Genomic DNA, 116955 nt, shown 5'->3' with positions numbered 1-116955 from the left:
ACAATTCATATCTTGTTTCGTTGTAGTGTGAAACTCAAAGGAAACAATCTGATCATTTTTTGCAGTTGCTTTTGATTCTCTTTTTATCATCCAAGAGTTTCAAAGGAGGTGGCAATTTTAAAAAATGAGAAGTTAAACAAAAGAAGGAAGAAGACGAAGTAAAACGTAAGAGAATGCACAAGAATGTTAACTGGTGATAAGGCACAAAAAGACATTGGAGGTAAGATGTGGAAAAAGGAGGTGGTGAGCTCCATGGTGTAAGGATGGGCAGCATCTTGCCCTGGTCATATGCTCGAATCCTGTGAAACTTTGTTATTTACACATATGCCTTACTGTATTGTACTTTCCTGTACTTCATCTGCTCTAACATAAATTTTTACTAGTTGGGGCTGAGGGGAAAGTGTTTGTTCTTCCTCAGGCCCCCTGCATGCTGGGGAGAGTCTGGCTGTGAATGTTTCACTACTGAACCCTAAATACCTGTATGCCAGGAAGAGTCTGGCTGTGAATGTTCCACTACTGAACTCTAAATACCTTCTGAAGGGATGTGTGGTTGCAAAGACAAATATACCAAGAAATATCTTAAACTGGGAAAAAGGAAAGTATTTTGTTCACAGAGTTTACAAAAAAAATTATCTGTGTTTATTCTAGAGGTTATTCTGCAAATTATTTTCAAGAAATTATTCTCAATAAATATTTTGCATTGTGTCCTAATTGTGTAGGAATGACTGTGCAAGCCATTTGTATTGAATTTCTCAGGGCTGCAAGTAAATAAACTGGTGGTAGCAGCGCTCTGGTTTGATCAGTTAAGCGATGTAAATGAGCCCAGGGCAACATCTTTGAAGTATTTAAGCACTCACTCCTACCAACTTTGATGGGAGCTAACAGTCCTCATCTCTGTGGGAACTAGAGATTAAGCACCCAAGATCTGTTTCAACCAAACCTCTGCTAGATAACATCACTGGATACTATCTGTGTGCATTGTGTGCTGCACTCTGTCACCTTCTCTTGAAAATCTCAGGCAAAAATCAATAGTTTAATTAAACAAAATCAAATATCCTTTTGTTCAGGCATGCTGGGTTAAAGCAATTCCATGACTTGGATGGCAAAGTCCTTGGAGAATGGAGAAGTACAGAAGTGTTTTCCTCAGGTGATGGCTTTGTTGATTGTTTCTTTCCAGTACCAGGACAGGTGGGTAGGTAGGTTTAAATACATGCCACCTGACAAGCAATAGCCATGTAGTTTAATTGCAATTAGTAGACAGTGAGGAATATTTGAACACATATTTAAACCCTCTCACCACCGGCATTTCCATTCTGCATCATAATATCCTTTAGCTAAGTAAATATTTATAAATATTGACAAATATTTAGATTTTAGAACATCAGAGATTTCAGCAGTATCTGTAAATCACCTGTGAGATAAGTCCAGCTCAGTCTTGAATTTCCTTTTTCCCACCTGAGATAAAAACATCCTGGTGACACCATTTCCTCTGATTCTTTCAGACACGTCCTGCTGCAGGCTGTATGGGTGAGCATTCTTGATCAGCCACAGACTTGTATCCTCTTTAATTTGTCTTTTATTGCTAAAAAGAAATATCCATTTCCAAAAGAGGGTGTGTCTTTTATATCATTTGGGAAGAGCTACGGCTATGGGGGGGGGTGGGGTGGAGGGAGAAGTTATTAGAAGTGATGAACATTGCTGGTGTGTTTCCTGTGTGGTGGGCTGAAAGCCGGTGAATCAAATGACTGTAATACTTCCACTGAACAATAAGACTGTATGCAGTAGTGGTAAAATGAACTCATGGTTTCAGAATTTACTTAAGAGAACATAAGATATGAAGAATTCATGTATAGCAGCATGTGTTCAAGAATGAACTCAGTCATGGACACAATTCAGAGCATCTGGCATTATTTACAGCATTCGCTTTTACTTCTAGGAGCACAAAATTGCAGGCTTGTAGAGTGTTATTTAAAATACTTTTTTATGACAGTTAAATGCAAACGAAAAGTTAAGGATGAACTGTCAGGGACTGCTAATACCCTCTGTGCCTGTTGGTGTTAGGCTTTTCTTTTTATTCCCTTTAGCCATTTACAGAACAACATGGTGGGGTCATTACTGTCTAGGATAAGAAATGATAAAGGAAGAAATCCTGTTGTTTTATAGGTACTTGTCAGTGATGCTAGAGGATACAAACAAAACCAGAGCTCTGTTGTCTTCAGCGCTACACAGTTGCCAGCTTTGTGCCAAGGCCTGGTCCTTACAGGCAGTTTTGCCACTTCAGCTATATTAACAGTGTTAAAGCCAGAAAAAAGATTTGTAGATACAGATGTGGCTATCGTGCATAAATTGGTATAGCCTTTTTCAGTTTTGGAAGTGGTTAAGCTCTGTGTCAGATGAAATTCCCTCTGTTCTAGTAATAACAGCACCCACGCTAAGTGCTGTGAGCCAGCTGAGGTTGGGATGGGGAACGAGGCAGCAGGAAGGAAGCAGAGGAGAAGGGGTAGGGACTTTCTGTCTTTCCTTTCACATTGTATAGCTCTTTCCAAAAGAAAAAAAAAAAAAGCTTACATTTGTCATTGCTGTTAAGAAACATATTGGCTATCGTATCTCTCCTTTCAAATTTAATTGTGGAGAAAGAGAACAATCTCTGCTGTGAGATGCCACCCTGCTTCCCATCAGTCTACCCATTCAGTCTGAACAGTTTTCCAATCTTACCAACAGCAGACCACTTGAAGGCAAACGTTCAATTAATGGGTCACATCAGTTCTTCCTACTGTTTCCCTGAAGTTTGTCATTAATATAGAAATAACCTCGCTAAGGCTATAGCTGTAGACATAGTTTTAAACTGCACGAGGGGAAAATAAAATATTTGAAGCATATTAGGATGTTTCCTAATTAGAGGTCAAGGAAGTCACTGCAAATTATTACATTTTGATTTCACTGCAAATAGTATACTGCAGAAGATTAGCATGAATTACAGGGACAGTTCTCTTTCACAGAAGATGACATCTATATCCAGGGCATATACAGTAAGCCAAATGTCTAGAAACATCAACTGTGTGTAATTGAAGGGGTTTCAATTAGTTTTAGATAACTCACAAGAGCCACTTCACTGACTGTATCCTAAGACTGCCTCATGAGTTGTCCTTTTTGCCCTGAAAAAGTGGGAATGCTCCCAAGACCTTTATTGCTAGAGAGGTCTGATCAGTTCAATGGACTTTACCTGTTACAACAGTGAAACCCTGATGGAGGAGGAATGTCTTATCATAGTTAGATTATGGGATATGTTTTGTTCCATTAGTCTTCTCTTTAAAAAAAAATTCATCTCCCTAACTGCTGTGCTTCATTTGTCTTTACATTTTTTTTTTTAGTATTGCAGCATCTCCTACATTTTGCTTTTTCATTCAAGCTCCAGTTCCTGGAATTCCAGCGTGATCTGAGCACATCAGATTGTATTGCAAGAAAAAGTTAGTTCTGGCATTCCTTTGCAGAGCGTAATTTGAAAACCTGACTCAAAATCATCCTACAGACTCAGAAACAAAAAGGCAAGTGCAAAGAACTGTGTACTTCTTAAATCTCCTGACTTTTAAGCTGGTCTTCCAATTTTTTTTATTGCTAGAGCTTTGCAGTAACTTACTGTCTTTATCCACCTGCTTCTGACTTGCAGTGGTCCTCTGAGTTGCTGTTCTACAATGCAGATTTATCTTAGAAAGCACTGTTTACTATGTGGCATATTAGAAGGCAATAAAGACTTTAATGAATTTCTCCATCCAATTATGGAATCAGAGTTCTTCACTCTTCTCTCTTATGGCTCAACCTTCCTCTACAATTACTTGATATAATTTTCCTTGTGTGTAAGCATTCTCTGGTACAGGTCATTTATCTTGGTTGTTATTGGCGTGAAACTTTCAGAACAGGTACTTGCTGTAACCTAGAGTAAAAGACACTTTCCCTTCTTTTCCCTCAATTCAGTCTGTGGTAACTGGGTATTTGTCTTTCAGCTGCCCCCTAAATCTACAGACAGTGCTTCATGCCTGACTCATTTCTTGGTGACTTGCACAATTCTGAGAAGGATAAGTGTTCAGGCTTCATAATTGTTTCCAGGCTTTAGTGATTCCAAGTGTGAGGAGCTCAGTTTAAAATTCAAGCCTAGATCCTTTGCATAGATATACTTTTTCTTTTCAGACAGTTAACAAAAAAAAAAAAAAAAAAAAGCAGGGGGGTGGGGACAGGGGAAGACAAAAGTCCACAGCCAAACATTGCAACATAGGTTGGACACATATCCAGGGGTGGAAACAAAACAATCCTTTTGTACAGACTGTCTCTAGGGTCTGGTCCTGTTTTGCCATTGGCAAAAGATGGTTATAAATGATATTACACTGACAACAAAAACTCACTGCTGTTAAGGACGAGATTGGCTTGAGCCTTTTGAAGGCAAGGGGCCTCTGGAGGTTCCATGCTCTGCATGAAGCACACACAGCCTGTGAAAGTGAGCAAAAGCAGTAAGTACAAAGTTACCAGTGCATGTGCAGTTGGTGCTGTAGCTGAGACTGTTGATAATGCACAATATACCCATCTGTTGTTCTTAGACCAACAGCAGACTAGCGGGCAGTTGCTGTAGGCAAGGTACACAATAAACATTTTTATTTACTTTTTCTACCAGACAGTGCATTTGAATGTACAATACAGGGAATCAATTTTTCAGTTTTGTAGACCTTGTGAGCCATTTCAGATGGGAAGCCTGAATCTTGGCCCCCTGTGTCTGTGCTTTAAGGTGTTAGCATCCGATGTAGCTGCATGGACAAGCTGATGCTGAAAATACAGACTTTTGGAACATTCAGAATCGTACACATGTAAATGAATGATGGCTTCTACCTCTGGTCAAGACATTTATCCAGTCTAGTAGAGGACCAGACTGTTAAAAAAGACAGGACCCATCCACAGCTGCTGTTTAGTAATTATTATAATGTTGGTTCTTTTTCTGATATTTCAAACGAAGAAAAAGGGAGAAAGCATTTGGTTTTAAAACTTCAAGTGCAGGTTACTAAATGACGGATCATCTAAAACAGGCAGATTTTGCAGCTGTTAACAGTCAATGATGAGCAGATCAAGTCTACTCGTCATCACCCTCAGAACAAAAACGGGTACCCAAAAGAGAGCCACTGTGTTGTGTTCTGAGGGTGGAAATCCAATGGCTTGATTTTCAGTAGTACAGAACAGCCAGCAGCTCCCACAGAAATCTACTGCATCACTGCCTACAGGAATGAATCCTATTTAATCATCTTTATTTTCCATCTGGAGGAATTTATACCAGCAGACTTAACCTGAAGTTTAGGAAAGAAAGAAATTAATTGTGTGACGTGACATCCAGCACTTAATCTTCAAAGCCTTTCAGACCCTTTGGCAGAGATAAGCCGATAGCTCTTTTTTCATCCTCAAGATTCTGGTTTTTCTTTTTCCTTTTGAGAGGAAATTTACCACTCACAAATCTTTCTCAATCTTTACTAGCTACATATATATATGCAAAGGATTAGAAAACAGTTGTTTTTTTAAAAGGTAAGATGACAAAGGAAAATATGCAGACAAACCCCCTAAATGTTATGGAATCTGAGAAATATTATTTATTTCTCACGTAAGTGAATTTTGACAGGATTTGACTACATCTGTATCTCTCTCTCTCTTTGTGTAGTTGCTTTGTCAAAGTGTTCCAAGAGCAATAATGGGCATTGCCTAAAACTTGAGGAATGTTCTCACAAATTTCCTTCTTTCCCAGGAATCAGGAGCACTGCTGGAAGGAGTGAAGGGAGATATACAGTCAGTGTGCGTGCAAAATATGGCAAATAGGTCCCCAAAACAGAGCAGATTTGAAAGCAATAGCTGTGATTTTGAAATTCAGAAACACTCTGAAAGCTGAGAACAAAAGAACGAGGTAACAATTAATAAACTTTCTGATTTCCAAAGATCTAACTGTGTTGTAAATGTTTTGCAAAATCGCATTTTAGTGCAGAACACTGAACTACTTTCTGCTTTGCCAGCTCAGGAAAAAGAGCCCGGATTTCTTTCACGTTCTTACTCTCCAGAAAGATGGCATATTTTTCGTTATTTTTCACATACAATCTCTGCATATGTAGGAGAGTTTTTCAACAAAGGAAAGGCTCACATTTCAAGTAGGGCTGTGGAAAATGTTTCATATCACCAGGTCCTTGACACACTGCATAGATGTGTCAGCATGTCTTTATAAGGATCTGGAACAGTCAATCTTGGCAACAGACCTAACCAGCAAACTCTTTGACCCCAGATTCTTCAATTTTGATAATATTATCATGCATTTGACACAGGGTCACTGTTACTCTCTCACATACAGGAGACTTTCAGAAGAGAAACTGGGTAACGCTTATTCAAGAGAAATCCAGTTTGAAGTGATAAGCTGGGCCCCAAAACAAATACATTGCAAATATCCTTTGTTTTATGGCTATGCTAGTTTTCTTATCCACTGAGTGCAAGAGTATCTGAGGTATGAGAGAATTCTGACAGATCACTTGAAAATATGGGTTTTTTATTGAGAAAATCCATCTGTAAAAGTAAAGAAAAAACCCTCACCACCCCAATGTGAAAATACACCATTTGATTCAATATCACGAACCATGAATGAATTTCCTTAGTAGCACCCTAAAAGTAAAAGTTGGAATATGTACACATCTGAATAAACCATGTTAATTCCAGATAATTCTATTAGCCAAATTTCTAACAAAAGCATCCGCATTCTGCTCTTTCTCAAAGCCTGGCAGAGACCCCTCCAGACCCTCAAAGAGTGCAAAAGAGTTCAAAAGTTCATTTGTTATTTGCACTTCAACACATTTGGTTAAAATAATCTTTCCAATCTTTCTTTACACCAGAAGTCATACATATTACCATTCTAAGACAAGAGAAAGTAGAGCGCTTCAGGAAAAAAAAATTCAACATGCACATTTTAAATGTATTTATGGGATTTAAGAATTGGTGTATGAATATATAAGGAGCAACTCTTCTCCAGAATACCTGACATTTTGTATGGAAAGCACATGAAGTATATCTGCATATATCCGTGGTTATTTCTTTTTCTCCAAGCCCACTTAACTTAATTTTCTAGAAAATGCTGCTTACACTTCTGAAATATTAACATAAAAAATTACTTGGACTTGCATATCCTAGAACATATGTTCCCACGGTGTGATTCAGTGGGTGGTTGATTAACTGGGGATTAGATGTCTCTGGGAGCCACAAAAAAATCCCACAAGGAAGATACAAAGTCTAAAAAAATCAGAGTTTTCTTTCCCATAAGAAAAATGGTTTACTGTACCACCAAACCCTGTTTAAAAATGATTGTCTCCCTGATCTTTCAGCAATGCAGGGCAGTTATGTGATCACAATTGTCAGGAAAAGCGGCCCAGAAAAAGTCTTTTGGGACAAGATATTTGGCATAAGTTGCAATACACTACGTATAGGTTTTGCAATGTATAATCTAGAATCCTGAACCTACACCTACCTGTCGGCGTGGAAACAGAAATCAGCTTTAGGAGCCTTGCTGGTGAGGTCGCCCATATATCTACCCCAGTAACTCTCTCTCGTGTTGATGGACATATCCATCTCCTCAGTTCAGCTTTCACGTTACTTCTTGTATACTTAGCATACCTGGGGGGTTTATTTTCAGGACCTCTAACCATTTCTGGTTTCCTGCTTGTCTTCTCTGTGCTATCAGCATCTAATTGTAGGGAACTCCTACCACAGAGCTGAGTCTCTTGGAAGCTCTTGAAGTCATCTGCCAGTAGCCTCTATGGCTTGTCCATCTTTAACCTCAAGCTGCTTCAGTCTTGGAAGCATCCAACAACAACCAGAGGTCTAATGAATGTCAGGTCTCCTTTTGAGAGATGTGAAAAAGTGATGTCTGATACCTTAAGCTACTTCCATCACTTCCACACTTCCCCCTTCCCTGCCACACACTCCTCCATTCGGACTTCTCTGAGGACTCGTTTATATTTGAAACATCTTGGCACATATGGGCAGCAAAGTTTTGTGGAAGGGAGAGACTCTACCAGCACCACAAGTTTACTCCCAGTAACAGTCAAGAGGAAAAAGTAAAGACCCTTTTGGCTTTGTGCAGTGTGAGACAAGTACAGCCCTTCGCCAGCGTTCCTGTTGGCCTCACGGTGCTTGCAGAGTAAGGAGGACACGAATGTTCAAATCTCATACAGGTTGGATGCTCTGACGCTGGCTCCCAGACGGGCTCAGTTCTGCAGGTAGATAAAAACACCACCCAGAGTCCAGCTGGATAATTGTCTTGGCCTGACTGTCTGCTTTCAGAGAGACTTTTCTTTTTATGCTGTGCATGACAATAAACTCCCTTTGGCATCTGAAGGATGTAATTACAAACTTCAAAACCATGGTTAAAATGCCAGTGAAGGACATGATTAGTTGCAAGCTTCCACATGTCTGTCTAACAACACACTGCAACAGAAACACACCATAACTCAGTAACTGATCTAACCCATCCCCATCTTTACCACACTGTTGCAGCAGTTTGACTCAACCAGCCTTGTTGTATGCCTTCGGGTCAATTCAGGTGTGGAAGATAAAGTTGCTGTACCGGAGATCTCTGTAGCCAATTTATCTGCCAAAATTACCATTTGCAACAGAAGCAGGCTCAATTTCAGCACGTGAGGATTCTTGCGTGTGCACCAGCCTTCAGTGTGCTTCCACATCAGCAGCTTTGCTTTGATTTCCCTCACTGAGTTAGCTCTGGTATGCATTACTAAAACTACTCTCATGACTGCTTCTGCCAGAGCTCCCTAATGTTAAGAGGGCTTCTAACCATCCCTTCTCACTTTTCACAGGACATCCTCTGTCCTGGAATTGCCTCAGGACTCTGCTGAAGAAAAGAAGCTCTTGAGCAACTTGTAGAATGGCCTCCTCCATTGTTTCAGAAGAATTCTTTTCACTGCATTCCTCAGGCTGTCATGAATCTTCCTCTTGCACAACCAGCTCTTCCAGCTTGGTTGGAGCTGGACCTGAGATCTGTATCTTCCAACACAGCAGCTGTTAATTGAAGTCGATATTATACCTGCACACAGGGGCATGCACATGCTAAAAACCCCTTAGAGTTAAAAAGACAGGGTCTTGAAAGTAAGACAAAGAGGAGCAGCACATCAGTCCACCTTGCCTGTTTATGAAGGAGTTTTTAATTAACTACTAATTTTATGAAACCACTATTTCATTTCTCTACTGTATTTTGGGCTCGCTGTAAGAACATGCTAAAAGCAGGAGCTGCATGTAATATGAAATATATGTTTTCACTAGCTGTTTACTGCAGAAAGTTAACTTTTAGGTTTTTTGGGATCATTTTCATTAAACAAAGTAGCAGCAACTTTTAATTCAATAGCCCAGTTGTTTATTCAGTAACTTTTTAGCTTACCAAGTTTCTGTGAAAAATGATGAATGAGAGGTTCCTGCAGTCAGTTGCTTGGTTCACCATTCTTCCAAACTTGTAAGTACATTGGGGGAAAATAAAGCAGTTTTTGTGTTCTAGAAATTATGCATGAATGCAAATTTGTGTACGATAGGAAATAAGAGCCTGCTAAATGTCCTTAAGCAATTAGAACATAACATTCCTTTGCTAAGAAAAGTGACTAGTATATAGTTTAGGCAAAAATTCTTGGCCTATGTTACTAGATGAAACAAACAAAAAACCCTATCTTACATAATTTGTTCTTATGTAAGACTGTGAAACAAATAGTTCTGGTGTTGTAAAATATTTTCAATTTTGGCAAATCAAACAAAGGTCTATTATTTGTGGTCCATTTCTGTTGCAAACTACATGTGTGATTGATTGTGTGCATACAAGCAGGGCCTAAATGTTGTAGTTGTAAACAGCTAGCATGCTATAAAATAATTGCTCACAAAGGAATGAGTGGTGATTGCTTTAGAGCCTTCACAAATACCCAGTCCTATAAAAAATACTGAGATGCAAGAACCCATTAACATACATTAAACACAGTAAAACTTGTGGAACTAATATATTTGCAAAATTCATGGTGCTTCTTGTTTGCCTCCAATATCTGAAAATTTTCCTTAGTTTTACATATAGGGTGGCTTAAAATGAAATTGTATTCGATTAGTTTACTTGCACACATTTTTCATATAAGTTTTGCTTGCTAAAGCTGAGGTTGCGGTGTTTCTTGGAACCGTTTTGTGGCAAAGACATGCAGCACAGGCAGAGAGAGCAGCTAAAGTACACCTAGTCAGCACAGTAGCTCTGCTGGAATTTCATGCATTTCCATAGTCGCAGTGAGTGTGGAAGAGCCTGTTTATGGAAATAAAATAAATAAAATAGAAGAGGAACTATATGTATGCATATACATACATACCTTTTTGTGTGTACGCACATACACATGCCTATACTTTTTATGAAGCAGAAATGATCCCTGTTGCTGAAGCGTGGGGAGATGATCTGGTGTGGCAGGAATGTCAAAATCACTGGATACACCCTTTCCAGCAACAGGCAGAAAGGGAGCCTAGCAGCTATGTTATACGGAAAGATACTGTTACTGCTACCATCAGTAAAATGTGTTTTAATTCCCCGAGGATAAGCAGACTTTTAAAATAAAAAAATACTAGAAGTAATTTGGCGTCTCTTGTGCTGGACTGCATTCTGACAGGTGAAAAGGAATTGACTGGAGATCTCTTCTGTGATGGCTGCCTCAGTGGAAACGTTTCTGTGTGCTAATGAAATGCAATTGGAAGTGGCTTTCTTTCCCAAATATGGAAAAAAAAGGTGGGAGGACAATTTATTGGGAGAAAATGTTTATGCATGAAAGCGGACCACATTTTAATGATGGTGCCTTACTAAGGCTTTATTAAATGTCCATGAAATGACACCACCGCAACCTCAGCCACATTCTATAATCATAAAAGTCTTTGATTAAGAACCCCTGTTACACTAGCTAGGAAAAGGGATTGGGGAAAAAACAAGCAAACCAATCTTTAAAAACAATGCTGACTGCTGCTATCACATGGAAAACAAAAAGGAAGTAAGATAGAAGCACTCTTGAAGAGTCAGAAAATACAAACTGTGATGAGGAGGATGAAGGTACCAGGAGAAAATGACTGTTAGGATTAACAACAAAAAGAAAGAATGCAAAGTCTATAGCAAACTGACTGCTGGAATGATGTAATATTTGCCCAAACAATTAATTTGTAATGAATCTTTAAACACCTGAGCAGCATCAAGTAAAACCGAGTTCTTCAACTGAACCATAGAACCACAGAATGGTTTGGGTTGGAAGGGAACCTTAAAAGGTCACCTAGTCCAACCCTGTTGCAGCACTATCAAAACCAGCCGGCTGCAACAAGGCTTTTACCACCCCATACCAGGTTAACTTCAATAAGTAGCTCCCACACCTTGCCCTGGCACAGCCACCAATCCCCCCCCCACCAGGTTTCAACAGTTCATCTACTGTTCGTGCTGTTTCTCCATCCTCTTCAGGCCAGTCCACCCTGCTTCTTGCCCCTGCTGCATCCTTCTCCGGGCCCCCTTCTTCTCCTGGGGCCTCTCCTGCATTCAGGGCACTCTCTCTCTCCCTCTCTCCTCCCTCTGCTTCTTCCAGGTCTCTCTTCATCCAGTGCTCCTCTTTCATACCCCTTAGAGCTATTTAACTACTTAGCAGGAACCAGACACAGCTGTGCATTATCCACATCAGCCAACCCGCCGGCCCTGAAGCCAGCCCACAGCTGTACATTATCAATGTCAATTAACCCATCTTCATTCCTCTACTATTCCTCTACACAACCCCACCTGAAACAATCTGCAACATCTTTTAATTAGATCAGGTTGCTCAGAGCCTGTCCAGGCTGACCTTGAATATCTCCAGGGGTGGGAGCATCTACCACCTCTCTGGGAAAACGTCTTCCAGTGTTTCACCACCCTAATAGTAAAAAATGTCTTCCATACATCTAGTCTGAATCTACCCTGTTTTAGTTTAAAACCATAATCCCTTGTGCTAGCGCAACAGGCCCTACTGAAGAGCCTGCCCCCATCTCCCTTACAAGCCCCCTTTAGGCACTGGAAGGCCACAATAAGGTCTCCCCGGAGCCTTCCCTTCTCCAGGCTGAGCAGCCTCAGCTGTCCCAGCTTTCCCTCACAGGAGAGGTGTTCCAGCCCTCTGACCATGTTTGCGTCCCTCCTCCGGACCCGCCCCAGCAGGTCCCTGTCCCTTCCAGTGCCGAGGCCCCAGAGCTGGAACAGCGCTGCGGTGGGGTCTCACCAGAGCGGGGCAGAGGGGCCGAACCGCCTCCCTCGACCCGCTGGCCACGCTTCTTCTGGTGCAGCCCAGGGTACGTTTGGCTGCCTGGGCTGCCAGCGTGCATTGCTGGTTTAGGTCCAGCTTTTCACCCAGCGGTCCCCCCGAGCCTTCTCCACAGGGCTGCCCTCAATCCCTTCATCCCCCAGCCTGTGTTGATACCCTGACCCAACTGCAGAACCTTGCACTTGGCTTTGATGAACTTCATGAGGTTCACGTGGGCCACTTGAGTTTGTCCAGGTCCTGCTGGATGGCATCCTCAGGCATGTCAAGCACACCACTCAGCCTGCTGTCATCTGCAGACTTGCCGAGGGCACGCACGCTTGATCCCACTGTCATTGGTGAAGACACTTCACAGTACTCATCCCAATATGGACTCCTGAGGGACACCACTTGTCACCAGTCTCCATCTGGACATTGAACCGTCAACCACTACCCTCTGCATGTGACCATCCAACCAGTTCCTCATCCACCAAACAGTTCATTCATCAAAACTGTCTCTCTCCAGTTTAGAGAGAAGGATGTTGTGAGGGCCCATGTCAAAGGCCTTACAGAAGTCCAGACAGACGACATCTGTAGCTCTTCCCTTATACACTGAGGTAGTCACTCCATCGCAGAAGGCCACTAGGTTCGTTAGGTAGGACTTGCCCTTGGGGAAGCCACGCTGGCTGTCTCAAATTGCCTCCCTGCCCACCATGTTGATATGTAATGGTTAAAAGAATAAGAGACCGGTCAACTTTGGTGAGTTGGCAGTTAAGTAACCTTTGTACAATGTGCTAACATACGTAGAATGTAGAGAAATACCTAGTTGCTACTTAATTGTGTCTGGGAGCTTAGACTGGGGGCTGTAGAACTGTAAGGGTATGTCAGAGATAACCTTGGACAATGGTAAACAAGCACTGCAAAGGAAGATACAAGTTTTCTGTCACTAGAGAACAGGATGGTGTGTTTCAGAAGAATAGGATAACAAGTTTTTAAACCAGTAGAAATGAACCATGCTTATGCAAGAGACCCCAGCTTGACAGCTTATGCAGACAAAGACTCCAAGCCTTCATCAGAAGACCCTCAGAGGTGGCTGCACACATGCACGAGGTGGAAAAATATGTAAATAATTTTGGGGAAGTGGTTTGAATATGTATTAGTTTTCCAGGAAATGTTATGCATACGTATTAGATTGTAGCATAAGAACAGTGAGAACTGGAGCCAGGGTGTGCATACTAGGAGGAGTGATTCCTTATGCAACCAGCACTGCAAATAAAAAAATACCTGCTTAATAACGACTCATTATTGAGTTTTATCTTGGAAGCCTGGCCCAGCCACACCTAGCCTCCCGCCTTAGCAAGGAGTGCCAGAAAGCAAGGGGGATCGGAAACTCTGATTTTTTATATCAATGTAGCTTCTAGGACGATCTGTTCTGTGATCTTCCCAGGCACAGAGGTGAGGCTGACAGGGCTGTAGCTCCCAGGGTCCCCCTTTCTATTCTTTTTTTAAAATGTGTGTGATGTTTCCTATTTTCCAGTTAATAGAGTCTTTGCCTGACTGCCAGGACTTTTCAAATATCATGGAGCATTGCTGTTTCTGCATCACCAAACATACACACCTTAGTGAGCTAGACCTGCTCTGAATGCTCACAACTTCGTTCACCAAGGACAAGTTTGTTTCATTCTCCCTGCCCCCCCGTCAAATGACTGGACCAAGTCCCCTTGAATGCCTTCTCCAGTTATGTATTTACATAGCTTCAACTTACAGTTTTATACTGTCTCAAGTTTAGCTTTCTACTCTTCCCTATCTTTTTCATCCAATCAAGCCTATTTCCAGCTGCTCACTCTGACCCTGGCTGAAATTGTATCTTTAATCATGCCTGGCCCTTTTCTGCCCTGCACATTACTAAAATCCTTGTCATGCGGATCAGTAGAAGTGACTTGTGACTCTCCTTTCCTTTTGTTTGGCCTCATTTATCTGTTGACTACTTTCTCCAGCATTTTAAGATTATGTTTCTTAAGCCACAGAAGACTTAAATTTTCTTTAGGTATTTTTAGAAGGAAACAGAATCAAGATTTTTTTTTTTTATATATATATATATAAAATTTTTTTTTAAAGCTGGAGACAGCCTTATAAAGTAAAATTCTGTCCAGGGCCTCAGATGCTGGCTTGTTGTTAACTTCTAGACTCTACAAATGGCTGTGGTTAGAAGTCAGTATGTCACTGCTCGAACCTTCCCTTTTAAAGTGGTATTACCTCGACAGCTCATCCATCAAAAAAGAACAGTCCAGAATGTTCTCTTCCAAGACAGCCTGGGTTGCTTTTTAAGTTAAAATCTCATTTCATGGCACAATCTATTGATTTAATTATTACAATTGATGATGATATTGGCAGTGCTTTGCACTGAAACAGTTTTATTGAAAAGATTGGTTTTTTTCCATAAATAAAAAAGGATATATTTTAAACTTTTTTTTCACACATGAACATAAAAACTCTGAAAGCTTTTAGAAATGAAAATTAACTATACAAAAATTAGGCTATCATCGTTAAACATTTTTGTTACTACTAACTGAAATACATGTATATCTCCTATCAGTATAAAAATCTTCATAGTAATGGGTTATACAACATGAAAATTTTCTTTAACTGAATGTATTCACATTTTCAATACATAGCTATTTCCAACAAGTCTCATCAAGTCTATGCCTTTCTCTTTCGTGAAGTTCCATTAAGTTCTGAAGGGGCTACTGGCAGCGGTTGCTGTTGCAGCTGCTGCTTCTTTTGGGGAGAGGAGATCCATTCTTCTGAGCTAAAAAAAAAAAAAAAAAAGCACGGTAGCTTATAAACCAGGCCCTTTTATATATACGTGTATATATAAAGACACACACTTTTGTTTAATTTTTATATTCTTTGGTATAACGGATATAATAGATGCAAAAGCACAGAGCTCCCACTAGTATAACTATTGTAAACCCTGTGTTTGTGTACAGCTTATTCTTGTAAATATTTAGTTAAAATGAGGAATAGCATCAGATTAATATTAAAGACATAATCACTTCAAAAAAACACAAACCCCCCCACACTTCATGTGTACTACATATGAATAAAAAAATGAAAATAAAAAATATAAATAATTGAGATACCTAGTAATATAGTGAAAACTCATTCTGAGATTTGCAGAATACAACAGAGTAAGATTTAAATAATCTAAAAAACACGACCATAGTTCAGCAAAGACAATGACGCAGTCATAAGGAGAGACATGAGAAATGGAAAAGTAAGCTCCATGTCATTTTAAAGATACAGACTTACAGATTTCCCTGATCATTTTGTGTGTGTGTGTGTGTGTGTACACAAATACTCAATAGCCACAGAGGCAATGTAGAAGCAGATTCACAGGTAAAGAGATAAATACTGGCGTAAAGTATTTAACACAGTGTAGTTAACACAGTGTACTATAGTGTTAACTAGACTGTGTTACTTTACATCAGCTCACCTCATACAGTTCTTTCTCTGTTCATCTGCCCACTATCTGACACAGAACCTTAGAAAAGTTCACAGACTAAGCTATCTCAAGTATTTCTGGGGTGTAACAGAGTTGAATATACCAGAAAATACAGGGAACATGAATGCATAAAGATCCCCATCAATGACTTCATGAAGAGAAACAAAATTAGAATTAGCAAACAAATTTTTTTATCAAGCTTAAATAACAGCAGAAAATGTAATGGAAATAAAAATTACCTTGAAAATCAGCCTTATGCAAACTGTATTAGTTGTTAGTTGCTGTATACAAATATGAATTAAAAGAAAAATCTCCAATGCAAAAAAACCCCACCAAACTAGTTTTTGCTTTGAATCCAAGACATGGTAAAGTAATGACCAGATTCGGAACAGACTCACCTATACAACTTTTTTACTGAGTCTCTTCGCATTCTTTTGGGAGGGATGGGGGTGTCAGACATATCTAACATTATAGGCTGAAGCAATGATTCAGTGACTTTATCTGATGGAGTCATACCTATGAAAAAGTTGTAAGAAAGAACAATTTTTTTTTTTTAAATATTAATCCTATTGGTTATAAATGAGCCCAACAACAGCAGTGTTGAACCTTTGAAGTTTTAGACGTGCCACAAATTTTATAGTTACCTTATATCTGAAACCGAGTTCAAAGATGACAGGTAAAACCATTTGCTTTATTTATGGTTGTCACAGAATAAATAGTTTTTAAAATATATTCTGAAATATCATAAATTATTTGATATTGAAATAAAAACAATTTATAACTCAGAAACACTATCCTTGCAGAATTAGGGGTGCTTCTTTTGTAGTACAATGTTTTGATTGTGTTTCCTTAGCAAAAGCAATTCAGCGTTTTACTATGCTGTCATTTCAAAAAGAATGGCAATGGTGTGTAACACTGGGCCAGCCAGACCAATAGTTATATAATCTCCTATTAGTAAGATCATAGTTTCACGTTCACAAGACACTGACTACATTTTTATTATCTGATCACATTACAGGGCAGTGCTAGTCCAGGTAATATCCACAGCATCATACTACATATAATTTTTCTAGTCTTTCCCTAAAATGAGACATCTCTAAGCTCTTAATTTTAACAATCTTCCTTCATAGTTTGAACTTGTTAGTTTGTAATAGTAGAACACACCTGGATGCAGGTAACACCTCTCTTTTAGGTCACCAAAGCCATAATACAATAACCTACCCAATTTTTGTTCTATTAGCTTGAGGCTTTTCTCTTGTTCGGCAAGTTCCTGTTTTTTCTTTAGCATTTCTGGAGTGTTAAGTGACTGCAAATGTAAATCAAGGTCCTTATTCACACTATCAAGTTTCACCACTGCTGCACGGTATTGCTGAAGAAGATCTAATTGAGAATAAAATACAGAACTGTAAATAAGTGGTCACTTTGATTTAGAAGGCTACCCAATTACAATGCAGACAATGCATAAGATTCACAAGAAAACATCTTTCAAAAGCAGTACTTAAAAAAAACCCCAAACACCCAAACTTATAGTGGACCAGTGGCTGTTCTTAAAATGACTGTAAAGACAGATTGGGGAAAAAAACCCCAAACTAACTCACATCCAATATTTTGCTTCCTCTTTTCTTTCTGAGCCCTTATCTTAGGTCACAGTAAAGTACCAGTGAACTCTGAAAATTATGTGGCAAACAGGTATTTCTTTACAAATGTTGTCACTTGTGTGCGCTCCAAACTGAATTCTCTACTTTGATGCCATTGTGTGCTTGTAGGATGTTTTGCTTTTAGTGCTACAAAGCTGAAGCTTGTATTACTGACTTGAAACCTAGTCCATCCTGTGGACCAGAGAACATTTACTGAGTTTCACTTCATCCCATCTATGGAAATTTCCATAAGGAGACAGCAGCAGACCCAGGTAAACAAGAGCATATTTTGCTGACAAACTTTGTTCCTCTTTTAACATGGGATCAAGAATTTTTCTTTGTCCAGGCACTAAATATATATGTCAAGAAAGGGTTCAAGCATGTTAGCCCAGATTCATTTATTTTACTTTGTCGTGAAGATGAGGTAGCTTGCACAAAGCTTAACTGAACACTAAATTATCTTACGTTTGCCACGGGGTGAAAACATCCACACAGATTAGTTACTGCATACTGAAAAAAGGCACTGTAAATTCTTAGCACAGTTTATTTTAGAAATACCTTGTCAGTGTAATCACAGTTTAAGTAACCACTTTTCTTTTATGCTACAAACATAGAAGAAGAGCAAGTCAGAACTAATGTTACAGCTGGAATTCAGTTCAAAACAAGTCTTGTGCAATGAGGTGCTGTCCTTTATATGGAATTTCACTACTAATTGTTTAAATGCCTAGTAACTATCCAAGTGTAATTAAAACATGCCCTTCTCTACCATGGTTCTTCCTGTACTAAATTATAGACAATTCCAATATAATTCACATTGGGTAATAATGGAGTTCAACAATGGAAAATGTGTTGATAGACGAACATGAAGTGTGCTAAAACCAACACATTTCAGCCTGTAGCTGAAACGCTTACTGTGTTTTTCCTCCATGTAATATATTTTTACTGAAATGCCTAGGGAAGATCTTTTTAGTCTTTTCTTCTCCTTCAAGGTCAAGGTTTAGTTGTTTGCTCATATATAAAAGCTACTCCAATAGGTGCATGTGTTCTCTTGTTCTCCCCCCACCTCTCTTCATTGCACAGTTCTAGGCATACTGTTACAGAAAAACTAATTTTAAGTACTGAAGAGCAACCTTCTTTGTGAATAAGACTTTTGAATGTTTTACAGATCAGTCAGGTCAGCCGTTACATGTCAGAAGCTGCCATCTTTTGACTTAATTTATAGCCTTTATTCTGAAAGGAAGAATCCAAACACATCATGAAATGTAAATGATCTCGCAGGAAATATAAGGTATCTTCATGCTATGGAAATAATGTAGACATTGTTGTGCACTACTGATGAGAACAGGAATTTTTCTACTACTGCTTCACAGAGCTTACTTGCACAGTAAGAAATTCTGAATTGATGTATGGTGTTTCTGGGGGAGAAAGACCTGAAATTTTGTTTTTCAAGGATGCTGGAATTTCATCAGCTCAAGCTTCTTATACCTGTTGTTTGAATGTTTACCACTGCTTATACTCTTTTTTTTAATAAGACTAAGAAAAAGGGGGAATATCTCATGATTATTATTTCTTCTTTCAGGAAATATAATAGCTATAAGCTTTTAAGAAAAGGGAAATTCATAAATAGGACACTGTACAGGTCATATTTCTTAAAATAACTTTATGCTAAACTGAAGTTTTCCTTTCTATATTACAGAAGAGAATAACAAACATAGGAAAGCAATATAATTTTGGAAGTTTTGCATTTTCGTGACTTCATAAACCCACCTATCTGTCCAGAGAGAGTAGAGTAAAGTTTCGGCATGGGTGCTCCAAATACCATGCCTCTGAGTTTGTCCATTGGAGGAGCTTTATTCTGAAGGCCTCCAAATTTTCCATTGCTGCGAATCCTGTCTCCCTCTCTAGTCAGCAGAGTAGGGCAATGTGTAATTTTTACAACCTACACAAGTATAAAAAGAGATACTAAATTAGTAACTCCATGGAAAATCTGAAGTTTTCAACAACACTGTTGTGAAGCTTTGCATCTTTCAACTATGATGCAGCTTGTTCTCTAATGAGAATATCTTTTATAAAATCACATTTCATGTCTTTTACTTTCAAGTAATAGAATGCGTATATTAGAATTAGACAGTACTGTTGGCAATTATGAAATCTAGATTTTTTTTTTGGTTTTGTGTTCTCAGATTTTTAACAGAACTCTGGAGGCAGAATTTAGATCTATACTGCAAAAAAGCTCATTATCAACATACACTATGAAGTAATGGCAATAAACATCAATGATGATAAAAAAACCGTGAGCACTTAATTCAATTACTTGAGGAAGATGGCTTTTGTCTTTTTTTTTAAATGCACAATATCTAAAGCATCTGAATTCCAAGGGATTTATTTCTTATAACATATTCACTAAAACTTCCATATAGTTGATGAAATTTACCTGTAGTGGGTGACAGAAACAAACCGGGTGACAGACTAACCAAATGCAATGACCCAGACCTCATTTTGAGAAATGATGATATACAAACTCCTTTTCCTGAACAGACACAGATGGTTTGTCTCTGACACTAACAACCAAGATCTGACTCAAAACAGGCTACCAATCTGAGATGCCACCAGAGGTTCCTTATTGTTCTCTTAAGTACAAATCTGCACTACAATTTCTTACACTTCTGGGGGCAGGGCGAGAGAATATATAGCCCCAACAGCTTAATGTTTAATCAGCACAGTTCTGTATTCTTCTGCTGAATTATTATTTCGATTCTAGTAAACTCCTAAACTGAAACAAAGTGCCCAGTGTCAGGACTTTCTCAGGGACTCTTGCCTGCTAAAATATGTCCCATTAAACCTAAATAAAACGGGTCAGAAAAAGGTCTAGTAAATTTCACATCAAGATTTTAGTAATCTTAGTGGGTTTCAGTGGATCTGAGATTTCATCATGTGCCTCAGACTACTGTGTTGTATTATACATACAAGGGCTAGGCAAGTACTGAAGAACGTGCATTTAACAGCAAAACTAAAAATGTTTCTCTTTTAAAACATGGCCTCATGCTTCACGGCAACATTCACATAATGGAATTTGTTGAATAGAGAAAATTCACTGTTAAGTACATCAAGACCTACAGACAGTAAGCACACCTACAGCTAATGCAGCATTAAACTTACCAATTATTCTAAGTTAGTGATGTATTAAATATGTAGCTATGCAATGTATTTGTTTTAAAAAATATCAAGAATAATTGAAACATACCTCTTTTCTGTAATGGTTGGCAGCATCCAAGTTATCTATAATGATAGTGTCACCCAAGAGCATCCCAAACACTGAAAAATGTAATTTTTTGAACCATGAAATTTCTCCACAAGAAACTAACTTGAGTTTTGAAAAATCAATTCTAAGGTGTCATTATTACAGCTTTTTAGATAAGTGCAAGGGAAACAGATGTGCAGGATCTTTTTCCAATGAAATTTTATTCTGAGATTGAGATAAATATGCAATCTTCTGTTTTCATTAAATAATTCATAAAGAAAAATATTTAGTATGTTTAATTGCCTTATGGCACAATTGACTGTATTTTCCACCAAAGTACCCTCTTGATATCTTACATTTACATTTATGAAGACACACATAATAAAATTCCAAGTTTTAGGAAATTATATAAATGATCATTATTTTAAGTCCTCCTTGAATTCTGTTCTCAGTTTCTTAATATTCAGTGGGTATCAAAGAAAAAAAAACATTCACAGGCTGATAATCTGGTTGTGTTTAAGACTTTTCTTCTGCTAGTCAAAGACTGTTCTGTACAAAGTCTAACTTGATGTAGTCTTGCATGAGATATGTCAAGCAATGTGGTTTTTAAATTTCCCCAAAGGACATGAAGAATTTAGTCAAAGTCTCTGACAGTATCTAACTTTCTGCAAAGAAACTGGACTAAAAAAAATTTTTTTATTAACAGAAGAGAGGAATATTTCAATATTGAGAAGTTGTTAAATAAAATGAAAAACTTACTGAAGTTATCTCTATTATTATAGAGACTCCAAGACTCCATATAAAAGAGTAGGTCTACTTAATTTAAGAAAAAGTGTAGGAAAAGGTAGGTACTGCAACTTTATCAGGAAAAGTAAGAGGATGATGGTTCCCTAAGCTGAAATCTACACAAAAATTGAAAGCTTATTCTTCCTGTAACTATTTAAGCGTAATGTATTTAGTCATGTGCAGTTTGATCTGAGTGTACCTAAATCTATACGTTACACATTTTGAGAGGAATAGGACTGGAAAAACAGTCTAACAAAAGCAGTAACTTCTGCAATATGAAAATATAAAAACTAATACCATGATTGCCTGTTTCTGCTTATATGAGCTTGGGAATAAGATAACGCTGCTGTAATTTTAAAAAGAAAAGCAATCTAGTAAAGAAAAAAAGACAAAAAGCAGAAGACAGTGGTCATTGCTGAAGTTTTCACAACTGTTGTTTGCAAATACTTAACAGTCTTTGTACCAGCAGACTTCACAAGGAATGTAACATGGGTATTTGCACATTTCAATGAAGATTACTGAAAGGACTATGATTTGCGATATTTCTGTATTTTATTTATTAAAAAGAAAGAAGTTCTGAACAATTTCTTTAATACTATTTACCTGTTTGACAATGCTCTACATTATCTGGAAATGTTAACAGATCTCTGGCAAATACTGGATTTCCAATAGGTCTGAAGAAGATTTTTCCATTTCTTAAGTGAGGTAAAGGTCTGTTTAAAGAAAGGGGAGAGTAAGGGAGAAGAAAAGAGGAGAAAAAAAAGGTAATTTTCCCTTATTTCATTATTACTTCTGGCAATATAGTCAGAAATTTCAAAATTAATTGGATGCATCTTAACACTTCCACACCAGATGCTAAATCATTATCTAAAATGCCAGTTATATTAAAGATGCTTTGGAAACGCTAATTTGTAATAAGACATATACCCAACAAATCCATATGACTGATTTTATGGACAAGTTTTAGTTTTATAAAAACTGAGATTCTGGACCTTATAAGTGTACCTGCACGTCAGATCTTTTCTAAAAGGCATTTTCTAAAATGGTATTAGCAGTCATCTTCATAAGCAAATTATTTTCAGGCACATAAATACTGCATTTTCCTTTATTTTCCAGGAAACCAAACCAGCAGAATGAATTTCTATTACTACAGATTATTTTAGGGAAGGTACTCTGGAACTGGATTTAAGTTAGAATTTGAAGTGCTAGAATTATTTTTAAAAAGTTCCTGCTCTAGAAAACATGGAGAAGTAAAGGAAAAAAAATGGTAGATTGCCTACCTTTAACAGCAGTTAAAGACAAAGTTATGATTTCAGCTAACATTTCAAGTGACATCACTGTTGCTATGATTATGAAGCCAGAAATTTTTTTCTGTTAAAACTTTACTATTAAAGCTTAAAAAGAGAAATGACGTACGCCAAAAAAAGCTGAAGTAGTATGTAATACAAATGTGTTTTCTCTACCTGTTCCAATCGGGAAGTGTCTTCTTGTAAATAGAATCAAGAGGTAACACTTGTTGTCGACCTTGAGTTTCATCAAAAATAGAACGAGCAGCTTCAGTAGTCAATGTGACTACACAGTCCATGTCGCTTGCCAAATGCCAAGAGATAACTTTTGCTGCTTCGTTATCCTCAATTTGAGCTAAATGTGCAATCTGTACCACAGAAGTTAAAACAGTCAAAATAGAAGCCAAGACCACCTCCCCTTTTTATGCTAATCACAATAATCCTGCAACTTTGATCAGACATTTAATTCCCCTGTTGATGAATCTATTAGAAGAGCTGGTCATCTGATGGGTTGAGATTGCTATCTTCTTTTTAATACTCCTCAAAAATTACTTGCAAATTTTTCATCATTACCACTTCCTGGAACCAACAAAACTCATCTGAAGGCTGAGAGAAAACTCACCTTGCCTAAAATATCCTGGTTGCCTTTTGGATAGTTTGGGAGGGTACAAGTTCGCCTTGGCTGTTTCATTACTCCTTCTTGATCCAACATCTTTTGTTTTATAAGAGAATCCACATACTGAAGCTGAAAATTATAATTTGAAGTTAGTAAGTGTGTATCATTGGGCTGAGCTGCAGAAGTAGTTACTTTACCTGTTGTCAATCAAGTTCCTAACAAGAACCATTCAATAATCTGAAACAGACTCTTAATATATAGGGGACCACTGCAGATAAACTCAGAAAGCAAAAAGTGGCATACTTCAATTGTGACTACAGATTTTTTTATTGCTACTTCTTTTCTTTTTTTTTTTTTTTTTTTAAGACTTCAGGGAGCTTTCCACAAAGAGCTACCAGAGCCAAAACTGAAGGAAGTTTAAATCAAAAGGAAGAGACAACCACAAATGTACACAAATAAACCATTTTAGAAGGGAATCATGTCCAAGGCCTGAAAAATTTAGCCAGCAGGAAGAACCTGGGTACAGTGATTGCAGAATATATATAATTTAATTCTACTGATTTGTGATTAATGAGTGTAACAATTGTTTTCACTTGATCTAAAGCTAACTTACTGTTTACATGTTTTTTTCCCCAAAAATGTTAGTAGGTTGAAAACTTTGTTTTAAAAGTTTCTGTAAAACATAATTGGATCTTTATGGAAAATTAGCAGTGGGGGTAATTGCCCTGAATCTCTCAAACTCACTTTTACATCAGCTTTAGTAGTAACATATTAAGTTATCTAATTCTCTGAAAGTAAGTGTTTTCCTTTGGTCTGCTTACACCAGAATACATCCAGTGTATATCGATCAGCCTACAAAAACCCATTATGAAAACCAGCAGTACCAGTTACACAACTGGTAACCTTAGCAGAAAGGCAAAACCAAGATCAGGATATAAACTTGAAGTTTTTCTTATACCTCTAGCAGTTTGTTTAAGGGACAGTCACACTACCAGAACAGTAATTTAAGTTTGGCATTGATCCACAAATTTTCCTTGTGGTTTAAATTTTCAGGGTTTTGGTAGTACGTGCTTGTGTATATACCAGTGTGATTCAATAATGTTATATAATTATATCAAATTCATATTAAGATTAATTTATTTTCAAGACATCATGGAGTTTAGGAAGAAATAAGTCATACCGTGTTTGTCTGTGGTAATTCAATTTGATGTTTTTTCAGTTCATTCTTCAGGTGAGTTTCTCTTGTTTCAGCTTCTTTAACCTGACCTGAAACCAATAATATCAACAGGGAGTAAGGAAATATTAGAAAGCAATGGAACACTTCAGATAATTTCTTTCCAGTTTTCAGAATTATGCCACCCTCAGCCAATGCTATCTACTTTTTAATTTCAGCACAGAGTATCAGGATTTGTCCACAAAAATCTTGTAATTTATCCAGTCTCTAAGCAATCTCAGCAGCTGCCATTTCTTTCAGCTTCACAAAGCTACAGGGCCAGTCCTTAGATCAGCTTGAGAATCTAAGCCCTTTCTTCTTTTCATCCTCAATTATCTTTCCAAGTGGTTCTCCAACAGGCAACATGGCAAGAGAGCGAAGGGAAGAGTGGTACCTGGCACTACTCTCTTTTGTCTCTTACACGGGACAGTTTCCTGGACACCATTTCCTCAACTCTCATATCTGAACTGAAGCAATTTTGAAAACAAATGAGAAAACAGGTGAGTTGCTTTCCACCCTCTCTATTCAAACAGGTTTATATTTGCAAATGCTATTTAAGTATAAAGTGTAACGTTGTGCTCTAACTTACTCTCTAGAGATGTGCAAAAATCTGCAAATAGGAAACAAAATTTTTTGCCTTTCACACTGGAATTTAGGAATTTGCATCCATAACGGAAACATGCAGTAACAGAAACACAGCCCTGTACTAAAATTACAAGAAACATCTTACATTAGAAGCAGCATCTTCTAATTCCAGCCTGCTTTATTTACATTTAGCAATTAAAAGTAAAAATTCAAAATGCATCTATTAAAACAAACCTTCTGAGCAACAGACAGGATGATTCTAACAAAAAAAATACTGTGAAGAAAACATTTCCCTCATTTGTCCCATTTCCATAAACCACTGCACTTACCCGGCTCTGCTGTTTAAGACTTTATAAAGGATTACATTTGCTGAATAGCTACACAATACCTTCGAATAATGTACTTAAGAATCAAATATGGGGGGAAAAAGTAACATTTTGAAAATGTGAGACTAACTTTTTGAAAGAAGATTGGTTTTAGGCAACTGTTGACTTTCCAGATGGATAAGCATTCACACATCCATTCCAAAGCTCAGAGTACAAAGCAGTCATGGAAAAATGAACCAGACCATCAATTTCAATGTTTTATTCCTCCTTTTGACAGTTGCGACACAAAATGCTCTACCTCAAATCAACACCTTTTATAGGTACGTCCATCCAAATAACTAGATGCTTCCCTTCTAATGCAAAGATATATTGCTTTCTGCTCCCCTCTACTGTATTTCATTATTTCAATACTGACTTTTCTCCCCCTCTCTATAGTCTCAAAATTATTAAAGGAAAAAAAGGTTTAATTCCCAGGAAATTTATTTCTATATTTTAATGAACTTACACTTCATTTCAGTTACAAGCTGATTGGTAATATCAAACCAATTTCTATAAACACCTATGGACTGAGATAACTGGTCTCTCTCCCTTGTAAGCGTTGCCATCTGTTGCTGCTTCTTGAAATCTACAGAAATAAACAAACATATTTAGAAGACAACAGAGTAACACACTTGGTTTAAATATCAGCAAAAATCTATTAAGCTATTACACAGTTCTTAAGAAGTATTATGGACCTAAAAATAGTTGGTTCTAAGGAAAAGCAAGCATTATAGAATAACTGAAACATACCATTGTAAAACATAAAGGACAGACAGTATGGTTCCAAAGGTTTCTTCAAAGCTGGCAGATCTGGCTCAAATACAAGAATATATTCAGTGCTATCTCTTCCAGGACTGTTTTCAGCCAACACTAGATTCTAATAAAACAAACAAGCAAACATACATACATAAGATTACAGTCACACTTCTGGTAACACATAAAACAGACAGACATTCTTAAAATACTAAATCTTAAAAGTTATAAATAATATCTATACAATATTGCTAGAGTTTTAATTATTGGCTTGCAAATGCCTTTTATAACTATTGAAGGCAAGTAAAATACAAAGATTTAGCAGTAACTACTTTATTATTTAAGAATTAAGATTGTCATTTTACCTGTTTAAAGAGACTTATTATTTATTATTTTTGGCTATAAATTTGAAGAGATACATGCTCAGAAAAAATATTTTCTGCACTGTCCCATAAGCAAGATCTCCCTGGATGTACTTCATTCAGCATGTGAACAAATGCAAACAGAACATTAAAAAGAAAGACCCAATGCATAAACACGGAAAAAGGAAACACAAACTATTCCCAGTGCTGAGTTCAAGTTACTGCTGTTACCATAGAAGTAGACAGCAGGTCCCAAATGAATGAACAATATGTATCCAAACACTTAACATGAACATCCCATTTTTTATCAATTCCTTTTCGAAAAGACAAACTAAATCCTTCACCTTTCTTTACAAACATGAGAAATATTATAAAACCATAAAGAACGGTAAACAGAAATAAAATTAGTATAGGTAATATCTAAATATGTTGTTACTTTGGGAAAGGTATCATGCATAAAATGAATAATGCTTATAATAAAACTCATACTGTTTCCACCTTTAACATGTAGAAATTGCTACTCAACTGGCCAAATCAAGAGAGGTGGTTGCAGCCTAAAAGAAGAGATAGATATATAACCTTCAAAGATAGTCTTCATGGCTTTCAAAAATATTGCAGCTACATATTTAATTAGGAGAAGTCTGCAGTGGAAATACCTTTTCCTTAGAAAATGTATACTAATAAAAATCTAAACATTTTTCTTCATTAAACAAGTTTAGTATTCCTGAACCTCAGCGTAAAAGTAAACCTGACAGATTATCAGTTTCATTACATTAATGCTAATTGCACATAATTATATTTACAAACTAGATGGAACAATTTCAAGATACTTGAAAAAACACTAGTGTGTCCCCTCCCCATTACCAATCATATGAAAAGTACATTGCATCACAACCAACAAATCCTTTTGACACAAGTTTTGTGAGTTTTCTGAAGTCAGGGAACTCAGTATAAGCTAGAAAACTGAAAACTGCCCCAAAGAGGGGAAGAGATTCACTGAAATGGTATTACTTTCTACAGAACAATCAGGAACACAAGTTACTGTCAAAAGCAGTAGGATCTTATCAGATCACAGCAATTAGAAAGCAGAAGAATGCAACCCCTCATCTTCCAACAAACCAGGGATATATAAGGAGAAAGAAAAAAAGAAAAAGAACCTGCTTACAAAATAAATAAATAAATATCCAAACCAAGCCAAAGAAAAAAACCAAAAACATCTCCCAAAAACATTGCATAGCTATTAGCTTAGTCACTGAAGCAAGACTGGAATATTTAGGTCACAGTGGCTCAACAGCAGGTTACTAGTACACGGAGATGAAAAAAAATTGTTACCTCTGCATCAGTGAGGAGCATGAGAAACCATCCAGTAATTTTATCTGAACTCTCAGAGTTCACCCTATGGGTTTACTATTCTCCCCAACAGTGTGAAGCTTTCAACATCTGTTCAAATTTTTATCACAGGTGTAAAAGAAAGATTTGTGGAGAAAAGCACTATTTTATCAGACCAGTGGTTATAGCTCACTCCTCACCTATACTTTTGCACTTTTTCCTACACCACCTGTCAAAGAAAAATGTGTTCACAAACCAATTAATTTATTACTCCTGAAACACGACTGGGGAACAAAAGAAACTCAGAGTGCTCCATAAATCAATTAGTATATTAATTTTATCTGATACTTCTATTCAGTCCATGCACTCTATTCTTGTTTTTCATACATATTTTGTCACTTTTCCTTAGGGATCAGAGTAAATCAGTTTGACAGATTGCTCAGTGAAAAACGTTTGCCCATGTTAACTGGATGTTTCCATCCTTGACTGTTACTGACAGAGGATTATTTATGCTGTGTGATTAAGTTTCCTCTATGTAGTTGCAATAAAAAGAGTTGATGTACTTAATAAAGTGTATTATGAAGAAGTGGGATATGTTGATTTTAGTGATTCTACTGGGGTTTTATTGTGGTGATTTCCAAGATGTACTGAGAAATTTTGTATTTGTTGCGAAGGCAGTGTCTGCCTCCACCTGGCACACACTGATGTTGGTCTGCTGCAAAGCTGCTCCCAATGAACGCCCTAGAAAAGGTGGCTGAGAATTTCTTTAAGAAGTTGGATCCTCCTTCAGTACACCTTTCTAACTGTTTGAAGATTTCCATTGACTTCAAGCTAGTAAGATGTGACAACTAGAGGAACCAAATGAAACAGGGGTACACTTTTGCTCTGCAATTCTTATATGATAATTCTTATATTATCAGCAACTTAAATAAATGTATATATAACTATGTCACCATGTGAATAGTCTTACTGACTGAAGTTCTCTGTAGGCTTTCAAGAGAGACATTGTGACCATTCCACTCAAAACAAATGTGTGGCTCTGATCTGCTGGGTTTTTTTTGTGTGTTTTGAACAGTTTTCTGCTTTCGTGTGCATACACATTTTAACTTGTGTCTTTTATATTATATTTTGTAACAACTTACAAATGGAACTCATAGGTTTTAAAAATTCAATCTGTATTTGTTGAAGGAAAAAGTGATTGCCATGACATTACTACAATATGCAGTACCTTCAGAGGTATGCATGACACTACAGCCAGAGATTCAAACTGAAATAAGCTAAACATTTTTAACAGTCAAGGGCACTAATGACTGAAATAAATCATGGAGAGAAGTGGTAGTTCAATCTTTACTTCTTCAAACGAGGATAGCATGCTTTTCTGCAAAGTATATGTATGCCCAGTTAGCTTGACAAAATGTAAAGAGAACCTGGTAAAATTTAATTACATATATATGAAGAGATCAGGCTAAATGATCTTAAGATATAATAACCAGACAGTATTATAAATCAAAATATAAAATACTGCTAATATTAATGGTTTAACCATACATCGGTGAAGTGTTATTTACATATGAAATTCCAGTGAGGACAAGACTTCTCCTGCATCCCTCTGTATGTCTCAGTCCTTAACTGAGTGTACTTGTAAACTTCCCTGGCTTGGCAGGGATGAACAGTTTAAAGAATGTCCTCCTTTCAGATTTTCTGAAAATCAGGAACCAGAGATGAAATAGTGTACCTACTTATCTGTAAGGGAAGGCTACAATATATGGTAACCCTCTACAAAACGGGAGGTGTAAGATCAACTTTGAAGCTGTAGGGAAACAGGTCTCATTAGATCCATTGCTCATGGAGCTAACTGTGTATTTCAGCCACACTTACAATTTCAGCTGAGCCTCTGTCAAATGGAAACTCAATTGTACTGACTTTCCCCTGAAACTGTGGGATCTCGATATCATCTTCATTGGGGCTCTTAATTTTTGCTATTATTCGGCCAACTAGATCAATTCCAGTGTGGTTGTTGTACTCATCCTGTAAGTAAAAAAAGACAAACCGGTTAGTTTGGAACCAAGTCATCGATTTACCTACTGCATCGGGTTTACGTGGCAAGGTGCTGGCAGTGGGGGGGGGTGCAGGGGCGGCCTCAGCAAGGAGACGCCAGGGCTGGACACAGCCGGTGCCAGCCAGTTCCCACCGACCCTCAGCCAGAACGGTGGTTCCTCTGGGGAAATATATTTAAGAAGGGGCAAAAATGCACTGGCAGAGAAGAAGGGGAAAACCAAGAGAAACAGCAGAGGACACACCAGGGTAAGAGAAGGAGGTGGCAGGGGAGACGCTCCAGGCGCCAGAGCAGAGATTTCCCCACAGCCCACGGTGAGACCACAGCGCAGCAGGTACTCCCTGCCACCCACAAAGGACCATGGTGGAGCAGATATCCACACGGTGGAGCAGATATCCACAAGGCAGCTTGTGCACTACCCCAGGCTAGAGCAGGTGGGTATTTCCTGAAGGACAGCACCTGTGGAGAAGGCTCATGCTGGAGCGGTTCATGACAGACTGCAGCCCATGGAGGGCCCCACACTAGACCCACAAGCTGTGAGGAGAAAGGAGCAGCAGAGAGGAGCTGTCATGGATTGACCACTGCCCCTGCTCCCCAACCCTTGCACTGCTCAGGAAAGGTCAAAGGAGTCTGGAGCGAAGCTGAGCCTGGGGAATGGTGGGCTGGGAGGCTGCTTTACTCTTGTTGTTTTTGTTTCTCACTACTCAAGTCTATCTTAAGTGGTGATAAAGTAACTTAATTTTGCACAAGCTGCGACTGTGTTGCCCACAGTGGTAACTGGTAAATGGTCTCCCTGTATCCCTGTGAATGTTCAAATTTCAAGAAACATTTTTTGTAATACAAGATTTCTAAGAGAAACTGTCTCCTGGAAGAAAAATAGCGGAGAGAAACATCTGCTGTATATATAAGCATATTCCCACTAGAATCTATTCTTAAAACATACTTTTCCTGTGGCAACAAGAAATGGGTTTCAATTGAGATGCCTAACAGCAAAGACTGCATGCTATATTTTTGATTATCTGTACGTAAATAAAACAAGATGCACCTGTCATATACTGGAAATCACTTTTTTGTGAAGTTAATCTGCAAAGAGATAGCAGCAATGCCCTACAGCAAAATTCAACATATTTTCAACAGTCCCTAATCACGTTTTTTTTTCTTGAAGTATAGTTACCATTACATGGAGGTATAAATCCTTGACCAGTGTACGGCTAGCAAGAGTTCGAACATTGGAAACTGCTGGAGTAGCTGGTAAAGAATCAGGTAACAAGCGTACAGGGTCATTAGGTACAACTTCAACAACAATCTAGCAGAAAAAGGAAGAAGAATAAAATAAAATAAAACAAAACAAAGACTAATATAATTCACTACAATTCACCTGCACACATGGGTTGCTCAAAAATACTGAAACAAATGCATGTAAAATTTACTGACAATCTTGAAATAAATTATCATGACCATAAAACCAGTTCTACTAGGTTGCAAACTACACAGGTCTTATTCCACAAAATTTCTGTTTAGTTATAAATGCTAATGAAAACATACTTTGAAATCAGTAACTATCAAAAACAAAAATACTTTTGGCAAAGCTTAAAAGTATTGCACTCTGAATTTACAAAGCATCATAATATTTCTCCCAGATGATTCTCTACTACATGTAATTAATTATAGATTCAAACCTGGTCACTGTTGAGCATATTTGTCTTATCCATTGCAAAGGTAAACTGGATACTGTAAGTGCCCACTCTCTCTGGAACCACTTTATCCCTAAATAAATAAATAATAATAAAAAAAAAGCAAAAGCGAGTCAATATTGAAGTGACAAGTATGTAAGCATGCTAGCAATTCAAATTCTGAGTAGTCCTTCAAACTAGTTAGAAAGCCCTGTTAAGACCTGACATATTTAGAGTACTCCTCCATCGCACTCCTCTTTGAGCATGAACACCATGAAAGTTTTTCAAGAACTAGCATAAGGCTTTTGGAAGCTTGGATGAGGAAAGTCTCCTCCAAGAGTCTCTCTCTACTAGTTGGCAGGAAGTTTGTCGTGGCCCTATTTAGAAATCTGCAAGTCTACCTCATTTCACTTCCCGTTCAATGAATTTTCATAAAGCTACTGAAGCAGAGTGTAGATATCTGCAATAACAACAAATTATCTCCAAATTTAATCATCTGGCTTGAAGTTACAAAAAATCTGAGTAGCTGATTTCTTCTCTTACTCAGGAGGTGTAAAAATCTGGGTAACTTGGACCAGCTACCAAGGCTGAATATAGCGAGAGACAGAGAAGAGTTTTCATTTTACCTTGCAGCGTTCCAGAGTGCAGACTACTGGCAAAGAACCCCTAATACCAAAATATGAAGGGAAGCCAGACCCTATGTGGTTGTGTTGCTATAAACAAAACTTCACTTAGCAAGGAAGGCCACATGGCATCCAGAAGACTGCTGCAGTGTTTAACAAGGGATAGTAGTGACTTACAAATGCTGAGAAACTTATGAGGAGATGCAAACAGTCTCTAACCAAGATTCAGATGTTTCTCTGAGAGCATAACTTGTGGCACTCTTGAACTGGTTTAATGATACTTTTGTTTTCAACATACAGCACTTTATCTGTTTTGTCAGTAACATAAAGCAATTTGTTTCCTCTTATTTTGTTTGGGAAGAAGAAAGATGCAAGATTCCCTGCAACGCTTCCAAAAAACAAAATCCTGAAGTTTTACTTATTTCTAGAACAGACCATGACTTTTCCTTTTTGTATTTTGAATAGAAAGGAAAGAATTCTACCTTTTCTGTATTTTATCTAGCTTAAGATTGAAAGTAGCATCTGCCTTATCAGGATGCATTAAAAAACTGAGCTGCAAATAATCTGCTGAGGATCTCGTGGCTGAAGACCATCTAACCAGACATATGTTTTAGAAAAAGAAGAAACTGCACAATTGTTATGAAAGTTGTAAGGCTGCATTAATAGCTTCTATGTTACTGATCCACATTTAATAGATGAAAATCATTGTAACAGTGACAAGGACAGGAAAACTTGAGAGAAACCAGGTGGTAGACTGTGATGCCGCAGACACTGGTAGGAATGAGTAATACACACTTTCCTACGAGGGCTGCTAATGGGTAATCTTTACCATCTGTTCTTTCAAAATTTTCAATATGACTCCCGTTATTTGGGAGTCTCCTTGTGCTTAGCTGCCAAAACTCAGCCTTAGAAGGCTTCAGAACCTCAAGTGCCTTCAAGGTAAAAGTAGATCTTGGTAATGATAAAAAAAGCCATGCTTAAATAGCATTCTGAATTAGTTGTAAGCTCTTAAATGAAAAGGTTTTCAAATACATTACATTGCTATAGACTATCTGAGAAGCTAAAAAGACTGAATAAACAAAGGTTATATGAACTGCCCTCCCAGAAGGGATAGTTTCTTGGCTGGATATGCCAGAAGGACTTACAGATGGAGGTACATTTGTACTGTGTATTAAGCCGGGTCAGAACCCTGGATTTGAGCCTCCGTTTCCCAGGGGAAAAAAAGTGTTGAAGACTTAATACTACATCGAGGTCTTGAAAGCACACAGATCCCCACGGATTACAAATCGGATGCCTAGCTTCCTGAACTCTATTATGCACCATGAAAGGGAGAAGGGCCGCAGATGAGAGGCAAGTTAGGAAACTTAGAATCATAGAATCGTTTAGGTTGGAACATTGAATCCCCTATAACCTCCTGAAGTGCTGCCACTCAGATGGCTCCTGGAATCTTGAGATAGTTGAGCTGCAGCAGCCTCTGTTCCTCTGATGCAGGAACAAGAATCAGCTGTGCAACAGTGCTATCTGCTGCCAATAAGGTGATCCCAAAGTCTGCCATTCTAAAAGCAGAATGAAAGTCTGTTCCTAGGAGGCAAGATCTTCAATCAAGAGCCAGTACAACTATTTAACTGATCCCATGGCATGCCTGTCAGGAACAGATGTAGAAATGTGGCAGTCACACACTAGCTTATGATGAGCTCTAGTTCTGCTGCCTGTCATCCAAGACACCGTCTCTGAATAAGTAGTCCAAGGAAAGACCACTAAACTGACAGGGCCAAGGTCATGGTTCAGGATTAACACACAGCTACAGAAGGTATTAAATCAGAGTCAAGTCCATTTTGCCCAGCCTGCACTTCTACAGCAGCGATCGTAGCACTGAAAAGAGTTAAAAAACATTACTAGACAAGTGACAAGCAAGTGATGTAGTCCCTTCATTGCTAGCATGTCTCTTCATGTATTCTAATATATTATCTTAGACTCTTCTCCATTCTCAGATTAAACGTCATCTGTATCTAGGGAATAATTCAATCTTCATGTTCATTGCATCTTGCCAGTATCTTTTATCATTTTGTAGCACTGTAACACACTAATTCTGTAACAGATCATTATCAAAATCTAAACACCTTGTTTTCTATTTCAAATGATGTAATTTGTGCAGTAAATTTTATCTGTAATTATAACATAAATGCTACTATACCTGAAGTAGAAGAAGCCATCTTCCTTGTCATCCTTCACTTTACTACAGCTAAATGTTGTAACCTGAAACGATGCAAAAAAATTAATGCAACATACTGACAAAATACCTTGCTTGTAACATGCTATCAAGTCTTAATGATTTGCAACCCTGATAGCACACAGTAATTCAATGAGATCACCTATAATTTCAACACTAGTTCCATAGTCTTAATTGTTAGTCTTCGCAAAATTCAGGAGTAGCAACTTCGAATAGTCTTCCTGCTATTAGTTAGCTTCTGCAGAGCGGAAGCATTTTTGTCCTTACTATAGTCTTGATATTTGAACAGTCTGACAACTTGTAACAGGACAGATACTGATAAACAAATATGACTGATATGTAATACTTGTTAATCTAGAACAGGATATTGATCTAAATAAAATGAAGGAAAGTTTCTACTACAAATATGTTTGTCCTATGTCAGCATTTTGATACCCATTTTGAGAATGTATTTTGATGACTTACATCCATTGGTATCTTAGTTCCACTGGTCTGTGTTTCCCACATTTTCATAGAAATCCGTGCTGGATTAATATTTTTAATAATGTTGTCATCTTCAGAAAGAACACTAACCATAAAATCTGTAGAATGAAATACAATATTTTTTTCAAGATTATTTTTATTCAGAATTAAGAAGATTGAACTCCATGAATTTGTCTCTCCTTGCATACCTAGAGGAAAAACACACAAAACCTGCATTCCGAACAGAACCCAAACAACCAAAAATCTAAACCAGATATGGAAAACCTTTTCTTCCTAGACCTGTAATTAGACCAGGTAACAATCCTTAGAAAAAAATGCCGTCTACTTTATCCAATGGCTGCTTTAAAAAAACACTGAAATTTCAAGTCTGCCTTTCCCAGATTATCATTCTTATCTAAACAGCAAGCCAGGCTGCTTCTTGGTTTCAGGAAAGAACAATAATTAGTGAGTTAAGTAGCTGATTCCTTCCTTCAAAGACAGGAAATCCAGATCTCCCTCTTTCTTCACAAGTGCCTTAGTTGTTGAATTACTGGATAGAAAGGCACAGTAATTGGTAAAGAGACTATACCAACACCACTACCATTTTCCCCATCTATTAGCCACATTGTAATAAAAAGGATGACTCAGGCTATGCTGAGTTTGGCTATTTCTTACAGACTAACATCACATATTTAAATCTGTTAAAAGCAGGATACAGGGATATGTTTCACTCCTCTATTTGCTGTTGACTGGTTCTGCAGTCAAAATGCTTGCCATTTTATACTCTGATCCGAAAAATTTAGATTTTCCTATATATTCCATAGAAAGTTTAAGTGGTCTGAAGGAAACAGAATCCAAACTAAAATAAAAGCTACCCTTCTAGTTGAAAACCCGACCTAAAGACTTTGACACTATGGTTACAGGTGGATTTCACGCATGCAATTGAAACTGCACTGCTAATGTAGAACTGCATTCTGCACTGTAAGGAAGGATTGGGCTTTGATGTGTATGAAAAATTCAGGCATGACTTCCTCCGAGATTACAGTGCCTGCCCTCAGATGTACCTGAGTTCACCAGTAAATCCAATAATCAGGATGTTAATTGAATATGAGGCTGTTAATAAAGAATTTAATATCTTAACTCTGTATCAAAACTTAATGTCATTTATACTACATTACCTTCTGAAGAACCCATGTAATTCTCTTCCTCTCTCAAAACCTGGTTGATTTATACCACACACTACATTTGAAAAAGGTCTATTTGCAAGGAGGTTGGAGTTAGATGATCTTTACAGGTCCCTTCAACCCAAACCACTCTGTGATTCTACAGTATATTTCCTCTAGGCAAAACTAAAATACCTTGTGAATTTAGTCAAGTTCATAACACTGTATGGAGTATTTTAAAGAACAATAACCTCTTTCAATAAACGTGCTGGCTCATCAGGTTATGACAGTATGATTATTATCTTTGAGTGTGAACCTTTTTTGGTCAAGAAACAAGGCCCCACACAATAGAGCTAATATTTGTGGGAGGTATTCTGCTTCTCAACTCCTAGTACTAAAAATAAAACCTTTTTGGTCTAGATTTTGAATAGGTGTTGTAGGTATTACATACAGGCTTGGGATACAACAAACGGATTTGTATGAAGCAGATTTTCCAGTTTTTTTGGTCACCTTTGAGATATTTATCATCTGGGAATCTAAAAGTATTTAAAACGGAATACAGAGAATAGGTGGGAAAAATTCAAATGCTTGTGCTGAATTCACACTGTAAAACAGCAACAGAATGGAAAATGTGCCTTAGACAATTTTTTGGTTTTAAGTCCACCTGAAGGCAACAGAAAGACTGATATATACAGGAAGGACAGGGTCCTGTAACAGCTTAAAGAGCCCTTGGTTAAGGAACTTGCCAAAAGCTAAGAATCCAAGTACATTATATATTAGAGGATCGCTCACATTCAGTTATCAACTCCTTCTAACACATTTGCAAGACACCACTTTCCTGTACAAGTTACATAGTTCTCAACCTGCTCCCATTTCTACTTTTATCCATGTACTGACTTATATTCTTTGTATCCCTTCCAGCAACAGTACTGAAAATGTATCTACTGATCAAAAGTTTCCCTGACCACTCCTAAAACCTTTTGAAAGCTGTAACAGATTTGCCACCTTAATTTATTCCTTTTAAATAAAAGCCAAATTAAATAGAAATTAGCATATTGGAGTTAGTAACTTAGCAATTTATTGCCTAAATTATTTTATAATTCTTAAATGATTAGTATTCAGTATAGAAATTTTGTTAATGTTTACTTCATCAAATAGATCTAAAAGTCATCTACTGAAGACTGAAATGTGATTTTTAAATGTTTTTTTTTTTTTTTAAAAAAAAAACCAAGAATGAGATCAAACGGAAAAATAAAATTAGTTTGGAAACTACCTTAGTCTCCCTTCACAGGTACCGCTGACAAAATATAGCAGGCTTCCCAAGTCTCAAATATTATTTGTCTTTTAATTTCAGTAAATTGTTACTGAGGTTTTTTTGGCCTTCCTTAACGTGGTATTGTATTTAAAGCTACAAAATCTACTTGCTTTCTGTTGAACTTATTTAGACAGGACTTCAGCTTTCTGAAGAATATCTTTATGTTATGGTTTCATAGTGCAAATTGTGTTACTGCAAATTAAACAGGAAAATTTTCTGAAAGGGCTAGTAAATTTGTATACCTCACTGGCAAATTCAAGAACCTATCTCCCCTGGTTATCATGAAGATGACTTATTTCCTGAATTAATGGAATTAGTTAGTATAGGTCTCTTATTCATGCCAAAGTTTCCTTACAGGAAAAAGCAGCGGTTTCAAATTATGTTTTGCTTTTAGCAGAAGACATTTCCTTGTGGTCACATCTCACTTTTCTTTCTCTCTTTTCCTTATTGTGAATACTACTGGGATATAAAACATGAGACACTTTTCTTTTCTGACTTGGCAGCCTTAGTTAGAAAGCAAAGATCATACTTTTGTGACACAATACAGCAATAAATAATATTTTGTATTGTCCCTGGTATATTTCTGCTCATTTTTTGGTTCTTCCTGGCTCACAGCTAGCCTACAATTTCATAGCTACCTTCTTTTTTACTATTCTGCAGAAAATGAGACAAGGGAAAGCATGCATGAACTAGCTCAGGTCATCATCTGGGAAGATCAAAAACTAAAATACGGTATTCCACTAAGGACAGAGATGAGATTCTGTAGTTTTACCATTTATTGACAGATAAAGCCAATAATTTGGAGCAAATAAATAAGAGGTCTTTTGAAATGCTTTCCAAAGATGATGTACATGAATTGTTTCCCCAAGTGTAACAGAGGTATCTCAGATACCGCTGTTACAAATAACTGAGACAAAACAGACCAAAAAATTTAAGGAAGTATGCCAGGAGAGTCATCAAAATAGCTTTTCATAGGTTTAAAAAGCTCTTGAGTGACTGGTTTCCACCAAAGAATCCTTATACTTACCAGGAAAGGTACCTCCTGCTGGAAAACAAGCATCTTTGTCATATTTAACATTCAAGTGGACAGGTTTCTCAGGATCAGGCAGGACGTTTAATTTGATTATAGGATAATCTAACATGGTCTTGTTGTATGAGGCTTTAAGCTGTAAAAAGTGCTCTCCCCTGAAATATACAGAAATCATAAAAGCCGTTACAAAATATCTCTTCTGAAAAGACAATTTTCAACAGACTTCAAGTCTGAATCATGTACATGAAAGCATGATACACAACATCTGAAAGTTATCAGTAGGTAAAGGGTAGAAAAAAATGGAAGCATTAATGCAAAGTTAGACAAGAAAAATTGTAAGTTTAAGATGTTAAGATATTAGCTTATTAGATTTAATTCTGCTTTAGTATTTCATTAGCTTGATCACATTTCATTGCCTGTAACACACTAGCAACTACAGCCTTAAGTTCCAGAAGACACTAAGGTGGAAAACAAGCACAGCTAATTAAAAAGCTGTCTGACGAGCATCCTACTTTGACAGTTTCCAAAGAGCGAATCTGCACACAACGCACATCTAGCAAAGTGCTTTGCAAGCATATAATTACTTCACTGCTACAGAATAACTGATTTTCTTTACAGTATTAAACCCTTGAAGTCTAAGTATTTAAACAGGCCTGGGAATACAATATTTAACTGCACAGAGGCTGTATTCTCCAGCCAGTTCTGATTATGCTATATAGATAGTATGATGTTACCACTGAGCACACCTGTTTCTAACCTCCAGTAAATATATTGATAACTAATACTCATCATCCTTCTACCAAGATGAAGGCATTACAAAATACACTGAGCACCATCAATAGCATTTAAAACTGATCGTCTTCCAAATGCAAAATACTATTATGGGTCAAATCCTGTAGATTATGAATGCAAAGTTTAAGAACAAGTATTTATTGCTAAGCTTCTAAGCTACCTAAAGCCAACCTAGTCTTGCTAGAAAAGCTCAAGGATCCAAGGAGTGGGACTGTGAACATGAGGAAGATATAGAAATAATGAATTTGAAATGTCAGATGGGACATGGGAGTGTAAGGGGAGCCAAGGTGACTAACATGAAGAAGCAGGAGCCACAGGACACACATCTGCAGGAAATGAGACTTCATTAGTTCTATTGCAAATAAGGAAAATTAAACATATATATATATTTGTATGTGCGTGCGTACATATATATATATGTATGTAAAAATCTTTTGGACACTTTACCTACTCCTTTAAAACAACGTCTAGCATCCAGAAGAAATGGGGTTTCAACACTGCTAAAATGTGTTCCTACTTTGGAAGTACAGTGTCTGGATGCGGTCACTCGAAGGATGTACACTTCAAATATTTTAAGTGGTTTGTGACACCACCTGCACTAGGTACAGGTTGACAATTACAAGCTGTGTTTTACCATGACCAGAAAAAACAGGATTCAGAAAATTAGAGCAGCAGCTTCTCAGAAGACCAAAAGAAGCAGCTATTTCATTTTATCTAGTTAAGCACTTAATTACTTAAAGCTCGCTATCTGGCCTTCCACCGGCATATAAATAATAAATGTTTGACCTTAGGTCTAGATTAATTCTTGGTAGGTACTTTATGAAATGCGCAGCTTAAACACATCCAGCAAGCGACATTTCTGAATTTTTTTTTTTTTCCCCGCATAGTTTTCACTACTTACCTACGTGCATGAATACTAATAACTCCCAGGTTAGCCCTACCATTTTCATCTGTTTTTTGTTGCAGGTTTGAAGGAATAATCTGTCAAAAAAAATATTTTTTATTCTTTCAATGACACAGAAGTAGTATCAAGTCTTAGAATAGAACGTATATCTTATTTGCCTGCATACTGTCTTTCCATTGAGCAATAGCTTCTTTGTACTTTTGCACTCTAAATTAGGGAAAGAGACACTGTTATGAATACAGTATTAGATTTCAGAATTCTCTCTGCCAGTTTTTGAAGACAATCACAAATCTGAAATAGAATATTTTTGTTCATTAATATGTTCAGATATTTTATTAAAGGTATTTCTTTAATTGTTTGAGTATATTTTCAAATTCTAACACCTTCTACAAACTATTTATTCCTTGTTACAGTGTTTCTCCAGTCTGCAGAGATTCCTGCATAGCAAAAATTAAAGAATTATACAACTGGAGTAAAAAACCACATCTGTGTCTCTCTTCCCTTTCCCCACTGTAGTCCCATTACGAAAAAAGTAAGACTGCTAGACAAGCTAGAGAAAAGTGTTATGACAAGTGATGAAGTACAGCATCTTATTTATCAAAAGGTAATAATGATAACTTCTTGTCAGTGTTGTTTTAGGATAACAACCCAAAAGTTTTACAGATCTCCCATTTACCTAGCATATTAATTAGGTCTGATTCCAAGACCTTTGAAGTCAATGGAAATTCTACTATTGACTTAAAGGAAGTCTTACTGAATCCCACTGTTAGAAAATAACTCTCCTTTAACTCACTGGTGTTTTTCAGTGTGTGGTTTCTGTGTGCACTCTGTCTTTGCCACACTTAATTTCCTGGCACTTAAGTGAAATCTTACGATTGGCAGTACCATTAAGTCATACTTGCCTTTACACATTAAATGGCAGAGAAGCTATCACTTCACTTTCCTCATCAACCACAACTTTTTGGAACTATAGACTTCAGTGTAGCAGACAGAAAATGCCTATCCTCTCACAGAAACAGGTGTGAATCTTAAAGAATACCAATACGCTCTTAAACAGAAGCTATTTCTTCTGCAAATTTGTGTACATGCTGCCTTAGCCTTACCTAAGAAACATCTCGTCAATGTATCAAAAGAACCTCAGACAGTAGCTTTAAAGTTTGGAGGACAGCAAAGGAAGCCATGGATACATTCTGAATTCTTCTGTAATGAATTCCTCTGTAACGAGGGAAATCAACTTTTTCATTGATGATATAATGCAACAATGTGGTGCAAATGTTTGTCATTATCTGAATAGTGTTTCGAAATAAATTGCTTTCCCTTTGCTGTTTCAGGAGCTAAGTGTCTAGTGTCCACTTAAAACCAATGTTTCTGGAATACTTCAAGTGGGCAATCTTCTTCCAAAAATATTTTCTTTCCTAAATCTCACATAAGTTAAAAGAATGAAACTACTTTAAGAAAAGAAATGTGAAAATTGATTCATAATGGATCGGCTATGGGGCATGGATTTATTTCACCATGCCACTAGAGAAAAGCAATGGCAAAAAAATGTGGGCTTAATGGTTCAAATGGAAGGCAGCATTGTAAAGATATACTAACAAAATTGCCAGACATTTCATAACATCTTTTGAAGAATATATTCAACTCAACAAAATAAGCCCATATTTGAAATTACTGTACATTGCAGAATGGAAACTTAATTTTTACAGGAACCAGTGCTTTCTGCATTTCAACTATTTATCTGCACACAAAAGTTTAGTGTTTCTGTTCAGCCATACTAATTTAGTTCTAGACCTGTAAGACAGAGAATGGAGTACAGGAAATGCATGCTGCAACTGCAGAATATCAGGCTTAGGAAACTTAAGAGAATGGGATATGAAATACAGACAGACAGATTATCTGAGAACTTCCCTTCCCAGAAGCTTCTCATTTCCTTTGGGAGACTGTGCATACAACCTATCTGAAATGCCAAGGCAAGACAGTTCTCTAAAGAGGTTCTCCAAGATACTCATGAATACTGACGTGACATGTGTTCAGCAAGTATGCAGTGGATTGCTCTGCTAACCTATGAAAGTAACTCTTAGAAACAATACTAGTTTCAGCTCTGGGAGACCACACCGCAATAAACACACTGTAAAAATGATCCACCTTGGCTTTCAGAACACTTTCTCCTGGGCACATCCCACTTGGATAAAGAGCATGCAGAATTTCTAAGACATGCTGCTGGTCCTCCCTGGAGGAAGACATAATATCTGAAGAGACACACCATGCCACCACCACTGCATCTCTTTGATCAGGCAGCACAACCACACAGCGTTACTGTCAAGGCTGTATGATCTCTCAAGAACCACAGAACTGGAAGTCCTAAGAATTGCAGCTGCCACCATAAAGGCAGTAGTTAGGGCAAAAAAACCCCATCCCAAACTATGAGGCAGGCTTCTATGCAAGAGATTCAAGAAAGCCAGAAGAATGTTCAAGATATAAAGAAATTTCCTTAAAAAAAAAAAATTCCAACAAAAATAAGTAATAGTAGCATAGTTAAATTGGGGGCAAAGGTGAGGCCGTGGCACAGCTCCTGACAGGTGAGCAAAATGAAGTTCTTGGCTGCTGTGTGTTTGGAGAGAACCGAGGGGCACAAATGCATGGCAAGCGGGAACAAGACCAGCCCTGCATGAAAAAATGTCATGTCCAGAGGTGGATGAATATATCTCGTACGATAATGTACACACTCAATATAACAGTGTCTGCACCAACAGGAATGTTTGACAGTTTGACTTTTTTTTTCCCCAGTAACAAGCACAAAAATTTTAATGAATGGAGTATTCTGTCAAACTCCTTTTCTTCACATAGACCAATACGTAAACCATCTGACACTCATACCTTACTATAGAAAGGCCAGTAACTACTTAAATCAGAGTTAATTTACATCCTCATAATTTTAATTTGGTTTATACTGCCAATGCTTTTCACAGGGATAATCAAGTACAGAGCAAACCTGCTGGCTACCTTTACATACAGAGCTAAGTCACACATTTAGGAACAACAATCAAAGAACCACCAGATAAAAATAATTTCATTGCCAGTTTGGACCATATCATCATTATTATTATCATCCAGTAAATTACCTCAGATAAAGTGGGGGATGGACTGGGGTGGTATGGCATGAAGAATTTGGAGAAAGGTTCAGAAGAAGATCCAGAATGTGTACTAATTACACTTGGACACTGTACTACAGGAATTTGTTATATTTGTGGTTGTTTGATGAATGAGACCTGAGCAATCTGTCCTGGGAACAGTTTACATTACTTGTTGACACTACTATTATATGAGATTAATTATTCTTTTGTGCCCTTACAATATTTTATTTCAAAAAATGTGAAAATGAGATACAACAACAAAAATTTGTGTTAAACAAAGTTCACGTAGTAAGACCTATGCTTACCTTTAAGTTGTTACTCTTTGTGAGGCTGATTTTGACATTAGGTTCAGGAGATGGATTTCCCCACTGATCACATAGCTGAACAATAATGGGCTTCTGCAATTCTCTACCATTAATCACTGCAACAGGCTGGAAGAGATATAAATGCATTATACTAGTCTGTTCTAGGTATATCAAGACATTCATGGCAGGTCAGGAATCCCCCGTGCAATACTGTCCACCTCTTCCATACTATTTGTCTTCCGTAAAAGCTAGACCATGACAGAACTGTAAAACTCCAGGAAGGTATTTCTAGCGTTTTCCCATCTGCATTCTCTTGTCATTACAAAATGCACTACTTGAATTGAATTGTGTGCGTTACTTGTGTTGATGTAAGTAAAAGGAAGGATGTGCTTATGAAGAGGCTTATCAGTTTCCTTGTTGGAGAAAGAGCAAATGGCCTAGAACTTTAATCTTCTGATATACCCTGACAGCTTTCTAGAGACTGACAATAGTTGATACTCCCCGAGCCTTTTGTTTCACTTTTTCCTTCAGTAACTTCCTTCTCCATTTTCCCAACGTGCCAATCTTTATTCCTGTTCTCCATGCAGAGATCCAATTTTCTTTGACCTGCTTCCACTCCCCTATTTTGCTTTCTATTGCAGCTTCAGCACTATCATTTGAATAGCCTAAGTCAACATTGAAAAATTAAAAAAAAAACCAAACCAGCAAATAAATAGATGGCATCAAAAATCTCCATCATTTTCATTTGATATATGTTTGATATATCAAGTATATATTTGATATATACTTTCTGACTGTAAACACTTGAAACTAAAGTTGATTTAGAACTGCCTTCCTACATCCTAAACATCAGAAAAACCCAGCAACAAATAAAGGAGAAATGAGCTGCCAACTATTACTACCAGTGAAGACAGTATCTTTGGTGAACAGCAGTGAAGATGGGTGTTAGGATCCAGCCCACAGTAAAATTGCTGCACCAAAGAAAAGAAAAATACATCATCTGTAGAAGGGCAAATGGGACAGAATAAACAACGTAAAACATTAAGGAATGCAGTGTTACAAACACACACATATGAGTTAGATTACACCAAAATAAGTTTACTTTTAAAAAACAAATATAGTTAGCTATTGCATGAAAAGTGTGTCACATCTACAGACCCACTTAAAACATGTCTATATAATTGGACAGATGCAAAACACTTAATTTTGCTTGTGTTATGTTGTCAGGTATAGAATAAAAAAAGTCTCTAGAGCTGTCACATTCTCAGAGATTTTAGAAGTATCAATACTAAGGAACCAGGGTTTTCATCTTAGTATCCTCTGCTCCAAAAAGCTCTGGAAATAGAAGACCTGCTGACTAGTGACCCCATTGCTTCTTTCAAACCAAACCCATTCAACTTACCTTTTCTAACTCTGGCCAATCCACAAGCTGCAATTTAGCAGGGGGTCCTGCAGTTAAATTTACTCTAAGAAAGTCAGAAAATTCTCGCCAAGCGAAGCACAATTCTTTGCTTCCAAGTACACAAGGTTTAAACCGAATACCTTTTACTCTCATTGTCAGAGTACTTTCCTATTGAGAAATAAAAAGATTTTATCAAGAACAAATACATATAATTTATTCGTCTTGATCAATACGGTATTTTAATATTTATGTCCACTAGACACTATTTGCTGTTTTTATTGTGAGACAGTGGACTAATAATTCAACTACAAGTTCTGTATCTTTCGTTAGATTTAAATGGACTTCTTGTGTGAGAAGTGATCAGGAACCTGTTTTTCAATGTATAATAGTTATGTACAACTTAGTTATATCCAACATGTTTGTCCTGGTTTCAGCTGGGACAGAGTTAATTTTCTTAGCAGCTGGTGCAGTGCTGTGTTTTGGATTTGGTGTGAGAACAATGTTGATAGGACACTGATGTTTTTAGTCATTGCTGGGTAATGTTTACAGTAAATCAAGAACCTACTGGAAGCTGGGAGGGGACACAGCCAGGACAGCTGACCCAAGCTAGCCAAAGGGATATTCCAAACCATGGGGTGTCATGCAGGGTATATAAACTGGGGGGCTGGCCAATCGCTGCTCGGGGCCTGGCTGGGCATCGGTCAGTGGGTGGTGAGCCATTGTATTGTGCATCACTTGGCTTCTTTCCTCCCTTTCCTTTGGATTTCACTCCTTTCCCCCTTCCCTCCTTTTCATTATAATTGTTAGTGTTATTATTATTGTTGTTGTTCTTTCATTTTTAAAAAGTTTATTTCAATTATTAAATTGTTCTTATCTCAACCCTTGAGTTTTACATTCCTTTCTGATTCTCCACCCATCTCTCTGGATGAAGGGGGTCTGTGTGAGTGGCTGCATGGCACTTAATTACAGCCAGGGGTTAAACAACGACAATATTTTAAAAGCTATAGAATCCATTTTGTATTAAACTATGGCAGACAATATCATTAGTCTGTTCTACAAGGTTCTTCAAAAGATCATAAAATCAACTGTACCATCATAAATAAACACAGAAGACTAAAAATAAGTTAGAGGAAAAGATATAGAATGATGGACTAGAAACAAGGCAAACCTGACTCAAGCATGAACTGAACTGGTCCCCGTATTGTATATATGCAGCAGCGACAAGCGTTATAACAGATGCTGCTGTATTCCTTAGAACAGGATCATGTTTTTAATGCTTTAAGTCTCTATCTTCTCACAGCTTACCGATTAGTTTTTAATTTTACTACCTTTCCAGTTTTGGTTCAACTGTGTGTGACAGAATTGAGACAATTACCATACAAAGGCCACAGAGAAATAAACTATATGACATCTTATAAATACCTGCCAAGATATTTTCAAATTTGATTTATCAAGTCCAGGCCCAGAAACTCCAAGGGAATTTACACATGCAGACGTCACTGTCTGAACCTGATTTCCATACTGATCTGTAATCATTACATCTGTTAAAAAAAGGTGATCATTTAAATGATTATTAATATGATCATATCAGCAGCTGCTTAATGACTTTAACATACAGAATATACATGTATACAATACACACACCATATAGAGAAAATTTACCTGAGTATCACTGAATCACAGAATGGCTGAGGTTGGGAGGGACCTCTGGAGGTCACCTTGTACAATCGCCCTGCTCAAGCAGACCCACCTAAAGTCAGCTGCCCAGGACTGTGTCCACACAGCTTTTGAATATCCCAAGAATGGAAACTCCAAGATCTCTGGACAACCTGTGCCAGTGCTCAGTCACCCTCACAGTGAAAAAGTATTTCCTGGCGTTCAGAGGGAAGCTCCTGTGTTTCAGTGTGTGCCCACTGCCTCTAGTCCTGTCACTGAACACCACTGGAAAGAACCTGGCTTTATCTTCTTTACACTCTCTCTTCAGTTATTTATATACATTGATAAGATCCCCCTATCTTGTGGGTATCAAAAGGGGATAAAGTGTCTGTATAGTCATATCACATATTTGTGCTTCCCACTTTTTCTCAATAAAAACTCTTGCTATAAAGTTAAAAGAAAAACAAACCATAAAATTGAAAGCTGTTTTTCAACCTGTTAAGTTTGTCCTGTATGCTTTTCTTTTGCTCACACACAAACTTTTAATGTCCCAAAATACTGTAAGAATTTTCAGTTTCTTACTATGCCATGTAGCAACCGCCTACAGAAACTGAAGAATGAGAAGACTGATCCCTAACATGTCGTCTTCTTAGGTTAAAGTTAACCTTGAAATGTTTCACTTTGAATTCCATGCCTTTGAAGTAGTCTGAACGCTGTTATGGCCTGTAAGATTTCAGAATATATGAACTAAAAAAAAATTTACAAACAATTTGAACTCGGTGTGATGTTCAGACTAAGGCAAATTTTATCGAGAGTAACTACAGAATTGTAGAATGGCAATTAGAGAAGTCTGATCATCCTTCTGTGAATGAGAATATAAACCTGCCTTTTATATTAAAACAGTTGAAGATAATTCACTCTTGATGACATCTGTATACATAAGAGGTTAAGAAACTACAAAGAAAAAGACGTATCTTACAAAAAATAGAATATGCAAATACTCACCGATTTCACTTTGTAGTTCTTCACCCACCTGCAGTGTGTTTGGTCCTTTCAATTTACATTTGATGTGCTTGGGTTCATCAGGACGTGGTCTAAGTCAGCATATGAAAATTGACTTATAATCATTCTCAAGAAGGTAATCACTTATAATAGCAGGCATGATAAAGCATAGAGCAGTTATCTCTTATTTGTGACTGGAATAATATTTTTTTTTTTAATTTGATCCTTGCATATATTTACAGCATCAAGCCTTGTATGCACAAGTTACATAGCTTTCACCCCAACCTTATTCAGAGCGAGTTTATCAGACACTACTTACACAGCAAACCACAGCAACGCTATGAGATTTTACCTTATCTGTAACAACTTGCCAACCAGTATTTTACCAAAGATCAGATCATTAGCCAGATAAAGCAGAATTCAAGTTTTGAGTATTTTGTCTTGAAAAAACCCACCATCCCCAACACCTATAAGTCAAAGTAACATACAATTGCCTAAATACTAGAATACATCTACTACTGTAAAATCAATTATAATACCACATTAATCTTGATATGTACATACTAAGGTATCATAGTGTCTCTTGCTACAAAAATATTTGCTGACTTCTTAAGGACTTGATTACAACTAACATAGCTTAAATTTTTTGGTGATACAGTTTTTCCTTAAAAGCAAAACAAAACCAGAGCACATCACAAAAATTATGGATAAGATGAAGAACTGTAAAAAAAGAAAAATAAGATTTACATTTCCTCTTTTGCTACGACAAAGCAGAAGTCATCAGCCTAAACTATGCCTAACACCTGTCTCTTGAAAATATTTTCTGGGATGCTTTTAAACAATCTCAGCCTTGCCTTCCATTTACTTCATGAAGGTTAACATAAGTTATGTGCTGGCTCCCCAAATATTTGAGAATTATCTGGCATCTGTAAGATCCTTTTGTGTGTTCTAAGCTAAAAATGACATGAGATCTTTAAAAATCCCATTAGATTTAACCTCCAGTTAATTTTCATAACTGCAGTAGTATAATCCCTAAATAGAAGTTCCCTGATCTGAGACTGCTTTTCAAAGACAAGCAAAATTATATTAAAGATATTAAATCAATCAATCCATTTTTCTAATTCTTTTCAAGAAGGGAGGTATCAATTCAGCCTGCTTTTCTGCTCTTCTTAAATTAAAAAAATACTACTTAACTGAAAAATTTTCTGTCTCTGACAGTACTGCATCATGAACAGCATTTTACAATATTTTAAAGAATCTTAATGCTTGGTCATGTGATTATTCTTTTTTTTTCTTCTACTGCAGATCTGTGAAAGGTCTAATTGCTGCAAATCTACCCCTGCATCAGTGTGCTGTGAACCAATTACTTAATTTTAACCTATTTAGAACACATGAAATACATCCAATTCTAAATGACTTTAGTGTATCTTAACAAACTTTACGAAGATACAGTAAGTAGAACTATCTGCCTGGACTCACTAAGAGTGATAAACAGGCAATTTTTAAAGTTCAGTTTACAGCCTGTCACTTTTGATGGACACGAGATGCAGGCATCCAGCATTTGTCTAGATAAATACTATCTTTAGCTTCAAAGTAATAATATCTGTAACGGTAACAATTAATTAATAGTGATATTTTTATTTGGTAACCAGTGAATGGACTCTTCAGTAAAATTAGTTATTCTATAAGCTAATGTTTATTGGAAGTTTTCAAAGATAGCAATAATCTTCGTCAGTGTATGTAGACTACTTACACTACTTACAGAAGTGATTGCAGGGCTGGATAAAAACAGATTGTAATTGACACTTTCACACAGCTAATGTTCTCATCTGTAAACGATTTGCATAAGAAAACCCCTACTCAACCACCCATACCTACGTTCTCCTGTTTGCCAACTGCTTATATTATTTCAGCTTCTGAAGAAAGATTTTTTTACCCCATAGTACAGATCTACAATCCTTTGCCAACAACATAATAAAGAATTATTTCCAATTAACAAACCTGACTGTAAATGCACTCTCCAAAGACACGTGGACATCAAGATAAGTAATTAGACAGTAACGTACATCTTTTACCGATGTTGGTACTTTCACATCAGGTAATAATCCCTGAATCAACTGTTCTCTGTTAATTCTAGGTGTCCAGTTAACCTAAAATTAAAATTTCTCAAATTAATCAAAAGCTAAATTATTAGTGACTAGCTACATAATACATTTGTGGTCATACTCAATATGCTGAATTAACATACAGGCAATAGAAGCTTCCAATGAAAGCCTGGGCATTTTCCAACAGTAACCAATGCTGTCTTCCCAGACACAGAAAACTACTCTAACCCCCCCCAAGCAAAACATATATTGAGTTTCCCTTGCTTAATCTTGAGTTAGGAAACATCCGATTCTGGAAAACCTCACCAAAAGAAGTGTTACGTCTGGTGAAGCTCTACCTTTGTATTATGTACACAAAGGGATAAGATAGGTAGGCAAATCTTTATGAAGAAACATGCCTATTCAAGGTTCTTGAATGTTGGGAAAACCCTACATCTGACGAATCGTAATTATGTCAGAATTATTTTCTTATGTTTAGGAGAAGCACTGGAAATTACTAACCTGCTTTTCATAATACTACCCTGAAGTGTTATTTAACCTTTAATTAAATGCCTTTATCTCATCAAGGACACAATTTTAATGAAATTATTATTAAAAATTTATTAAGCAGAGTGAAATTCCCATGTTTAATAATACAGTCTTGAGGAATATTATTTCATAGTCTGATGTCTATGGATTTTAGAGACTCAGCATTGTATCTCTCAGCCATATTATGCTGCTGTTTACTCAAAAGTACTTGCCTTGATTTTTTCTGCCACAGCTGGAGTTATATGTATCTCCCTTTCTCCTTCATCATACATCTGAAATATAAGGTTGCGCATGATATCACCAGCAACCCAACTAATTTCATCCTGATGTTTAATTTGAATAGCTTTTTGTCCGTCCATACTTAAGACCTGCAGTCTTGCAACACGACTGCTAGGAAGAAGTTTAATAATCTTTTCCACTGGTGGCACATCTTTACAACTCTATACATGAGGAGAAAAAAAATAATTAACATATTAAGTATACTTCTATGCATAAATATCACTCCATAATAACCTATGACACTACTCTGGATTATCAGGTGTGACCTGGTGTCCAAACATGAAATCAGCTTGAATTGTGAAAAGTAAATCAAAAGGACATGCAAGAATACTTACAACTTTTAACAGGTATTAGAATTGATGCTATTTAGAAAACATTTTCTGTTCCAAAAGTACTTTGCTATACAATTTACAATATATGTTTTAAGAGTACTCATAAATATCCTTTCATATAGGTCGTCTTGCCATATTAGTATTTGTTTACACATTTTTCAGTACGTTTTCTCCAGCAGCATGGCTCTACAGACTACTCGAGAACCGGGATGTTCAACAACATTTAAAAAATTCAAAATTCCAAGAGCTTTAAGACTGAATTGCTACTATTGCAAAATTTGATTTTTAACCTCTGAAAAAAATGTATCTCTTCACTTAATTTTTGGGGAACCCATTGCCATACCTATTTGGGCTCTAAGTGTTTATGCAACGAAGGCATTTGTTAGAAGGATCCAGGGAGTAAAAAAGGGAAGAAAAATCCCAGAAATAATGCATATTTCTGAAATATGCTAGGGATTTTAGAAATAAAGAGTAAGATGTGAAGAAAAAAATGGAAGAAATACTTTGCTTTTTTATGATTACCCAGAGAGGAAAAAGGGCAGACACTGATTATCAGACTTATGGTAACTAGAACAGTAACTTTTGGAGGTTAAGTTCATTCATAAAAGACTTCAGCACACTAGCAAGACAGTACAATAAACTGTTTTCAATCTTTTGTTCAACCAAACATCCAAATCAATACTTACAGGTATTTCAATACTTGCTTTCAGTATCTGGTCTTTCTTGATATTCTGTACATGTATAACTGTACCAGTTAAAATGTTTGTTCCTGCATTACTGCAGTCCACAGAATACACAGGAAGGTCTGAAGCACCTGAAAACTAAAATGTAAAATTAAACTTCAGGTTTCCTTCACAGAACCAATAGGATTATTCCAGAAATTATTCTTTATATAAGTCCAAATATATATAAGATTATGTACAGATAATTTTGATAGATTTCAGTCTTCCAGAAGCCTGCAAGATCAACACCTATGGGTTTTTTTCCACAGGTTATAAGAGATGTGTGGGAGAACCGAAGAAGTTATAGAAGTAAGAATTAAAATCCACTCAACTATTTTGTATTAATTCATAAACACTAGTCTCTTAGCCTCTCATAAACATAGACACCTATGAAATCTCTTTTGCCACTATGGCAATAAATTAACTTTAAACCTCCTTTTCATTAATTTTCAAAAAAAACCCACACACCTTAACCAGAATTTAAATATCAAGTTCAGTATGTCATCATACTACTGCAGATCCAGTCTACATGAAGAGTAGGTATGTGCATAAAGTGTAAATGGAATGCAGACTATTTTGCAGTGGGAAAAGCATTTTTTTATTTGTTTACCTGGTCTTGCTAGAAGACTGATTTCAGTAGAATTGGAAAAGTAATTTTCTTGACTTAAAAAAAAACACCCTAGGTCCAAAAGGGTAAAAGTTTTTTTTACTTCTACAAGCCACAGTAACACCTGCATTCCCTTCTGAACTTAGGTAAATACTTATGATTAAGTCTTATCTGATATTATTTTTAGGCAATAGACTTGCATTTTCATCTTAAAAAAAAAAAATAAAATCAAAAGCAAGCTGTATGAAGGTTTTTTTTTCCTGAACAGATGTCAGCATTGTATGTCACAAATCTGACCTAAAATACCTTAAAATTGTAGCTATATATGCTCACATAATTTTCTTTTCTATTTCTAAGGCCAGGTTCCTCTGATTCTGAAACTTACTGAATGACTCATAAAGCAAGAGTTAGTTATGTCTACCAAGCTATAGAAACTTCAAAAGCATTATTAAAGGTAATAAATTCTATCTAGATGCCAAAATAGGCTCTTTTGCCAGCCCTTTAAAAAGCAAGTATCAAAATTCTTGCGAGACATAATGAAATGCAGTTTACCTTACAATGAACTATCAGCTTGGGCTGTGCTGTTATATTCCCTGATTCATCCAGTACTTCAACCTGAAAGGGGAAGGCTGTACCATTTTCAATCTTTAGAATCTCAGAATCTGGTTTTACTTTCAATTGACAAGGAGGACCTGTTAAAATGCAGGATTGCAGAACAGTGGTTATATTTTAGATAACTTGTGAGACACTGAATTTCAGTTTTTGCTATCTCAAAAAGTTTTTAAAGCCAAGCTACCAAGATTTCTGGTAACAAACCATTTAGACTAATCCAAGTGCATTGCTTTATGCAGAGAATTTCTAGACACTTCCTGGCTTTCAATACATACTGCCTGCCAATCTTCTGAATTAATTCAGCAAGAGACAGTTAGACAAACATGATGAACTTCAGCACATACAAGGTGTAAACACGTAACACAGTGCTATTTACATAGTATACAGATCCATTCATCAAAAAGAAACTTGGGTGCTTTCTCCTGACCGGTTAAAACCAAATATATTAATGTTGAGACACCTGATCAATCGATGGGCAGCAGTTTAATTACCAAAGCCACCACAGCTACAACTTACATGGAAAGGAAATGAAAAGAAAATGTTGTTGGCATTATTTGGATAGTAAAGTGAACCTATTCAAGTAAGTCTACCCCTTGAACATGTAACTAACCACCTTAAAAATAGAGAAAGAAGTAACAGATTACTATTAAAAGAAGAGTTCTGAAGGAACAAAGAAGCCCATTTTTCAGAAACATCCTTTATGCATCATTCATTAAAACTTCCATTTCAAACTCACTGGCTGAAGAACAGGAAAAGACTGAAATAGCTTTCATTCACTCCTTCCTTAAAAAACAGCTTTAAGAGCCAAGGATAAGTCTAATGAGAAGAAAGAGGTAGCAAAGCATCTCTACATTGCCAAAAGCGAAAGATTCTAATGAAGGATGAAGTTGCCTCCAGCCCAAGGTAAATACTAAGCAATATAAAAGTCAGATCATTCCACTCCATTTTATACATGAAGCTGTAGCTCCTCAAGAGATAAAGAATAACGGAATAAACTGTGCATTGCTGCTCTTACAAAGCTTGAAGTACACAATTTGTCTACAAAATGCATGGGAAAGCCTGTAATTTGTAATCTGGGAGACCAAAAATCAGCCTTCAAACTATACCTTATATCCGAAATCCAGAAAAACTCAGGTAATGAAGTAATATGATACCTGTTATCCCTCATAAGGGAATCCTTGGAACCAAGGCATCCACAAGACATAAAAACCTGGTAAGGGCAGTAGACTTGCATGGGTCAGGGCAATCCCAAGCACAAATACAAACTGGGCAGAGAATGGATTGAGAGCAGCCCTGAGGAGAAAGACCTGGGGGTGTTGGCTGACAAGAAGCTCAATATGAACCATGTGTTTGCAGCTCAGAAAGCCAATCTTATCCTGGGCTGCATCAAAAGAAGCATGACCCGCAGGTCGAGGGAGGTCATTATCTCTCTCTGCCCTGCTCTTGTGAGACACCACCAGGAGTACAGCGTTCAGCTCTGGGTCCTTCAACATACTGACATGGACCTGTTGGAGCGGGTCCAGCAGAAGAGCCACGAGGATGATCAGAGAGCGGAAGCACCTCTCCTATGAAGTCAGGCTGAAAGAGCTGGGGCTGTTCGGCCTGGAGGAAGACTCCAGGGTACCTAAAGGGGGCCTACAAGAAAGCTGGAGAGGGACATTTTATAAGGGCATGCAGTGATAGCACAAGGGGTAATGGCTTCAAACCAAAAGAGGGTAGATTTAGGTTAGATATGAGGAAGAAATTCTTCACTATGAGGGAGCGAGGCACTGGAACAAGTTACCCAGAGAAGTTGTGGATGCCTCACCCCTGGAACCGCTCAAGGCCAGGCTGGATGGGGCTTTGAGAAATCTGGTCTAGTGGAAGGTGTCCCTGCCTATGGCAGCAGGGCTGGAACTAGATGATCTTTAAGGTCCCTTCCAACCCAAACCAATCTACAATCCTTAAGTCATTCACAAGATGTTCTCTACAGGAAGAACAGGTCAACAGAGATTACTACAGGTTAATGGGCTCAATTCTGAACAAAAATGAGAAGAAATTCATTCATTCAGTGGTCAAGGTTAGAAAAATATCTCCAATAATTAAAACAAAGTGAAAATCAGTCTCAAGTAAGCAGACAAATTCCAGTTGCTAGAATGACAGACAAGACTGGGCTGTGAGTTTGATTTTATTCCCGCTAGGAAAGACATGCCCTTAGCTTTATTTAGCTTCACTCACCACCTGGATGAGCTACAATATCCTTTTTTATGCCTCACTAAATGTTTTATCTTCTTGGGAGAAGAAGCATTTCATTAGTAGTGTCAGAATAATTGTCAACAGAAATTCACTAAATATTTTAAGGATGCTTACCAGGCTGCAATCTTATTTTAAAGATTTGTGTGTCTTCTTTCAAACCAGGAAGAGTAACCTTCAGGTTAAAGTTCTAATGAAAAGAATATTTAAAATATTAACCTTAAACAAAACAGATCATAAATCATCTCACATTGTCTGTCAATTCAAATACATTTAAATTTCAGAAGTCTGTCCAAATTTTATCATACTGCTACATAAATCAAGATTATTTTTTTTTCCTGTACTAAGATCTGTCTTTTTCATATTATTCCCAGAGATGTTCAATCCAGGATTTGCATGTTAAACTACACTGTTCTGAAACCATTAAAAGCAGCTATCATAACTAGTGGGTTTTAGAGAAAGGGTCTGCAAGTTCTGTGTTCATTATTCCTTAGCCAATTGCCTGAAGCAAGGCACCACAATTACTATCCACGTCACCTTTGAAATAAGGCCATAGGAAAAACAACTGCATCATTAAAACCAATTTTCACATTAAAATCAAGAGAATGAAGCAGTCTAATCCATGAGCTTAAAAGCTCCAATTGTAAAAGACTAGTTGCATTGCAGATATGAGAATTTCATATTTTATATATTTGAGAATATTTCATTGCAATTCATGAATTGTCATTTGTATGTGTTCAGAAACGCTGCCTCTGGAAAGGTTCAGTTCTGTAATCCTGGTTTATGCCCTTCCCATGCCTCACAGGGTATATGCAGCATTAACACCTTGTAGATTGGATGAAAACAATCAGGCAATTGTTTTGGCTTGCTGGGTAAGAGAAGCAGAAAGTACCATGAGGCCCGGGCAGGTGCATCACAACTGCAGCCACATCAAATAAACTCGCCAACTGATGGTTGGCCACACAAATGCATGAAAACTCTCCAGCTCCAACCAATCAGCCAACCATGCTGGTCGGTCTGCCTGCCAGCCAAGGAGCACAGATCAGCTGGAGTTTGATTAAAACAAACAGGTGAATCACAAGAAAAGGGGAAGGCAAAATACACTAAAGGTACATGTTGGGGGACTTGGGAAAAATAAGGTAGGGAATAAAAACATATGAAACCAGTATAGCTGACAGCTGACATTTAATGTCAACAAGTCAAATTCTTCAGTAATTCATTCAGTCAAGCTTTGTATTCAGTACTAGACACTCCTCCTATGCTCCCCTTCATTTAGTTTCAACCCCTTTACTGCAATACTCAATTTTACTTATTGCCTTCTTAATACTGCACTATCTTCTGCCTCTAATTAATCAGTTTACATCTTTAACTTCACTCCTTTTAATCTTAACATCTGTGTCATCTAGGTAAGTTCCTTCCCCTTATCCTTCATGACCCCTGTTATCTACTTTCCTTTGGCATTCAAGTCTGGTTCTATGTATATTTTAGTACTTTAAAATGTAAAGAATAAAGAGATACTATTTTCCTTTTTTAAACTCTCTTCTTCACCCTTCTCCTGACTATTAAAAATCCTACAAGGCAGCAGTCCGCTTGATATTGCTTACACACCAGACTTAAAATTTTCTCTTTGATTCCACCCACAATCAAAACATACTTATCTGTCTTGACTGGTTTGGGTGGAATTAAATCAATGACTACAGAAGTAAATGAAGTCTGCTTTCTTTTTCTTCTCCATCAGTGTTTCCTTCATTGACGACTGTGATATTTTTTATTTCTTATCTCAAGTTTCTTGTCTCCATTTGACATGATTACTCCTTCAACATTTTCTCCTTAACTCTTCTGTCAGGAAAACATTAATTTTTCCCATGCTCTCAATTCCTCTTTTTGTTCTCTCATTCTCTTTCTCCTTCTAAATTCTCTCCAGAATCCTTATTACTAGCTGTCGCTCTGAGATACTTTAGCTGTTCTACTACAATTTCAAAATCAACTTTTAAGGTGCTGAAAATTTCTGTATTCTTCTTTGCTTCTCATTTTAAAGCACTGAAAATTACACTGTATTTATGATTTAAAATTATCTGCTGTTTTTACTCTGTTGTCCCACCACCCTGCTTTTTGTCATTATTTTTCATTACCATCTTAAACAGTCCTTTTTTCATATAAATTAGAACCACTACTTTCAGTGCCAGCTCCTGAACAGTCTCTGAAATTTTACACAATTAAGCAACATGAGAAAATAACACCTCTTCTTTTTCATTATTATATTATGGTATTATTTCTGTATGGCAAGCTCCTTAAATGAGTCTTGGTCTTAGCCCTCACCACATTTATGTCTTACTACAGCCTGGCGCTTTTACTCCTACATACCTCTCCCATGACCCACCTCTATCTTCTGTCATTATTCTTGTTCTTCACCTTAAAGGCTGAGTTTTGCCTACAAAACTTACTACATTGAACACCCTCCAGTTTTCAATAAACAGATATATGCTCCCTCTTCTCTTTACACACCTTTCCACCAGCAGCATTATTTGCTTTTTCCTAAACAACAATATCAACAGTGTAATAAGGTACATTCAGCTACCTCAGTTCCTAGCTTTGTCTTTACTACGCTAGACATCAAATCTAAATGAAAGGATTAAGACCTGGTTAAAATACGTGTAAATATACCATATACATGATTTTAAAATTATTTTTTAGGACTATTTTATCATGTAACATGGTTTTGGTTTTACAGTAAATTAGAAGCTTCAGTAGGTGCTGAGAATCCATCAGTAACAGGTTGCACTTGGATGACATATTTGCTACAGAAGTGAAAACAGCATTCTGGAAACATCTAGAGAAGTTTAAGCAGTTACCACGCATATTAACTATTACTACTTATTATCTCAAATACAAGAATGAAATACTTTAGTGCTCCCTATGCTATTTCAGCATGAAAGTCACCAGGATGATTTGGCTTAAACCAATTTGAGCACCAGTTTAAACTAAAACTGGCTGATTTAGCATGCTGGGTACACTACCACACACCCATGTGTTGCTGAGCTCCTTAACTCCAGTCCCCTCAGCTAACAGAGTGCAGCTGTGGGAAAGACGAATTGCTCCAGGTAGAGCTGCAAGAGATCAGTTGAAAATATCCCAAGAACTACCTGTAGTCATTAGCATAGACCAAACTTCGATAACACTATGTGACAACTCATTTTACACAAAAATCATTTGTTCTGTGGTTTGGTGGGGTTTTTTTTTCTTTTTTTTTTTTTTTTTTTTTTTTCCCAAATATGCTACTTCAAGTTTAAATTCATAAGCCTACCTTGCCCTGGCAACTATTTACACAGCCTTTAGCAGTAACACCTTTAATGATGCACTTTGCTCCTGTAGTTACTTCTTCATACTGCAATGTCAATCCACTAGGAAAATATATAGAAAACAAAACAGAATCAATTTAAAAATAAACACATATACATTATTTTAAAAAAAATTTATTTTAAAAATAATAACACACACACCCCAAATTACCTTGTTTTAACATACAAGATAATTTCAGATACTCTTATGGAAATAAAAGCAACAATGTCAGTTCATTTATGTGAAATGTATCCAGTATATCACTCAAACAAACTCCAAAGAATTACTGTATTAATGTCACATGAGGAAAGGACAAAAAAAACCCAACGAAAAACCAAAAAACCAAATGAGATGGTTGAATTACCTAGCTTCAAGAATTGGTTTAATATCAGTTGTCAACTGTGTTGCATGACCAAATTCATCCTGCAGTTCCAAAGGAATATTAAAAGGTACTCCAACTCGAAAAGGAAGCTCCAAAAGACCCACTGAAAATTTCTCTGGTTTGCCCTCTAAGAGAAAAGAATAACACGTTTTCAGAAGGAATTACATGTGTTTACTGGCTTTTTCTTAATTAAGGCTGCAATTGAATCATGTTGTTTTCAGTCTCAAAGTAAATAGGCTGCCCAGAATATTGTTGTAATCAAATTCATGGTTAAGTGACTGACCCTGCTTTTTTAACTTACACTAATACAAACCCAATAGTTGAAACATAACAGCAGTAGACTATGGTATAAGAAACATAACAGGACAGCTAAAACTTCCAGAGTAGTTAGAGCATCAATACAGCATCTGAAAGTGGATAAATTCCCTGTGGACAGCTTTTCTTAAACATTTAATTGCTTTAATTCTGTTAAAATAAGATCATTCTCGCAACAAAACATCTTTATTCTATAACTATTCCAAATTTGAGAGACAAAGATGAGTAATGATAGCATTTGAAGAAGAAACATGAGTGCATCCTTCCTGTGAAATCTGGTCCCATTAGACTGCCTCCTCCTTGAAAAATGAGACCACAGTGGTACAAATGGGAGCTTGTAAATCAAGAGTAATGTTCTCAAACTGTCTTGACCAAGTGGCCTTTGAAAAAAGAAGCAATACAGTGTTATGCTAAATGGTGGCTAAATATCCTAGCAAATAGTTTTGGACTCAAATTAACAGGTACTTTCACTACCTACAGGTAGTTATCATTATCAGGGAGTTTCTTTTGCACAAGGTATGTAAAAATCATGGGGGGTGGCGGTGGGGGGGGTGGGGGGGAGAGAAGGAAGATATTACTTGTATTGGCCAAAATTTTGTTGTTGTTGTAACCAATACATAAAGACTTTAACCTTACAGTGTTTAAAATTTTATTTACAAGTGAACAATAAAATTATAAAATGATTTCATAAAATAACAGTAAAAGAACTTCTGCACTGTCAAAGTGAGTAACTACCAAAACAACACATCTAAACGAAACCCACAACACTTAAAAGATTGACTTGGGAAGTTCAGTTTTAACTGGCATTTATGATGATTTTTTTAGCTTACCAATAACTGTAAACACTGAGCAACAACCTGCTGTTAGAGAAATAAAATAATTTGTTTCTCAGACAAAAAAAGCTGTTGATCTCAGTTCAGACTTTAATCATTATTTTCTGGATTTTTAGTATCTCTATACATAAAAGGTCTCACAAATGTTAATATTTTGAGATATCGAGTGTGAGGATTTATGGCTGCCTCTGAGACAAAACAAAACACTGCAAAAATAAAGACTTGAAATATTCACTTTTCAAGACTGAAGATATTAAAAATGGCAAATTATCTTCTGACTAGATAAAAGAAAAAGCAGCAACAGATAGCAAAAGTTGTTTTTGGTACCGCTGTGTTAAAAGAACCAAACTATTAGTTCATTAGATTTTTAGAGTATATATTCCGTTCCAAGGAGAACTGTTAATTTCAATTGTTATAGCCAAAGGAACCTTTAACTGAAGGCTGCCATGCTGCGGAAAGTACAGTACTATTGAAAAATAATTTTAAAAATACAGAATGTAACTTTGCAACTCTTAAGATTGTCTTTTTGCTTTGATAAAAAGACTAAAGAAGCAGCAACACAAGGTTCATTTATGTATTAATTCAGAGAAAGATTTTATTTTTTTTCCTTTTCTTGGAACTTCACAGAAGTATCTTCAAACTTCCATGCCAGGTTTTCAGACATATGTTTAAATAATTACTCTTCTCAAGTAATGCCAAACACTTTTTCTGTGTTATCACACAAGAATACCTCTTTCTGTTCTGCCAATAGTACTTTTGCAGAAGCTTTTAGAAGAATATGCTACAAAGAACTCTTTTCTGCCTGAAGGGTTTGAATGCAAAGCCTCTAGTTTTGTGGAAAAAATAGGAGGCTTCTGAAAGCATTTACTTTTGTCTTCTTCTTCTGGACATTTTAGCTCTACCTTCTGAACTTGTGACAAAAATATCCATTTTAATATTAAATGCAAAGGAGCTAAGTATTTTTGCCTTCCCCCCAACACTCCCTGCCCTATCCTCCTTATAGATAAAGCTCAAAGAATGGCTGAGGTTGGAAGAGTTCTCTGGGGGTCATCTTATCCAATGCCCCTGGCTCAAGCAAGGCCATCTACAGCCAGTTGCCCAGGACCACGTCCAGACGTTTTTTGAATATCCTCAACAATGGATACTCTGCAGCCTCTTGGGCAACCTGTGCCAGTGCTCAGTCACCCTCACAGTGAAAAAATATTCCCTGGTGTCTGGAGGGAACCTCTTGTGTTTCAGTGTGTGCCCACTGCCTCTAGTCTTCGCACTGGGCAGCACTGAAAAGCACCTGGCCTTATCTTCTTCACACTCTCTCTTCAGTTATTTACAGACATTGATAAGATCTCCACGAATCTTCTCTTCGAATCTTCTCTTCTCCGGGTGGAGCAGCTCCAGCTCTCCGAGCCCTTCTTCACATAAGAGATCATAGAATGGTTTGGGTTGGAAGAGACCTTAAAGGTCATCTAGTTCTAACCCCCCTGCCATGGGCACAGACACCTTCCACTAGACCACGTTGCTCAAAGCCCCATCCAGCCTTGGCCTTGAACATTAATGGGGATAATGAAACACTAACCAGGGATGAGGTATCCACAACTTCTCTGGATAACCTGTTCCAATGCCTCACCACCCTCCAGCCCCTTCATCATCTTTGTCGCCCTTTACTGGACTCTCTCCAGTATGTCCATATTTCCGCGTTGTAATGTAATGTGCTCAGGACTGGACACAGTACTCCAGCTGTGGCCTCACCAGTGCTGAGTACACCACCTCCCTCTAACCTGCTGACAACTCTCCTCCTAATGCAGCCTAAAATGCTGCTGTTCTTTGCAGCAAGGACACACAGCTGGCCCTTGCCCACCAGGAGGACCCCCAAGTCCTTTTCTGCAAAACTGGTCTCAAGCCTGTCAGGTGCCAGCCTGTACTGGTGCATGGGGTTGTTCTTCCCCAGGTACAGAACTTTGTACTTCCTCTTGTTGAACTTCCTGTCTGCATTTCTCCAGCCCACTGAGGTCCCTCTGGATAGCAGCACAGCTCTCTGGTCTCCAATCAGCCACTCTTCTCAGTTTTGTGTGATCAGCAAACTTGACCTCCAGCTAGACTTCGTGCCGCTGATCACCACTCTCTGAGCCAAGCCTTCTGCCAGTTGTCAGCCCACCTCACTGTCCGCTCATCCAGCCCATACTTCATCATCTTGTCTATGAGGATCTTCCAGGAGACAGTGCTAAAAGCCTTACTGAAGTTTAGGTAGACAACATCTACTGCTCACACCTCGTCTACCAAGCTAGTCATTTCATCATAGAAGGTGAATCCATGCTAACTACTTCTGATAATGACCTTGTCCTTCATGTGCCTAGAAATGGTTTCCAGGATTAGTTGCTCCACCACCCTGCCAGGGATCAAGATGAAGCTCACTGGCCTGTAGTCCCTTAGGCCCTCCTTGCCCTTTTTGAAGACAGAAGGGATATTCTTTCCTCCAGTCATTCAGGCAGTTCTTACAATTGCCATGATTATTCCATTACTGAGAGTGGCCTCACAATGAATCAGCCAGCTTTCTCTGCCTCTCCCCACCCAGATCCTCTTCCACCAAGGGTATATCTTCCTTGCTCCAGACCTTCCATTGGCCTCTGAGGCCTGGGATTCCTGAAGTTCTGCTCTGCTAGTAAATATTTAGGCAAAGAAAGTGTTCGGTATCTTGGCCTTTTCCACATCCTGTGTCCCCTGCCTCATTCAACAGTGGGCTCACGTTTACCCCAGTCATCCTTTTATCACCTCCGTATTTATAAAAAAGCTCATCTTGTTTCTGACATCCCTTGCCAGGGATTCCAGTTTCAATTCCAATTAGACACTGGCTTTCCTAACCTCATCCCTGCATGCTTGTATAGCATCCTTGTATTCCTCCCAGCTCATCTGTTTCCACTTTCTATACACTTATTTTTTGTGTTGAGTTTTGCCAGGAGCTCCTTGTTCATCCATACAGGCCTCCTGGCATTTTTGCCTGGCTTCCTACTCATTGGGATAGACTAGAATTGAGCTTGAAGAAGGTGGTCTGTGAATATTAACCAGTTTTCTTGGTCCCCTATTTCGATCCAGGGCCTTATCCCATGGAACTCCACCAAGCAGATCTTTGAGGAGGCCAAAGTCTTCTCTCCTGAAGTCCGGGGTTGTGAGCTTCCTTTTTTCAAGACTGCCTTGAAACCACATGCCGAAAAAGCCCCTCTTTGTTTGCAAGTATGAGGTCCAGCAGAGCACCTGTCCTTGTTGGTTCCTCTCTCATCCGAGTCAGGAAATTGTCATTGATGCACTCCAGGAATCTCCCAGATTGCTTATGCCCTGCTGTGCTGTCCCTCCAGCAGATATCGGGGTGGCTGAAGTCCCCCCCAAAGACCAGGGTCTGCAAATATCATACTGCTTCTGGGTGGCTGTAGAAGGTCTCATCCATTTGTGCTTCCTGATCAGGTGGCCTATAGGAGACACCCCACGACAGTGTCATCCGTAGCGGTTTGCTCTTTAATATTTACTCATAAGCTCTCAGTTGGTTCATCATCCAATCCCCAGGCAGAGCTCCATGTATTCCAGCTGTTCTCTTAAACAAAGGGCAGCTTCACCTTCTTGTCTTCTTGGTCTGTCTTTCCTGTATCCATTGCAACATTCCAGTTACGTAAGCCATTCTACCACATCTCCATGACTCTAGGAAGATCAAAGCCCCATTGTCTTTAACTCATCATGTTTATTCTCCATGCTGCATGCACAAGAGAGGCACCAAAGCATTCTGATTTCCCAGAAAGGGTTTTGGTGATTTCTCCATAATGGTGCCTTGCATACATGCAAACGCTGCAGGTGAGCCCACTTCAGCACCATTTTGATTTTGTGATTTTTCTGTCACATCACTTCAGGCTCTTTGCTAGTCTGTCATGTCTATCACTCCCTCACAGGGCTGCTGGTAACACTCTTCCTCCCCCATCATTCCTAGTTTAATTGCAGCTTGGGTTCTTGCCACTGCAGAACAAGGCAAAGGCACAGCATGGCAAAAGGGTTGAACAAAACTTCCTTTTGAACTGGAGACTGACAGCCAGAGACTAAGAGAAGATCTATTTTTTTTAATATATGTAGGACACATATTTCCATTCTTATGTACAAGCACACTTACATAAAAGGGTGAGTCCTGCTGATAAGAAACTGGAGGATGTATAATCTGTAATTAGCGTATATTTTAAATTAATTTAGTGAATAAATAACTACAGATTTTAAGATGAATTATGATATACAGAATCAGAAGTAGAGATTTTTTTAAAAAATCCTATGAAATCTCATTTACAGATAACATATTACTCCTTTATAATTTACAAACAAATCGTGGTTCATACTTCTGTACAGAAAGAGCAACTTCAAGCTAGTCTACAGATTTATTCTTTTCATAAATATACGCCTATTTTCCCTGGAAATGAAGTATATTCCGAAAAAAAACCAACCCACTTCTAGAATCATTTAGGTTGAAAAGAAGCCTTATGACCATTGAATCCAGCTGCTAACCTAACACTGCCAAGTCCATCGCTAAACCACGTCCCTAAGCACCGCATCTACAAGTCTTTTAAACATCTTCAGGGATAGTGACTCTGCCACCTCCCTGGGCAGCCTGTTCCAATGCTTCACCATCCTTTCAGTGAAGAAATTTTTCCTAGTATCCAATCTAAACCTCCCCTGGCACAACTCGAGGCCATTTCATCTTGCCCTATCACTTCTTACTTAGAAGAAGACACCAACACCCTCCTTGTTACAGCCTCCTTTCAGGTAGTTGTAGAGAGCAATAGGTCTCCCCTGCATCTCTTCTCCAGGGTAAACAACCCCAGTTCCCTCAGCCACTCCCCATAAGACTTGTGCTCCACACCCTTCACCAGCTTTGTTAACTGAACATGCTCCATCCAGCACCTCCACATGGACACACTCCAGCACTTCAACATCCCTCTTGAAGTGAGTGACCTAAAACTGAAAGTATTCAAGGTGCGGCCTCACCAGTGCTGTGTACAGGGGGACAATCACCTCCCTTGTCCTTCTTGGCCACGCTGCTGGCTCATGTTCAGCTGGGCATCAACCAGCACCCCCAGGTCCTTTTCTGCCAGGCAGCTTCCCAGCCACTCTTCCCCAAGCCTTAGTGTTACATGAGGTTGTTTGACCCAAGCGCAGGGCCCAGCACTGAGCCTTGTGGAACCTCATGCAGCTGGCCTCGGCCCATCGGTCCAGCCCGTCCAGATCCCTCTGCAGAGCCTGCCTGCCCTCCGGCAGATCAACGCTCCCCCACAACTTGGTGTCACCTGCAAACTTACTGAGGGGGCACTCGATCTCCTTGTCTAGATCATTGATAAAAGATACTAAACAGGACTGGAGCGAGCACTGAGCCCTGGGGAATACCACTTGTGACCAGTCCCCAGTTGGATGTGACTCCTTTTAACCCAGTGTAGAGTACACCTGCCCAAGCCATGAGCAGCCAGTTTCTCCAGGAGAATGGTGTGGGAAATAGAGTCAAAGGCTTTACTAAGGTCTAGGTAGACACCATCCACAGCCTTTCCCTCATCCACTAAGCGGGTCACCTTTTAATGGAAAGAAATCAGGTTCATCAAGCAGGACCTGCCTTCAATAACCCCACGCTGGCTGGGCCTGATCCCCTGGTTTTCTTGTACATGCTGCATGATAGCGCTGAGGATGACCTACTCCATAACCTTCCCTGACACTGAGGTCAGGCTGACAACCCTGTAGTTCCCTGGATCCTCTTTCTGGCCCTTCTTGTAGACAGGCGTCAAATTGGTTAACCTCCAGTGAACTGGGACCTCTTGGTTAACCAGGACTGCTGATAAATGGTGGGAAGTGGCTCGGTGAGCACCTCTGCCAGCTGCCTCAGCACTGTTGGATGGTGTAGCCAGTTACTGACCATTTCCCCTTGGATTTTGGGGGCTTCATTCTGCTCCCTGTCTTTCAGTTCAGGGGGCTGGGTACCGGAGAACAACTGGTCTTAGTATTAAAGATTGAGGCAAAGAAGGTATTAAGTACCTCAGCCTTTTTCCTCATCCTTTGTCACTACGCTTCCTCCCAGCATCCCATAAAGGATGGAGATTCTCCTTAGCCTGCTTTTTGCTGCCGATATATTTATAGAAACATTTTTAATTGTCTTTTACAGCAGTAGCCAGATTAAGTTCTAGCTGGGATTTGGCCCTTCTAGTTTTCTCCCTGCATAACCTCACGACACCCTTGATAGTCCTTCTGAGTTGCCTGTCCCTTCTTCCAAAGGTGGTAAACTCTCCTTTTGTACCCGAGTTCCAGCCGAAACTCTCCGTTCAGCCAGGCCAGTCTTCCTCCCTGCCAGCTTGTCTTTCAGCACATGGGGATGGCCTGTTCCTGCACCTGTAAGATTTCCTTGTGGAAGAATGTCCAGACTTCCTGGACCCCTTTGCCCTTCAGAGTCGTCCCCCCCAAGGGACTCTGTCAACCAGGCTCCTAAACAGGCCACAGCTGGCCCTTCAAAGTCCAAGGTGGTGGTTCTGCTGATCCCACTTCTTACTTCTTCGTCAATCAAAAACTCTGTCATCTCATGACTGCTATGCCCAAGATGGCCTCCAACTGTCACATCACCCGCAAGTCCTTCTCTGCTCACAAACAGGTCCAGTGGTTCACCTTCCCCTACTTGGCTCAGCCATCAGTTCTGTCAGGAAGGTATCTTCCACACACTCCAGGAACCTCCTGGAATGTTTCCTCCTCGCTGTATTGTATTTCCAGTGGACATCTAGTAAGTTGAAGTCCCCCACAAGAACAAGGGCTAGTGATTTTGAGACTTGTCCCAGCTGCTTATAGAGTATTTCATCTGCCTCTTCATCCTGGTTGGGTGGTCTACAACAGACTCCTACCATATCTGCCTTGCTGGCCTTCCTTCCGCTGATGCTTAACCATAAACACTCAACCCTATTGTCACCATCATCAAGCTCTAGACAGTAAAAACACTCCCTAACATACAGGGCTACTCCACCGCCTCTCCCTCCTTGCCTAACGCTTCTGAAGAGTTTATAGCCATCAAGAAGGGCTTATAAACAAAAACTAACCAGCCACTAACAGATAAATGCACACAAATAAATTAGGAAATAAAATTAGTATCTTAAGAGGACTAGAGAAACAGGACCAGCAAGGCTGTACCAGAAATGTGATGTTAACCATACACTGTACGTGTTACAGTCTTCAACAGTGTCATTAAAATCAGAATCTATTAATTTTCTGGGGAAGGTATGACCAGTCACATACTATTTTAGGCCACATACATACATACCAGAATGTATGGCAACAAAGAGTAACATCAGACATATTTAACAGTATTATTTCTATTCTGGTATTCCAGTAAGTATTTTATGATGATTAATCCAAAGACACACATCCATTATAATTGAATATGAGTTTAGTTTTGCACAAGATTAGTCTTTTAATTAAAAAAACCCCAAACTTCAATCTCAACATGCATATTTTACATGCATAACCTGTTTTTGAATTACTTTCTGTGGTTTATGCATGAAAACTGGCCTAACAAATACTAGTTTTATGAAAGTATGCCAATCACAGAAGGAGAAAGGGTGGTTCTAGTTAAGTTTTTTTTCTTAAGTACATTTAGGAAAGTTCACATCAGAGAAAAGCTTTTCATTCCAACAACACTTCTTTTGTAAAACTGAATGTATAGCAAAGCCAAAACATTACAAGCGAGATAAAAACCTACTAGGCAAAAAAATATTTTTTTGTGAAAATACTTCATATTTGAAATGCAAATGCTACCTTTTCAGTGCTGAAAATTACCTCTCAACTGAAACATTAATAACTTTGTTATGCAATGAATCAAACAAATACTAGAAGTAGAAGAAAACTGGCATGACTGGAATTCTTACCTACGATAGTAAATTTAAATACTTTAGATGGTAGAGGCCTTCCTGCGTAAGTGTCTGCATTACTTTCATTCAATACTACTTGCAGTTTCAAGGTATAGTTCCCAAGCTTCTGAAGATTTTCTAAATAGAAACACAAATACAATCAGAAAAAAAAAAGAAGTAAAATTATAAATAAACTGAAAATACTGCATATGTGAACTTACCCATTTTCTTAAACCAGTATGGCCATTTGCCTCCATGCTGACTGATATGGGAAATTACTTCTTTATTCCCAGTAGGTGCTGCAAAACAAATAATTAGCTACATGTATTTAGATTTAACACCATAAATTGTTGATTTTTTTCAAGTATGACTATCACTTGTTATTAAGTACTATTATCACTTCTAAATCTAATAAACATAACTCAGCTTCACAATCAATCATGTTGATCATGGCTAAAAATATATATATATATATAAAATTCCCTACCTTATCCCATTTTAATTAAAAATTGCTAGCCCCAAACACATTAAATTGAAAGCAGCAGGTTTGTTAAGTTGAATTTTATTAGCTCTTTTGTTATATGTCCCCTGTTAAGTCTGAGCACTTGTAGGCTGTGCACTCCACATTGGCAATTAGGCAACTTGACAAATGACAATAACAAGTTAGCTTAAATGGGAGCAATGGTTTAAAATACGCAGCTGACTGAAGGTATAATTGGGGAAAAAAGAACATTCCTTTTTTGCTCTAAATTATTGTATCTGTCTTTATAAACACTTCTGCAGCATTAACATATCCAAGAATAGAACACGCTGAAACTTTGAGGAAATTTTTTAGTGACTTTCTGTAACCTAAGATAAATACAGGAATAAGATTTATTGTTTGAAACTTCAAGAGACATTAATGTAGTATTTTAAATATAATTTAGAATAAATCCAGAATGTGACTGTAATACGACTATATACATAAAAAAACACTGCAGTACAAATATACATTGTTCTATAGCTAAGTACACCTGTTTCAGGCCTTATTCTTGCACCAAATTACCCATGTAAGATAAAGTAACAGTTGTACAATTTCATTGGTGTATCTTTTTGAATGTGTAATTCTGGAATATTGGGTTATTAAAATAAATTTTGATGGAGTTTTGTAGCAAGAACTTATAAAATTTTCTAAATCTGTGTGTGTGTGTGTGTGTGTGTCCACCTTTGCAATAGGAAAAACATGCTCACATGAGAAATTGTTTTCTCACTATTATTAACTACCAGTGTCAACTGCCACCAAGTTAAACTGCAAGTCTGTATAATGCAAGATGCACACCTTTGTTCTTATATTGCCCCAATATAGATAATCTAAGGTGGAAATTTATCTATAGGAAGCGAAGAATGTCTAATACTTCTGTGCATGGTGATACACAAAAGATGACAATAAAACAAATAGGATGTTGGAAGAGAACAAACAAGAAAACATAACAGCCCTGCCTTTAAAAGCCAGAGTTCTGATGTTCTCTTCTGAAAGAGGAGACAATCCCAAGAGCAGTTCTGTGCAAGAAAGTTATCAGGTATGCCCAATGTTGTGGTCTCTGTGATGAAAAAACATCCTGAAGTTTTATTTGAACAACAGACTAAATTATTTCAGTGGAGCCACATGCAAAGATTTAGAACTTTCTTGGGAATTTCTCCAGTATTTCCTGTAGTAGAGGAAAAGACCTTCAAATACTTTGTATTAGTAGTGATTAACTAACTCTCCTCTGTTGTTTTGCTAGAAAGCACCATTAGGACTTCCTAACCACCATGTTCTTTTCTTGCACTTCCACAGAAACATATTTATTAATATTACCAGTATCCCTACAATCACTGCAATATTGAAGGCTGCACTTGGTGCAAACTGTGTACTGCAAATAGCACAGGAAACTAAGTTTTTATAGATGCTGTAAGGGTATTGGAAAAAATACAAACCTGAGGCTAAATTATTAAACTGTAGTTGTTTCTCCTCAAGCAGAAACAGAAAAGAATTCTCATTCATTGTTGCATTTATTTATTTATTTTTTTCACTACTGTTTGAAACCTTTTGGAAACAAATATTCTTCTAGAGATAAAAGGTACCTTTTATTCACAGAATTACTACGGCACCAATGGTTGCTTCTCAAAACGAACAAGGTTTCCATGTATAATATTCTGAAAACAACAGATAACTAAATGTCCCTGCTATGGTATAATATAAATCCATGGAGGGTACACAGACAAGAGCAAAAACATCCATGATTTTGTTTCAAATGACACATTAATAGCCAATAGCCATAGCTTTCCAGAACTGAGAATTCAACGGTGCATGTGTGAAAGACACTCATCTGAACAGCATCTCCCATTGTGGTTTACAGGAGGGATGTGGCAAGGTCAGAATAGTCAACTAAGTTCTAAAACAAATACTTCAGTGATGAAAAGAGTTTGCTGAAGAGCTCAAAAACCTGTAGAGATGCCTCACTATTGCCACAGATTGTCTGCTTCAAGTATGTTAATAGAGGTACTCGCAACTTAAGTGAGTAAACAGGAGTGATTAAAAAATAATCTTCTAAGACAGAAATGCTTATTTCTCAGCCTCACCTTAGACAAGAACCACCCAGGCATGACTCTGGGAAAAAAAAAAATTCCCAGAACCCAGCTTTCCTGACAGCCCCCTTGCATCAACCTTAACCTGAAATTTTACTGTGAGCCTTAGAGAAACAACCAGGAAAACACCCAACACATTGAAACCAGCAACTCCCGCAAAATCCTCACAGCCCTGTTCTGGCAGTCCGTGCCTCCCTTTGGCAGACACTTTATCCTACTCTTTCATTTGGTAGCCCCCTGATCCAACTACACCCTTCAGCTTTCTCTCTCAGCTCTAATCCATAACCCCAATCTTATTTTTTTGCCAAACCTTACAAGCCCAACCCCATCATGGTCCAGATAAATATTCCAGCTGTCTTTCCAGCTCTTGCTTCCCCTGGCCAAAGCCTGAGCGAGGCGCTCCTTCCACTGCCCAGACAAGAAGTTTCTCACATTCTAGCTCTCCTGATACCCCATCCCTTCCTTTAGCAGCTCCTTTTACCCTTAATGGACCCCTCACAGTTTTATCATTCTCTCAACCCTAATTCAAATTCTAGTTTTGAGTTGAACTTTGTATAAGGCTCCCCAGTAACAGGCCAGATAAAGTTTCTCATAGTTTAACTCTTGGCAGTCCACAGAGTATTTTGCCAGGTATTCCACTCTTCAGAAAAGAGGAGAAATTTCTTGTACTTTAAGATATTTGCTGTTGGCCTTGATACAGGTGTGAGCTTTACGATATAAGAATATGCCATGCCCAAACTGTCATTTACAGGACATATTCATTGTTCTGGTGAACAACAGGGGGATTACACTGGTGATTCCTCAATTGACTGGAGACAAAATTTAAGACAAAAAGCAGTAAAAACAGTTGTAAGTACAAATTTCTGTCAATGAATCAAAGTGGTCAGGAGACACGAAAGGTGTAATGATTTCACTGATCAAAGGCAAAGGGCAATTTTTTTTTTATTGCTTCTAGCAACAACAGAAACACCATGCCTCTTTCAAGTTTATACATCCTGAAGTCAGGATGGTCTACCTTAGTTAAGGTTGCAGAACACTGATCTGTCCCCCAGGCTGTTGGCAAATACAATCTAATAATCTGTATTATGTGAACATGTTTTTTTTCAATTCCAACTTCTTTATGTCCCAGCACACTGGACAGGCACAGCAGACAGTCCCATTAGAAGTGCCATTAAAATACCACGTGTAGTCTTACGACTTTTATACTAACTGAAGCTAAGATACTTTCATTTGATTTCTTTTGACGTGTATTCACTACAGTAAACTCAGTGCTTCAGAAAGGTATTTTTACAACTCTCATCAGATAAAGGAATTGGATTTTCCTATCGTATATGGAAAATAATAAACAAGATCTTAAGTTTCTACAAATTTCAGATGTATTTGACATATGCAAGACTGGAGTTTTCAGAGCATGTAGTGTTCTAATTCTGTGTTCCAACACACAACTGTGTAATTTCAGCTGCCTCAGACAGAATGTAATTCTTCAACAAATGCAATGTAAGAATATCAAGTGAGACTCCCATAAAATGGAAACCACAAAACAGTAACTCACAAGAAACTTGATTTTTTAAAATTCTGAAGTGTCTTTACATTAGATACTAAACGTACCTGGTCCCTACTTTTAGGCAGCTCACATGAATAGCTATGTTAAAGAAACATATCCATTTTAATCATGTTCTTATGCATATTAATGGATGGCCTGAAATTGATAGGCCCTCCTTACATGTGACAGAAGGTACAATCATAATGTAGCATTAAGACATTAAACATTTGCGATTGAAGCAGCCATCATTTCATGAAATGTGGCGTTGCAGTACTAAATATTCCGATGGGTTATTGTTCTTAATTTTATCAGCTATATCCAACTATATAGCAAGTTCTAAAATGTATTTTATACATACATACATATATATGTAAGAAAGAAATACATTACCCATTATGCATTTTTAAAATTATAAAGACTCTGTTAAATATACTGAAATACTTACAATGTAAAATAACCTTGAGTTCAACAAGAAGTTTCTTTGAACCTCCGTGGCTTGTACCTGGTAGTTTTTGCATTGCTTCTCCTTTTTTATTCAAAATTTCTATTCTTAACGCTCCTGTATTTAAAAGGAAAAATGATGGACTTTTGAAATATGCTGTGTATTATAAGTGATTGGATATTCCTGTATGCTTGGGGTGTTTTCTTTTAAAAAAAAAACATAATTTATTTTTAAATTGACATTTCACTTTTTAGTATTTGGAAGGAAAAAAAGAAAACATACCTATTGGAGTACCAGCAAATCTTGTTTCATTTGGTAATAACTCATCTCCTTCAGGCCATGTTACTGATAATTTGTCAGGAAGCCTAGTGAAAAAAAAGCATGAACAGTATTTCTGTGAGTTTAAAAAAAACAGGGTAATTTTAGTAGATTTAGTAGAATGTACATGAAGTTACTTTTTTTGGGTGTGGAGGGTAGGGGAAGGGCACGTGTGTGTGGGACCCAAACTACTACTTGGTTTAGAGTTCCTTTTTTTTTTTGTTTCTGAAGTAATACTAAAACTGTTAGGAACTCTATAGGTAAACAATGACTTATAGCTTACCTTGCCATTTCATCCTCTATGTATTTTTTAACAGCTTTATCAGACACTGTTCTGTCAAGTTTTGAGATTGGAATAGTTTTCATTTCAGCATACAATGCCTGAGGTTCCTGAAAAAAAAACACAAACACAAACCTGAGTGCAGTTATAAACAGTCGGATTATAATACATCAGAGAAGAAATAGCTCTCTATCAAGGGACTAGACAAGTTGGATTAGACATAATGCAATATGCTAACAAATACTACCTGATGACACCACAAGAGACACTTCTAAAATTTGCTGAAATCACAAGGGTTAAGAATGGACACACAGCATAGTACTAGTACCGAATGTGACACTATTTTATATGCAAATGTAAATAAATCAGATTTATTTGTGAACAACAGTTTTAAGATAGTTACATTAGTTTTAATGTAACTGAGTAGTTTATTTCTAGATTGCTGAATCTCAAAAGAATACCATAATTTTCTAGTTATTTAAAAGTCGTTTAAGCAAGTCTAACCCAGGATTATGTTTAGATTCCTCAGGCATAGCAGGTGCACGAATCCTTTCCATGTTTGTCTTACCAAAGCAATTTGAACCTCTCCTCCAGTGGCAAATATATCCCCATCATGGTCTCCATACAAAAAAAATTTCTCAATACTTCCATAAAATATTGGAAGGGTCTTAATAGTTTTCACCTGTAAACAGAAGACAACAATTAACACCAATAAATTACTCCTGCATCAGATTTGCATTTTCCTTTTATAGGGTTCACATACTCTGTTACAAAACAAACAAAACCCCAACATCAGTGAGCAACTAACTTACCAGCTGTCCAGTTTTGTATGTTTTCCCATCCCACTCTATCGCAGCATACACTGTCCAAGGGCTCTGCATTCTTTTGGATGGCAAATCAGTACGTGTAGTTATTCCTTTAAAGACTGTGAACTTTATCTGTTTGTCATATTTTTCATGACAGTCTTTGAGCCACAAAGCAAACTCTCTGTCAATTTTCATTCGCTGCTCCTATAAAAGATTACAAAATAAATACATATTATTAATGTATTACAAAATTTAAATCTGAATTCAGAAGTATGAACAATTGTAAGAGTACAGTGGTATTATACTAACAAAAAAAAAAAAAAAAAAAAAAAAAAGGATTCTTCAGCTTGGAAACATCACAAAATTCTAGTGAAGCTATACTTAAAGCCAGAGAAAGTGTTTCCCCCAGCACCCATACTTCTCTATGAAAAGGCCTTCCAGAAGAACTGTCATGTAAGAACTAGAAAAAATCATTGTTTAAGAAAACAAAAGGAAAAAGACTAAATCTTATTTTTTCAGATTTCAAGAGTCAGCTTTACTACTCACTAAAAGTGAGAGAAACGTCTGCTACAAAGTCCTGCCCAAGATGAAAGTTCTTCAGCAACCAGGCAATATTCAGTGACATGAACAAATGACCGGTAAGTAAAGGTGTCTATATCATATCCATTAATTTTTTTCAAGAAGAAATACTTAACAGAATAAAATTATTACCTGTCCATTGAAGATTCTTGTGAACAAAGTATTCTTATCTTTCAGCTTCAGCTCCAGATCCATGAAAGTGAGTTTGTTCGTGCTGACCTGAAACTTATCATTGGTAAATAATGCACCAGAAATTCTGTTGTAGCATTCAATTGGTGCCAATCCTCTCTTCTTTGGAGGAGCACACCAGTCAAAACTTAAAACAAAAGGAAAAAGACATTAAAATTCCTTTTTCTTAAAGAGAGGTTTACATTATAGAAACAGCCTGGTTTACATTGTAGAAACAGACTACCACTTACTCTTCCACAGTTGTGTATGGTATTAATCTTCCATTCCAAAAACAATCAAAAATAGGTCTTTTTCCTCTGGCACCCTTTTCTACTATAAAGCAGTCTTCTTCATCATCATCACTTAATTCTTGATTAAAAAAAAAAGACATTCTCCATGAATAAATTTATTTTTAAAACTAATTTAATAACAAAAACCAGAGCAGCCTAAATACGGATTATCTGTATTCATTAAGTTAGGCACAGTAGCAGTACACAAACCTAGGTATATATAATAGGAAGACTAAGATTTTTTTTCCTATTTAAGAAATACCAAGCAGAAAACCAAATGAAAGCTAAGGAAAAATTTAACCAGGGTTGAGCAACATTATAAAATCTACTAAATTTGAAAATATCAAATTTGAATAAATATTACTTTCTCCTCTTAGTTCTTCTAGTATCATAAAATCATAATTAAACTCAAGATTTCTTTTGTCAAAAAAACCGAAACAACATCACCAACATATATTACTTTAAAACTCTAGCATCTGAAAACTCATCAACACTGTATAAAACAAATTTTAAATTAAGGACTTGGACTACATGTTGTCCTCTGTGATATTCTGATGTTAGAATTTCTTGAACCAAACTGCTGGTGTTTCACTGCTTTCTTGAAGCAAAGATCTAAGAGTCAGGCAAGTGGAAATGTTTTAATCTGATAGCATTCCATAAGAGTTTATAGTTTGAAATCAAATGGCATTATGTCAAAGATGAGGTTTACATGAATGAGTTAGCACAACAGTCTTACCTATTCACAGGATTTGTTCATCCAGAAGGATGTGAACTTTTCTGTTCTGCCGCAATGCAAATTAGATAATAATTTACACTTAAATTGTTCTAGTTTCTACTTCATTAAAACATTTCGAGTAGGACGATTGCCTATAATAGAACTGAAAAGCAGCAAAACATTTCACTCACTTGATGGAAAACATGGATCATCAGGGTATGTTTCTTTATCATACAGGAAGGGATGATATCTGATGATGCCCTCCACTATAGCTTCTCCTTCAGCATGTGCCTTAAACTCAAAACTATCTGCTGCAGTATTTATATACAACGTCTGCATGTCATCTTTGATCTCCCTAAGATTTACAATCTTTGGTATTTTTCCTTTTTCGAACATTGAAATCTGGAAAAAAACAAAACAAGTTGATTTTCCTTAGACCAAAAACCATGCAGTAATCAGCATGCGTAACATGTATTTTAACTGTCAGCAAAATGAATTAGTTCCTATGTTGCAATGATAAAAGTATTACTTTTAAAAAACAAAATTACATTCCTATCTTAAAATGCACGATTAAAGAGAAACAGGCACATTATGAAATAAGTTGCAGTATAAAATATCTTACCTGAATGTCGATGTTGTTGAAGGGGCTTATGTCTTTTGTTACAGCATTAGTTTCATTTCCTTTTGGTCCATGAATATAATAGTGATAGATATGTCTGAAATACATTTTAAATTAAACATAAACATCAGAAAGTGAAATCTAAAATCTGTCCCTTATAATTTTTAAAAATCAAATAAATTTCTATTTTTATTAAAATGTAACTGACTCATTGCATTTTTATATACCAACTCCATGACAACACGTACACTTAGTACAGAAGATTTACTAATGGGAGCAAGTGACTCCTTTTCACTCCTTTCAACTCTTACCTCCTTCGTACACCATCATAATAGGATTTTTTGATAAAATAATTAGAAAGATTACAAATTGGAAAATAATACATAAACAAAAAACCCTGACTGTTACATGACTACAGATTCTTTATATCAAAGTGCAAGCTAATAAAATACTGTAATTTGTTCTGCACACTGGAGATTAAAAAGAACTAGAGCCAGAAAACTTTCCACACTGTTTCTGGTATCAGTTTAGTATTGATCATCTAATAGTGATGGAAGCATTTAGCAGACAATCACCATCCTTAAGTTATTTACCAAAAAAATACAAATCCCACATTCAAATATAGGCAAATATAAATAGTCATGAATGTGACCTGCATATTAGAAATAATTTTCCTATTTTATAATGGCACTTTTGCTCATCTAAGAAACTCTGAAAAATCCACATGGTCAGATAAGATTGCTTTCACAGAATATATAGTTTGAGAAAACTGAGGAACTTAACCCCATTTACTACAACTTTTCAGCAAGCTAACTAAGTCTTCTAACTTCAAAGACTGAGTCCTTAAACCTCAGGGTGGTAGTTTGCAGAAAAATAAGATTATACAAGTCAATGGGACTGAATGCATGAAGGAAGTTAAATGCACCGGCAAGTGTTTATAATTGCTTTGCTTCTGACATCCACTGCACTAAATGCACCCCAAGGACAAATCTTGGTTCCCAGACAGAAGTTCTTCACAGTCTCATTGCTCAGGACTTTAGAGCACACTGGTATACCCAAACTGCTTAACATTTTGTCTGCATTTCTTTCAGACTTCAAAAGGTGCTCTCATGGCATTAAGACATAATTATTTTGGGGGTTTATCTCCCCTCCCTCCACTTCAAAGCATTCAAAACAATATTAGGGCTCTGCTGTAGCCTATTAAAGTAGAATGAAACTGGTATTATGCATGTGTGGCAAAAGGCATGGCAGAAGGGTATGTGGTGTTAGAGGGGAAAAGGCCATTACAGCTGAAATAGCGATGCAGGACTGCCTAGCACTAGGAAGGTAAATCTGATTGGTTTTACTGTAATAGCTACAGGGCATATAATTGAATAATTGCACCTGGGTTTAATCTCAAATGGAGGCAGTTCTTCCACTTCAAGAGATCGCTGGAATGAACTAACACACAACTAAGTGTGGGTGTTTACCGGAACAGCACCTAGAAGCTAATGAGGGGCTTAAGTTCTCTGTCAGTGTAGATGTACCCCTACGTTTTCATGAGGTTAAAAAGGGTTTCAGCCACCACAAGTTCCTACGTGCAACACTGAATGATGTTTCATATAATATGGTATTATCTAATCCTTATATTAATCCTCATATTAACTATTATCTATTATTATTAGATTACAGGTACCAAATATAAAATTATAGCTTGAAAAATCAAGTTCTACGGTTTGTCAGATTTCAATTCTTAACAGATAGAGACACACAATTCACAGGTATCAGAGATTTTCATATCTCCAGGCTCTGCAGGCCCACTGATGATGCTACTATGGTACTGAGTGGACAGTATCATGTATTGTTCTCCCTCTTAAAATGGGATGAAGTAGCAGCTTTTTTGTTGTCATTTTAAGAAACTCAAAAAATCAAAACAAAACGCCTGCAAATACAAAGCTACATATCAACGTTAGGAGCGCAGCTTTGAGAAAAGTAACTTATCAAGTTATTAATAATTATGTATCTAATTATATTAATCATAACACTGTTAAATTTAATAGGTTATTAATAATTAGATCTAATAATTATGTGTCCGTTATCAAGTCACATTGAAACTGATGCTTGTCAACATCTTTCTTTGGATGGGGGGCTCCATTCAGTTGTGCTAGTTTCCATAAAATCAGTTAGCTAGGAAGACTAATCGTGGCATCAACAAAATATGTATCAATAGCCTTAACAGGGATAAAGCCAATGACTAAGTACAAAAAGGAAGTATTCTGACTTTGTTAGTAGTCCACTTTTAAATCAAATCTTTTAAATCACAACTTACGCCAGCTGCCTTGTCCAAAGATGAAAGTAGTTTTTCAAGTACTGCATGTGGTCTGGTTGTACACCTGTAATGACAACTGCTGTGAAACTCTCTTTATCCCTTTCTTCTAATATTAGATTATGAAGAAATCTTTCATCATCACTTGTGATGTGAGTAGAGTCAGATGGCTGCAAATAGTAAAATAAGCACATAAATAACAAGAGTTTTGAAAAGGATTGAAAAACAGAACAGGAAAATAATACAGAACACATGATGCTAAGTATCACAAAGGATTAATGCTTAAAATAAAAGCATCCAAATTAAAGTCAACGAACTGAGAATCTGACATCCCTGATCCAGTTAATTTTCAACTCACTTTCATCACAGCATTTGAAGTGTTCAGTCTAGAAATGCATTTAATCATGTTTAAAAAAGCATTTAATCATGTTTAATGTGACACTGTGTGATATCCATGTTCCTGTGCATCAAATGTAACTATTATGTGTACAAGGCGTATGTCTTTTCTAAGAAAACCAAGCCAGGTAAAAAAAAAAAAAAAAAAAGCTCTTAAATGGATAGGCTACTTTCTGTAACAGAAATTGAAGTGGAAAAAACATGCTTTTGCTATGAAAGAGAACAGGTGAATCCTCAGTTCTAGTTGAAATATCCAAGTAATCTCATAGAAAGAGGAACTCCTGATTCCAAAAAGTCCTGATTGTCTTTTCCTGGATACATGCACTTTGCTCTTATGATAGGTTTCTAAGCTGCATAGAAACACAGTGGTTGATGTCATGCTTCATTCTGGACCAGCAGACAATCCTTTACATTTGGTGCATCCAGAAAAGAAGCTACATTTAATATAAAGATTGAGATCTTATAGCAACTGCAGACAACTGAGAAGACATGCTTTTCCAAGCTGTAGTGAATGCAGCCTCATGCTTTATTTTGCAGGAAAGCAGGCAAAAAGGAAACATATCAGTAAGCTGTGAAAGGCTATACCTACTTAACTGCAGGTGGTGAAACAGTTAGTCAAGGGTGTTAAGACTTTCTCTCCCCAGGGAATCAAAGAGCTCTCCTTAACCAACAGGATAAATTTAAGCAGTTGTGGGAATTTTCATCAAAACAGACTGCAACTCTTCAAATACTTTTACTGCCCAAGCATAGCCTCTTTTAAACCTACAGTCTTGCTGATTTCATCCAAGCAAGGGGCTGTTTCTATGCTAGTGATGAGATGGCAAGTAATAAAAGCCAGAGCTGCTCATTCCTCATCTCTATGATTTGACCAATGACCTAGAAGCTACACGTTGATGCTAAACAAGTGCTACAGATGACAAATTACCATGGCACTTGCCTCTACATTCCTAGCATCCACCTAAACTAGTAGTATTTACTTGTGTCAATATTGAACAGTCCAAGGAAGTGAGTGCAGTAAAGACAGGTGCTTATTATCATCCATCAACAGATTTTGATAGACTGGGATGCCATTTCCCTTCAGTGTTTTGGCCTTGTTCTAGAGTGTCTTAGGTTTGATATTTATTGAATCTTGATTTCTTTGCAAAAGTACCTTCCTTTACCAACTGAGTGCCTCCAAGATTCAGTTATTGTTCTCACACTGCAGTAATCCATTACAACTTCTATTTCTGCCATAGTATTCTCTTGCTCACTTATGTGCAATGCAGGCTATTTTTCAAGACATTAAATAAACAAATTAACACATTTAATTTCACATGAATATAACTAACTGGCCTAGCCATTTGAACCATTTGTAAAAATTTCCTAGACCTGAGCTGTCTATCCATTACCTCCACACTTTACTACTTCAGTGCTTCACATCATTTCTTCCCTCTTGGATATTTACAAGTTATTTTCTATCTCTAGTAGAACATCACTTGCATTTTTTTTTAACTGCATCAGCTTAACTTTCATTTTATACTATCAACACAATTTTTCAAGTACTTCATTGCACCACTCTTAAATTCTTTAGTAGCATATCTAAGCATCTCAGCTAGTTCTCTCCAACTAATGTCTGTAAGCTTATTTTCTACTTTTCTATCCCTCACCCCGTTTTTAACATCAAATGGGGGGGGGCAAACCATTTGTGCCCTCTACAAAAAACAGTCTGCTTTTATTTTCAGTTTCTATTTCTGTAACTCCACCTTCTCAACAATATTGCACAGAGATTAAAAACAGAATTTTTACATTCCTAGCAATTCATTCTTTGTCACATGTCACTTGACGCAAGACTTGATAAAACCAACTCAAGACTTGATAGAACTGACCCATGGTAAAAACCTTATTTACCTCCCATTCCTTTCTCACCCATACAAAAGGCAAAGAACACTCAAGATATAACACACAAGATATGGGCCATAATCAAGGTCTGGTTACCTCGTCAGGTAATCAGCAGCCATTTATGTTCCCATCTGAACCCTTAGCTGTATCTGTGCCTTTTATATTCTTGCTCAAAAATGTCCAAAACAGTTCTTTTCAGTTTTCCTCCTTAACTTACAGCTTTATCTTGAGCTTTTCTTCTTCTTCATGAAAACCATTAGGACTGTTCATTTTAGTTTTCACTTAAGTAGTCAATTTCTTTTACAAAATTAGTGAATAACTGTGAAACAACCGAGTTTTGTTGATTTGGCTGGACTTTTCTCCAATATGCAGGTTAGTTCTTCTACATAAGCACAGCTTGCTTCCCTAATTTATTCCTTACAGCTTCTAGGAATGGACATTTTATTTCACGTTTCATACATAACAAAACAATTCCTGTTCTTAAAAGGTATTTTGAAATATTTTTTCTTAACCTAGTATAACAAACTATATGGCATTTCTGTCCTTTAGGCTAAACTGAAAAGAGAAAAAAGAACAATCACATACAAACAAACCTTTATGATATAGTGCCTTCAGGTTTCCCATTACTTCTTTTTACACACCAGGGTGCAAATGATTCAGTAAGATGAAGACATCCCAGTTAAGTATTACAAGTATATTACATAGTGAAATCATGTTAACCTAGGAAGGACTTCCAATTAAAAAAGAGAAAGTATTAAGGCTATTTACCTTTCTGTTTCGAATGTATCCGCTATATATTGCTTCTTTGTTTTTCTCCTTCTTTTCAAAATCCTCTTTAGAAAGGACAAGTTCATGAACATCCTGAGATTCTGCAGGTTTGCTTATCATCTGAGTTTATGAAAGAAATTGTTTAAAATCAAAATAGGATTATAAATGGACGTAAAATAGTTTAATATTCTGATTAAAACTAGGGTAATAATAATCTGATAATGCAAAGACTGACGTTTACTTACTCTGGCAGACTGTCCAACGAAGAACACCGCTTGTTTGCCTCCAACTCCAAAATATGAGATATCACTGTTTAGACTACGAGGCAGTGGCATAGGCCGTACATATCCTGAATGATCACTGAGAGTAGAAGTGCCTTTACTAAATTTTCTCAAGACAAAAGTAATTTTAAGAACCGAAAGACATTTTTGACCTGAGCAGCTTGTGTTAAATTCTTCCTGCTGTCACTTTATTCAAAAATCCTTCACCTTACACCTACAATTGCAATGTTAAAATATATGTGCCTAAAATTCTTGATGTATTCTTTTTAAAGGAATGACAGAGTAACTCTTTTCCTAAGTTATCTTATAGGACTTTCTGTCCCTTCTAGCAAACCAAATATTACTCAGTCATACAAGTTAAAAATTTTCATCTGAATAACTCGTTTTGCTTATTACTATGTACTAGTTTTACACTGAAGTTCAGATCAAAGAAAGGAAAATATCTGGCAGGGAGAACCCAACAGAAAAAGAAATTATTACTCTCTAAACTTTTCTCCATTGTTAACTGCAACAGGAACATGGTCAACAGGTCTGCGCAAGAGATACTGTGGTAACAGCAATTATACACCATTTTAATGGTAGAAGGTAAAAGGTGAATCCCTCAGTGCTCTCCCTTGGACCATAGCAAGATACTAACTGTGAAGCTGCTGCAAATGAAAATGGCTTACAAAGCAAGCCTGATCTTTCTGACATCACCCTTTCACAGAAATACTTTCAAGTCAGAATGGGAAATAATGCCAACTAACTAATAAACACAGTTTTGGAGAGACTACATATACCATCAATAATTTAATTCCATGTCTTTTAAGTTAGCTTTGATGTATGAACAGTCTTACCTAGTTTAAGTAAATAGTAGGACAAACACGTTTTAAAATCATAGCAGTCCCAAATGAAAACAAAATGTAGATGTTATCCTGGTATAATTTACAGCTATGCTCCCATTGAATGGTATCAACCCATAGTTTATACAGGTAGCTTAAAAATACTATACATTTCTACTGTTCCTAAATTCACCTATAGCAATTTCAAAAAGTAGTGAATTTTTTTGCAAATTACTAGACGACCCAGAATCACTTTTTACACACTTATCTCCAGCTGTTCTACTTGGAGATGCTTCCAATATAAAAAACCATCCTCCTCAGCCATATTATCATTTTCCACTACCCTGTTACTTTTTACACTAGTTTTTTCATAGGATAAATCAGTTATGTTTGAGGCTGTGATCCTCATCTTCATTTACTGTCCTAGGCTTAAGGCATTTAAAAAGTGACTAAAGTTCAAGAACCGTACATAACTGTTTCTCTGGAATTTTCTGCACTATAGAGTTAAGTCTGACTGTGCAGGTAGAAGATTTCTTGGGAACAGACTCAAAACTGTAAAATGAATTCATACAAGTAGCAAAATCTACCATATACCTCCACTTCTTCTTTAAATGCAAAGCATTCATTCTGCCTAGCCTCCTTCAAAAAATACAGGCATCTTCAGGTATAGTTATGCACTACATTGTACATGATCAAGATACAAAAACCCACCCAAACCCAGCCCTAAACCAAAACCCTGTATCCATTATAAAACATTCTAAATGTTACAATCCATTATAAAAAAACCTCTGCAGAATATAATGTCCCTAACAATATGTAGGCAAGTGAAAGACAGCTTAGAAAAGGCCACAGGAGTAATAAAAAATGTTCTCAGAGTATCATAACATTAGAAAAGCAGTTTTGTGTTATGAAGCTTCTCTTATTTCCTACCTAAAGAAAGTACATGTCTATTTATAGGTAATCATAGAACGACAGGTTTTAGCAAAGTGTTGGAATAGAGATTTGCCTTAAAATGATATTCTGTGAGCCTTTGCATAGTTTGCTAATCATTGTAAAAATGATGAAAACTTTCTAACCTCTCGAAGTCACCTTGTCTTGTAAACTTTGACAATCTATATACAGCCCAGTTGTTAAGCTGTTTAGAAGTCATTCCTCTTCCATTATCAATCACAGCAACAGCTGGTTTTCCTTGGGAGTCATCAAATAACTGTTTGGGGGGAAAAAAACAACAAACAAAAAACCAAAAACCAAGGAGCACCAGGAAAAAAAAAAATACTGCAAACTATGCCCGGAAAAAAGTAAAATTCCATCTTACCAATTTTATCTGTATGCTCCGAACACCAGTATTTTGGGACGTGGCTGACAGAGAATTGTCAACCAACTCAGCAAGGGCAAATGCTAAAGAAATTGAAGAAAAATAACTCTATTAACATCTTGTTCTCAAAAGACAGCACTCAAAAACCAGACACACACTCACAGTAGCTTCTTCTGAGCAACCAGGATAATACATTCCCTAAACACAGATAAGAACTAAGCACCATCATACCCATCAAAATTATACAACATCTTGATTTAAAAAAAAAATATATAATTTGCATATATACTTTATAAATTGTTTCATCACTTAATCTCCTATTTCTGTTGATGGCAATAACACAGTTACTGGATGGAACAGTGATGAACTAACAACAGGCTCCTTACCACAAAACAGACTTGTTCTTTTCCATGATTAGGAATAAATTTGTATAATTCATATGAAAGTCCAAAGTGTGTCAGAAACTGACTTTGACTTCTTAAAATACTATGGGGAGAATTAACTCACTGGAAAAAACTGAATGAAAATGTTGCGCAACACTCCATTCCAAAATAATGGTTATTTATTTACAAACCCCCCACAAAATTCTAAAAATGGTTGAAGAATTTAGTGAATGGTAAATACAACCAAAATTCTGTCAGATATGTGGCATTACACAGCAGAAATAGTCAGCCAAACTACCTGCAAACTTTGCTGTTTCTAAACATTAACACTTGGAGCCCTTATGTAACTAAAGGTAGAACCACCAAACTTCAGTGAAAAAATGCATTTAATTTTGGACAATAGCATCAAACTGGAAAAAAAAATACAGCATGTTTGGATTAATTCACCATGATTGATCAGCCGTAGTCAAGAATGTTTCCATGCAGTCTCTCTGATAAGGAAGTTGTATTCCCTACAATGTGCAAAGTTCTTCAGAATGTTACAGTGCAAGTTACTCTGGCCATACACTTCAGACATGCAAAAGAAAACCCTTGGGTATTAATATTATACAGCAACACTGAAGCATTCGCCACTTCCCTCAAGTTGTTTTTGAAATGTAAGTACAGTTCTCAGTTTCTTTGCAAATTTCTTCACTGCTAACAACAGGAGTTGAGCATCAGTTATGTAATCCATACCTACTATTTATTCCACATCAAAGAACAATGGCCCTTCATCAACACGTGAAACTGGTTAAGCATGCCCTTAGATGTTGTAAATAAAGAGCATCAGCTGCAGTACACTTACACTCAAAATTGTTATTTGTTCTTACAGTCAATTCTAGTACATAATAAACAAAAGTAAACCGTTTGATGTAGCCGTTTTGCGCATTTGAATTATTGGTGTGTTGCAGAATCTCATAAATTACTTCACTAGGGTCTCAAGGAGAGCATTAGTAACACATTCGGGAAAAAAATATAGCAGCAATGTCATTACAGAAATGGATGTAAACATTATTCTGTTTGTAGTCTTGAGGATTGTAGTCTCTTTAGGATTGAAGAGTTATGACCACAAATAGTACTAGAACTTTTGGACCATTTTAAAGGCTTTTGTGGTAGCAGTATGAACACATGTAGTACACTCAGAGCAGGAACCCTCCTTTTCTCTGTGTCACCTATTGCAGAGTACAGACAAGATCAAGAATTGACCTAAATGCTTATGAAAGATTTCTCACAAACACCTGAAGCTTGTTCACTCTCTTTTAGAGAGAATGATCATTGAAAACACTATAGCAAGCTGCTTTAGCAACAACATGACACAGTAAAATGTAGGAAGAAGTGTATTTTTCCCTTAGTAGTAGTAAGTAGCTCTACTACTAAAAAAAAATATCAATGGACTTCAAAAAGACAAGATCCCATATTTAAATCACTTATCTGACTCATCATTAAATATGCTTTAGGCTTTTGGGCAACAGTATGCAGAGAGAAAACAGCAAATCTATGTCAATGATACTGCCAGATTGACCCAAACAAATGTTTAAAGTGTTTTTAAACTACAGCAAGTTATAAAGAAACTTTGATAACTAGGCCCACTGATATTGACAGGCATGATCAAAGTCTTTTCCTCTCCTGTGGGTATACTTTCTTCCTGTTTCAATACTTCTGGAACACAAATAAATCTGTCAAAGATGCTGCTATACTGTACATTCAAACCATATCGTAAAACACAGTATTTTTAAGTGTGGATGGCAGATTTGACCCTGAAACAAAATCTCTTGTGTTATTCAGAGGTCATCACTGAAGTTATGTAAAAGGAAATGATAATAATTTGAGGCAACAGAAGTGAAAAATGTCTTTTACGAAGAAAAGGAGGGGGAAAAAAAAGAAATTATGTGAGTGATGTAAGAATTATCTACTGTAGAAAAGAAAAAAGGGAAAAATGTAAATTTCTATAGTGAAAAACAAGAAAGAATTTGTAAAACTGGGGAGGTTAGTTAAATCCTTACAAACAGTTAATAAAATACAGCCTTGGGAGAAGGAACAGCACTATAAATAGGTCAAGGTGGGGCACAACAAGATAAGCTCAAGGAGAACCAAAACTGTTAACAAGACCAAACAGAAAATTACTTGAACTATGTATGAACTATCCTAATCAGCATACTAAAGATCCACCCCCGAGAAAAAAAGAGCCCCCACTAACAAAGTCCCCTCCCCACAGGACATGCACAGTGAAAAAAAAAAAAAAAAGAACACTGTACCTTTAAATGGAGACAAGGCTTGGAAGAACCAATGAGAATTAGTGTGACTAAACATAATTGTAAACAGTTTTTCAAAGTGTATAATAACTTTTACTGTGTGTTAAGAGGTGTGCTAGCTTTGCGGATTTAATACCTAGCACCCATATCTGCGCAGACATGCAACGAACAAATATCAAGACCATGTGTGGATTGGCTCTTGTACACTGGATGAAGAACCCAGAGTTGAGATAACATGAGGAACTAAAGGAAAAATTAGTATCTGCATGCATTATCCTTTTTCATCTCATATTATTATTCTGAAGCCTGTTGAGAGAAGGAAAAACAGGTTTTCCTACCAAGGGAATGCTCAGCATTTCATGGGAGATAAGTGGTAGCAACAAATTATGTGAACACTTATAAGAAGTGCATTATTAAATTACTTCATATTCATAAAAGTCTTATGAGATGTAACAGTTAATTCTGTTTGTCAAACTGTTTGATTGCAGTACTGTTTACTACCATGAAAAAGTGAGAGTCAAGATTGTGAGGCAAATACTGGGGAATTTCTGCAATGTAGAAGAGTTACAGTCCTCAGTGTATAGTAATTTTATTTCTTGATTTAGTAATTTAAATTTTGCTTTAAAAAAACCAAATACCAAAACAGCAACACCGAAGCCAAAACTCTTTAAATGTGTAAAATATTTATAAACCAAAAACATTTGTTTTCTTGGCATACGAAACCATAAAAACAGAAGGAACTTCTTCAAATTCTACTGTTGACCTTAATGACCATATATTAACTTGCATTTAACTCTCAAACCTGTTTGTTTAAATGCTACCATAAGTAAAGCTAAATGGATAATACTTGACTCTGACTCTAAAAATACTCTTTTTATTCAAAGATGAGACTTTTTTTTTTTTTTTAAATAGAAGAATAGGGATTGGGTGCTTTGATAAAGTTATAGAAAAACAAATACAAGAAACACCTGACTACATATACCTCAAAGTTTAACAGTTTTAATACAAAGTGGTTATGGAAACTATAACTATGATAGAGGGCTAGATTTCTTCAGTTTTCTACCCTTCATCTCTCCATTCTTGCAGTATAGGCCCTTGCTCCCTGTATTTCAAGCTCTCATCATCTTCTTTGTTCCACTAGTTTTATTGTGCTAGTATTAGCAAAATAGTATTAACTCCTTGTCTAGCAATATTAGATATAAAAGAGAAACATGATGGAAAGTAGCAATATCCCTTGGTTTTGCAGCTAAATATCAAACAGCAGAAGGTTCTGTGTCCACACTGTTGCACTCAACACCTCACATCATCTTGACAACCCACAGAATGAAGTTTTCTTTCTGTTTGTTATTTTTCTGTCTCCATAGATGGGATGCATGTTTTTTGGTATATTTCCTACTTAAACCTTCAGGCTACTACTTACTCTGTGACTGAAAGGACGGAAATGGTTCCAGTTAACATGAATCTGGCAAAGCTAACCATATTTCTACCTGCAACTTTTGAAACATACGCATTTACCTAAAAATGCTACTACCATCACACTTTTCCCTCTATGAGTTAGCATTAATGTCTTGTAAACGAACAATAATCCATAGCATCATAGAACAATCCTGGTTGGAAGGGACCTCAAGAGGTCATCTGGTTCAACCTTTCATGGGAAAGGGAGCCTAGAAGAAATTATCCAGCACCCTGTCCAATTGCATCTTGAAAACCTGCAGTGATGGTTGTTCCATGAATGGTTGTTCTCACTGTATAAAGTTTCTTTCTTCCATTAAGATGAAACCTCTTCCCAGTGCAACTTGTATCCATTACCCCTTGTCTTCTTCATGTGGCTCCTTGTGAAGAAAGGGCCTCTGTTCTCTTTGTAGTTGCCCTTTAAGTACTGAAATACTGTGATTAAGTTTCCCCTGAGCCTTCCCTTTTCCAGGGAGAAAAGACCTAACTCCTTCAGTCTTTCCTCACCAGGCAGATTCTCCAACCCTTTGATCATCTCAGTGCTCTTCCTTTGGACCATTTCCAATCTGTCCCCATCTTTTTTAAACTGTGGGAACCAGAACTGGACACAGCACTCCAGGTGTGGCCTGACCAGTGCTAAGTGGGATGATGACATCTCCATCTCTGCTAGTAACACACCTGCAGATGCAGCCCGGGATCTGATTTGCCCTTGTTGCTGCAGCAGTGCTCTTGCTGACTCAACATTCAGTTTGCTGTCCACCAGGACCCCCCAAGCTGGCAAAGCTGCTGCCCAGCCACACAGACCCAAGCTTGTATTGGGCTCTTTGGTTATGTTGTCCCAGGTGCAAGACTTTGCACTTGTCTTTGTTAGAATTCATCAGTTCTTGCTTGCCCACTCTTCCAGCCTGTCCAGATCGCTTTGTAAGATGGTTTTCCCTTCCGATGTGTCCACCTCACCATCTAGTTTAGCATCAGCAGCGACACTGATAAAAGTCACACAAGAGAAGTATTTCATTCTACTATTTTTGTTCTTATTTCTCTTGTAGCCTCCATCATATATGGAAAACCACAGCTTTTTACAACAAATAACTTCAAAGTCCCTTGAACCTGAGATGAGAGTGGAGGAAGAAAAAATACATTTGCCAATAAAAAACAATCTGACAGGTAAAATTAGCAGAAAAGTCAAGCAGCTAGAGATCAGAGTAGCCTAAGATAAGATACTAACCAACTATCCCAGCTTAACCTCAGCATCCACAACATGCACCTCCCAGTAAGCCACAGCACATTTCAATGAAACACAACAGAGGAGCTAGGGGTATGATTTTACAGCATTTCATTTTCAGCAGAAAGAACTACTACTGCCCAGCTTGAAGATCTACCAGTGTGGCACAAATACAATGAGGAGGTATGGTATCTGCCAGCTTCATACGGTTACATTCTCCAAATAAACTGCCCCACTGTTGACAACTCTTTGCTATGAAATCAACAATCTTACGTGCATGAAGAGCAGAGGGAATAAAAAAGCTCTATATATCAAGAAAAGGAAAATGTAGGTTTGACACACACAAACCACCCTGATCCATCCACCAATCCTTATTTATCTACACCTTTGCAGCTTTCTCTTTTTTACTTTACACCCTTTTGGTACTTTGTTCCTCTGTTACAAGTTCTTGCCTTTGGTGAGCGTTTTCAGTAGTTGCCCTGGATGTCTCACAACAGCTGGTTGATCTCCAAAGACTACATCCTCAAAGAATAAAAGGAGTTCGCTCCACTGTGTAGAAACCCAAGTACATGTGGCAGAAGGCCAGAATTAACAAATAAGACTCCTGACCAAGTTCAAATGCTGATGGGAAGTGCACATAAGGCTGAAGAGGGGATGGGGTACCTAGGAGGAATACAGAGATACTGTCAAAAGTGCTGAACAACCAGTCAAGAGTAGTCATTATTCCTCTCTATCCAGTCCTTATGAGACTGCACTCTGAATACTGGGTCCACCGTTAGGTTTCTCTGAAAGAGACACTGAAATACTGAAGTGTGTCCAGAGGAGTCCTCCACATCATCAGAGGTCTTGAGCACCCAACATGCAACGAGAGGCTTGCTGAGGGAACTGGGATTGTTCAGACTTTAGAAGAGAAGGCTAAGGGAGACCTTAGTGCTGTCTTATTGCTAGAAGGGTGCAAAGATAAAGCCAGATTCTTTTCAGAGGTGTACAGCGATAGAACAGGAAGCAACGGACAAAAGATGGAACATGGAAAAATTAATTAGACAAAGATGTATTTATTTTATAATCAAATAGTAGAACGGGCTACAGGTTGTGGAATTTCTGCTCCTTCGAGATACTCAAAACTCAACTGGACCTGTCCAGCCACCTGGACTTTGCTTTGAGCAGCAGTTAGATGGCATGACCTCCAGAGATGTCTTTTGACCTAAATTATTCTAGGATGCCATATAATAGTTCCACATGTCCAAGATCAACCAATATTTCCCTGGAAAGTCCTTGTATGGCTACTACAGATAACAGTTACCATACACAGGCCTTCATTTTCAACAACATCAGGTTCAGCCATCAATTCAGTGTCACAAGGAAATGAAGTAGTAATTAGCCTTCCTTTACAAAAGTCTTGAGCTGAGCTAGAGAGGCAGAAGCATCAAGCTCAATTTAAGAAACATACATAGACAAGGAATGCTTAGGCTAGTTTGCACTGCTATACCTCAGTTTTGTTTTTACTTTTTGAACAAAATTAATAACAGCCTTAGTCAAGCAGAACCAAATGTATATGCCTGGAAAAATGAACTCCTGAGATCCATGATTAGCATAGAAAAAGTGAACAAGAGATAACGGACTCCTAGAATGGTTTAGGTCAGAAGGGACCTTCAAAGTTCATGTAGTTCCAACCAACCTGCCATGGGCAGGGGCATCAAGTAGATCATGTTACTCAAAGCCCCATCTAACCTGACCTTGAATGTTTCCATGGATGGGAAATCTACCATCACTGGGCAACCTCTTCCAGTGCCTTACCACCCTCATAGTGAAGATTTTCTTCCTTTTGTCTAATCTAGACCTACCCTCTTTCCGTTTAAAACCATTACCCCATGTCCTCTTAACACAGCCTTTGATAAAAGTTTTCTCTCTACTGTTCTTATAAACGCCCTTTAGGTACTGAAAGGCCACCAAAAGGTTTCTCTGGAGTCTTGTCTTCTCCAGGCTGAACAACCTCAACTCTCTCAGCCTGTCTTCATAGGACAGATGTTCATGCACTCTGATCATTTTCATGGCACTCCTTTGGACTTGCTCTAATGGGTCCATGTCTGTTTTTTGCTGGGGATCCCAGAGCTGGATGCAGCACTCCAGGCGGGGTCTCACGAGAGTAGAAGGGAAGTATCACATCCTTCAACCCGCTGGTCACGCTACTTCCTATGCAGCCCAGGATATTATTTGGTTTCTGGTCTGCAAGTGCCTGTTGCTGACTCACATCCAATTTTTGATTGACCAGAATCCCCAAGTCGGCCTCTGCAGGGCTGCTCTCAAGCCATTCAGTCCCAGTCTGCACTGATACTGGTGATTGCTCTGAGCCAGCTGCATGATCTTGCACTTGGCCCTGTTGAACTTCATGAGGTTCACACTGGCCCACTTCTCAAGCCTGTGAAAGTCCCTCTGGATGGCATCCCTTCCCTCATGTGTATCAACTGCACCACTCTGCTTGGTGTCACCGGCAAACCCTCTGAGGATGCACTCAATCCCACTGTGTCATTGATGAAGATACTAAATAGTACTGGTCTCAGTACAGACCCTTGAGGAACACCACTTGTTAGTGTTCCTCATTTGGACATGGAGCCATTGACTGCAAGTCTCTGGATACACCCATCCAGCCAATTTCTTACCTGTTGAACAGTTCATCCGTCAAACCCGTAACTCTCCAATTTAGCTACAAAGATGTTGTGTGGGACCATACCAAAGGACTTACAGAAGGCCAGACAGATGACATCAGTTGTTCTTCCCTTATCCATGACAGTCACTCCATAGTAGAAGGCCACTGGTTTAGTCAGGCATGCTTTCCTCTTGGTGAAGCCATGCTGGATGTCTCTAAACACCTCCCTGTCCATATGACTTGACATAGCTTCCAGGAGGACCAGTTGCATGACCTTACTTGGTACTGAGTCAAGGCTGAGTCATCCACAGTACCCAGAGTCCTCCTTTTTAAGAATGGGTGTGACGTTACTCTCTTTCCAGCCACTGAAGATTTTGCCTGACTGACATGACTTTCCAAATATCATGGAAAGTGGCTTAGTGGCTACATCTGCCAGTTCCCTCTAGACCCAAGGATGCATCTCATCAGGTCCCAAGGGACTTGTACATTCAGGTTACTCAGACACTCTTGAACCTGATTGTCTTCTACGAAGAGAGGGACTTCATTCCCACAGTCCCTGCCTCTAGATTAAGGGACTTGAGATTAAGTGGGAAGAACAACTGCAGTGAAAACCGAGGAAAAAAAATTTAGTACTCCAGTCTTTCCCATGTCAGTTGTCACTAGGTCCCCCCCTTTCATTTATTGGGGTGGTGGTGTACAATTTATTTTGTCCTCCTTCTCTACCGTACCCATAGAAACCCTTGTTATTATTCTTCTCATCCCTTACCAAATTTAGCTCCAGCTGTGCCTTAGCTTTCCTGATCCCATTCCTACATTCCCAGGCAATATCCCTATATTATTCCCAAGATGTGTGCCCCTGCTTCCACTGCCTATGCATTTCCCTCTTGTGTTTTAGTTTGACCAAGAGTTCCTTTCTCAGCCACGCTAGTCTCCTGCCTTCCCTGCCTGATTTCTTGCACACAGGAATCAATAGTTCTTGTGCTCTAAGAAGAAAAAGTCTTTAAATAGCTGCCAGCTTGCTTCTGCTCCTTTATTCCTCAGGGCTGTTAATTTTTCTTTTCTAGGCAAGACTATGGGTTTTTTCACCAGCTGTAACTAAAAAGTTAAATTGCTCATAATCACATTGCATTCATATAGACATCATTTACACAAGATTATTTGGCAAGTACTTACGCAAAGGATTTTGCCCTTCACTGGCATAGTACTCATACATGCCGCTTTTAACAAGTGTATCATAGTGGGGCAGGAAGTCAATTCGCTCCTTGGTTGCCAAAAGCAGCATTTGGTCAACTGACTGTAGCAGATACAAAGTAACTCCATCTTGAACAAGTTGGCCTGTAGTGAACATGAAATACAAAGTATACTGAAGAGCATTGCACCAGGCAACTCCTGCTCTCAAAGCCAGTTCAGGTTTAGCCTCAAGTAATCTATTTTCCTAGACATGGACCAGTCAGCATCCCAGCAACATTTAATTTAAAATCTTTGCACATTTCCAAGCTTAGTAATGCAAGTTCTCCCAGGTGATATATATTTACATGTATTTTTCCCCTATCATTTACAGAATTTGTGATGGAAGATAAAAAAATAACCTTGTATAACTGTCATCATTACTAATGAGTTGTTGTTAAAAACTTGTTCGTGAAAGTCAAATTTGCACCAATTCTTGGAAAACTACTCTAAGATTTGTACTACAAGTTAATTATTGCACATCATAAACAATCATGTGGTCTTTACAATCAATATAAGACATATCCGTATTTATTTTGCCATCTAAGATACTCACTGAAGGTGTGTTCTGTAATCTCCTTCCTGTTTGTTGTGGTGATAACAAAGTTTTCATCAGTAGCTATGCCAAATGCCTACAAAAAATTGGATGCTATTCAGTTACGATAATTAAGTACTCCATAAAGTATTCATATATATATATATATATAAAACCCCTGTCTTTCTAGTCATTTTGCCACAAACTACTGAGATTTAACCAAGTATTTTTCTTGTATTAACTCAGAACACAGTTAATTCTAGAACTTCACTTTACTTGCTTTCTCAACTCAGCCAAAACTGCCTGTATGAGAGCAGTTTGGTTTTTTACCTGCTTAAAATATATCCTAGAGAGAAATATCAATTTTAAGGAGGAGGAACCGTCTTATGGGTAATCACCCTGAGGGCTGAAGAATGAGACTGAACAGCACTTCAGACTGTGCAACTACAACAGCAATAGTCATGATTTAGAGGGTGTCCCATATTTAATCGCAGTCTTTTGACATGTTCAACCAACCAAAGCTTCTTAGTGTTGGATACACATTTAAGTCTTTCTTCTTCAATTATATGACATATTTAAAGAGAAAATAACAAAGATTTCTTTTAGAAAATTCATTACCATTAAAACACTTAAGTATATTCTTCTAAACCTAAACAATCTTCACCACTTTGCTGCCTCCAACTTTTCAGTAAGTTTCTGTAGCTTTGGACTTTTTCTCCTGCTTTCTACATACATTTATATGCCCCTACACCTGCCCTTATTTTTGCATCCTGACATCTAACACTGACCTCTTTCTCAAAAAAATAAATATCTGTATTTTTCTTGTGCCTTTCCAGATCTTTGAAACTTAAGTAAAAGTCAACTCTGGTCATACCTAACTCCATCAACCCCTTCAGTCCTGCAGTCATGACTCCAACAGGTGCTTTCTGCACTTTTAGTCAAGATTCTTCCCTGAAGCTCCTGCATTCCCTGTTGCAGTCTGCCCTCATCATTTTCCACACCTCTTGCTCTCCATCCCTAGTACTCAGATTCACAAAAATATTTTTAAAACATTGCTTTAAGTTTCATTAGAAGTCTGCTTTCCATCCTTCAGTTACTTTCTCCCTATCCTTCAGTTACTTTCTCCCTAGCTGCAACTATGTTAAATAGACAGTAACTATCAACAAAATTGTCAAATTTCTCATAGCACTTGGTGCAAGTGAAACAAATGGAGATAGCAGGAAGAGACTAGTGTACAGACTTAAGAGTCTGGAGTAATTATTACTTTTTAACTTCTACATTCAGATTACTTCAATTTAAGCTCTCACATTACACAAATTTCCACATGGCAAACCTGCACAGAAAAAAAAAAAAAAATTGCTCAGAGCAAGAAAAATAAGCAATAAAAAACATGGCAACTAGAAAACTAACATCCTGCTGTACCATTCGAGGTTAACGGTCAATACAGAATAACTGGAGAGTTTCACACGTGAAAGCAAGGATAAGCATCTTTCCCCCCCCCAGGCATAATTACAGTTTCCCAGTTTTCTTTACCTCCCAAAAGCTCTTCCACCCTCAAAACCTTAGGAAGAATGCAGTATTTACTTTAAGGCAGCAAGAAGTTACGATGAAGTAGTGCATGCACAAGACAGCAGTCTGCTAACTGAGCGGAGGCAGCTCCTCCTTCTGGTCCTTCCCACATTCCAGGCTGAGCCTCAACTAAACCTACCGCAACAGCCTTGCAGGCAGAGCTACACCTGCATTTCTTGGGGGAGCCCAGCATTACTGCGTCTACTTGCAGCAGGTCCTTTCCACTTAGCAACAAATGGCTGGCATTTCGAGATAAGCTACTGGGCAGGTTCATGGACCAAGTCTGGCAGTCCTAACTACAGATAACCTGTTTTTCTTGTCTGTGCCAGAATTTAAGAGGCAGCAGCCCTTCTAAACTTTGGTCGACTTTTGGAAAATTTCTCAGTTTGAAAGCTTCACTTGTATATGAGACCTATTTGTTTTACTTCCTTCCTCTCTCTGTCCTACACTCTTAGTTATCCCAGCCCCTGCCTCTTCCTACTATGCCATGTAGAAGTGAGGTGGCAGCACAGTTGTCCCATTACATGGATGTGGTCTTCAGGAAGGTGAACTGGTCATTCCTGAATAAAAGTGAACCTAGTGGGTAATTTACTTGAACAGTTGATGATGTTTCATTTAATTCTGACAATGTTTGGTCAAGTTTTTAATTTCTCACTAAGATTCTTGCATGTAAGAGACATGGCATCTTCTGTTGATTTGATATAAAATTCAGGTTTCACTGGCATTGTACCCTTTTTCAAATAAGCACTTAAGATGCACCCAATTCTTGACTTCAGAAAACTCACACGACATTCAGATTATAAATCTGTTGGTTATTCTTTTTCAAATTGTCTAGATGCACAATCATGTCTAGCTTCTGATGTCATCAAAATCTTGACAAGTACAATAGAATCACTATACTTAGAAAATGCCTCTGCACATTCACAGTGAAAGCACGTTTGAAGGTTATTGTGTTAAAACAGCTAGGCAGAAAGCTTTTGGTTTTTTGCATACAAAAGAACAAGACTTTGGGGAGAAAAGAGAGGCAACCTCCAAATTAATCCACAACCTAGGTGAAAAAAAATGAATAATAATTGTATGTTCTCTAAAAACAGACATCAAAAGTCTGTACCAAAAGTACATCAAAAGTCAAGGATTCCTACGCTATTGGTTACATATGACACTATGTGCAAACACAAAAGTCAAAATGTTACAAAGATGAACAGCTGTATGCACACCAAAAGAGAAAAAAGCTACCTAAAAGCTAAAAAGTATAGATGATGAACCAAATTTTTGAATAATCTGGGAAAACACCCATAGCTGTTTAGTAAAAGCCATTCAATTTGTTTGCTAAGGTACATTTGAAGGTGTGGTGAGTTACACTGCAGGGTTTTGGCGCCAGAGAGCTGTAGGGGTGACCAGTGCAGGAGGAGGCCATGAATTGCCCTGAGCAAGACACAGTCAGTGCCAGATAGTGCTCAAACTGATGGAGCAGCCCACTGCATGCCAAAATTTCAACCAGAAGGGCACATGGTGCTTCTGCTCAAACATACTGGGGAAGAAATAAATGAGATCATGGAGAAGCCACAGAGAAGACACTGCTTGTGACAGACAAATGGAAAGGATGTGCTCCATGCTAGCGCAGGGATGGCCCCGAAGGTGCTGGGGCCCATGGTAGATCCATGTCAGGGCAGGGAATTTCCCTGCTCTGTCCTCCTATTCCCACAGGGCTGTGACCTTTGGACAAGCCACCAGAGCAGAAGAAAACTGGTAAAGAGCAGCACAGGAAACCCTGCACGTGGCCACCCTGACCTCTTGTACTGCCTGTTGCCTAACCAAAGGAATTGGGCTTGACTGAGCGTTGTGCACAGGACGAACAAGGGAAGCTTAGACTAGGAATGGGGGGAGAGAGATGTATGACAGATTAGCTTCCCCCCCCAATCAATAATCAAAAGTTTGTGTTAATTTACAATCAGTTAAATTAAGAAAAATTCCCTGAGTCAAGCCTGTTTTGCCACAGCAGGATGTCAGTCATTTTACCTATGAAGTGATACATTAGCCAAAAAGCTGTCTTTGTTCAAACAAAAGAAATGCATTCTTTATAAACTGGAGGCTCAGTCTGGAGCGCTGCCTATATTTCATGATACATAAATAAAGCTAATATCTCTCAATTTGTTGGTGGATGTTTATGACACGAGATCAAGATAATGCTATAAGAGCTTAAAACAGCCAAACAAATGCCAGATGCCCAAGAAGCTTTCAGTGAAACAATTTACAGGTACAATGTATGACAGCATGAATGAACTGTAATCTTTCTAACCCTGAAATCTGAACCAAGAAGCAAGGTTCAATTTATATACTTGCTTCAGTTGCAGGTTTTCTTTATAAACTAAAAAAAACCCAAAACTCTCAAAACAGAACACAAGCCCACAAATCACAGACAACTCCTCAGCAGCTAAGACTCCTTCCCAAGAGGCCTCAGTTTCTTTTCGCTTTCACATATGAGCACATAAGCACCAAAGCAAATTTTGCTGCTATTTGATGTGAACACACACTGTGAGGCTTACCTGGCTAGTAACCCAACTAGAACACTTCACATGAAGTCAGCATAGATTTCACCTCTAGATCTACCATCTATTTTTGTTCAACAACCAAACGTTCAACTTCATGTGCATACCACCACAGCTTGCAATAACATGGATAGGCTTGAAGTAGTAAGTGAAGTAACACAATGTAAGCACAGAATCACTGGTCTGCTTCCAGTGGTCCTCCAAGGCTATTACCATGAGCTAGTAATTTCTGGTGCTGACTTTTCAAACTGAAGGAATGAACAGTCTCACACGTGACTGACACAAAATAGTGAAACCAAAAAACAGTATCTTTAGAGAAAACATTTAACCCCTTGCAATCCAAACTTTTCCAACACAAACAGTTGATCCCTACAACAAGCAACTTCCATACGCTTAAAAATTCTCTGCCTCCTCCTCCTATAGTAACCGTTCCCAGCAGGCAGATGCACAAGAATGTTGTAAAGAATGTGCTTCAGAGCTTGGTGAGGTAACCAAGGGATAACAGAGAATTAACAGCCATGCAGCTGCCTTCCACAATGTGGCACCTAGCTCCGAAATAGTTTTCTGGCTAATATAACTGTATTGCCAGTGCAAACCTCTTAAACGGGACCTGAACTGTATTAGTTAAATGTAAAGAAATCTGTCAATGGCATTTTCAATGCTGTCCATTACAGCTGCTCATTTTCACAAGACTTATCAACACAACTCAGCTCCTTAATGTGATAAAAAGCAATACAGCTTTACTTGGAGTATTTCACTCCTTTGCAGGAACTTGTTCAGGAATCTAAAAAAGAAACCTAAATACCACATACAAACTCTAAGAGGCCTGCAGCCTTCTGTAACTTTGTATGTGATTAACTCAATGTCCCATGCTATTTGCTAATTTTTCACCTAAAGATACACATTTATCAGTTAGCTATACTGCTTTATGTCACATTTAAAATTATCAGTTCAGATTTAGAGAAAATCTCTTAGATCAACAAATTAATGAAACTATAAGGAAAAAGGATTTTATTCTCAAATCACAGATTTTCAAACCAAGAACTGTCTTTCAGTAGTGCTTGGGGATACTGAGATATTTGTATCATCTCAGTTATTCATACAACTACATAACACTAAAGTCATTCACACAAATCAGCAAATACAAAACCTAAGTTATAAGCAGATAGAGTGGAGACAAAAACTTTGCTGGAAGTTGAGAACAACCGAATGTAACTCATAAGAGTGCTAATTAAATAAACTTTTCCAGTCCACTGTTGGGTCAGCTAGCCTCAACATGACAATAACCTGCTGAGGATCTGGTAGCAAAGATCTGGTACTGAGCACTCATGGCAGCAGAGCAAGTATGATAACAATAATCTTTAATCATAATCTGAACGAGCTTGCCTAATGTCAGAGCACATGATATACACAGATATACACAGAGTATATGATCTTTGGACACCAACAGAAAGGGGATCCAAAAGTGTCTAGAAAAGCAGTTGTATTCGAAGAAACACAGAAATTATTTCTAAGCATTTCTTGGAGCTCAAAGCAAAGAGCTGTATATTACAGAAACAAAAGAACACCCAGTAGCCCTTTTCTTCTGGGCACATGGTCACTAGAGACAACCTACAAACAAAACCCGGTAGTGAACACCAGTGTTCTGAAACATTTTCCAGCCATCCTTTATTGATGGAGTCATCTCCATCTAATGAACTAATTACAGAAGATGACATTTGCAGAACTGTTATGTGTCATCTTCTCTTATCCTACCTAAAAGCTTCACTACTTTCAGAAGTTCAGTTGATACACTTCTAAATATTTACAAAAAGATACCATGAAAAGGTGTTAGGATGTGAACAGATGGTTCAACAGAAACACTAAGAACACTGCTGCCTGTCACATGATCCAGTAATAGAAGAAGTTTTTATGCAGTACCTTAAAGTAAAGCTTTACGGTAATTTTGGTGGAAAAACGGGGACAAGAAGAGAGGGACATTGCATCACAAGAAACCATATAACTCATTGTTCTGGACAAGATTTCATAGATCTAGGTAACTCACACATCTTTTCAAGATTTGCAAGACTTAACAAGTAGAAAGAAGCTGGGCACCCTAGAATTCATGCAAAGAGCACGCGGTCATCACTAGACTTGTTCGGAGTCTAGACAAATACTTTCACAGACCTTCATAAGCTACTGTGTCTAAAAGCACAACCACAAATATTAATGAGTGCAGCTATCAGCCAAAATTTTGACATCAACTCCATACAGTTTCCACCATGAAAATACTTTGTATGGCATCACTTTAGTTAAAATTACAAGAATTCCAAAGCCACTCTTCAAAAGCAAAAAGTATTTGGTCACACCTAAGAAGGTGCACCTGGGTAACTAATGCTGAGGGAATGCAGATACTCTGCATTTGACCATACTGCCAGCACTCAGATTTGAGCAGGAACTTAAGAACAACAAAGCTTCCAAATCAGTAAGCACATAGTAAGATAGTAACTAAGTGCACAAAGGTATGCAAACTGCATCTTTCTTCCCACAGAAATGTCAGTAACAAACATGACAATACACAAGCATTCCAGTGAAGCCTGAAATACAATACAAGTTTTGGAAAAAAACTCACAATATTGTTGCATCTTACACTTACCTTACAGTACCTCCAACAGTTTATTTAAGAATCAAGGAAAAACTTGTTTCCTGCACACATGTAATGTTTACAAATCTATTTTTACTTTCCAATTATACAGAATCTTGGGAAGTGAGTAAATGAACATAGGTTCATAATATAAAAATATAATTATTGCAAGATGGATTGATTTCATCATTAAGAATGGAAGTACTTTTATTGAGCAAATTTATCAGAACAGTTATCTCAGGAAATAATCCGAATACCTCAAATACATTTAAGAGTTACCCTCTGGTGCTACAAACACCAGAAGTTGCTAATATCTTTTCACTGATCTCAAATAATTTCATTAGACATTATTCATTAGGCACTGGCAAGCAAATATTCACAAAAAAAATATTTACACTTATTTCTTGAGTTTCCACCACAGCTATGCTTCTTCTCCATATTCCCTCAATGAACATCCTTTTTTGCTTCTTAGCTTACTGATATACTGGCAAGATCATCTGTTTAAATACTAGGTAGACTGTTAGGATACAATGGGAATCTCAACAAAAGATGTGACAAAAGATCAAAAGCAAAATATTTTGGTTTATTGCCATGTCTGAATTTTGAGTATTTACTTGAATTACAGTTATTTACTTTCCATACAAATTACAGATCTGTACTTCCTATATATTTCTTCAAACAAGGAGGTCACAACAATGATGAAGTTTCATAAGAATTAAAGCAGCATTTAGCAACGCGTTCAATTCCCATTTAAGTAGTAACACCAGCTCTCCTCAGACTGGTACTTCACCTCAAAGCCTCCCAAAACCCCCTTCACACATAGCAAAACTTCTGTGCTGTTTTCAACACAGATACTTTTCTGCTTTAAAAGGACTATGACTTCTCTTAAGTGCCTGGAAGGATTCCTATGAGCTTAGCAGCAAACTGGAATGCACCAGCTTCACCGTGCACCTGGACAATGTGAGCAAAAGATCTAGGAAAAGCTGCCAACAAAGTTTAGCTCCATTCTGCTCACTGCAGGTAAGTATTTTCCAGTTATATGCTCAACATCAGGACAAGCAGTGGGGCATATATCTAATACAAGACAACAGCAAGGTGTACAAGCAATAGCAATCCCAAGAAGAGATAAAACTCCATATTTAATTCACTTATTCACTTAAACTTCATGGTTCTGTGGACTGAAGTTACATGACTGTGCCACATATGCTTGACAGTGCTCAAATGGAATAATCAAGCACATAGATCATTGTTTATTAGGAGGTTTCTGCTTTAATATTAAAAAAAAAACCACTAAAAAAACCCAACAACACAACTTACACACACACACACTCAGAAGGAAAGGCTAATTTCTCAGTATATAAAGCTACATCCAACCACACTGCCATGCATAAACTTGTTAAGGGGCAGTGAAAAAATTTCACAAGGTGACAGCTATTTGCTTCCAAAACAAAAAACCCCAGTCTCAAAAATTAATAAAGACTATTTTAGTAATAATGGAGTAACATTTTATATGACTACAGAGAGGCCACGAATCACTCCTAGATCAACCTCTCAGTGGCCGAATCTCTTGTTCTCAAGAATCAGTTATTTTACTACACAAACAGGAAAACAGCACCCTAAGACCATGCCTTCAGGCATTCAAGTTATTTTCAGCTCAGAATCATCAGATACTGCCATCAGGTTTAACTTCATTATTTATTCACATTTACATTCTCCTTTGACTCCTACACATCTAGTTATATCCAAAGGAATTCTCTTACATCACAGGAAGTTGTTCACAGCAGGAACAGTTCCAATAGCTTAGTATTTCTGGCGCCCTTGCCAGAAATTACCACCCCCACAGCCTGCTGGCAGACAGGAAAACATACACACACCTTCGCTACTACAGTAGAATCATTCAGTCGCATGATGAACTGCCAGTGAAAGTTGATTTAAAGCTGAGCCTGTAGTGAGGCTGAGCCACCAGACAGGATACTCATGGAAACAACCCTACTAGATATGCAGCATTTGCCTGATCAAGCACTCAGATGGTATCTAGTAGCTTTAATTGGAAAAAAGCAAGTACAACATTCCACTTCATCTCTGAACAGTTCAAAACTTGCTTATTAAAATAATCTTTCTTCCTGAACTTTCATCACTTCTCTGACACATTTTCAGCACCATGAAGTGGGGAAAGGCTGTTCCACTCAGGTGCCTAATGCGTTCACCATGTTTTTTCCTGGAAGTAGTTAGCAGCAACTTTCAAGATACCAGAAATCCAGCACTTTGGAGTACAACACACTGAGAAACACAAATGCACAAAGCTCCCAGAGGTATCAAGATGCCAGATCATTCTTCAAGAAGCCTAATGAGAACCTGTACACTGCGGGTGTGGGAGACATCAAACTTCCTGGACCTCAGCCTGCATACTTTTCACTGTACCAGCACTTACTGGTCCTGTCAAACCGTCTGTCCCAGCACACTTTCAGAGTTAGATGCCCCACATATAATGAAATCTCTTAGGCACAGAGAGTCACCAACTGAAATTAGATGCCTCTGACTGAACTCACAGATAGTCAACATGATACCGGTGAAGGCCTTTCTCTAAGGGAATGATCATGTGAGCTTCATGTTGCACAAGTTCATAAAAGCACTGACTATTATCCTTAACACCCCAAAACAGCCACCAGGACTGGCAACAGAGATTATGGTGTTGACATGGTAAGAAACTATACTTAAAATTTTACTGTCACAGGCACCAAATCCAAACACATCAAGCTCTGCTTTGCAGTGCCAGACTTCTCAAATGCTATGTTGCACATCTGAGCAGTCTGGCTACTGGCATTAAAGTACCGACCTCACAATGTCAGTATGTTTTTAAGATAAGAAAACTCTAAAGCTGTTTGTACCCAAGATTTGCTACATCTTGTGATTACGGCTTATTTCTGTACCAGACTGCAAATATGCCAAATGCTCAGTGAACTACTGAACACCATGAGGATGCGTAGAAACAGAAGTCACTGGAGTGCACAGCATATATAAAAAAAGCCACGAAAAGAAAGACTCCCTTGTCTGTGACAAGTTGCAAATCAGTGTTAACCTCAGCCCATCAATTAATTACAAAAGCTAAGAAAAAAGATGGGTTAATCATCAACGTATTTTCCCTGAATACTGAAAATATGAAGTATCTTTGCAATTCATCCACTAGACACAGTTGAGATGGGATCCATTAAGGCAACTCTTGGAAGAAATCACATAATACTCATATTTCCTCATAGGAGACACCAACCCTACAATGATGCACCATTAAATAGGAAGTTGGTTCTTACAAGGCCATGAACCCACCCCACTAACTTCTCAGAATGTTACACTGCATTGCATAGAGCAGGGGTCCTCAAACTACAACCTGCGGGCTGGATACGGCCCCCCAGCGTCCTCAATCCGGCCCCCGGTATTTACAGAACCCCCCTGCCCAGGGTTGGGCGGGGGGGGAGAAACCAAGCAGCCGCAGATGGCTGCCTGCCACTTCATCTGCGCGCTGGCCCCCTGGTTAAAAAGTTTGAGGACCCCTGGCACAGAGTGTACCGATTTCTTTATTTCACTCAGTTACTTGTTTCTTCCAGTCTTCTGAACTTTAGGGCTGCTGATCAGATCAATGGATGTGCTAACACTCCATAGCCATGTTACTGCCGAGTAACAGACTCGGCACCTCTAATGGAATATGAATATGCCATTTTGAAGACTGAAGCAGAACTGTGCAAGGAGGCAGTTATGTGTGACAGCTACTCCTGCGGACATTGATAACTCAAAGCTTACGTGGCAGTAGGAAACCATTACATGAAACTCTATCCAGACATAGAACAAGTGAAGCAAATTCCCCCAAGAATTTACATCCTAGACAACAAAGTGCAAATTACACTGGATAAAGAAACTAAGACAGGATGTTTTATCAGACTAAATCAGCGCACAGTTGACAGCTGATTTTCCTGTGCGCTTCACAATATAAAACACACGCAGGCAACGAGCAGCTTTATAGCATTTATTACTCCCTCAGAAAACTAAACCATGGCGGGAAGTGAGCGATGCCTACTGGTATCACTAACAAACTAAAGCAAACCGCCGGCGCGCAGAAGGCGACCTCTACCGCCAGGAGGCCTGAAGACAGGGAAAGTTCTCGCTGCTCGTAACGAACGCAAAGGGGACTGACAGGGTCGCGAGCCCGCAAAGACCCGGCCAGGGAAAGCATTCGAACGGCTGCCACGGCCGCCGGCTCCGCAGAGAGGCAGTTACGGGGCTCAGGGTGGGAAGCGAACGGCGCTCATCGCCGCCGCCGCCAGCAGAGCCCCCGCCGGTCCGGCCCCCGCCGCGCTGCACCGTGCCCGAGGACGCGGCTCCGCGCCGCCGCCGCCAGCTCCCCGCGCGAGGGAGCTCGCGAGCCGCCCGCGCTCTTCCCGCCCGCCGCCAGGGGCAGCTCCCGCCGCCGCCCCGCACGGCCGTTGGCGGCGCGGCGGGCCCGGAGCCCGGGGGAAGGGGACGCCAAGGCAGCGGGCGCGACCCCTCCTCGACGTCCGTCCGCCCGTCCCGGCAAGAAAGTTCGGGGCAGGGAGGCGGGCGCGGCCCGCGCCCCCCGCCGGCAGGCGGAAGAGGCGGCCTCTCCCTTCCGCCCGCGGCCGCCCAACGGCCCCCGGCCGGGGCCGGGCCCCCCTCGCACGTGAGGCGGCGGCACGTGCCGGTCAACCCCCGGCGCCGCGAGGCCCGGCCGCGCACACGGGCGGGTGGAACGTCGGCGGCGACTGTTAGCGCCCCTCGGCCGCGCCTGCCCCCGCCGCCGGGGGGGAGCGTTAACGGCGCGGCCGGCCCCGCCGTCCCGCCCGCCGCCGTCGCCCTTGCCGCGACCCCCCCCCGCCCCCTGCACCTGGCAGACGGCGTTGCGGAAGCCGCGGTAGCTGTCCTTGCCGTAGCTAAGCACTTTCTCGTCGGGGTCCGCCTGCTCCTGGCGCCGGTCGAAGAGAAACACGGTGCGGTCGCTGCTGCCGCGAGGCGTCAGCGACACCGGCCTGCAAGCTCCGCGGCTGCCTCCCGCCGCTGCTGCCATGTTGGGAAACCGCGGAGACGGGGAACCGTCCCGTAGTGATAATGGCGGCAACGGCGGTACCTACTGCCTGGCCCGCGAGCTCCCCCGCCTGGCGCTGCCCGGCGCGCGCGCGGAAGCCCCGGCTGGGGAAGGGGGGAGGAGCCAGGCGGGCGGCCCGGAAAGGGACGGCGGGGGCGGGGCGCGGGCTGCAAGCGAAAGCGCTCCTCAGCGCCGCGACCTCGGAACGAGTTCCCGCCCAACGTGTTACGTCACTTCCCTCGCCGCGGGGCGGGGCGCATTTGGGGCGCGGCGCTGCAGCTGCAGGCGTGGCGCAGGCGTGGCGCAGGCGTGGCGCAGGCGTGGCGCAGGCGTGGCGCAGGCGTGGCGCAGGCGTGGCGCAGGCGTGGCGCAGGCGTGGCGCAGGCGTGGCGCAGGCGTGGCGCAGGCGTGGCGCAGGCGTGGCGCAGGCGTGGCGCAGGCGTGGCGCAGGCGAGTGGGGCCGCGTGCTGCGCCCGAGCGGGCTGCGACGGTTGACGCGCCTGAGGCCGCCGCCCGCTGCCGTTTCCGCGGGGCGCGGTGAGGGTGGCCGTCGCCTGGCGGGCGCTTGGAGGCCTAGTTCGTCTGCCTTAAAACAAACCGGGCGATCGAGATCCATGAGCCGTTGGTTATTCTTTTTGGTCTTTAATGCGTGAAGCACTTTCCTCCTCTGAAGGAATGAGTTGGTGTAGTGTCTTCAGTCTTAAATTTAAGACTTCAATTAAAAAATGTATTTAAAACGTGAAACGCAGTAAAGTTCTTGAGTATTTTTGTATGTGCAGGACCCAAATGACTTTTCTTGTGCCACTATAGAGGAGCAGTAGGAGTAGAGTAGCAGCAAAGCTGCCGTTGACATAAAATCATTCAAGAAATACAGTCTTTACCCTCTTTAAGCACCAGCAAAACATTGTTATCAGGAAACTCAGGATCTTTTGATGTGTTACTCAATGTAGGGTAAACTAACAACTTTTCCTCTGTCGTAATAGGGACATAATTGGGGCATACTTCATAAACGAGCTTGGAGAAAGAAATTCAAAAATTGTGATTTATGCGTTAGGGTTTTTGGAAGGTGCAGCTAATGCTCCTGAGGTGGTTAACTCAGAGGAACAATGTGTTCTCAGTTTTGTGTGTTCTTGTCGTACTTGCAGTTCATTCTTCCCTGCTGTGTTCTTACATGGAGTTTATGCATAGTCTTCCAGTACTGTCAGTTGTGTGTAACAGTTAAAAGAGTTGCCTCAGTATTTGCTGTCATTTCTGAGAGACGCCTCTGGTCTAAAAATACATAAATGTTGTTAAGTGGCAACATTTTTATTTGTAGTCCCTCTTTAATTCGAGGGTGACATTTTCACTGTGATATAACTGCTTGTACAGCTTGAGATCTAGAAGACGTATATGGCTGGACACTTTGATCTTTGACCTTCAGGCCCTCTAAAAAGATTATACACACGTACACCCCCCCAGTTGTAAATTAATTACTTTCAAGCTTTCTTGGTGCAAAATTGCATGTTCATTGAGCTCTCATTTAGTAGTGCTCAAGGGGTACATAGGGTGTAGTCTTCTTACCATAAGAATACAAAACGAAACAGAAAACTGTCCAAAGGAATACAGTCCTCCTCCTATGTACTCTGCCCTGCTTGTCTAGAAAAGGCATGAACAGGAATGCTCGGAAGAGTGCAGCTGCTTCTTTTTTAAGGACACTTAGCTTTGAAAGGGAAGAATTGCGATGGCATGTGGGGGAAGTTTGTACAACAGTCGAATTGGTGAATAGCAGAAAAAAACCCAAACAGAAAAAAAAATGCAAGAGCAGAGGTTCATGGTGACTTGCGGAAACATCTCACAACCCATGGAAGGTTGTAAAGCAGGTCAGGGGGATCGTTCCTCCTAACTTGCACGCCTAGTTCAACTCACGGTGCACATTCGTACACTTAAGTTGGTTAGTTCTGCCCGAAGTCTGCGCCTCCTAACTCATTACTGGCCAGTTTCTTTCCCGCTCCGATGTAAAGGTACAGCTCTTTATTAATCATTATGCGTGCTCCCCGCGCGGGGCATCTGCTCCCCTCGCGGGGGCCACTTGACGAGGAGGTCGCGATCTCCCACTACCACAATTACCTTTACCCTTCTTTTACGCATACTCCTGGTATCCTTGAGTCTTACTTCTTCAACCATTCGTTTCTTTTCACAGTTAGCATGTCTTTGTCAGAAGGCTCCTTATCCCTGAGCTCATCTGCATCAGTGCTAACAGCCCCCTCCTCGGACAATGGGGCTCCTGCCTGCCTACTGATGGTTCCCATTGTCAGTGCCATTCCTACTTGCGGCAGAGTTTGAGGTCTTGTGACAGAGTTTTAGGTTTCTTGCTACATTATTTTCCGTATCGGTGCAGTTACACGATAAGAAAGGAAATTGCGTAGTGGAACTGAGCACTCTGGAGTTTTGTGAGAACAAAGAGCATTTCTACTACCCGGTTAACAGATGAAGGATCTCATGAGAGTTTTTATACAGGCTATGACTCAGAGCCCCTCTAAGCGGTGACTTGATGAAATTTGGAAGGATGTATCAAACCTCTTTATGAGTTCGTTAAACAGATTTTTGTTTTCCAGCGTATTTGTGAAGTATTTCTGGACTTGAGATAGCACTTCCATTTTAGAATGCTAACTGCTTCGGGGAAAAAAACCTGGTGAATTATTGCATCTGATTTCAAAATGAATACACCAAGCGGGTGAGGATGGTTCTAACTGAAATGCAGGCACTTCACTTGCATGGAAATAAGGTCCTCGTTATTCAGCCCATCTGCAAGCTGGCTTAAAGAGTGCCTGCAGTTGCAAAGTTCTAATTCTGCATTATGAAGTATTTTGTTCTATATATACTCTATAACTGAGTAATCCATTTCAGTTCTTATGGAGAATAACTTCCTTTGCTGGAAAAAGGAAAATTGCTTATATTGATCTGCTGGATTTTAAAGTCATATATCATGTTATTTTTCAACAGTAATAGTAGCAGTCGAGTTACCAATAATTTGTTCATCTTGCCATTTGATATTTCAGATGATGCTTAGGAATGTGGATTTTTTGTGTGTGTGAGAATGTGTTTACTATTATGTCCTGCTATTACCAAAAATCATAACCAAGAAAACTCTCTAGACCGAATGATAATTTAGAAAGCTGATTGGTTTATTGCAACACTGGGTGCATGGGGGATTTTTCCTCCTAACATGTACATTGCGCTACTCGAGGGTATACACTATATACCTATATATATATATAGTAGAGTATTTGCATATTCATAGAACATTGCATATTCATTTTCATTCACACAGGATTGGTTACACGTTTCTTGCTTCTAATGCAAATTAGTGCACATCCTCGGAGATGGCGCTATTGAAGCTTTTTACTAACTATGCAGGTGGGATTTTGCCCTCTTTCGGGGGGGGGGGGGGGGGGGAGTGGAGGTGGGGGGGAACTATTTGAGTTGCAAGTCATGATCTTCCACTACCACAATTACTTCTGTCGTGCTTTCAACTAATGTTCCATTAGTGTTTGTGGATAGCGACACTTTCTCAGCTCACCTCCTCTTGTGGCCAGAATTTCCTCACTTGAAAGCTTCTTTTGCATGACTTATCTTCGTGTTCTTTTCACTGTCTGTTGTTTCCCGACCTTGTGACATCAGCAAAAGAGTGGAGGATTGTTCTTTCTTCATTCTAACTAAATTGTTTAAGTCTTTGGTATCACTACTTGTATCTAATTTTTTCATTCGAGGAATAAATTAAGTATCTGCTTTCTTTGTATTAAGGGAGAATATGAACTAAGTTCCAGCACTGGACATTTTTAGGTGGTAAGTATTTTCTAGAAATGTAATGAAAATCGGTGTCTTCACTCGAATAAAGCACACAGCCCTTCTAGTAGGTGCAGTGGTACAGTCTATTGCGTGATGCTGGATGCTACTGCCTATGTATGCTTAGTAGGTACAAAACTACAAATTCAGAGTTCTCTAACAAAAAGTGCTGCTCTTCCTTAAGGTAATAAAGGTTTTGTATCTAAGAAGAGGAGGCTGTGGCATCTTGCATTTAGAACTCCACAGACCTTTAACATGGCCCCTTACAAAAAGTACCTCAGTGAGAACCCCAGAGGTATGAAACAAAGTGACATCACTAGAACTGCTGAGGTGCAAACCAGCAGCATCATTACTCATAAAACTGAGAGACAGAAATCATAGAATAGGAACAAACAGTAAATTGTCATCATAATGTGCAAGCAGAGGTAGATGTGGAGAAGTGGGTTACTGAAGTGCTGTCTAGTTTGGGGGGTGGTGTTTTTGTTGTTTTTTCCATTTACTTCTCAGTAACTTGAAAAAAATGAATGAGCAACTAAAGTGACAAAATTTGTGAAACACAATCCAGATAATCAAGTTGAGAGGACTGTAAAGACAGTCCATGGTTCTGAGATATCTGACCAACGTGATAACAGATTATTTTTTTTTTTAAATTGAGGGCAATACAGGGAGGAGGGGGAGGGACAAAGAACCATTCATTCACCCTCCTATGGTCCAAATTAACTCTGTCAGCTGGGCTTTGTGAGTAAAACTCATGTAAATTCTTACTGTTCATTGTGTACTTTGTTAACAAAAATACAATCTGACATACTGATTTAAAATCTAATGAAATAATGTCTCCGATGACTACAGATAGCTAATTGCGGAAAGTGTGCCTAACATAATTGGGATTTCTGAACTAAGAAATTATGGTTAAAAGTATAAAAATAGGAAAGATAATCCAGAATTTCCAATCTATCTTATAAAGCAAGAAGAATAGACATGTAGTTGTATTAAAAAACATGCAGAACTAATAGGAAAATATACTTTTCATAAAACATTTCACTGAACTGTGAAATGTTTTCACGTAATGAGATTTAATGATTCAGTGACATTTCAAAACCATTTTTTCTTTGTACGAATACAAAGGAGATAAAGAGCTAGAAAGAATAAATAAAGAAATTATTACCATGAGACATACAAAATCCAAATATTACTGAGTAGGAAGAGTTTAAGTTGGAAAACAAATAATCCCATATCTGATCATTGTTGAGTTTTTTGCATTGTTTTCCAGAGCCATATTTGGAAGGATATCAGACTAGATGTGTTACCAAAATCTCGGAATGAAGAACTTATCGACACCAATGTGATATAGTTAAGCAGACACTTCTTTATTGACGGCCGGGTGCATGAGTGAGTCCTCTCACAATCAACGCACACCAAGTCTCAAAATCAGACACCATATATAGAAGTTACTCATACATATTCATTAAATATTCATGCATAATCATAATATTTCCTGTAAATCATTAACATATTCTCCTCCCATATCCGATTCTGTGCAGTAGAACTTAGAAAGGTCCAGAAATGGGTCTGGGGTATGATTTGGGTAGGTGGTATATGAGTCGGTGGTCGCGATCTCCCCCTGCCAGAATTACCTTTTACTAAAGTTCACGGTTTCTTGGCAGGTAACTACAAGCTGTTCCAGTCGACTCTCCCCAGTTTCCATTCATCTTATATTCTGACATTTCAATACACTTTCTACATACAGAAGACTAGTCAAATACAAAGAAACCTTTCAAACCCTAAATTTATTACCTAAGTTTTAACAATGATTCTAGCCCATTCTTCTGGCCTTGGTACGAGACTATACAGAGGATCTCATAGCAGCTTTTACTATATAAGTTTCATTAAAATATATTTCTTATCCTTCTGTATTTCTATTCTATAAAATGATTTTATAAAATAAAATAATCAATCAAATAAAGTCAATCAATCTTAACTTATTTGCAAATCTGTAACAGATGGATACTTGTAGGATTTAGCCTGGCAGCTCTCCTAGGACTGTTGCAGAACTCTTTGGGGGAAAATGTGGCAATACCAGGCCTCTGCGAAAAGCGAACTGCGAACTAGCAAGAAAAGCTTTCCATTCATCCACTAGGGACAAATGGCTGCAGCCAAAAGAGCAGTGGTCATGAAATAAGTTTGATAGCAATACACTGCATCTTGTGAATACCAGAGTCACATCTCTCATGGGAAATGAATGAGGACGGACCAAACCTTAAATATGTTCTTCCCCTGAAAGACAAAGAAACAGGAATGATTCTTGAATGAGTACATGAAAACATGTATCTGAGAAATACATGTTGGGAGAAAACAGTTCTTCATTTGTGGAAAAGCTGTTGGAGTATAAGATTAATGTCTTCAAGCATTAATATTTTAATAGAATACTGCTGCTGTTATGCTTGCAAAGTTTTTTTTTTAAGACCATGTCTGAAGAACTCCCTCTAACCGCACTCTTACAAGTCATAAGACTAGTCATTTGGCTAACTGGGAGGTCCCAGATGACTGGAGGATAGCCAATGTGACATCCATCTACAACAATGGCAGGAAGGAGGATCCAGGGAACTACAGGCCTGTCAGCCTGACCTCGGTGCCAGGGCAGGTTATGGAGCAGGTCATCCTGAACACCATCACGTGGCATGTCAGGACACCCAGGGGATCAGGCCCAGCCAGCGTGGGGTTATGAAAGGTAGGTCCTGCTTGATGAACCTGATCTCCTTCTATTAAAAGGTGACCTACCTATAGCGGATGAGGGAAAGGCCGTGGATGTGTCTCCCTGGACCTTAGTAAAGCCCTTGACACCGTCTCCCACAGCATCCTCCTGGAGAAACTGGGTGCCCATGGCTTGGGTAGGTGTACTCTGTGCTGGGTTAAAAGCTGGCTGGCTGGCCGAGCCCAGCTGGTGGTGAATGGAGTCACATCCAGCTGGGGACTGGTCACAAGTGGTGTTCCCCAGGGCTCAGTGCTGGGGCCAGTGCTGTTTAGTATCTTTATCGATGATCTGGACAAGGGGTTCGAGTGCCCCCTCAGTAAGTTTGCAGGTGACACCAAGTTGTGGGGGAGGGTTGATCTGCCGGAGGGCAGGCAGGCTCTGCAGAGGGATCTGGACGGGCTGGACCGATGGGCCGAGGCCAGTTGTATGAGGTTCCACAAGGCTCAGTGCCGGGTCCTGGCCTTGGGTTACAACAACTTCATGTAGCACTAAGGCTTGGGGCAGAGCGGCTGGGAAGCTGCCTGGGGGGTGGGAAAGGACCTGAACATGAGCCAGCAGCGTGTCCAGGTGGCCAAGAAGGCCAACAGCATCCTGGCTTGTATCCAAAATAGTGTGGCCAGCAGGACTAGGGCAGTGATCGTCAGTCCGTCCCCCTCCCCGTCCCCCCCCGCCCCGTACTGGTGAGGCCACACCTCAAATACTGGGTTCAGTTTTGGGCCCCTCACTATGAGAAAGACATTGCGGTACTGGAGTGTGTCCAGAGAAGGGCAACAAAGCTGGTGAAGGGTGTGGAGCACAAGTCTTATGGGGAGTGGCTGAGGGAACTGGGGTTGTTTACCCTGGAGAAGAGATGCAGGGGAGACCTATTGCTCTCTACAACTACCTGAAAGGAGGCTGTAACAAGGAGGGTGTTGGTGTCTTTTTCTAAGTAAGAAGTGATAGGGCAAGATGAAATGGCCTCGAGTTGTGCCAGGGGAGGTTTAGATTGGATATAGGAAAAATTTCTTCACTGAAAGGATGGTGAAGCATTGGAACAGGCTGCCCAGGGAGGTGGCAGAGTCACTATCCCTGGAGGTGTTTAAAACGTGTAGATGCGGTGATTAGGGACGTGGTTTAGTGATGGGACTTGGCAGTGCTGGGTTAACAGACTTGATGCTTTTAAAGGTCTTTTCCAACCTAAATGATTCTGTAAAGAATCATTCTGTCCTGTAAGAGGTGTAAGAAATAGGAAAACATCGTAAGTATGTTGTCACAGAAGAAGTCCTACTACATATGTGGGACATTACACTTTTCAATTCAAGTTGATATTGATTCGATATTACTTGCTTTTTCTCTGGAAGACTGCTTCCTCCTTTTACTCTTCCTATCACCTTGGCTTTTAGCACTTTCCCCTTACCCTGGCTGCTTTCTCCTGAACCATCAGGGAGCGCCTTCATCACCAGCTCAAGTAGCAGTGGCACCATGGAGTCCAAGCCAATCGGGCCAGGCAAGACCAGTTGACTGCTTAGTCATTTAGATGTCTAAATGGCAAGGCATCGCCCCATACTCCAGATTTTGAGATGGTGTCACAGTAACCAATTGGCCTGGTTTTCACACTGTGGGCAACTTTTTCTGTAAGCATGCGTCACAATTTCTGCTTTAGCACATGCAGAAGAGCTAGGGTTTAAAGAGCTTTTAGGCTAAGCATTTGTGTGCTCAGCACCTACTATAAAATGCCTGAAGAATATCTTCTGGGTAATCAGGCAGGTGAGATGTAGTAGCAGGGATGTGGCGATGCGGAAGATCACGTGTTGTGACGGAAACGTAGGAACTAAGTAGAAAACCACCCACGAAGGGGCTGGCTCTGTTACTTGTATGTAAGTGCCTGTATCTTTCAATAAACTGCCATTTAGCCTTCCTCTCCATGAGAGTCTGAGAGCTGATGGTCCCTCAGGTGCGGCGCTGAGGTTTGGACATGTTATAAGCTACATCAAGTGGTGACCCTGACGTCATCCTGGGAGGCAGCGCGCTGGATGACACTGGACCTCCGGAGGGGCAATGAAGCCAGAAAAAGATGTTGATGTTGATTCCGTGGTACAGGTATTGAGAAAAGGGGTGAAGGAGGCAGGGGGAAAATGCCCGCGGAAAGATATAACGGAAATCATCCTATGGATGAAGGGCAGAGGGTTGATTGTTAACCCAAAAGATATTATGTGTTGTGAACTGTGGGAAAAATTTGAACAAGAAATTTGGGAATCTGAGAAAACGGGCACGACGGCGTGGGGTTCAACCTGGGGTAAGATATGTTGTGCTATGAAAAAACCCCGTGAACAGGCTCAAATATGGGCTGCGAAATATGGGAGCATCTATGTTTGGTACGGAGCGTCCTCGGCTTCCGGGAATACGTCGGGAATCGCAGGTGGGCACTTCAATAGCAGGGGACTCTAAACCTCCTAGTCCTCCTCCTAGTCCACCGGGTAATCTACCGGACAGCCAACCATCAGAAAGAAAGATGGAATGCTATCCGGTAGGAAATAAGAATGCAAAGAGGGAACAAAAGAACTTATACCCAACAGATGACTTGGCAAATTTAATGCGGAGATTAAAAGTTGAGGAACAAGAACAGCAGGAAAGGGGTAAGGCAAAAGAAAGTAGCGTGCGGGATAGAGAACATAAAGGACGGTTGGCAGAGTTAGAAAAGGAGCAAGGACAGAAGGAAAAGGATTGGATATCAGCAAAATGGTTACAGGAGGCTATTAGGCAAGGCGAAGACAGATTGCGCAGAATAGACAAAGCAGGGGATAACACCCAAACATGGTGCCAGCGAGAACAGCCGCCGAGTTATTTGGACGTGGCAATTCCCCCTTCATCTAGTTCAGATGAAGAGGAGGACTCAAAAAAGTGTGATAACGCAGCCAGCAATGAACTACCTGACGTAGACTGGTTGCCTAGGCACATCAGCCCAAGGGGAGCGAGATCAAGGACACACTCAGCACTGCTAGATAAGGAAGACAAGGGTACAGTCTATCGAACTAACAAAGGGAGGACTTTAACCGACATACAACAGGGAAAAGGAGGGATCCGAAGTTTTTTAGCACTGCTACTGGTTTTGGTGTCCTTGGTCAACGGTGACTGCCCGTACAACTGGACACTGATACAACTTCAAGAATCGCAAATACTACAATCTATAGTGACTCCGGGTGCTCCCTCCTTCAATGTCATGGTCTGTCAGCTGATGGGCCCAGATCTACTGGACGGTTGGCGAGCCCCAAATTGTGCTAGTAACAGTAGCAGATGGGACACTGGGGGTAGGAATACATATTGGTGCCCAAGTTCAAATCCCGGTAGAAGTTATTGTAATTCCCGTGGTTATTTTTATTGTGCCTACTGGGGTTGCAAAACTATTGCCACAGCATGGACTTCGAGTCAACCTGATAGATTTCTTATGGTAATGTGAGGTCCCTTTGGCTGTAAGACCCCTTCTAAAACTGATGGTGGGACGGTATGGCATCGTGGGAATTGTAGGTACCTCTGGATAAACATCACTAACCCGTCCAATCCAGCTTGGTTTATTGGCAAAACTTGGGGAGTAATGCTTTGGACATCAGGTACTGATAGGGGCACCCTTATTAAAATCATAAAAGAACCCCCACGGTACACCCCTCAACCTCAGCCCCTAGGCCCCAACGTAGTAATCTCAGGGCTTCTACCCCCACAGACCTGCACCCCTGACACAACTCCCGAAGCGACTGACCCTTATCCCCTTTGGTCCATGATGCAGATGATGTACTTGACCTTGAATGAATCTAATCCAAACCTCACTAACCCCTGTTGGCTCTGCTATGACATCAAATCCCCATTTTATGAAGGTATTGCTTGGAATGGCACCTATAATTTATCTACGGAGGATAACCCCGGTTCATCTAAGTGGGAGAAGTCTAGTATCGGCCTCATGATGTCAGCGGTCAGGGGGGAGGGAACCTGTCTGGGCCAGGTGAAAAGGAGCTGGGTCTCGTTGTGTGCTTATAACATCTCTCAACAGTCCTTTAGTGGAAACGTCAAATGGATTATTCCCGGAGAAGGAGGGTGGTGGATTTGTTCCAGGAAGGGCCTCGTACCGTGTGTATCACTTGAACTTTTTAATAACATCACTGATTTTTGTATCCAAGTCTTAGTTATGCCAAGGATTCTGTATCATCCCTCGGAGGACATATATGCACACTGGGAAAAACAACCATCACCTGTCCGGGTCAAGAGGGAGCCGATAACAGCCATAACGGTAGCAACCCTCATGGCACTTGGAATCACCGGAACAGCGACTGGCATCACCTCCCTAGTTCAACAATGGAACGGCTGGAGCTCCTTGTGTGCAGCAGTTGATGAGGATTTAGAAAGACTTGAACGATCTATCTCAGCCCTAGAGAAATCCCTATCCTTGTTATTGGAGGTGGTCGTACAGAATAGGCGGGGCCTAGACCTTCTTTTCTTACAACAAGGAGGCTTCTGTGCAGCCCTGCAGGAAGAGTGCTTTTATGCGGACCACACACGCATAGCTAGAGATTCACTAGCAAAATTGCGTGAAGGTTTGCTACAGCGCAAACGAGAACGTGAGGCGCAGCAAGCAGGGTATGAATCCTGGTTTAACCAATCACCCTGGCTAACCACTTTATTACCTAGTCTTGCTGGTCCTCTTATTCTGATGTTGCTTTTAACTTTTGGACCTTGCATTTTTAATAGACTAGTAGCATTTATTAAGTCTTGCTT

At 38.7% G+C, this 116955-nt stretch overlaps 1 protein-coding gene across 5 annotated transcripts; it reads right to left on the bottom strand.

Moving 5' to 3' along the window:
- Window positions 1-14696: 14696 nt before the first annotated feature.
- Window positions 14697-105727, bottom strand: SMCHD1 (structural maintenance of chromosomes flexible hinge domain containing 1). Of its 5 annotated transcripts, none has more exons than XM_055799413.1 (48): window positions 105438-105724; window positions 93824-93899; window positions 93214-93375; window positions 84046-84128; window positions 83807-83937; window positions 81874-81988; window positions 81629-81748; window positions 78590-78756; window positions 76285-76378; window positions 75854-76064; window positions 74909-75026; window positions 74622-74805; window positions 73917-74114; window positions 73673-73786; window positions 73108-73214; window positions 72789-72871; window positions 72510-72623; window positions 68136-68213; window positions 67933-68052; window positions 58860-59004; window positions 58461-58557; window positions 55274-55346; window positions 52865-53004; window positions 51670-51804; window positions 50585-50812; window positions 49741-49889; window positions 47743-47831; window positions 46504-46622; window positions 45082-45249; window positions 43680-43805; window positions 40238-40317; window positions 38542-38699; window positions 35040-35155; window positions 34539-34600; window positions 31728-31815; window positions 31223-31354; window positions 29871-30020; window positions 26299-26425; window positions 26015-26134; window positions 24566-24651; window positions 23392-23514; window positions 22947-23137; window positions 22087-22196; window positions 20701-20771; window positions 19224-19395; window positions 17041-17199; window positions 16218-16335; window positions 14697-15123 (listed from the first exon to the last, which is right to left on the bottom strand). In XM_055799413.1, the coding sequence occupies exons 1-48, from the start codon at window positions 105615-105617 to the stop codon at window positions 15015-15017; spliced, it is 6096 nt and encodes a 2031-aa protein (XP_055655388.1). In that variant the 5' UTR covers window positions 105618-105724; the 3' UTR covers window positions 14697-15014. The 5 variants fall into 5 exon arrangements, with proteins under 5 accessions (XP_055655388.1, XP_013153876.2, XP_005236564.2 ...); XM_013298422.3 differs by lacking the exon at window positions 105438-105724 and adding an exon at window positions 95511-95660; XM_005236507.4 differs by lacking the exon at window positions 105438-105724 and adding an exon at window positions 95387-95485.
- Window positions 105728-116955: the final 11228 nt, after the last annotated feature.

The sequence above is a fragment of the Falco peregrinus genome, chromosome 3 (assembly GCF_023634155.1).
Source record: "Falco peregrinus isolate bFalPer1 chromosome 3, bFalPer1.pri, whole genome shotgun sequence".
Taxonomy (NCBI): domain Eukaryota; kingdom Metazoa; phylum Chordata; class Aves; order Falconiformes; family Falconidae; genus Falco; species Falco peregrinus.
The sequence above is the reverse complement of the archived record's forward strand: the minus strand, read 5'-3'. Positions and strand labels throughout refer to the sequence as shown.

Bases quoted from the DNA above. Each gene is read 5' to 3' on its own strand.
- SMCHD1 (XM_055799413.1), bottom strand. From the start codon at position 105,617: ATGGCAGCAGCGGCGGGAGGCAGCCGCGGAGCTTGCAGGCCGGTGTCG. The intron at 74,115-74,621 runs GTAATAATTTTA...AATCTTTTATAG, and splicing joins CAAGAATCTTCAATGGACAG to GAGCAGCGAATGAAAATTGA. The intron at 45,250-46,503 runs GTATTTATAAGA...ATTTCTCAATAG, and splicing joins ATTTGAAAATATCTTGGCAG to GAAAGTACTCTGACAATGAG.